Source organism: Cebidichthys violaceus, unplaced genomic scaffold (assembly GCF_023349555.1).
Source record: "Cebidichthys violaceus isolate CVI_PGR_0920_01 unplaced genomic scaffold, fCebVio1.0.p SCAF_20, whole genome shotgun sequence".
Taxonomy (NCBI): Eukaryota; Metazoa; Chordata; class Actinopteri; order Perciformes; family Stichaeidae; genus Cebidichthys; species Cebidichthys violaceus.
The window spans coordinates 11429399-11573170 of NW_027176373.1; the positions used below are offsets into that span (position 1 = coordinate 11429399).

General features: G+C 39.6%; 8 protein-coding genes and 1 pseudogene across 14 annotated transcripts in view; 5 read left to right on the forward strand and 4 right to left on the reverse strand.

Annotated features, from left to right (window-relative positions):
* Positions 1-574, reverse strand: part of LOC137876819 (N-acetyllactosaminide beta-1,3-N-acetylglucosaminyltransferase 3 pseudogene) — a 3725-nt pseudogene extending 3151 nt beyond the window's left edge.
* Positions 575-15057: 14483 nt separating this feature from the next.
* On the forward strand, positions 15058-39071 carry ar (androgen receptor). Its single transcript, XM_068716379.1, has 8 exons — positions 15058-16321; positions 22351-22502; positions 22668-22784; positions 27810-28088; positions 29867-30011; positions 33968-34098; positions 34231-34382; positions 34724-39071. The coding sequence occupies exons 1-8, from the start codon at positions 15255-15257 to the stop codon at positions 34880-34882; spliced, it is 2202 nt and encodes a 733-aa protein (XP_068572480.1). The 5' UTR covers positions 15058-15254; the 3' UTR covers positions 34883-39071.
* Positions 39072-47035: 7964 nt separating this feature from the next.
* On the reverse strand, positions 47036-69559 carry ophn1 (oligophrenin 1). The gene is made up of 24 exons (XM_068716380.1): positions 68884-69559; positions 67488-67583; positions 66948-67009; positions 65596-65667; positions 64227-64328; positions 64003-64113; positions 63771-63875; positions 63544-63673; positions 63321-63421; positions 63073-63164; positions 61730-61808; positions 58796-58829; positions 58561-58623; positions 57831-57905; positions 56814-56898; positions 56411-56469; positions 55314-55419; positions 55011-55170; positions 54148-54295; positions 53220-53528; positions 51963-52110; positions 50584-50634; positions 48351-48399; positions 47036-48218 (listed from the first exon to the last, which is right to left on the reverse strand). Exons 1-24 carry the CDS (start codon positions 69035-69037, stop codon positions 48213-48215), a joined length of 2397 nt encoding a protein of 798 aa, XP_068572481.1. The 5' UTR covers positions 69038-69559; the 3' UTR covers positions 47036-48212.
* Positions 69560-72435: 2876 nt separating this feature from the next.
* gjb1a (gap junction protein beta 1a) lies at positions 72436-76688 on the forward strand. 2 transcript variants are annotated; one of them, XM_068716383.1, is made up of 2 exons: positions 72436-72551; positions 75248-76688. In XM_068716383.1, the coding sequence occupies exon 2, from the start codon at positions 75262-75264 to the stop codon at positions 75976-75978; it is 717 nt and encodes a 238-aa protein (XP_068572484.1). In that variant the 5' UTR covers positions 72436-72551; positions 75248-75261; the 3' UTR covers positions 75979-76688. The 2 variants fall into 2 exon arrangements, with proteins under 2 accessions (XP_068572484.1, XP_068572483.1); XM_068716382.1 differs by lacking the exon at positions 72436-72551 and adding an exon at positions 73026-73200.
* Positions 76689-79556: 2868 nt separating this feature from the next.
* gja2 (gap junction protein, alpha 2) lies at positions 79557-83218 on the forward strand. Its single transcript, XM_068716386.1, has 2 exons — positions 79557-79731; positions 81009-83218. Exon 2 carries the CDS (start codon positions 81059-81061, stop codon positions 82127-82129), a length of 1071 nt encoding a protein of 356 aa, XP_068572487.1. The 5' UTR covers positions 79557-79731; positions 81009-81058; the 3' UTR covers positions 82130-83218.
* Positions 83219-86974: 3756 nt separating this feature from the next.
* tbc1d8b (TBC1 domain family member 8B) lies at positions 86975-102023 on the reverse strand. 2 transcript variants are annotated; one of them, XM_068716384.1, is made up of 21 exons: positions 101715-102023; positions 99569-99679; positions 99183-99301; positions 98537-98762; positions 97819-98059; positions 96995-97202; positions 96741-96908; positions 96490-96651; positions 96108-96258; positions 95681-95895; positions 94948-95065; positions 94561-94846; positions 94339-94468; positions 94158-94256; positions 94000-94068; positions 93648-93888; positions 93499-93564; positions 91509-91601; positions 91293-91340; positions 91082-91179; positions 86975-90908 (listed from the first exon to the last, which is right to left on the reverse strand). In XM_068716384.1, exons 1-21 carry the CDS (start codon positions 101839-101841, stop codon positions 90483-90485), a joined length of 3402 nt encoding a protein of 1133 aa, XP_068572485.1. In that variant the 5' UTR covers positions 101842-102023; the 3' UTR covers positions 86975-90482. The 2 variants fall into 2 exon arrangements, with proteins under 2 accessions (XP_068572485.1, XP_068572486.1); XM_068716385.1 differs by lacking the exon at positions 91509-91601.
* A 3153-nt stretch (positions 102024-105176) lies between these two features.
* aifm1 (apoptosis inducing factor mitochondrion associated 1) lies at positions 105177-117730 on the forward strand. Of its 4 annotated transcripts, none has more exons than XM_068716387.1 (24): positions 105177-105433; positions 106779-106909; positions 107000-107120; positions 107290-107313; positions 107692-107799; positions 109230-109301; positions 109504-109563; positions 109668-109739; positions 110495-110566; positions 110661-110732; positions 110825-110902; positions 111371-111489; positions 111597-111727; positions 112262-112352; positions 112544-112628; positions 112707-112783; positions 113284-113392; positions 113502-113609; positions 113731-113819; positions 113901-114041; positions 114449-114591; positions 116761-116885; positions 116986-117176; positions 117266-117730. In XM_068716387.1, the coding sequence occupies exons 1-24, from the start codon at positions 105346-105348 to the stop codon at positions 117335-117337; spliced, it is 2379 nt and encodes a 792-aa protein (XP_068572488.1). In that variant the 5' UTR covers positions 105177-105345; the 3' UTR covers positions 117338-117730. The 4 variants fall into 4 exon arrangements, with proteins under 4 accessions (XP_068572488.1, XP_068572489.1, XP_068572490.1 ...); XM_068716388.1 differs by having other exon boundaries at positions 109233-109301; XM_068716389.1 differs by lacking the exons at positions 109504-109563; positions 109668-109739.
* A 1561-nt stretch (positions 117731-119291) lies between these two features.
* Positions 119292-126946, forward strand: glra4b (glycine receptor, alpha 4b). The gene is made up of 10 exons (XM_068716582.1): positions 119292-119350; positions 119987-120114; positions 120869-120936; positions 123101-123324; positions 124188-124270; positions 124364-124501; positions 124599-124813; positions 125767-125925; positions 126478-126573; positions 126677-126946. The coding sequence occupies exons 1-10, from the start codon at positions 119292-119294 to the stop codon at positions 126944-126946; spliced, it is 1440 nt and encodes a 479-aa protein (XP_068572683.1).
* A 4256-nt stretch (positions 126947-131202) lies between these two features.
* kdm6bb (lysine (K)-specific demethylase 6B, b) overlaps positions 131203-143772 on the reverse strand; it is a 19051-nt gene continuing 6481 nt past the window's right edge. For both annotated transcript variants that reach the window (XM_068716392.1, XM_068716391.1), the window contains 18 exons: positions 143349-143405; positions 142947-143166; positions 142577-142822; positions 142284-142439; positions 141906-142187; positions 138936-141529; positions 138690-138816; positions 136792-136897; positions 135946-136151; positions 134870-135021; positions 134708-134776; positions 134466-134614; positions 134190-134304; positions 133402-133589; positions 133133-133274; positions 132918-133044; positions 132638-132808; positions 131203-131870 (listed from right to left, as the gene is read on the reverse strand). In XM_068716392.1, the coding sequence (XP_068572493.1) occupies positions 131847-131870; positions 132638-132808; positions 132918-133044; positions 133133-133274; positions 133402-133589; positions 134190-134304; positions 134466-134614; positions 134708-134776; positions 134870-135021; positions 135946-136151; positions 136792-136897; positions 138690-138816; positions 138936-141529; positions 141906-142187; positions 142284-142439; positions 142577-142822; positions 142947-143166; positions 143349-143405 (5131 nt within the window). In that variant the 3' untranslated portion in view covers positions 131203-131846. The remainder of the gene's footprint in view (positions 131871-132637; positions 132809-132917; positions 133045-133132; positions 133275-133401; positions 133590-134189; positions 134305-134465; positions 134615-134707; positions 134777-134869; positions 135022-135945; positions 136152-136791; positions 136898-138689; positions 138817-138935; positions 141530-141905; positions 142188-142283; positions 142440-142576; positions 142823-142946; positions 143167-143348; positions 143406-143772) is intronic.

Genomic DNA, 143772 nt, shown 5'->3' on the forward strand with positions numbered 1-143772 from the left:
GGAGTGTCAGGTTATGTAATGTATGTATCTTAATGATCCTCGTTGCCCCGCTTTTATGTATTGAGGACACGGGAATGCATCTGTGTAATTGATAAGCAGTTGTATAAACAGGCTGCAAATGTCGGTTTATAGAAAATATTGACAGTTTGGACATTAGGGGTCTCTCGTGTGATGTGTTTACGTCATCATCATCATCATCGTCATACCCCCCACATCCCTGTACATTTGTACAGTCATTTTAGTTTTCTTAGAGTAACATTTCTTAATAGCTCGAGCAATAGCTGACCAATGTCCAAAAACCTGTTGCCCCAGTGCATGCTGGGAGGCTTTACACTCCCGAGCAGGGGTGAAAGTAGATGGAAGTTCTTGCCGGTCCTCCAAGCCCAACCTTCATCGCTTCATATCATTTTTTTTCTCACACCCCTAACTTCATGTATCCCTGAACGTGTGCATTGAAACGCCTATTTGGTGTAAAAATAAATAAGAAATACTTGACATAATGTATAGCAAATTATTTATTGAACTCTAATCATACCTCTGGGGTCCCCGCTGACCCCAGAGGTATACCTATCATTCCAGCTTTTCAGGACTTTGCCAATCAATTTGTTCAGAATTAATTCATTGTTTTCTGGTTTAATTAGTGCTTTTTTATAAATTATTTTAAATACCAATATATTGGGGTTTTAGGGCGCCCAAATCAAAAGCACCCAACCCCTATACAGTTTTAATAAATTAGAATTGAATAGCTAAATGAAGTGTTTGCCATGGGTCCTAATTTAAAGTTTCAAACACTATCAGTGTCAGTCATTTTTATGGAGACAGACAGGTGCATTCTCCTGATCCCCGGATTGTCCCATTTCAGGAGTTGGGAGATCGTTCTTCTGACTTTGCGTGTTGGGGCCAAAATGTGGAAACATAAACGTGACAAAGAAGATGTGTTGTATTTTATTGCTTGAACAACTAACAAAATGTTTTTGATTTATTGTTACGATTTGAAGGGACGTTCGCCTGAATTTTCCCCAGTTGGGAACTCATTTTTGTTGATTATTCTGAAACTAAATGAATCTCACAATGTTAATGAAAGTGAAACATTATGCCATGTGTGTACAAACAAAGCAACTTCTGTAACAGTCTTTGGACAACAATAGAGGTCTATGGCCCAGAGGAACCCAATCTATCAGGCTCTGGGTATGCAGGCAATATTTGTAGGATTTTGTTGTTTTTGGTCATTTCATGGGATTTGTTGGCAAAGGAGGAACTCGTGCACCTGTGACATGTGCTGAATGTGCTGGTGAGATGGATCCCCCCATTGTCTTTATTTCAGCAATGGCTGAATGAAACGCAAATAATTTGCCATAAAAGTTGATGTTGCAGAAAAGAAAACTACCTAAGCACTGTGTTTCCTACTCAGTGGTTCAGTGTGACCCCATTAATTGTGAATGTTGCACTCTCAATGTCACTCTGACTTGTGCCTGGAGGAGACAAGCATCCTTTTTGGAAGAGATTGTTAATTGAGGTAGAAACATGGTTGAAGGAGGATTACTTGTTCCCTGCCTGCTACTAAAAAAGTAATTCAAATAGAAACATCATTGAGCTCACGTAATTAGTTTTCAGTGACTGGCTGAATATCATTATTATGTTCAGCTCATGCAATGATACTTAATTGAGGAAGATCATTTTATTTTGGAGTAGATGATTTTGGGTAGGGTTTGTCTGAAAGACAACACAGAAAAGGGCCGCTATGGTAAGAGGACTTGCACAAATACTACCGTATTACTGCACCTGTTGGACCTTCTTATGCAGAAGAGTATTTGTTTCACATGGTCCATTTGAATAAAACATACATTTGCGTATTAAATACTGTACTATTGGCTTTTGCATTGTGAGTGCCAGGGTTGTATTTGAGGTCATGACACAACCTGAGCAAAGTTTGGCAAAGGCAAAGATGTTTTCATATCTGTCAAATGGAGAAAACTTAGAAAGATTTTTTTTTTAACTTAAACTGCTACTGTCAAAACAAGCCTTTAAGGCTTGATCATAGATTTAAACTCCTATTTTGTAACATACTGTGCATTCACTAAGCCAGAACAAGAACTTTTCACCTTTTTTAAAAGCTCACATAGTGAACAGTAAAATGTACTTTTCTCTGAAAGAAATCCCAAATCCTTTTCTTTAAAAAATAGGCCCACATTAGACATTTGCCATGATTCTTCTTTTTGTTCAGTTGCTTTACTCTACCAAAGTGGGTTGACAGTAGGACTTAATGACTTAAAGGACCATACAGGTTTGCATGTTTTTGCCCATTAACTGCTGTACAAATGATCAAATCTTAATCGTTTACACCTGTTTTTGCTGCTGAATCAGTTTGACATCCTAGATATGTCCTTACAACGCATATTGAAGACCCTTCTGTCTGCTTCACTCTGAAATCGCTTCTTTTGTTTCCCCAAAACTTAGATTCATACAGGTGATGCATTTAGTGACAGTGTGGGCTCCATGGTAGCTATGACAGCTGGGGGCAAGGCTTAACAAAGGGTCAATTGTACTTTAAGTACCAATAAATAGCATGCTAACACTCTTAACTGAGATGGTGAACATGGTAAACATTACACTTGCTTCAAGGGATACCTGATTTACAACCAGCTTACATGGCTAGACATGTTTTAACTGTTAGCTTCCACTCATTTTTAATAGCCCTACAAACATCGTTTAGCACAAACTTGAAATTACCTGTTGTGTAATCCATCGTCAAAGGTGCAGTAACATAGTGAGGTAATGACATGCCACATCTTAGGGAAATTAATGGAAACGAATGGCTGCCTGAAATGGTAACATTAGAAAAACTTAATCTAAAAACTGTAAAATGTATAGTATACAGGCAAAAAATGCTCAGCAAAATTGAAAAATTGACATGACTTGTTAGGGGCTAAAGCTTGCTATTTAGACCTTGAAAGAAATGCATAACAAAATGATGAGTGTGGCCTCGAACAAAACAAGAGCTCATTCAGTGCTCTGAAACAATGCTGTATCTACTGTAATCACCGGTAATGTCCAGGGCCCTTGGTAACCTCTGAGCCCCCTGCATCATTAAGGATTTAAATTTACATTTAACTATATGTTCTAGGTCATTTCCTTTCCAGTGTCCTTTCTGAGCTGACCAGCGAACATATTGCTCTCCTGCAGCTATTAATGGTTTAATAGGTGGTCTGCTAATGTCTGATGTCTGCTATATATAAGCCAGTGTTTGCCTAATTGTATCACCTTAAACCAAACCTAGTTGTTTCAATTGCTGAATGAAGGCAACCAGAACTAATGAATGATTTGTGTCCAGCCAACCAATGAGAGCAGGATGAATAGCCTCAGTTTAATTTTACTTGACGCACAAAGTCAGATCCAATGAGGTAAAAATATGGTACAGAGGGGGAACTAGATTTTGTGTTTTTGAAGGAATCTGGTGAGATGAATATGCAAATACAAAAGGGCATTACTCAATTTTGAATGCAGCACATTTGTAAAGAGGCTGTCAGTTAGACCCGTGTTGACCTGTGTGGGAGGATTAAACACCAAGTGGATGATTGGATTAAACAATTATTTTCCTGATACAACCCACTGTATTAAATTTACAGTAATTAACTTCTCCGTTGCTCAAATATATTACTGATATTCATATATTACTGATCAGATACCAGTGTTTAATCAATATGCTGTAGGCCTCACTGTGTGGAAGTGACTGGAATCAGTCTTTTATGTGTAAGGCAGCATCAGGCTTGACTTGCACATTGGTTTCTTAACTTTTGTAAAACAAAGTGGAACAAAAAAATGCATAGCTATAAATATATTAAATTGTTATTAATCAAAATAATGGTATCTGATACCAGATCAGCCCTTTGTACCAGATCCAGCTCGAGTCAGTGTCAGACATCAGTATTGGTATTGATGCCTCTCCGAGCTTGCTTTCACATCTTGCACATGTATCTAACAACCAAGAGTGTGATTTCGTTATCCTGACGAAGGTGACCTGTATTAGACCTACTCAAGACTTCCTTACAGTTCAAGTTCATTGAAAAAAAACAAAAAACTATAAGTATGAAACTTACAAAACAGCAGAACTTCTCATACTTCATTTTCAGGAAAGGTCCTATTTGACTTTGGTACAACACCTTTTTTGATATGTTTAGGTGTTAAGACTTCATTAGTTCATATCCCTCTCCATATTTCTTCCACTAAGTCTGAAAAAAAAAAATCAAATGACTTATTAAAAAGTAATTAAAAACTTTGTAGAAGCTCAGTCTAAAAAAATCCCACTTTGCTTTTGTTGGAGACTATATTAGCAATTCTGACTGTACTTGTACCATTTATACTTTTGACAGGTACTGTATTTAAATAAACACTCTACACACTCAGGAGTGGAAAAGTTTGTTGCATACCACTGTAACGCTTTCACTGACAATGTGAAACAGATGTGACCTAAAAACTATATTAATCAATGCAATAGATTAGAATGCATGGCGTTTCTTTCAGTGTAATCATTATAAAACGTTCCCGATGTCTGTTACCTAAGAGCCTGAGGGACAAATAAGAAAAATAACTGAGTGACTCACCTTAAACTCATTTCAAAGAGTGTCGATTACACCTGTAGACACAGACAATACTATAGGTGTGAGAATTCGCAAAGTAATTTAAAGTAGGATTAACTCTATAAATCATTTCAAACTAACTTTAATCCTGCAGAACTTGCCTGGTCTTGTACAGCAGCTTTATGCAACAACTCGGAGCTGCTGAAGAGTAAATAGGCTCAAATGCAACAACACAGATCAGAACATGCAGTTTCTGTTTATCTGGAAAGATCAGTTTCTCCATTTCTCAATATCACAGAGTTTTGTGTGAGTGTAATTTTCTTTGTTTGTGGTATTTTGAACACTACAAATAGAAGTCCATTCACTTCTATTGAATCAGGCTTTTAGGCTCTTTAGCTAGTGATCTTTTTTATGCTGATGCATTATGGTTTCAAATCAAGTTTCCTTTTTAAGAAAAGAAATATATGAAAAAATGCGTTACTCCCTGTGGATATCATGATGATTTACTCTTTGACTTCTTTGAGCTGCAATGTGATTCATGGTCTATCGTTAAGATGCGGCTCCTCTATTAGACACTAGATGCTGGGTACAAGGAAAGTCAGATTGTACTGCATTTCTGGAGAAAACTCCCTAAATGTCACTGTGATCTCAGTATCAATGTTGAAAAAACACTTCATCTAAAATATGTTAAAGCCTAAAGAGCAGTGTGTTTAGGAATGATTTGCTTAGTCAAGCAAGAGTATGAATTAGGTTCAAACCATTTTTTAAAGTCTCAGAATCTGTTGTTTTTCCCCCCAGGAAAGATCTCTAATATCAGTCATATTTGCATTATTTTAGCCAATACTAGAGTTGTTTAGGTACACTTGCAGCCTATCAAAATGTAGAACATACATGGTATATACTAGTGCTGCAAATAACGATTATTTTAATAATCAATTAATCTGTCGATTATTTTTTCGATTAATCGATGAATCGGTGGGGAAAAGGCGAGTCAATAAAAACGTGTCTTTAGTCTTGCAAACTATACCACCCCTGCTTTACTACTGTTATTAACGAGCTAACGCTAACTTGTCATGCTTGTCAAGCTGGATAACGAGTAAACAGCAGCACCAGGAGAGCTACTGGAGGGACGTTACGTTCCTCACTTCAAAACGGAACAACAGTAGGATTCCGTAGCGACTTATCCTGCTGTTGAACTCCCTTCCTCCTCATCAAGGACTCCAACATGTTTACGTTTTAGGTGCTGAATCATCACCGTGGTGCTCCCGTGCCGTGTCGCTTTTGCATATCTTGCAATTAACACACTTTTTCGATTTATTTAGTGTGAAATTTTCCCACACCTTGGATGACTTAGGTCGTACTGATTTCTCTGCCTCCGCTGTGTGTTTCAGAACAACGTTACGGGTCTCTCCGATGGTCTTTTCTCTACCTCCGCTCTGCTCTGCGCTCAACTCAACTTTTTTTTTTAATACTCAAACATCTCCGCGACTTATTGAGTGGCGTAATAATCGCGCGACACAACGAATCGATAATGAAATTCGTTGCCAACGCTTTTAATAATCGATTTTAATCGATTTTATCGGTTCGTTGTTGCAGCCCTAGTATATACCATACTGTACTGTTTATATAACTATAAACAAGTTAGGAGTGGCCGTGGCGGTTTGATCCCCGGCCCCTGCTCCTCATGTCAATGTATCCTTGAGCAAGACACTTAACCCCAAAATTGCTCCCGTAGCTGCATCTACGGTGTGTAGATAGATACTGAATTGTAAGTCGCTTTGGCTAAATGACTGTAATGTAATTTATTTTTTCAGTCTTTCAAAAAATGTGCAAGAAAATCTTTGTGTCATACATGAGTAGAGAATACACAGTCGAGACGTAGCACATTACTGACCACCATCGCCCGGACTTAAAGTCAGTTATGACTGACTCTGTATAACGTTTTGTAAATAGGCAGTTTGTATCGTCTGCTGTTCAAGACAGGAGAAAAACTGAGGTATTGACAAAAATGGCTATGATAATATTTAGAAACTGTTGGACGGGAATGAGAATAAAGAAACTTTTTGATTATTTTTCTGTGTTTTGACTGCCACACAGGTGCTCCCATGCCATGCTGGACTATGGGACCTAAAGTACAATCAGTGACTGCAGAGTTGGCACCTGTAATGCAAAATAAATGTCACTGTTATAATATATAAAATGCTTTACAACCAAAAATTCTTGCAGTGTAGAAGGCTAAATGATAGACTCAACATACATGAGGAAATTAAACGTTTCATATTTTAATACTTAGCTATGAATTGTATCTCTGTTGTTTACTGTACAATACATGAAATGTGAGATTGACCAGCTTAGGTCTCTGCTTTAAACAAATGATCAATTCCGAAGAAAGTCACACACACCACATCAAAAGACAGCATAAAACCGCTCAATATAGCATTTCACTGTAAAACAAGGACCTTGTATGTCACCAAAAGACAGTTATAAATGAACCACGCTCAACTATTAATACACCGATACAATACATTACAACTTGACTTTATATTGATAGGAAATTACAATGGAGAGTGAGCAAGGAGATGCTGTATTGAGATATTTAAATTCATATTTGCTTGTTGAATTATGCACAGAAACAAGAAACTATGCCTCAATGTATTACAGTATTTTTCAATGCACTTGTTTACAGTTTTGGCAATATAAATGTACCTTGACTAGCTTGCCTAGTATGATGATGTACATACATTGTTTGTATAATATTTTCCACAACTAAGCACCAGAAAAAAATCTATTCTAACTAAGTAGTAGTAATCCGTCTGTTACTCTGAGCCAAGACGGACTTTAATGCAGGTCACCATTTTGTGTTCCATAAGAATAACTAAGAGCTTAGAGGGCTGCTTTGTTCTGAGCTATTTGCAGTATCGTAGCGTGAGTTTTGGAGGCACTAGACCAAACTGACCACTTGTTGCCTTTATCCATACCATTGAAACACATGTCCCATCTTACTCATAATCTTTTCCCTATGCTTTGATGATTTACAGTAAATGTTTATACCCAAAAGGGAATTCGATGAATTCACTCCTAATATTTGTTCCACAACTGACTGCAAGTCTCTGTTCTCTTCCTAGTTCCTCAATAGTGGCAAATGATAATGGTCCCAGACAGCTTCCATGAGATATCCCGCAACTAGTAGATTGGACCATCTTTGGCGTTAAGGGCGGGTCCCCCAGGAGAAATCTGCATTATCATTTTGTTTTTATCATCTATATTTTATTGTTACTGGGTGTGCTTCATCCATTGTATTCAACTATCTTGCAATATTGGTGTGTATGGAATATAATGTTTTTATTGTGACACACAAACACTCTTTCTCACTGTACTTGGCTTCTTTTCAGACCTTTTTAGCGACTTACTGCTCAGAGTAAACTCCAGCAGCAACGTCTCGCCTCTCTTCCTGCCTGCACACAGGAGTTAGTTACTATGGTTACAGGCATCAGTGTATGTAAGTTGATGTGAAACTCAACAGTTGTATGTTTGAATTTGAGATTAGTCCACAGCCTGTCAAAATAAATGCATAACTCTGTGTATGTGTGTGTCTGGTGACACAACAGTTGTGGAGAAATGGCAAAGCACACGTATTTGTTTACATCATAATCAATCTGGAAAGTAAAGAAAAGTTTTTTTGGTAGGCTACACTTTTACAATTTTAAAATGATTAATACAAGGTATTACAAGGTACCCAAGTGCATGAAAAAAGCATCAAAATAGAGCTTGTTGACAGAAATTGGCTGCGTCCCATTTCCTAGTCTCTGTTATTGGTAGACTGCATTGAACTGGTCTAAATGAACTGTTAATGACTTCACTGTTGTTTCCAGATCATTGGACATTCAGACATGTGTTTGCTATGTATAGATAGGGAGGATTGTGCTCATTAAATGAAATGCACGCCCACAGATTCACGTCAACTGAATTTTACACTTGAAAAGGATCGATCAAAAAAAGGCCTGTTTCCAATTGGTCAAATTACTTTCAAACCAGAGGGTCATCACGAAACTGTCACATTTCAGTTTGTCTAATAATAAAGAATCAATTAAATCGAATGCAGCCCCAGAGCCTATAAAGACGTTTATAACATTGAGTTTCAACACAGCCCTACTTGTTGTCATTCCTCTTTTATTGTCCACTCTCTTGAAGGACTGAATTTTGTTCCAGCAGAAGCGAGCATTATGAAGGCCACGAATGACAGCCAGACAGAAACGTCCCCGATAAGAACGCCCACTGCAACATTTAACACCTGTTTTTTCTACTTTTTCTTCTTGCCTATAGATGCTGCGGGAATGATGCATTTTTTGAAGGCCATCCCAGAATTAAGCATCACCCGGGTGCCCTCGACAAAAAGCCGTTGAAGTTTGATGTCCCCTATAACCTCTGTAATTGCATTTAGCCATTTGTTAGCAACCGGAATATTTACTGACATATTTTATATTCCAAATGGGAGTCTACTGTAGCAAACCCAAAAAAGATTTTTTTGTGAGAGATTTCTATAAGCTGCGCTCAGGGAAATTGATTTTGTTAACTTGCCGCATAATGTGAAGACTTTTTTTTATTGTAGATGCAAGCCAAAATTACAGTATTCCAGTGCAGTGACATTAAAATGTTCTATTTGTGTTTGCGCTGGCTTGAACCTCGCAGGCTCCACAGTGAGAGAACCGACATGCGAATTACACTTTTCCTGCTTAAATATTTGGCAAGAATTCACATTAACAACTTACTGTCACTATTACTTTTTCTGATAGTATATGAAGCTTAATATTAACTTCACTCTCGAGCTGAAAGAGGGAAGAGATAAAGGCAGGAATGTGTGGGAGAACGGAGAGGGAAAAAAGCAAGGTTTCTAAGAGGCAGAATGCCAAGGCTAAGACATTAGACTTTCTTTTCCTGAAAAACAGGGACATCTGTGAAAGTGGAAATTCAAGGTTACGAACAGCATGGGGGTTCCCAGTTTGGACTGATAATATCTTTAGCAGTGTTCATTTAAGTTGATAATGCACATGTGTATCGTTTTCTGTCATTGCTCGCAGAATAATAACAAACACAGACACCATGCATTCTTTTATCACTGCAAAATACAGTTTTTCAAGTTTAAGTGTGATAATATTTTTGAATATGTCCACCTGCTTTTTTTCCTCAGTTTTACCTCGTCTAACTGGCTTCTGAGGGACCTCCTCTCTGCTCCTCCTGGATTAATGGGCTAATCTGGGCGTCCGACCAGTTTATCTCAGTGGCAGCACTGCAGAGTTTGTTGTCCCGGACAACATCAAGGTAAATGTGGATCAAAAGCGGGGAGCCTTGGCCTACATGTACTGCTTGGTAACAAGCCAATGCTTGGTCACATGGGTGAGGGTTTTTGATGCTGTAACATCCAGGCACTTCGTGGCCTCTGGTTACTTTACTGATAATGTAATCTGTATAACTGTATAATAAATGTTATGTTATATATTTCTTTATATTATAAGTCAAACTTCTTAATCAAGACTTTCAAGTTAATTAACTGACTCAGAAGTGTCTGCTTACAGTCAGTTAAGACAAAAGAGTAGATCATTCATGTAATTTATTGTGAATCTCAAAGTTCAGTGTAGTTAAGGACAGGCCTTTTGCCTTTCTCTGATAGTTGCTAACAGAGAGCAACAGGAAAGAGAAGAAGGCAAAAAGGAAGATTTTACTCTTTCTGATGTTTTTTTCCACTTATATAATAGCTCAATAGATCACAATAAAATACCATGAAAAGCAACATGAACATGGAAGTTTAGATTCAACAACGTGTGATTATGGTGCTGTATTTTCCAGATTTTTTGAATCTCAGAGCATTGTGACTGTTTGAGCAGTTTGTGGTGCCTGCGGAAAGAAATAGAAGACGCCTGTGCAGCAGTGCTACATTTCACCGTGTCATCCTTGATGACATTGAAAGACATGACGGCATTCCATGAAGTGTGGAAACTTCATTCTAGACTTTTATTCCCTTCACTGAAAGTGGAGCTATTTATTACTGCTACTTTTTTTTAATATCATTTAAACATTTCTTCTTTTTCTTTTTCTTCGATTTTTAGATGATTCACCTCATTTTAAGCCCTTTGCTGTGTGTTTAAAAGAGTCTGTCTGAAGCAATTCGTATTAGTTAATGTGGTTATGCTTGGAGTCAGTGGTATTTTTGTTTGGTATAATAGCTGAACACAGACGAGACAAAATTCAGCACAACACCTTCACTGTGGTTTGTATTGGGATTTTCACTAAAGTCTCAGGGCTACTTTGACACGTGTGACCAACAACATGTAAACTGTTTGACAAGAAAAAAGCCAGATGAACATATTGTCCAACTTATGTAAGCTCTTCCATGGCAAGAACTACTTGTTACTGTTATATAATAGTTACCCCACATGGCATCTCGGTGTTGCAAGCCATTTGAAAGGTTCCACCAGTGATGAGAATCCTTGACATTTTTAGGGAGAGCAGCAGGACAAATGTCAGCATATTTTTAAAAGACAAAAGGCCCTGCTCTTGTAGATACAGCTCATCTAGAACAACCACAGTGTAAAATTGACAGAAGGCTGCCTCCCACACCGAGTCATGTTCTCCCAGCTGGCAATGGGTAAAATGGTCAGATAAGGGAGATATAAAAAAATAAAAAAACTCAGTGAAGGCCATCTTTAAAGAAAAGTTAAGATCTGTACTCAACCTTATGAGAACCCTCAGATCCATTGTAATGATCAGTGTCAAAGCAAGTTCACAGCACCAAGGACGCAGCACAAGCAGGGAATAACCCCGACTTACAAATGTCACTGCTGTGTGTAGGACAGATGTTCATGTAAATGTGCATGCGCTACATGTCTTTGGACTGGCTTTGTGACAATGCACTCTCCGAGTCACTGGTCTTATGAGCCGTTAAGCCCCTTCGGAGTTGACCGATTGCTTGGCTCCCGGTCCCAGACGTGCTGCCGGGAATTGAAAAAGAGTGCACGTGGCATGCATCAAAGACATGATGTAAGGTGTAGGGCTGTGGTGTAAATACATACAAACTGTAAAGCTCTTAAAATAAAGACTTTGACTCATCTAAGCCTTAACTATAGCGCATGAGGGAGGAGGCTCAGGTGAGGATTAACTAAATACTGTGGGTGTGGGTGTTCACTATGTCACCATGTCCCTCAACTGACACCTGTTATTTACCTGCACAAAAGACTAAATGGGAGTTCAATGTAATTGCCCAATTATATAAAATAAAGAAAAAAGCATTTATAAAGCTAAAAATAAACATGACATAAACATAAATTGAATAGGTTAGTCTTGTACTGCCATAAAGTTGGGTGATTTGCAAGAGACGATTTTAAAATTCATAATAAAAATTGAAGCAGATGAGGCTAAAATATCCTGACTTTAATTATCGGCCAAGCTCCTAAACTTCGGAGTCATACATTTCCCACAATGCAACTCAAAAGCATATTTTGTCTGAACCTCCTCACTTATGTCACCATGTCCCTCAAACTCCCCGACTTTGATGCTCCTTCCACATGCTTGAGTTTTAACAAGCTACGCCCTGCTCATGAGAAATAATCTGAGTCTTATGTAAAACTGGCGGAGTGCCCCGTTAACATCGGTTGCCAGCCGCTTTTGAATGGAGAAGAAAAAGAAGAACCTCACACGACTTAGCAGTTTTCAGAAGCAGTCAGGTCAGTTCGACATCCGACCTGCGCTTCGGTCCATGACAAAGTTATTAGGTTCTTGATTCATTCATTGTAAGATGTTTCCATTACTTTGTCCCCCAGCAGTTGGCTTCATTTGTTATCGTTTTGATGGATCTATTGACGAAGGGTTGAGTTGTGATCTTAAAGTTTCACTCAAACCCTCTTCCTGTTTGTGCTGAGAAGACATGAGAAGCTTTGAAGTATTGGATCCAGTAGGACGGTTACACGAAGCCTTTTGAAATGTTTTTACAAGCCGTGTGTCTGTCATCAGGGCAAAGTGTTCCTGGAGGCGACTACTGTAGTGGGAACTACCACAGAAGCCGGTTGGAGTACTTGGTGTTTATATTTCTGTCTGTCTCCGGGCCGATTTTGTCTCTGTGATTGCGTCACAGCCGTGCGAGATGCATTCATGAAACTTTACAGGTGTGCAGTTGAGATCAAAATGAAAGCAGAGTTCGAAGATGGGAGTGGGCCGAGCAAGGGCACCGGTAGTAGGAAGGGTAAGATGTGGGGAAAAGACCCCCCCCCCCCCTCTTTTTTTGTTTTGTTGCTGTAAAACGGTGCTTAGTTTCGGGACATTGAAAACAGAAAGAATCAAGGGTTGAAAGTAGTGGCACATCTCCCTGATTTCATAGTTCCAATCCCATTTCCCATTTCCCATCCAACAATAATTCTTTATGAAGATTACATCATGATGATGCATTTTATATATATCTATATCTATATCCATCTGTTCATCTATCTATCTATCTCAATCATTATTTAAACATTATTTTGTAGGTCTTTATATTGACATATTGACTGCACCCTGCTGGGTTTCAGCTTCTCAGGGATCCCTTGTGAGCCTCAGTTATGCTTGAAGCTTCAGCTTCAGTCATTATGAATCATGTGATGCAATAGTCTTTTGACACAATGTATCGAGCAGTACACTTTAGAGAGGTGAAACTAGTGTCGGCGCCTCGGCTCACCCTTGTGTATAGAGCACCATGAAGCAGCCAACATGGCTGTGTGTGTGCGGTTCTGGCCGTACTGCTCACTTGTTTTCATGGTCGCGTCCGCAGCTGCCAAGAGCTGCAGACCAGGAAATCCTCCTCCAATTCACAAGCACAAACATGTATACACAACAGGGAACACACCACGAGATAGAGGAGAATCGCTATTTCAGCAGTTCATTCAAAATATCTTATTTAGTAAAAGGAAAGGTCTGCTGCTGTTGGTCCCCTATAGTCTACACTTTACTGCTCTCTGAATTTTGGGGAAATCTGAAGACCAAAAGGATACACAAGAAGTCTTAAATATTCAGATCTGCTTTCATGTTGCAGTTGTCACATCCATAAGTGATGGAAGAAAAGAGCTAATTGTGATATTGTCACAGTGTAGAAATTCTATCCAATCCAGGCTTTCTTAAATGCACACCTCAGCTGTTTTGAGCCCTCGATAGCGTCACCACCGTGCAAGGTATGGTCATCAAACTGTACGGGTGTGTAGTTGAAGTCAAAATGAAGACAGCATTCAAAGATGGGTGTGGTCCGAGCAAGGCTGCTAGAGGAAGAACCTCATGATGAACCCCGTGATCCCATCGCAAAATGGTCTCTAGTTCATGATTAAGCACTCAACTCCAGGGTATTCCTCAAACTATGTGTTTAAACAATATCCTGGTGGCAAAATGTGAAAAATGATAAAGCATACTTTTTCTACAGATTTTCTCTAAGAAGTTAAAATGATTGTTTGGTACCCGTGGCATGCAGGTAATGTTTTCCTGCTTGGCCTCATGATGGCGCTGTTGTCTCACTGTTACTGTGCAGCATGATGAAAAAGTTTATGTACATTATCTTACTGTCACAGTATTGATGGTGCAGCACCTGAGTGCCAGGTTCAGTGCAGAGCAGCCTTTGTTCGAGGGTGCAGAGTTTTGATGACAGCAGCTCTGGAAATGAAGATGTAGGCTACCCGAGGCCTCGGACGATGAGCAATTAATTCTTGTGTCACGTATGAATCATTTAGATTTTAGCAGAGCTGGAGACCGAGAGTGAGGAAACTAACTCGGATGACATGAGCTCTGAATGTGGTAAACGTCAGGAAGTATGCTGTCCAAGTAGCAGTCCCAGTAGATGTTAGGATTGATGAGGGAACCTCATTGCATTTCTCAACTGGCTCCATCCTCACTGTTACACATGCAAATAGTTTGTCTGGCCATATTTCCAACTTGGGAAGCCAGAGGATCTAGCTGGAAGAAAAAAAAGAGAGGTGCCACAATGTTCAAAAAAGCTGATGGGTGCTCTAGAAGTCATTTAGAAGTGTTTAAAAAGGTTTTCCCAGAAACAGAAATTCAACCGGGGATCTCCCACAAAGAAACACATATCTGTCCTTCCCAAACTGTGCACAGCTCAGTCGGAGATGTTTTGTAGGCCTAAATGCTGCGCATGTGTTGTCAAATTGCAATGACAAATTCGTTTGTTCATTTGCTCATGTCATGCCCATTTGCATGTGTTTTCTTAAAACGTAGTTTGTAGTGTGTAGCCTACAGTCATCAGACAATAATCAAGCGTAGATTCACTTCTCTGTTCCGCCTAAGCATCTAAAAATGTTAAATTTCACTAATGCATCACTCAACGCCATGCTCTCATTTCAGTGGGGGAAAGTTCCTGCGTTTGCCAGATAGGCTACAAAAGTCCTCCGCTGAATTCTCATCAAACCCAACTCGAGCGCCTCTGACTCCGTGAATCTCCGTTTAGGAGGAGTTTGTGACTCCTGTAGCTCAGGACCTCTACCAACAGGCTCTGCTTGAGAGTTGCAGCAGAGACATTTGTAATACAAACTTCGATCTCTTGGCCGAGTAAACACTTTTTGGGAATTGAGCCAAACTAACAGACAGTTATCTCAGAGCAACATTTGGTTAGGAGGGGAGAAAATAAAAAGGGGCGACGCCGCGAGCGCTCCCAGCATGGCGCTAAAAACTGACGAAAGTCGGGTGTATGTTACCAAAACCTCAACGGGAAACGGCGTCGGCAGGCTGAAAGAGCGCAACAATGCAGACGCAAACATTTTTGGCACCAGACACTTTGATCCGCTAGCCCGTGACATGGAAAGAACCTGCTGTCAGACAGCTGCCGCTCCTCAGGAGGAGTTGTTTAACGCTGACTGCCGTGTGGGCGACAGTCGCTCTGTTTCTGCCTGCGCCACAATCTCGGAAACAGCCAGGGAGCTCTGCAAAGCTGTGTCCGTGTCGCTGGGACTGGCCATGGAGTCCAATGACACGAGCGACGTGGACTCAGCTCTCCCACCGTGCTCCGCCGCCAATGACCAAATGCGCGGGGAGTATTTGTACATGCCTCTGAACCGTCCCGGAGCTCACGGCGCAGTCACCGAGTACAAGTGCCCCGAACGAGACGACCGGCCCCTGCACGGCCAGAGGCAACTGGTGGAGATGTTCAGAAGTTCCGAGGGGGCCACGCGTCTCCAACACCTCGCCCCGGATCGGACATCTGTGCATGAGCAAAACTTCGCACTGTGCGAGACCGATGACATAACTTCAGAGATAGAGCATCTGGACACAGCGCGCGCTGCCTCTTGCCCCTATGCGCCACCAGCGTCAGGTATCTTATTGGCACACTACGGCCAGAATGCCGCGGAGCGACCGTGCCGGGTCTACCAGCCCCCCGATGAGGCAACGGACTTCGGAGACGCCATGGAGAACAAGTTCAGCGGTTATCAGCCAGAACAATACAGCGTCAAAGTGAAGTGCGAGGACGGCGAGTCTGCCGGGGCATCGTGGGGCAGTAATTACAACCCTAATGAGAAGTACAACTCTCAGTGCTGGGGCTCGAGGCAGTGCATGAATGCGCACAGCACGGAGACCACCACCGCGTTCATATGTAATCCATATGAGAGGAGCGTCGTGCGTCCCGAGCAGTGGTACCCCGGCGGGATGCTGAGGCCGCCTTATCCCAACTCCAACTACGTGAAGACTGAAGTCGGCGAGTGGCTGGATGTCGCCTACAATGACACCAGGTAAGCTAAAATAATAATACTGACGATAATAATAATAATATGTGTCTTGTGTCATGTAATGACGAAGCTGAAATGTTTAGGGAGCAGAGAAGGGGTGAGTTTGCGCTGACTTCTAGAAGATATTGCGGCGAAATGTTCACTCTGATTCAAGTTTAATGCTGCAGGTGTCCAATGTGACCACAGACTGACCTTAATGGCACGAGTGTTAAGGAAGCTGTCATCGGTGGATAAGCTCCCACATAGATTACATGTTTTTACTCTGCGGTAAGGGCAAACAACACTTCATCATTATATAACGCCAGCTTCATAATAGATATAGATGGATTTATTCTCACTCAGCGTTTGTATTTATTTCTCGCAGACAGCTGTTTAAAGTCGTAATGTTTCTTTGAAATTGAAAGGAATATGTTTATTATAAACTTATTTTTTTGTCAGAAACACATACTGAACACGTTTTCTACTGCTTAGACAAAACGCGTACAAAAGAGTACTTTATGACATTATCAGGCTACTTGTAATAAATGCTTTGCAAACTAAAACTCAACTGAGGTTGCACTGCATTTTGAAACAGACGTAGGAATACGTTTGTCTGGTTCACATCCATGACATATTCATGTGCAACCCTGAGCAGAATTGTTGTTATTTAAAATATCACTGACGAACTTTTAAAACAAAGTTCCTTTTAGATTACAGGTGAGTGGAAGCAGCTCTTGTTAAAATATGTTTTCCACTTTCCTTTTAATTTGAGTAATCTCCCATTGTAAAGTCATTATAAAGATATTTGTTTAATGTCCACACTGTAAAGTAACAAAACAAAAAGATAAATATGCAGATAAAGTAATAATATCTGTAAGATTTGTTAAGAATCAAATCCATAAAGTTCATAACATCCACGTGAAAAACGAATGAAGAAAGTATTTCTGAATGCACCCAGTGAAAACAATATGTATCACTGAAAAGCGGCTTTGCTTACAATCACAAATCTAGTTTTCTTGTGAGAAAATATCAGCACTGAATTTGTTGGATTAATGTCATAAATAGGTGAGACAGGATGGAATTACAGCAAAGTAATGTTTGACTTCAATTTGTTTCTAAGTGGAGGGAAACGTTTATAGTTCTGACAATTTCAGATGCTTGTCATTATTTTTACAAATGTTTCCAAAGCTGTCAGTTTTTTTTTTTGTGTTGGGGGTCGACGGTTATATTTGCATGGTCTACTAAATGAGAGTGTGGCCTCCAGGATGACAAAGCACACAGAGTGGGCATGTTAACTGACAGTCACTAGCTACCATACGGCTGCAGCTGACGTCATCGTACGTTTTCTCTAAATGGGCTGATGATTGATTGAGAACACTGACAGCAATCAGCTCGGTGCATTACTGTGTGTGTTACTAAATTAGAAATGTATGAACAAGGAATATAGATGAAGCAGTCTAGGTGGTGTTATTTTTTATGACTTATTGAATTTCAGATTCTTAAAACCAGATCATAGAAAACCAAACAACAAAATCCTGAACAGCTGACATAATAAAGACTATAATACTGAAATCAAATAAGAGAATTGACTTATAAATAAAAGCAAATAGACAAAAACAAAATAGCCAATAAACTAAGGTAAATCAAAATTACAGCATTAAAGGGAGACACTACAAAATATCTTAGAATATGTTGGAATATGCAAATAAGTGCATTACATACATTTCCAAAACAGAAATCTGATCATTTAATAAAGCCAGGTTAAAAAATCTTTTGAAAATAAAATTATTTTGTTCTCTTTTTATCACTTCATTTTGAGAAACATGAGAGACATTAAAGAAATACATTGTGGCCATGTTTTTAGGAACAAAATGTTCTATAAATCTGGCTATGAATGATTTATAAACAAAAGCCTCAGTAAAGATCTTCAAAATATAGATAGGAAGGAGCTTTTGGTGAATAACAGTAGATTCATGGCTCAGACTATGAGGAAAAACTTGTTTTGAGAAAACAGCTTTTAAAAGTGTGTATTGCGAAATGCACTACAATTCGGAAGACACTACAGGTGAGTAGGGTAAAAAAGTTAACTAATAGATCTCACCATGAAACTTACATTAAGACAATGACTTTTTTGTTTTACATATTTCTTAAATGTTATGTTTAAATGTGAAATTAAAGCATTATGTAATGCAAACTTTTGGTAAATTTCTGACGTTTTTTATTCTCCATACAATGTTTCCTTCTGCTGCGCCCTCGCCACATCCACCCTCCTGCAGGCATGGCAGTCTCAATAAGAGCTGTATACACCACAGAGAAAATCTCTGTGTGTTTACAAATACACATGGCAACATGATGTATCGGTCAACTATCAATATAAACACGCCCCGTGTGCTTTATGAGCCCGGCACTAAACTAAATCATTGAACCTATTGCCAGAAAGGTGTGTTCACTGGTTCCCTTGTAGTAAGGGAAACTGCAGAAACATTCCCGTCTTATTATTGTATTTCTCAAACTCATTTATTAGGCTATAGGATATTTTCTCAAAAGCCGTCCCCTTGTCCAGGTCTGAGGTCAATTCCTGGAATAATGGGCCTCCTAAAGTTTTCCATTTTCTCATTCTCATCTGTTTACCAATCATAATACTTTTGATCAGTGGTGTTCTTAAATGCGAAACCAGTTGCAGTATCCCAAACAAGGAGCTGCTCCCAAACACGAGAATTTACGTGGAGACCTACTGCGCTGTGCTCCGACTTCATCTGCTTCGAATCAAGATGACATAGAGCCCCAAACATACTTTGCCTAATAGCAAAAGGTACATGCTGGTTTTATTTTTATGGTATTTTCCTTTATTTAAATCTTTGGACTGTAGGCGGAGACAGGAAACACTGGAAAATAGAGAGACGTTTCATCTGTGGCTGAGGTGCCGAGCCAGACCTCAGTGTGAGTTCACAGGGTTTATATGGTATTCAGTTTAGACTTATAGGTTAGCAGGATATCACCAAGTGCAAAAGCATAAAGACATTAGAGCACTGCGATATCCTCTTGTTTATCACCCCAAGTTCTTCGGCAGGTTTTCTGAATTATGTTAATGTTGCTGAATATAACCCAGAGCAGGTCTTTGATCTTATCCTGCTCCAGATCTGAGTTTTACTCTGCAGAGTTATTAAGAAAGATCCCTCCAAATCATACAGCTGTTTGGGTTTGTGTTCCCAATTTCTTTCCCATTTAGACAATCTTTTAATTGATTAAAGGCAGCTCCATTTTGAAATCGGTTAGTGGCCCGTTTAGATGACTAAACTGCAACAGTGATCCTCATCTAATATCATAGATGATACCCCCCCCCCCCCCCCCCCCCCCCCACACACACACACACACACACACACACACACACACACACACACACACACACACACTTTATTTGGCTATTGCTGTGATGATTTGCCGCTGTCACCAAATTGCAAAAAATTCTCTCCTCTGCCATGACTCACCTGTTGCTTTGCATCTTGTTTCTGCTTGCCACGTACGACCCTGAGCAGGTGGAGATGGTCGTGGTATAAATACTGTGGGGCGTATTTAAGGAATGAGGAAGGTTAGTCCGGTGACATTCAGAGTTCAAAGTAATGCAGTGAAGTGAGACGTGGCTGGAGACGGGAGCAGACTGAGCAAAATGGAAACAAGTGACGAAATTTGTGCCTCTGTGTCATTGGAAGAAAAATATATCTATGCTTGAGATAAATGTGTTTCCGTTTTAACCAGTGTAAATGTGGAAAATCCTCAGTATAATTCACTATAGTAGAATGTGCCCTCTGATAAAAACATCAATGGGTATTACACATTTTGGCAGTGGTGGAATGTAACTAAGTAGTAATAGTTCTCTACTTCAGTTTTTCCATCTTATGCAGCTTTATACTTGTACAACACTTAATCTCACTGGCAATGTTGTACTTTTTGATGCACATTGATCTGATAACTTTAGTCACTTTTCAGTAATTCATACCCCTCTTTTCCAGTGAAAACCATGTTTCTCCAAATTTAGTGATTTGGATTTTGACTTTTTTTTTCTTTTTCTTTATTTTCTCCTGAAGGATCAAGTGTTCCTTGATGGATTACAAAATTATTCTACCTCTTAAGATAAATAAACTATGTAAAACCCTTTTCAATTAGCTGGAAAATGATAGTCACAAAGGTGTTTTTCTGACTTTTTAGAGATGCGTCACAGCAGAGCGACGTTTTTCGAATATGATGCACTGCTTTAGATTAAACTACCCAATCATAAACATTTAGAGCAGTAAAATGCAACATACACATTACTCCAGTAATATTAAGCCAGAAACATATAATAGTTGAACACTGATGGGGAACAGTTAACTGCACAGTGGGATACTCTAAGTACATTTTGCTGATAATACTTACATGCTTGTACTTAAGGAAAACTTTGAGAACAGGCCTTTCAGTCGTAGTGGAGTATTTTCACAGTGTGGTACTGCTGCTTTAACTTAAGTCAAGGATCTGGATAGTTGTTCCACCACTGTGTTTTGGCCTCGTGAGGCAGTGAACTGGCTCAGCTGGCTGAGGGCGTATGGCACGGCAATCATGTAGTTGCAGCTTTGGTTGAATTTTGGGACTCTGGCCGACAGAGGGGCCACACTGGTCCATCTGTAGACCACATAAGGGATTCCAGTCTTAGGTGGCGATGTCATTTCCGAGAATTGTTCTAACAAAGACTTTTTAATAGGATTGCTTTGCTGGCATGTGCTGTACTTTTGATTATAATTTTCAAACAGACAGAAGTGATGAATTTATCTTTAATCAACCAGATTTTAAGACTTAGGTTTTTTTGTAGAGAGCAAAGTGAGAAGTGAACCATGTAACATCTGTGTGTGGAGTGAAGTGAATTATGTCCAGAGTGTAGTGTGAGAAAATCCCGCCACAACCCATGAACAGAAATGTACAGTGAAGGAATTCAGTGAAGATAGCTAGTCCGTGATGACATTTATTTCTTGTGACGGAGGTGGAACTGCATGCTGTTAGCATGTCATGAGTGAAAACAGATGTTTCTACTTATTTAGCTGAAGCAACAACACTCCACGCAGTTTCCAGACTCACACTTACTTGAACTTTGACATTTTCATGGAGGCATGTTAGTCTAGCAAATTATACATAATAAAATCAAGCAAGCTAAAGCAAATCTGTGCAATAAAGTCAGGTCTTTTAAACTCGTGTTGATATTTATGTGACCATCAATCACGTAAGTTGCTCATGTAGCATCATCTGGTCCTCAGCAGGGCTTTGCTGGCTGTTTATGCAGTCAGAGCCCCTCATCTCTGAACTCCCTGTCTGAAGATTTTAAGGCTGCCAAACAAGTGAATAAAAAAAAGTTTTATTTTTAACTTGAATACTAGAAGTACAGCCTAATTCATTTTCCTTTTTCAACATCAGTGTCCCCACACTTGAATCATTTTCTTCCTCTTGTCACCTAAACTCTCCCACGACACAGTTGAGCTTCATCCTTGTCTTTTTTACGGCAAACCTTGATATCTTAAGTTGCACGTCACTGAGGCAACGTTATGTCTGAACCTTTTCCAATCTCTCCGTGTTCAAGGCTGAAGCTGGGCGCCCATCGCCCCCCCCCTCCCACACTTTCTGTCATCACACTCTCTGTCCTCCTTAAATTGTTCACTGAGAGGTCGTAGCAGGGCTCTGCTGGGGAGTGAATAGTAAATTCTCTTTGGTTACAGTTTGGACAGTGTTAAACCAGTAAAAAACTATGTATATACTGTGGTGTGTGCTCTCAAGGTTTTAAAATGGGCTATTAGTTTCACAAGATAATAAAAAAAAACAGGTGAAATACAGAAACAATGGATAATAATATTCAGTGCAGTGACCCTTGGATGTATCAACTCCAAGCTGCAGAACATCAACATTGATTTCTAGTAAAAATAAATGTGATATTATATTTGATTTAATACCAACAATCAAGTGTTGGTCATAACTGGGTTTTTATGCGTGTCCTGTTCATCTATCATAGTCCTGTTTCATATGTTTTACTGCAGGTTCGAGACTGGCAGAGAGCACATGTTCCCTATGGAGTTCTTCTTTCCACCACAGAGGATGTGCCTGATTTGTTCAGACGAGGCATCTGGCTGCCATTACGGTGCGCTCACCTGTGGCAGCTGCAAGGTTTTCTTCAAAAGGGCTGCGGAAGGTAAAACTCAAGGGGGGGGGCTTTGATGCCAGTAGTCACCAGCTAAACCCATTGCCTTTCATTTTAGTTAAAACACAGATTCTGTACATCCAGTGTTTCTTATATTTTCAACAATTCAACAGATTGTTTATCTACAAGTAACCTCTGGTTTCTCTGTCCGCTTAGGCAAACAGAAATACTTGTGCGCCAGCAAAAACGACTGCACTATCGATAAGCTAAGAAGGAAGAACTGTCCATCTTGTCGGCTGAAGAAGTGTTTTGAAGCTGGAATGACACTCGGAGGTAGGATGAATTAAGATACTAAAATCTGCTTTTAGAAGAAACAATTGTTGTTTATTTTATGTTTTTTCTGCAGTTTATTATAGCGTTGCTAAACAACTATTTTGTTAGTATTACCATCTGTTGGATTTCCCTTCAGACAAAGGATTTGTGCCGTAGAAATATACCATAAAATACGCACATCTGTGCAGCATGGACTACAATATACACTGTGCACTACACACTGTATGAACAAAGCACACTACAGAGAAAGTGAAGTCCTAAAAGTGGTTTCCCAGGACCAAGTACTTTATTCTCTCTGCACTGCACATCCTAGCTGGCTTTCTTCAATTGCAGCATCATCACAATAGGGGATGTTACTGATAATCAAGCCCCTGACTGAGCTGCCATGCAATTTAGACCTATTCCATTTACTTCTCCTTACTGTCACCCACATCTGTTCGTCATATTAGGCTGTAAAGATTGACATGTAGTGGACTAATTTTAGTCTTGTGTTCAATTTTCACTCTCTTTCATTTTCTCATTCTGTTAATGGTGAAAATTGTACTCGAAGCACAAAGCTGACATGAGACATGTGAATTAAAGCAGCAGACATGCTGGTAATTTTGCCACCAGTCACTGACAAACCCATGGAGGGAAGATGTGATCTAATGCTGCGATTGTAAGTAAAAAGGCACACCTTTTCTAGTTGTGGCTTTAAAGAGCCTCCTTTCACAGACGTTCTCATCCTGGACATGTAATTCACTCGCTGTATTTCACAGGAAAATGTATGACAATCATTTTTAGAAGTGGAAGCAGAAAAATTATACTTATTATCCCAGTTTTTTTTTTTTACTCAAAATACTATATATATATATATATATATATAAAAAAAAAAAAAAAATAGCAGGATGGTTCCTGGTTTGACTCACTGGATTTTAATGTAGCAATTAAACTTGAAACTTTGTATCATTAGATCATATCATATTCTGTTTCTCTCCTCGTAGTTTGGAAGGTCTAAAGAGAAGCAAAAGAAACCTTTGAATCTTGCGTTTGTTGAGTTTGGCATCTGGTCAATATTGAAAAGCCTAGTTATTATAAATGCTTGACGGTTTCATTTTTATAATTTGAATTCCATATTATTCCTGGAATGCTAATTACATCCACAAATGGAAGTTGCGCAGGGAGGCTGCAGTCACTGAACCAGGACGGCTGTATCTTTCTGCAGCGACCTGAAGAAAGCTTGCTGCACATCTGAACTAAGGCTTCTTGTGTTGAAATGCAAATAGAGCTCACAGATGTTGTTATACTAAAACCTTTTACAGTTTATGACCTCAAGCCCTGAATCTCAGAATAATTTGTGTCTCTAACCCAAATTGTGCTTGACATGCATCCAAAGCCACTTCCGTTTCACCACCAGCAAGTGAGAGTTAGTTAATGATTTCCACGAGCTGCCATTCTCCTCCAACTTCTCAGTGGGAAAAAATGCAGTGCACTGATGTGCATTGTCAGTTTAAATGTATTACTCATTAAAATAATATTTAGCATTTCAGTAATGGTAATTTACTTTCATCAAATGGTGAATGAACAACCACACTGAAGCTCTTCAGGTCAGGTCCAGAGGATAGATTTATGTGGACTTGACTGTTTTTTAATAAGCATGTTCCGGATTGTTATTTGGGCATTAGTATATAGCTTTTAACTTGAAGTTAATTTATCCATCTCAACATAGCAGCAGAAATGTCCTTTTTCCTAGAAAACATCTGGGGGATCCCAAGTGATTCTAAACCGGTATGGAGGTCTCAAACCTGCAGCGTGTCCTCGTCTGTTCCAAGGTCTTCTCCCAGTTAGTCATTTGTGAAAACTTCTACCAGCTCTAAATGCAAAGTAGCAGTGACTGAATTCTAAGGTCCCTGTGAATCACTGAACTCTCACTTTATGCTGCTTTGGGGAAGCAAACATTTAAGGGGTGTAATGTAATAACAAATTTTAAATAGCACAATTTCTCACGTATAAACAAATACAGTAGTTTTGATGTAATAACAATAATTCAGGGCTTAAAAATACAATATCAACTATTTGGTACTAGTTATTGGTTATGTTTGGTGTTGGGTTGAACAAAGTATCACCATAATTTAGAAATAATGACCCTGGCTTTTCATAAATATGTCACCTGCGTTAAGTAACAAGTGTTTTTTGCTTTTTTTAGAGAAACTACAATTTGTGAATCCAACTAACTTTTCTGACCTTTGATATTTAGTTTGAAGTGATAATTAACAGTTTTCTTTTCATTTCCAGTCCCGATTTGTGTTATTAGAAACTAATGAAACAATAATATATCCACAACAATAGGAAGAAGAAAGTGACAGGAGTCTTTGTGGAAGATTTTTTATCAGAGCTCCCTCACATCTCTCTCTCTCTTTTTGAGTCCGACTCTCTGACACATTACTCCCTCAAACACTTCCAGAAACACAACTGACATCGGTGAGCTAATGATGTAATGACATCTACAACCTGGACACCAAAGTGAGAGTAAAGTGGGATCTGCAAAGGAACACATTACAAAAAAGCATTTCAAGAGGAGGAAAACGTGCTAAAGTGACCTTCGAGTTTTTTGTGCAATCAAGTCGCGCCTGGCAACCTAAAATGGCAGTCAGGATAAAGATGGTGATTATAATGGGTATGAGACGGGTAATGACACAGAGGGAAGTGGTCCACAAAATGTGAGTATATTGAGGAGAAAATGTCCAATAAATTTTACATGTGCAATTTGAGTTGAGTGAAAATAGGCTTGTAATGGATGCGTCTGCAGCTTATTCACTGGAGGTCAGTTTCAGCTGGAAACAGTCGATGATACCGATTCCGCAGCTCAGTATGCTGGTCAATCAACGTAGTTAACAACAGCTTGACTAATTAATTGCTCTGTCTGTCTAACAAAGACTGTGCTTGAATCCATCGTTTTGGATGTCAATCGCCTATTTATATTGGCTTCAACTCAAGCGCGGGGATCTTAAGGTTAGCTCAACCCACCTTATTTACACTGTACTCTGCAAAGATCAGATGCCTGCCTGTGTCACAACTGAGAATCCTGGGAAGGAATTTTTAATTAACCATTTTTACTTGAGATGTTTGTTATCAGATCAGACATAGAAATGTGAGACTTGCCAATTATCCTTCTTATATAATCTACAATTGTCTTTCAACCCTGCTGCTCTTGAGAGAGACTTAAGTCGAGTCTATAACTGGCAATTCAATATTTATCCAACAGAACTGGAAAGCCAGGATGCAGTTTTAATGAGACGTTTTCTACACAGAAGCTGCAAGAGGCAATTGCATTACGATTAATGACATTTTAACTGTCAGTCAACATTGATATTTGATTAAAGAAATAATTTTGCCTAATATGTTGATTCCATGAGTTTTTTGTTTTTTTTTACCTCTTAAAGCTAAAGCAGATTAATTGTCAAATGAATTAGATGACACTTATTTTAAAGAGCGTATCCGTCTTAACAACGTCGTAACAAAAGTTAAACATAAGTTAACAGACATGTCTGTTCCTTAATGCAATCATTCCTCAGCACATAGTCACTATATATATATTTACCTGTCAGTCACTCCAGCTCAGCCTGTCGTCCTGAAATAACAGGCTGAGGTGAAGCTGCCCACAGTTCTTTAACTTGTGGAAATAAATCAGTCAGTTATTGAGTGCAGTGAATGGTGGTCGTCTTAAACCATGACTGTTAAAGAACCACATGTATTTGGCAGCTGTTCAGCAGAATATAATCATTCCATTTTGGCTGTATCACTACTTTCTGTACATGGCAATCTACTCCACCAAATCAAAGACCTGGTTCCTATTTAGTTTCTAAGTGCAGGTTGTCATATGGAGCAGCTGCCTCGGGACATTCAGCATTTGTGGGGAAAGAAATTGCAGCCTTTTCATTGCTCAAGATGAGCAAGTTGTTTTTTTCAAACATATGGTACTTGTTATTTTTTTACTTTTTGTTGTCTCTTAAGCCCTGTATGCTTTGCAGTGTGTAAGGAAACATATGTGTAATGCAAACATGCATGATTTAATGAGTGGTATAGTTCAGTGATATACTTTCAACGCTCTGCAAAACCTTCTTGGAAGAAACAATTATATAAAGGGGGGGGGGGGGGGGGGGCATAATTTATACATCAAAATCACCAGTGAGCTCTCATACAAGATGACCACAAGGCTTTCCACCAGATGAGGCTCATCTGTTCAGAGAGTTTTCTTTCAAATGGAATATGAGTCCAACAACATTCAACTTCAACTTCACAGAAACATTTTGTGCGGCCTTTGAATGTGACATGAAATGCATGCATTATATTTTAATTATTTACAGTCACTCCACTTTCAAGAGCCTACACTTAATACACTACTCGACTAATGCATAAAACTGCGACCTCGTAACAAACGTCTATCAGGTTAGGGATGACAACCTGGAGAAAGCTACTGGTTGCAGGGCAACTATAGTGGCACTTTGCAGGTGTCATGGGAATTATGTTTCGTCAACAATGCTAGTGCTGGTAAAGACAGTTAATGATTTCAGTGGACAACTCTGCAGTTTAGCGTGGAAGTAAGAGAAAAAGGATATAGAAGCTGTGTGGTTGACGAGAAAATTGTTTTTCAGGAATAATAGATCAACTCGTCTGACCTCGGGGGACAGATAAAGTGATCTTATCTGCAAATGGGTGAATTTGGCGCTCAAGGAATTTAATGTTCAACACCATTTTGAGACCAATCACAAGTCCTACGACTCCCTGTGCAGTCCTCAATCATATGCTGGCTCTCTATATTGGCACTCCGTCTTCAAAACTTTGAGAACCCCTATTTTAGAGGACAACTGGATTCGTCAGTCAAAGTCATTCAGATGTAGTAATTTAGGATCATTTGCAAAACGCATGCAGCTCTGGTGGATTGGAGATTAATGACCAGGCTTGCTTGTTATTTGGTTGGGTTATAAAATAGCAGAAACAAAATAATAAATGAACGGATTCTTAATTTCTTGCTTTTGTTTGTAGCCCGTAAACTGAAGAAGATTGGACAACAGAAAAACCCTGAGGAGGAACATCCTCTGAAGGACACTTCAGAAGTCATCCAGAATTTCTCTCCTAAATCAGGCCTGAACTTCAACTCCCAAATGGTCTTCCTCAACATCCTGGAGTCCATTGAACCCGAGGTGGTGAACGCAGGGCACGACTATGGCCAACCAGACTCAGCTGTCACGCTGCTCACCAGCCTCAACGAGCTGGGAGAGAGACAACTGGTCAAAGTGGTCAAATGGGCAAAAGGATTGCCAGGTAGGACACTATTTGAGGTCTTTGAAGCAGTGTGGCTTTTTGGCAGCTAAATGCTTTGCTGTGTTCACCAGCTAGTCGCTAACTGTGTCTGTCTGCCATTTGGTGCTGGGCAGGTTTATGATGCCGTCTGAAAACCGCCTTGATCAAAGCAGTGAGAGTGAATCAAAACAACAATGTTGTGATAGAGCTGAGGGGATTTGCAAATTCGGGGGATAATTCTCTGTGGGTTTGTCACTACGAGTGACCCCTTTCACACACGGAAGTTGTTATTTGATCTGTTGTTAATGTAAATATCCTGATTATAGCAGCTTTAGATTCTGATGATAAACAAATATGGTTCCATCTCATATGAGCCATTTTTCAGGTGCTGCTCTTTTATCTAACTTCACACGAGAAATGGAAAGGATAAAAGTGAAATGGAAAACTAATAGGTTAAAATGGAACAAAAACAAGTTGTGGCAAAAAAAGCAGTTTCAAAAATTAAAACAAATACTGTTTTGTTGAATTGAAAAAAAATGTGTGTAAAATCGGATGAATTCAATAAAATAAGTAATTAAATGAACTGTAAATAATACAATTTCCAATCAAATGCCAGACTAAAGCTGTTAGTTTTAAGTTTATATTTAAGATATCAACACTGCTCTCAGATCCTTTGGTGGACCATTATCATCGCATAAAAACTGTAAGCTGCCTCTACAAAAGTTTTTGTCCCGCAATTTGGAACAGCTAAAAGTTGAGTATTACACATGCTTTAGTCTGTCTTTTTCTCTCAGTGGGAGAAGTGCCCACACTTAAGCTGTTTTCGGATGATACAAAGCTGATTTGGTGAGTAAGCCTTAACATTTAAGTCGGAGTCAAAGACGACACCAAGGTTTCTTACTTGTTGACTATGATTTAGTTTTGGTTAAATTTAGTTTCTCTCTGAGACTTAGATCCTATAACTAATCCTATAATAGTTTAATCCTGGTTGACCTGTTTAAAGTTTTATTTTTTACCTTTCTGTTAAAGAGCAAACACTCAAAACACTGATGGAGCGATTTAGACAAGTCAACATGACAGAACAAGACAGAACATAGCAAAGTATGTGATTAGAGGCCAAACAGACTGCAGTGAACAACGTTAGAGCTATTTATAATGTTTATAGGTTAATACTGGGACAACCATCCTGTGTGGTTATAAATATGTGGTGAGTGTTATGTAGGCTTACAGTGGTTTACAAGAGTAATAAATCTGTTTGAAAGTTATTGGTTTTTTTTTGATTAAATGATATTACCACATTATTCAGTATTATTTTTTGCAAATTCCATATGCTCTAACAATAATTTTTGAAAGCCAGAATTATAAAAAAGAAAAAGAAAAAATCTTTTAGACCTTTTTTAAAGAATATTTAAAACTTGCATCCGTATTCAATGCTTTCATATTGGTACTTGGTAGAGACACCTTTTGCTGCAATGACAGCTTAAAGTCTTCGGGAGTAGCTATCCACCAGCTTTGCACACCGTTTACAATGTTTTTGTCTTGGCCGTGCATGGGTTATATGATGCAGCTTCCATTTCCTGGCTGTTGATCAAACAGTGCTCACTTGGATATTATTTTGTAGCCTTTCCTAATTTATTCATGTCTATTACTTTCTTTGATTGCTCTCATTATCTGCATCTATAGAAACAAATCTATAGAACTGTCTGCCAGAGAGATAAAGTAGGAGGCAGATCAATTAAATGCCATATGCCATATGTCAAATAATGTTGTATTTTATGATGCTGAATCTTTGTCCTTAGGTTTCAGAAACCTCCATATGGACGACCAAATGACTGTCATTCAACATTCATGGATGGGGGTGATGGTGTTTGCCCTGGGATGGAGGTCTTACAAGAACGTCAACGGCAGGATGCTTTACTTCGCCCCGGATCTTGTGTTCAATGAGTATGTACAACTCTGAAGTCTTGAATTCAACTGTGTTCTCTAAAATGAGTTCATCAGTGGGTGACCAACATGCTGTGCTCCTCATTTTATATAGAGATCAGCCCCCAGTGAGTGAGTTGGCGCTGTCGTACATAATACAGACGTGTCAGTTTCTCTCTGTCTTCATCTCGTTCTCTCTCCATTTCTCAAAACACAAAGACATCTCTAACATTTTTGGCTGGCTTTTTTGGATCATGTTCATCCAATTCCCGCCGTATGTGTTCTTTTGTCAATGTGAGATTAAAGGGAGGAACTCTCACAGCCCTGGTGAAGCTGATTCAGCTCTGAATATTACTCATGACAGACAACAGTGGTTTGGTCTGTGTGAGTGTTAGTGAGGAATATTAATGGTCTTATTTAGTCCCATCAAATGTTTACTGCCATAGATCTGTGGGAGTAGAAAATGTAAGTTGATCTTTAAATCAATAATTATTTCTTTAAAAGATCAAGTATTTTGTGTGTTGTGTAAACTGATGATACATAGTATGCCGGGTTTTTTACACATTATAATTGGGTAGTTTGTAACAGCAGCACTATTTAAGCTATACTCGCATGCATTAATTATTTACGTCTACTTTATGTGCAGTGTTGTTGTTCATCTACAGTAACCAAACAAATGCATGCAATTCAGAGGTTTGTTGCTGATAAATACTGTCTGTCATATTTAGAGAAAATGTATCTTTTTTTTTTTATGTAAACCTACAGCATATACCACCTGTCATTTGCTATATTCGGTTTTTATGCAAAACTACAGTAACAATAGGTTTTAGTACCTGTGGGAAATTTGCTTGGGAGAAAACCTCAATCGGAATTTATATTTATGAATATTAATAAAAGGAGTAACTGTAAAGTATCTGGCTCGATCTTGAACTGGCAGGATAAATCTGGCAGGTAGCATCAACATTCAATACATCATCCTGAAGCGTGCACAGATTTAGCAATCAGTAAACTTTAAAGCTGTGCTCTTATATTATTTTTTTGTTTATGTTTGCACATTGTGCAGGTAGTAAATAGTGTCTCCCATTAAACCCTTTCTGCCCAGTAAATGGACACATCTTTTAAACTCCTACCCACTACCAGTTTATAAATCAGGCTTTCTGCAAAATATACTGATGTAGACTCCGAACCAGAGATAACTATGACAACAACACTATGACAAAATCATGGCTATCTTTGCCATTTTAAAAGCTTCCTCCCCAGCAGACCGAATAATACTCTTTGTGATGAGTAAGCTAAAGTTGATGTGTGAAATCAGTTGAGCTAACAATTTTTATATTTTTTGTTTCGGTTTCCATTAAAACAATAATTGCAATATTTAGCCAATAGACAAAACCGCATTGCCCCTTGACAATGTAACAAGGGGCAGTGTAAAAGGGCACTCAGAGAGAGCAGACCTCCGCCAAGGCCGTTGTTTCCATAGGTGAAAAAACCACCTGTGATTCGGATCCTCTTCATAAGTGTAATGGGTTATTTTTCGGCCCTTGCTTCATCCTTCCACCAAGGTTCATGACAATTGGGGCCAGTAGTTTTTCTGTAATCCTGCTGACAAACAAACAAACTGAACAAGAAACCTCTTGGTGGAGATAATAAAGCTATAATGTACACAGCTCTCCATGAAGCCGCTTGCAGTTGTTGTGTTTGCTGAATGTCACCTCACTGAGTATCCTAACAGATTATGTTAATTATTATGTAAATCTAAAAATGCACACCGACTGAGACGGAGCAGAGAACTGCTTTGTACTCAAACTCTCCTTGCGTCACAATTTTTTGTCACACCCAGTTCAGTGATTTGACAGCAGGTGTTTTTCCTTTTACAGACAGAATATACAGAATATAAATAGAATATGAACACTAGGCTTAGAGGAGGAGGAAAACACAAGGGAATCCCAAACAGATTAAAGTTTCAAGTTATTGTTAGAGGTAGAATGTAGTCGTTTTCCTCTCATTTTCCATAACATTTTACGCGAGTCAAAATCCATCTAAACTAAAGAAGACCAAAGTTCCTTAGCATGGTAGAAGATAATTTATTCAGCTGTTTTTTTGAGGGGTGGTAGTTCAGTAGTTCAGATTTTGAGGATTGAATTAAGGCTGGTGGAGGCCATGTAAGTCAGAAAGGTGGATAATATCTACTTGAAAGAAATTTAGCATAAAATGTTAAGTGCTCCTTGTGATCTTTTAAATTAGCTGCTTACCGTCTCCTCCCGGGCCAAGTCTTTCCTCCTTAAGAGGGGTAAAAACCCCGGCACAGTCATTGTAATTGGAGACTGAATTAAGGACTGAGATGGAGGAGATTGTTGGGCTTTTTTTTTTTTTTTTTTAAAGTGCAGGTGTACTACTTTTATATACCTCACCAAAAATCCCACCATCACATCAGGCATACAGTTCTCTAGTTTACTTTATTTTTTTATAAAATTATATTCACATGAAAGAACGGATATCTGCTGTGATACATTATCTCATAAGACAGTTGACACAGATGGTTGTGTAGGTTTGTATACAGAAGCAGGTTGTCATACAGACATGTTTAGCTGTTGGTATAACTGGCTTAAAGAAATAGTTTGATATTTTTGGAAATTATTTGTTTTCTTGCCAAGGGCTACATGAGAAGCTTGATAGCGTACTGCTTAGCTTAGCATAAGGTCTAGAGACTAACGCTGCTCCTGGCCCAAAATAGTAATAACAAAAAAATAAGAAATAACCTGTCTTGTGTTATAATCAGTGAGCTTTAGAGGTGCTAGTTTGCAGATGTTGTCAACTCTGGTCAGAGTTAGGCTTGCTGTTTCTGCCTGTTTCCAGTCTTTATGTGAAGCTAAGCTAACAAGCTGAGCTAAGCTAACCAGCCACTGACCATAGCGGTATATTAACCAGCGAGAGATGAGAGTGGTATCTTCTAATCTAACTAGCGGCAAGAAAGTCAATTACCCAACTAACCAGTTAACTAAGCTTACATTTTGCATACAGTTTGGTTGTTTTATGTGTGTCCGTCAGATCTGACTGGGGGTTAAGTATATGTTCTGCTGTGTTAGCCGTTTCAAACCACGTATCAACTGTTTCTACAATGACTTTTTCAAGCTAGAAAGTTCAGCCATCAGATTGATGAGGAAGTTTGAAAGTCACATATTGTCGGCTACATAGCATTTTAAAAGAATTGTTTGGGGATGGGCGTCAGTGCAGCAATAACATCATCCCCATTAACAAACCATCTCCATCATTGTCTTCACAAAGCTGGTTTAAATTAATTAATCAAAAATGTGCACCTATTGGATTGTACGTGATCTGTGTATGATCTGTTATGCATGTATACGTAGGCATATCTGAAACTTTTCATTCATTTCCAGAGAGATGGGGAACATTCAGGTCTATGTAGCTCTATTGCATTTCTATCATCACAGCATAGAAAAATGTTACAAACTGTCTCTTTCCTCAGTGATAATAAAGGCAGAATTGTTTTATCACACTGAATAGAGATGGCAAACTTTGATCACGATGCCTGTTCTCCCACTCTTCTTGTCCCAGGCTCGTTTAAATAACTGAAGATTATTTGTGCGTGATGAACATGAAATATCCAATCGCCGCTTTTAATATTCCACTATAAATGATTAGGACATTTTACTGAACTGTATTGCCATTTATAAAGGAAGAGATTCTAGTCTAACGGAGTTGTGTGTTTCAAACATCTTGCTCCAAATGTTAAAGATCACACAGCAGAAATCTATATTGTTTTGAAGATAATTCAGTGCCAATGACCCCATTACAGCATTGGTAGATATGGATCTAACCTCTGACATTCTTTTCTATTCAGTAGTTATTTATTACCGAATAAATGTCCAAGGTGTAAAGCAAGTTGATCCTTCACTCGGATTTGAAAATGTCCTTTTATTTCACATTTCTGATCCTGACCTTTTTTAAATCTGCAGACATCGGATGCAGATTTCCTCAATGTATGAGCACTGCATACGGATGAGACATCTTTCACAGGAGTTCTTGCTGCTGCAGATCTCTCAGGAAGAGTTCCTCTGCATGAAGGCCTTGCTCCTCTTCAGCATTCGTAAGTATTGTCCGGTGTGCTGAGCATCAAAATGTCAAAACAAACTGCTTAACTTGATCCCATAAGTGGACATGCAGGAGAGAGACAACTGCTGAGCATGTAGTTAAAGCTGTTTTTTTCTGTTTTCACCAGTTCCAGTTGAGGGTCTGAAGAGTCAGAAGTACTTCGATGAATTGCGTCTCACCTACATCAACGAACTCGATCGCCTCATTAACTATCGAATGGCGACCAATTGTCCTCAGCGGTTCTACCAGCTCACCCGACTCTTGGACTCTCTCCAGATGGTGAGATACACTGCTTCAAATGGCTTCAATTGTGGGCGCATCATAGACAAGCTAGGAGAACAGTCTAAAGCAAGACTAATTATACTTTGCTTAAAACATTTCTTGGCTTTGCATGCAATTAAATCACATGGGATGCTGTGTTTTTTAATAGCTCATGGAAAATGCAGCATTTAAGCCGGTGCAAGCAGAATATTTTTTAAGAAAAAAAGTTTAACAGAGGAGTTTGATATGATTTTTTATTATGTTATTATTTTCATGAGACATGTCTTCTGAGTCATTGTCAAAACCCTGTTTGTAGTCAATTTTAGCCAAATGATTTATTTGTGTTCCTTCTGTTTCAGACGGTAAAGAAGCTCCACCAGTTTACATTTGACCTTTTTGTCCAGGCTCAGTCGCTCCACACAAAGGTCAGCTTCCCAGAGATGATTGGAGAAATAATCTCAGTATATGTACCAAAGATGCTGGCAGGTTTGGCTAAACCGATCTTGTTTCACGAGTAGAGGGATTTTTAATTGATCAAAAAGTGACTCATCTTTGCTGCCTCCGTAAACTTTAACAAAGGTACTGTTTACCTACATCTTCAGTCTAATAGCTCTTAGCCCTGTCCTGAAATCATTATTTTGTTAAGTGTTTTTTTTTGTGTTCCTTTTAGCCATAATTGAGATTGTTTGTTCAAAACTGTTAAAGCTTTTATCTGAGGCACTGCAAGGCATCACCTGTTGACAGCTCTGTTCTTTCTGAGTGGACAGTTTGTGTTTTCAGAGATTCTACTTTACATACACAGTAAGTCTGTAAATCAGATTACAGCAACCAAAAAGTAACGGGGTCAAAAACATTTTTGGAAGTTTTGCATGTGACCTTCATTATACATACACATGACAAGGTATTCATAAATACTGAAAAACAAGATACGGCCCAAAGAGCAGAAGAGAATTGGATCACAGAAATAAACAAATACTTGTTTCCCATCAACTTCCCAAAATCAGTTTTTTCTAAGTGCTGCCTTCAGAGGCTAAGTTCCTGCTTGTGATATTTAGAGTAATTAATACAACTTGTGAGGCATTTAAGTGCTTAAGTGCCTTAAAATAAAAAAATGTATTCCAACTGTAAAAGACAAACTTGATGTTTACAGTGAACCTACAATACTAGATTGTCCTGCTGTGTGAGTGTCCAGTAGTTTTGGGGCTGCAGGTCGGTCATTAAGGATGAAGTCTACTGTCTGGACATATGCTGTCTTAATTTGAAACTAAATCAAGCCAAGTAGAGTCCAACTATGAAATGATAAATAACATCATTGTTACTACCTCTTGGGCTCACGTTTCTCAACAACTAAGTTGTTGCACTGAATATTTAGCTGAAGTAGTTCTGACCGCAATTGAAGGCAGCTGCAGTAGATTTGTTTTTATCTGACTGTAAAAAATATGTATGCAAGACTGTGTTCATCCAGCATTTACTTAAAATCACTTTTATTGAAGCTTAAATTCACAATACAGTCAAAGACTTATTTACTTTGTCTTTGGGAAGCACTGTGAACAAGATGACGGGTAATGTCAGGCTGTGGGTCAGCCGTTGTGTCTGGCAGCACCCATACAACCAAAACGGCACATTGTGTTGCTTAAGGAAGATTATCAACCCTAAATCATGGATGATTATAAATGTAATTGATTGAGGCAATAAAATTCCTCGGTGGGTGCCTTGTTATTGACAGAGAAAGCTCAGTTCACAGCTGCAAAATCTGCCTGCATCCAGTGCTGTCATTTGACAGTGGCAGTGACGTAGTTGGAAGCATGGAAGAAATACTGGCTATTTGAGCATGGATTTGTAGTCTCTACCTCTGGGTGGCCACTGCCATGGGGTGTGCTCTAGATGCTGCTAAAAAACAGAACTTCCTAAATCTGTTGTAAGTTTCACTGTGTAAATACAGTTAACCAATAAATACGACACACAACTTACTTGTTCTCTTCGCTTGTATTGCAACAGCGAACATGGCATCCAAAAATAAGAGTACAGAGGATGTTATGGATGAGGATACTTTTTACAGTGTATTGACTATTAGGGCCGTATTTATTTCAGCCTTATTTCAGTATACGTTCGAAGAAATGCTTCTGATCCTGGGCATCAGAAGCTCACTTGCAATGCATCCTGGTACGTGTAGGCACTGCCAGCACAGCTCTGCTTTCTCAGTAAAAGACTTAGCGAAGGGTCAATTAACTACACATACCATCAACGCTGATTTGGGAATCCATATAAAAAAGTGGTCATCACTATTTGCTCTTGTCTACTTCTAAAATCAAATATCATACGTGATCATGCATGATCTGTACAATTCTTACAAAACACAGCATAACGTAACATTTCAGCCATGTGACGGTCATGGGAGAAACAACCTGTTATTTAATGTTAAACTGTAAACGGTCCGTTTGATTGAGTCAATGCAGCACAATTCAGACATCTGCAGCACACTGCATGCTTACTATCGTTCGGCACTTCAAACCTTTTCACATCACATTGGCAGCAAATGTGTAAAGCTGTTTTCTTTATGTTACAAATTTTAAAGCATTAACTTAAAAATATTTTGTAGGTAAACTTGTCAAAGCAGGTACTTGGCATTAGTGAAATTGTAGAAAATTGGACTGTTAGTTTAAGAAGTTTCGGTACTTTATTTCTCCACTGCACAGCTACAAAACTATTGATAACTGAATATTTGAACTTTGAACTTTGAAGAAGTTGCCAAAGATATCTTTTTTTCTGCATGCCAAACTATGTCTGTATAGATATTTAGAGAGTATCAAACCCCCACTTCAGATTATTTTTGCATTTACTGTAAAACATATAAAGGCAGAGCAAATACGTGAAGCAAAAGATTCATCGATACAACTAAAACTAAGCTGTCTGCACTCAGCGCTGTGTACTACAGCAGAGTAGAACATCCCTGATAGACAGCATGGTGTTGACAGTGTCATGGTGTTGACAGCGTCGTGCTGTGTGTGGCACTTTGCAGCAGGAACTGGTAGACTTGTAGGGACACAAGCATGGCACCAAATACAGGCAAACACTGGATGAGAACTTGGATGATTCAAATAGCCAGCGATCTCAGATTAGGCCGGTAATGTTCCAACAGGACAACAAATATAAACTTACAGCCAACTTGTAACTGGAAGGGCTTTCAGATGTAGAATGTGAAAGTCCTTGACTTGTCCTGCCAAACCTCAGAGATGAAAACCAAGGAAAAAAAATCTGAAGAATGCCTTGAATATAACTGATCAAAGGCACTTGAGTCAAACTGTTGAAAAGTATTCATTCATGTAGTCAAATACAGTTATCGGTTTTTGTATGTTATTTAAGAAACACAAACCAAGGTGGTGAAATACAAGGAACTTTGTGCAATGATGTTAGTCTACTTGATGCGGAGCGTACATTACACTGAAATAGTGTCTTTCGGTCGATGAACTAGAAGTGTAGGGTACTCACAATCCAACACAAACAAAACTTCAAATTCACTTCTGTGGTACATTCTGCAAGAATGTTTCATAACTCTGTAAATCCAACACTTTTTAACAGTTACACATTTATTTCACAAGCTTGTAGATGCATGCGTCATGTGATTGTTTAAATGTAGGCATCGGGTTTCACTTTACACAAAGCAATGCATGGACATCCATGGATCACTCCAAATACCTGGCTTTTTGCATACTGACTGATGGCGTCAGCATTGTTCAATGCATCGGACATCTTTCAGAAGGCATGATGCCATTTTGTTGTACAGTGCAAAGTGATACGTTAACAGTCATTTTCAGTGTTTTGTAACTGATTCATTCATAAACTTCAGTCAAGCGCTTCAGGGTACTTTACTTCATCTGCAGAAATGAATGTCTTCGTCTTGTCTTTTTATACAATCTTTGCTATGCGAACAGGAATGGGGGAGAAAATGGAATCCAGTAGCTATAGACAAGTTCACTTGACCCCACCACAGCGGCTAATTATAGCCCTGACACTTGAATAAATGTGTCTGCTGTCATTTGAGAGAGAGGCAGTTCAGTGTGAAGTTGAAACTACACTGAAGCTTAATTAATAGATAATAAGAACCAAAATTATATATAAAACAGTTAAATGATTTGCAGTACCTGTAATTTTAAGTAAGCACATAATGCTTCAGTTTTGATCAAATTCCCAAAAATTCAGAAATGGATATTTATCAAACCTCACATTTCCTGTATGCACTATATTGTAAGACTGTTGTTGCAGAAACTCTTTATCCTTTAAATTAATGCTGGTTCTAAAGAATGTTGTGATTTTTATTAATGCTGTTTTAACTTTATTATGCATTACCTGTGGGGAATTTCAAGGCACTTCTAGTGCCGGTGAGTCATGCACCTAAATGAGCCACCTCGTTGCTCTGTCATTTTTTTAATACTAATATGATTTAATCACAGTAGACTACAGTGTTTGTATTATGTCAATTGACAAAAGCTGATGTGCCCAGTGTACTGCATATTCACCTGATTCTTTGTACATGCTACAGTAACTGTATATATTGATTTGTTTAATGTCGGTTTTGGTGTCCCAACACTATACTTTTAAAGTCATCTCTTGTATGATTTTTACCTTTTGTGACTTGGATATGTGTGTTTTTCAAAATGTGTAAAGCTGCATCATCTTTCAAAGGCAATTAAAACAATTCTGAATTTCTTTGTTTGAAATAATTGTACAAGACACTGTAAAGTAGTACCGATGGCATGTCATCATTTTATCTCCAAGTCCAAACGGTTACGTCATCTTTGATTGGGGAAAAAAACCCAAAGAGATGCTTGGAACAACTCAGATTTGAGACATACAGAGGCTTACTTCATTTTAATTGTATGGATTCTAAACTGCGTACACTGCTTGAATGCCGGACAAGAAAGGAAAAGACAATGACAAACAGTAAAATCTTAAAAAATGTGCCGTAGTTATCTGGTAAGCATGATGCTGTTAACTAAAAAGTATAACAAATATTCATCCAGTATGAATGCCTTACCAAAGAAAAATATGTTGGCACTAAATGTTTAGTTCAGCTTGGACATCCCCTGAACCGTGCGCTTACTTCAGTGACAACACACATTCTTTTGTTCTTGTTTGTGCTCCAGGATTTGAAAGTGTCGCACTCTGCTGTATATTTATTTACTACAGCTCATACGAATTGGCATGAAAGCTCTGAGCAGGGAATTTCCGATGGTCCCTGATCAGGGCCAACCAACCACCAAGTCCAGTGCCGCTGGTGCAGCAGCTGAGATACAAATCGGCTCTGACAGGTAGTAAAGGTTGGAATGTGGCAGGAGGAGTGGATGGTAACTTACTATAAATACAATGTCTGACTTTATCTTTATAAAACAGACTGAGTGCATAATGATAGGAACTGTTGTGCTCCTCTTTTTCATTTGGAATGTCACGGGTGGTAAAGTTTATGGTCCTAACTGTTTGAACTAAACTTGCATTTTAACAGTGGTGGGCCGTTATTATTTGTTTCTAGGGGTGTAACAATACACGTATTCGTATTAAACCGTTCGGTACGAGGCTTACGAACCGAACAATACGTTTGAATAATACTAGTGCATTTGGAAAATGCAGAAGCTTAAATTGTGAAAATATAATGTTTTCGGTGGACTGCACTCACGTAGGAGACAACGGGCTGTGTGACCTTTTGAACCTGGGACAATAACAAAAAGCAGCTGAGGCACCGCATGTGTGTGTATATGACAACAAAGCGTGACAAATCAACCCAGCAACACTGCAGCGCTAGAGCATGAGCCATTCATATTCTTCATAAAAATGACACGATAGACAAATTAACACAGTAGTAACGCTCCTGCAGATGTAAAAAAACAAAAGCAGTTCACTTACCAAAGCTGCCTTCACTTAAAGACAAAGTCCATCTTCCTTTCTTTATTAACAAAGTCAATAACTCCTAAATCCATCCTTCAGCCATTGAGTGTTAAAAAAACAAAGCTAGATTAAAAAAAAAGAAAAAAAAGAATCTAGACCGAGCAAAACTTTAGAAATGTCATAATTTCTTCCATATCTTTCAATTTGAACTCCTCTACTCCAACTAAGCTCTGGTGGCTACCTTTAATACTGAGCTGCATGTTAATGATGACTTTCTTGTTGGCCAGCTAGAAGGCTCTGGTACGTCAAAGAATACGCGCAACATGTCAAACTAAAGATCTGATTGGTAAAAACTATGACAACTAACAATATCGTCCCCATTTACTTAAACTGCAGAGGCATTCACTTGTGAGTTTGAAGGCCTTGGGCCTCTCTTTTTACCGAGAGACATAGAGGTGAAATCTGATTGGATAAAAGCTCTACTTAAAACAAGCTGTGCTGGAAGCAGCCTGCAGGCTGGAAACAGAGAAACAGAAGAAGACAGTAGCTGTGCAATGAGAAAATAAGATAATGGGAAAATATTTGTATAAATTATGTATACATATGTATTTATGAAAAATGATTAAATTATAAAATATCTATAATTTTAAGAATATCTTGCTCCTTCAATTGTACGCATTTCCTGTTGAGAAAGGATATTTGAAGTGAATATAGATAAAACCTCATGGAAATATGACACATGATGATTTATTTTGCTTGTCAAAGGCAGCCTGTTGTATTCAAGGCCACAGGGGATGGGCTGAATAGAGACACTGGAGACTTGTAATGCTATCAGCATGTGCTCTGGGGACGGCAATGTCTGTGGTCCCGACTGAACAACAACTATTGAATGGACCAACTAAACCTCGTCACCACAGAGTAAAGCCGTCTCGACTTTCCTGATCCATTGATTTTTCCGGTGACGCCTCCAGCAGGTTGACATTTGTGTTGCCATGGTGAGTTTAGTACGCATATTCATGTTCCTCTCAGTATGAATCGTAATGACTTCGGTAATTTGGGATTTTTGTCGCTGGCACAGAGTTATGTTTTCGGCTCGTCAAGCCGTCGATGTCCGGGCCGCTATCGTGAACGCAATTTCTCAGGATCTTCTTCAAAAGCGTCTGGATTCAAGGATTAGATCAGGGGTGTCAAACTCATTTTCACTCTGGGCCACATCAGCGTTATGGTTGCCCTCAAAGGGCCGGTTGTAACTGTAAGACTGTATGAATGGAGCTACTCCCTAACATATTGTTAAATAACTGTATCTGCATTTGATTATTGTTTATTCAAGTGTAACAATATTGTACATGCAGTTATATAAATGTAAAATTATATTTAAGCACATTTCTGTTATTATAACATATATCCTTTTAATTTAGGGTTAAGAAACCCACATTACTCTGTCAAAGATCAAACTTTTAAAGAAAATAACAAAGACAAATATCATCAAGCACAAGTTATTACATTAACTTTGTTCAAAGCTATTTTTGTCACCTATCTGCATTAAAAATGTCCCTCCCCGCCATCGTCCCGTACATGGGAGCGACATCCAAGAGCTCCTCACTGACGGTCAAGTCTGCCTTCAGCCTCTTATAAACATTGATATATGTATGATGTATCCGTGTTGTCTGTGCTTTCATCAACAGCTAATGAAAAAGACAATTACCTGCTCGTCTCTTCAGCTAGCTATGTTGTCAGATTGCCTGCTAGTTCCTGAACTCGGTCTGCGATGGTGTTTCTTCACAAACTGACATTTGTAAAAGTCTGTAGCTGGTCGGAGCTCACCTCCTCACATACCTTTAAGCATGCACTGGGCTGTAGCTTTTGTAAATATATTCTGCTGCGATTGCAGTCTGCCTTTTAATTCTTGGACAATTTTATGTTTTCCTTGGAGGCTAAATTTAGCTTTGTGTTTGGTGTCAAAATGCCGACGTAAATTGTACTCCTTCACCACCGACACTGCCTCATAGCACAGAAGACAGACCGTTTTTCTCCTTGAAGCACAAACATGTATTCGCTTTCCCATCTTTCTTTACATTTGACATGGTCAAAGGTAATTTTTACCTCACAAAACACATTTTTGGCCATAACTCAATAATTAATATGCTAGTTATGAGAACAAATGTCTAATAAAATAAAGTGATGACATTTTTGACAGACATGGATGTAAACTGCAACATGACTGGTTGCTGGAGGCATACAGCCACGGGTACAATTTTCAGTTTAATGGTACCTCTATTGTTTATTGTAGGCCAGCTAGAAGGCTCTGGCACGTCAAAGAATACGCCCAACATGTCAAACTAAAGATCTGATTGGTTGAAGACTATGACAATCAACAATATCGTCCCCATTTACTTAAACTGTAGAGGCATTCACTTGTGAGTCTGAAGGCCTTGGGCCTCTCTTTTTACCTAGAGACATACAGTTGTGGTCAAAAGTTTACATACACTTGTAAAGAACATAATGTCATGGCTCTCTTGAGTTTCCAGCTATTTCTACAACTCTGATTTTTCTCTGATAGAGTGATTGGAACAGATACTTCTTTGTCACAAAAAACATTCATGAAGTTTGGTTCTTTCATGACTTTATTATGGGTTAACAGAAAAAGTGACAAAATCTGCTGGGTCAAAAATATACATACAGCAACATGAATTACCAATTTTGGTGACTTAGAAAGTTGTGTCAATGAAATGAGCTTCATAGCATGGCCTCTTAACTTCTTATGAGTGATTATGAGTGACTACAGCTGTTGACTTCTCTGAGGCCATTTAAATAGGGCTCATTGGATACAAATGCCCACAAACGCTACAATGGGAAAGTCAAAGGAGCTCAGCATGGATCTGAAAAAGCGAATCATTGACTTGAACAAGTCAGGAAAGTCACTTGGAGCCATTTCAAAGCAGCTGCAGGTCCCAAGAGCAACAGTGCAAACAATTGTTTGTAAGTATAAAGTGCATGGCACTGTTTTGTCACTGCCACGATCTGGAAGAAAACGCAAGCTATCACCTGATGCTGAGAGAAAATTGGTCAGGAGGGTGAAGAGTCAACCAAGAACCACCAAAAAGCAGATCTGCCAAGAATTAGAAGCTGCTGGAACACAGGTGTCAGTGTCCACAGTCAAGCGTGTTTTGCATCTCCATGGACTGAGAGGCTGCCGTGCAAGAAGGAAGCCCTCGCTCCAAAAGCGGCACCTTAAGGCTCGACTGAAGTTTGCTGCTGATCACATGGACAAAGATAAGACCTTCTGGAGGAAAGTTCTGTGGTCAGACGAAACAAAAATCGAGCTGTTTGGCCACAATGCCCAGCAATATGTTTGGAGGAGAAAAGGTGAGGCCTTTAACCCCAAGAACACCATGCCTACCGTCAAGCACGGTGGTGGTAGTATTATGCTGTGGGGCTGTTTTGCTGCCAATGGAACTGGTGCTTTACAGAGAGTAAATGGGATAATGAAGAAGGAGGATTACCTTCAAATTCTTCAAGATAACCTAAAATTATCAGCCCGAAGGTTGGGTCTTGGGTGCAGTTGGGTGTTCCAACAGGACAATGACCCCAAACGCACATCAAAAGTGGTAATGGAATGGCTAAATCAGGCTAGAATTAGGGTTTTAGAATGGCCTTCCCAAAGTCCTGACTTAAAATCCCATTGAGAACATGTGGACAATGCTGAAGAAACAAGTCCATGTCAGAAAGCCATCAAATTTAACTGAACTGCACCAATTCTGTCAAGAGGAGTGGTCAAAGATTCAACGAGAAGCTTGCCAGAAGCTTGTGGATGGCTACCAAAAGCGCCTAATTGAAGTGAAAATGGCCAAGGGACATGTAACCAAATATTAACACTGCTGTATGTATATTTTTGACCCAGTAGATTTGATCACTTTTTCTGTTAACCCATAATAAAGTCATGAAAGAACCAAACTTCATGAATGTTTTTTGTGACAAAGAAGTATCTGTTCCAATCACTCTATCAGAGAAAAATCAGTGTGGTAGAAATAACGGGGAAACTCAAGAGAGCCATGACATTATGTTCTTTACAAGTGTATGTAAACTTTTGACCACAACTGTAGAGGTGAAATCTGATTGGATAAAAGCTCTCCTTAAAACCTCTTGCACCCTAGCGACCCCACCAGTGGGGGCTACGCATTCATCCAAAAATTCATCCACTCATAATGTGCACTCATCAGTAACGAATATAATGATGTCGCATACCTGCTCAAACTGCAGCTCCTGCACTACAAAGTAATCTCAGCTGTTTCTACACACTCCAAACACAACATATGACAAAGCTACGTATAATACCAAGTATCACAATCAAAATAGCGCCCCCTAGGCAGACCCACTCGCCACATTTATGCCAATAACGTTTTGAAAAATTAATTCAATGCTAACACCCGTTAGCTCAGGAGATCGCTAGCGACCAGATGGTCACAGCCATTTTTTTCACATTCCGCTACGACACAGCCTCGCAGTTTTACTTACAAAACAAAGACATCATCATAATCTGCATTATCGATCACATCATAAACCAGCTCCTTACTTTGAGATGTTCTGCAGCAAAAAAAAATATTAATCCGTTCATGTTTACTGTCTATCTGTTCATCGGATGCCGCTCTGTGTGAATTCAAAGCTGGCGCTGCCGGCATGTGCCTCGTGTGCCTGCTAGCGGAATGGGGAGGGTTATATGTCTCAGCAAATCGGATTTGAGAATTTTGACACTCGGGTAGTTTTTTCTTTTCTGATTGGCTAACGGATTCTGTCAATCAAAGTCACGTTGGGTTGTTTCAACAGAGCAGGCCGTGACGCATCTATGGAAGGTTCATTGGCTCAAATCGGCCCTTCACACAGGCTGTAAGACCCTGGAAGAGAAAAAAAATGGAATTCAGACGATAAAATCCCATGGATGACAAACATAAACAGTCTCAGAGAGGATCCAGGCTCTCTAAATGATGCCAAACTGCTGCATTTGGATAGATTGAACACTATTAGTGATAAAAGAAGTGAAATATATAATTATATAGTATATAAAATTACAATGAAACAGCTGAAACAAGATTACATTTTGGTTGACCTCGTCTGACCTCTCCGTACTAGATCAAGATTTACTAGATAAAGCTTCACTTTATCAAAGTAAAAATTAGTTTAGAGACCCTCAACGTATAGTTCTATGATCTGGGAGAGCTTGAAAGCTCAGATCTACATGATTTCTAATAAAGAAATATCCTGAAATTGCTTTTTTTTCAGTCGAAAATTAGAATTTTCAATTTGTGCTGTGTGCCATCTTAATTTACTCTTAACCAGTAACATATATACTGATATTTACACATATCAACACATCTCACAAGTGTTAGGGTTATTTTAATACCAAAAGTATTAAAATAGTCCTTACAGTTGCAACGCTACACTCATTATCGTATGGGTATGATATTTTCGAGCTGAGGGCCTAAAAATAAGGCTAGGGTCCAATTAAAACAAGCTGTGCTGGAAGCAGCCTGCAGGCTGGAAACAGAGAAACAGAAGAAGACAGTAGCTGTGCAATGAGAAAATAAGATAATGGGAAAAATATTTGTAGAAAATTATAATACATGCAGTGTATTTATGAAAAATTATTAAATTATAAAATATCTATAACTTTGTGATTCTGTTTAGGCCAGCAGAGGAGGCCTTGAAGGCCCCAACGGCCCACCACTGCATTTTAAGAATATCTTGCCCCTTCAATTGTACGCATTTCCTGTTGAGAAAGGATATTTGAAGTGAATATAGATAAAACCTCATGGAAATATGACAAATGATGATTTATTTTGCTTGTCAAAGGCAGCCTGTTGTATTCAAGGCCACAGGGGATGGGCTGAATAGAGACACTGGAGACTTGTAATGCTATCAGCATGTGCTCTGGGGACGGCAATGTCTGTGGTCCCGACTGAACAACAACTATTGAATGGACCAACTAAACCTCGTCACCACAGAGTAAAGCCATCTCGACTTTCCTGATCCATTGATTTTTCCGGTGACGCCTCCAGCAGGTTGACATTTGTGTTGCCATGGTGAATTTAGTACGCATATTCATGTTCCTCTCAGTATGAATCGTAATGACTTCGGTAATTTGGGATTTTTGTCGCTGGGACAGAGGCGTTTATGTTTTCGGGTCGTCAGGCCGTCGATGTCCGGGCCGCTATCGTGAACGCAATTTCTCAGGATCTTCTTCAAAAGCGTCTGGATTCAAGGATTAGATCAGGGGTGTCAAACTCATTTTCACTCTGGGCCACATCAGCGTTATGGTTGCCCTCAAAGGGCCGGTTGTAACTGTAAGACTGTATAAATGGAGCTACTCCCTAACATATTGTTAAATAACTGTATCTGCATTTGATTATTGTTTATTCAAGTGTAACAATATTGTACATGCAGTTACAAAAATGTAAAATTATATTTAAGCACATTTCTGTTATAAGAACAAATGTCTAATAAAATAAAGTGATGACATTTTTGACAGACATGGATGTAAACTGCAACATGACTGGTTGCTGGAGGCATACAATTTTCAGTTTAATGGTACCTCTGTTGTTTATTGTCGAAGCATAATTTCCACCACTGTTGAATGAATTCTATCATTCATCTTTGATTAATTTCCTGTATTGTTTACATTTTCCTTGTGCTAAATTAAGAATAATAAAATAATGACTCATTCCAAACATTCGCTCACTGACTGAGGAGAGATGGGACTATAACACCATGCAATAACACAACAATATTTTCATGAGGCATGTTAACAACTTTTATTTTATTTTTTGAAAACAAATCCAACAAGACAACAACCAGAATTATCAAGTTGGGTTATCAAACAAAAGCGTAAAATTAACATAACTATTTTGAAAACAAAGAAATAAAACAAAACACTGGAGCGTTATCTTCACAAACTATTGTAACAATCGGTTAACTTGACCCGTTTTGGTAATCCCACCAATTTATTTGAGGTGCAACAAATTCAGGTAAACTTCTAGGACTCTCCTGTGCAACCTGACCTACCGACATGAAGTAAGGAGGGATCGACACCAAGGTCAGAAGTGAGGGAATGTCCACAGGTGAATCTAGTTTTAATAACTCCCTATCAAACTAACATTAGCATTATATTCATCATGTAAATTCTAACCACACTGACTGGAATACAGGCTGACACTGGGGAGCAAAATACTTTTCTGTAATGCCTCTTAAAAATTGACTCATCGCTGAATGACACGTTTTGTCAAATTCAATTTTGATCTAAAATTTATTTTTGAACGGACCAACTAAAACAGCTTCCACAGAAATAATTATTCCATAGATGTAACTTGCTTCATGAATTGGCTTCATCCAGCTCGTTCACAGACCCTTACATGGTTCATTATACAATCTAGAAGTTAAGACTAATATTTCACGTTTTCAAATTAATAATGATTAACTCTATTTAATGAATTAGTCGTCTTTGGGAGATCTATTTTACAATTTAAAAACAAGTATTAAGAGTGTAGACAAGATGTCTAAGTAATCTGTTATAACCAGTTATGGCAGTTTGTTGCCTCCAATAAAATTGGCCATTCAAACTTGTTAACACAGTAAAATATCTAAATATTGTAATATTAGTTGACAAAATTGTCAACTGGCATGAAACAAGGGGGGAAATAGTACCGTTACTCCATCTCAACTTTGGAATAATGATCAAACACTGAGACAATTAGCCTATTTTGAAAGCCCATTCAAAAGTCCATCTGCTAACGTGTTCCCTTACAACATCATTCTTACCATTAAAAGTAAAATGGAATCAAATATATTTATTATGATATATGGGGAGCCACTTCTTCAGTCTATCCGCTAAGATCATTGACAATGACTCCCTCCAGCTTCATCAGCACCCAACAGCACATGTAGAGGTCACATGATGTTGTCCAAGACTCCTTAACTTTAATTCTGAGGAAACAAGCATGGAAATAGACAAATTAAAACAGAGAAATCACGTCTCACTTCATTATACAGGTCGACTCTCAATGTATTCAGTATTTTAATGCTGTTAAATGCTGTCACAATCACAGTAAATCTCACCTCTTTTTTTACATTTGTCACTGTTGATAATGACGGAGAGGCAGGTGGACTAAATTAGCAGAGAGAAAAAAAGAAGAAAAAGAATTACAAATCCATTTTCGATTTTCTGGAGAAACATAGTTGCTATCTTAACTCAACACCCAAATAAATAATAACACAAAGAAAGAAAAAGCTGGTTTCCAAATGTGTGTTTTTCATCATTATTTTTATGATTAGAGGTATAATATTGTTTTTTGGGTGCATTTGTGTAAAAATGGGATATTGGTAGCATATTCATGCGATCCCCTTCTCCTGCCTGCCTTCTAGCCACCTAATGGAAAGAAGACACTTCATTGCGATATCCTGATGAATTTTATTTGTGTAGGCTACTGTATTTTTAATTTATCAAATGTAATCTATCAATAGATTTACCGTCCGTCTCACTCCCACACCAAAGGTAAAAAGAAATGTTGAGATTATATGATAATTTTATATATTGATTTCTTCATATTCAAAATTAATTCTTTAAAGAATTGTATTTGTTTCAATGTTCATCATTCATAATATGTCTCAGGATTTAGCCTCCAGTAGTCATAATAGTATAGTTTCCTCTTTTTGCCACTTGCTCGTAAAAAAAAAATACCTTCATGAATGCAGGAAATGCAGGTCCATGGAGATATCTCCATAAGTGCAGGTCAAGATTACATTACATTACAGTCATTTAGCAGACGCTTTTATCCAAAGCGACTTACAATTCAGTATCTATACACCGTACACACAGCTACGGGAGCAATTTTGGGGTTAAGTGTCTTGCTCAAGGACACATTGACATGAGACTAGTGGAGCAGGAACCGGGGATCGAACCGCTGACCCTCTGATTGAAGGGTGGCCCTGCTCTCCACGGTCACCCATGATATGGTCACTACTGACTAAACGCCACGTGACCTGCCGGATCTTACCCATCGGAAGAGGCAAAACATTTCAGCGTGGTACGAAAAGGACAGACTGTGTGGCGTGGCTGCTTATCAGCGCGCACAAAGCACATTTAACGGTAAACAGGGAAATATAAATAAATAAAAGGCATCCTTTGTAGAGCATGGATTCCACAAACAGCTGTTTCCTCTTCTTCAAACCAAGACAATGGACATCGGCCCATGTGCTGTGTGCGTCAGAGACACCATGTGTACTTTACCAATCAGCGAGAGCAGTTTGACGGTTTTTAATGATCGTTTTCAACAGAAAAGTAATGAACTAAAACTGATAAGGAGACCCGCCACCACACCCCTGTGAGAGATGAGAGGAAAAGAATAATGTTGGGTATAATGTTCTATAAGAATAAATTAACGAGCCTGGGTAGATATGAATTATCTGATCCGATTAGATTAAAGTTTAATTTCATGGGATTATACTGTTCACAAAAAGTCCAAGGAATGACTCCTGTACAGCTGCTAAATACTTCTTTGACTGGCAATGGTGTGCATGAGGCTGTATCCGCGGCCACAACACGTTTGAAGCACATGAAGACCAACAGATGTGATAAAATGGAACAGAACAGGCTTTCCTCCGTGGCTCATGTTGCCAATTTCTACTCAGAACATGAGTAGAAATTTGCTGATTTTGACAAAAAGTGTTCTGGATTATAATTTAAAGCCCATATGTGTGATAACAGCAACGTTGCAGTTTCATTGCATCTCACGCTGTGTGATGAGTCTAATAAAGAGGAACGAGAAAGTAATTGATTTATCTTGTTTTTCTAACCACCTGTAATCTTCAGAGGCTACCAACTAATTGTGAGATCTAAATATATCTACACAATATTCATATTACACAGCTGTGTGGGACAATAATCACTGTGAGTCCCAATGTGCTTCACTGTGCTTCTTCTTTCCAAAAGGCCAAAAGACAACTTTGTATGTCTGTATGTAACATTGATAGAATACAATGTAGACAAAGATAAACTCTATTTGATAAACTCTTCCCACTCAGGCATTTTTCATTTACAGCCTTCATCACTGCGTGTGCAGGGAGGGCAGCAAGGACCTCAACTTGGACCATCCAAGCAAATCATAAAAGAGGAGACATGTTTCCACTTCCATATTTACGTCATCAGAAGGAAGAGTGTAACTTTAATCTTCAGTTTGGTTTTTATTAACTGTCATCTACAGGACTGTAAAAACATTAGTGTCTGATCAGTGTACTGAACTAAAGAAAAGGACAGACAGGAGCACATACAAAAATATAAGCTTTTACATACCTGCCAACGTGCCTGGAGGCATTCTCAAAAAACTTGGTTTTAGAGGCAACACTGCAGAAAAGAAAAACAAAACATGTTGGTGTTATAGATAAACATATGATTCATCTCATCGGGGAGATTCCAGATCCTTTTGTGATCCAACAGTATCATTCGGTAGACTGCGCTTTTTATACTCCACTACCTGCCTGTACGGTTCCCACCGATTTTTGGGTGTTCCATTTGTGTGGTACTTATCTACGAAAACTAAGCCTTGGCTGCAAGCCATGTAGGTGAAAGACTGAAGACTCATCTATTCAGAATCCACCTTAGCCAATGAAAACACACTCACCTCTTTCTCTATCTCCTATTGTCTCCTGTTGTATGTAGCAGTTTGATGTAGATCAGCATATTTAATGAAGTTGATGTACTTGTATGATTCTTGCTCTTCTTGTAGTACCCACATGGTTGAACGCTCTTATTGTAAGTCACTTTGGATAAAAGCGTCAGCTAAATAATTGTAATGTATTGTAGGTGCTCCAGTTCTCTGAGGTTGTGCACGCTGGCTCACGGGAACCGCTTACTGAGACACTTAATGGAACAGAGGAACAGAGCCATTGTTAATATTATAAGTTACACGTGTGCTTTTCCTGTAAGTCAAAATGTCCCCAAGATCAAGTTAATTAGCTCTTTATCTCAAGATAACAAAGAGGTTTTCTGGTTAAAAAAGGCCTTCCAATATAACAAGTGTCATTAATACATTACCATGAGAAAACAACTTTGTCATTTCAAGATAACAAAATTATTAATCTTGAACTTATAACCAGTTGTTTTTTTTGACACATTGGCACCTTTTTAAATTGATATGGTGAACTTCTTAACAAACAGCACATTATTAGTGTTATTAGTGACATTAGCATTTATTTTGAGTAGTGTTTTTGGCCACCTGATGTATTGAAGTCCAATATTCACAACCTTTTAGCTCTGTTTTTGGTCTCTACTTCATATTACCTGAGGGAAATATGTTAATGTAAGTTGCTAAATTGCAGAGTTCAGCAATTTAGCAATTTAATGTACATTCACCAGCTAGGTGAGCTGAAAAGATGCTGAAAAGATGCTAAAATTCTTCATAGAGCTGAAGTAAACTTCAGAATCAGGTGATAATTTCATCACTACAAGCGACCCATACACAGTCCATTGTTAATATAATAATATTGATTATGGTCTTTTATCTAATCTTTGGGATGACAGTTTTGATCATCGAAACTACTAATGCCTTAAGGGTTGCCGATTCTGCACATCTGGAATCCATTTCAAGGTTTTTCTTAAGTTTTTCTTGTACCTCTTGACCAGTGTCTCAAAAAAGGAGGCGACAGACTTTTGTTATACAGAAGAGCACTTACTAGGACGTGGCTGTGCCCTCGCCGCTGGCTGCACTCAGGGTCTTTTGTGGAGTGGGGTATCTGGAGGGGGGTTCAGGAGGCCTGACAGGTGGTCTACAAATGGCAGGTTTCTCTGTGGACCTTGTTCTGGTCAGACCATCAGAATCTCCTGAAAGACATAGAACAATAATATAGAATTACAAATCTTTGTAATACAATTGTAAATGGCAAAATTAAGACCAAAGGCTGTGATGACTTAAAAGGTTAGGAAACCCATTTCAACTTTCACTATGATATAGGTCTTCTATAATAACAAAATATCTCTGCAATGACTTGCTGAGAGTTAGAACATAAGATACCTACTTTATTGGGCAAATAACTCAACAACAAGAAAACAAACAAATCAGCAAAGGCTTTATGTCTGCAACGAAGCTCTGAACAGCGACTGCTTCATCATCCATCCACCATAAATGCTTGGATAACTCATTTGATTTTCCATTGATTAGCGATTTCTTAATAACATTGTTAAATTGAAACAAGCTAAAACAAAACCTATTTGTTTAAAGATAAATTAAAATGGAGAAAACCATTAACAGATGACTAACATCTTCCGAGGCAAATTTGTAAAGCGTGGATACAGCAGGTGGACATGTTGCAGCCCATTTCATAAAGCAATTCAACTGACACTACTATTACAACAATAAACTAGAATTACTGCCTCACGGTTGTATGCCTCCTCCAACCAGTCAAGTTACAGTTTACATCCATGTCTGTCCAAAATGTCTTCACTTCATCATTTTATTCCATTAGACATTTGTGTGAAATTGTCATAATTAGTACATGAATTCTCAAGTTATGGACAAAAAGACCAAATGACCAAAATCGTATCACTTCATTTTTGAGTCCAAGTGGATGTGTGTGCCAAAATTAGAAGAAATTCCCTCAAGGCGATAGATTGACAGATAACTCGAAAACCTAATGCCTCTGGATGTCTATTGCCGGCGCAGAGGCATTAAAACACATCAACAGGACTGGATGCTGCCACATGACAAATTTAAAACAAGCAGACTATTTTTAAGAGCTGGCTGACGATGTTCAGTTTCCATGCCTAACATATCTGATTACTAATCACAACTTTGTTTTCTACATTACACTACATCCCTTTGTGTTCATTTATTTTGAAATCCCATAAAACCTGAAGGAAATATAGTTTTGTCAGTTAAAGAAAATAATATCATGGAAGGAATTTCCCCCACATAAACACAGGATTTATTATACCTTCTCTGTTGGCTGGTGAGCCTTTGGGAGGTTGTCTTCTGCTCTGGAAGGATGGTACTCTGCTCACATAGACTCCAGACTCCCCATTTGCCGCCGAAGAAGAATCTGGCCTTTGCCTTGTGTCGTCTATCTTGCCAGTGTCAGAGTCTAAGTGTCTTTCCTGACGGTTAGATGGTCTGGGCATCAATGCTAATCTTGGAGGAGGTTCTCTTGGAACGAGTGGAGGAACGCTTACTGGTTTTGTCCGCTGCAGGGGAACAGGGTTCGTTGAGACTTCCCCGTCCACGGCAGAGCTGTCGTTCTGGCCATCTGTTGCAAAGAAAGAACATAACCGATGAATGCAAGGTACTTGACTGCTTGGAGTGGACTCAACTGATAAACATTGTTATTCCTATCTGAGACAGTAACTTCCGTCCTCAGTCAAATGTAAATGTTTTTCTCTAAGAAATAATTGTCTTCAGTGTGCAAGAAAGACAAACATGCAAAGCACAGCAAAACATGTACTGAAGGTCACATAACAATACAATGTAATTGAATGTAAAAATCTTTGTTACACAACCACAGTGCTTCAGTGGTTTCAGAAAATAAATCTTTGGATTAATTATACAGGGTTGGTTATTTGACTATACAAGAAGTAAGTTAGGAATCGTTAAATATTAAACCAACGCAGGGAGGACAAGCTGCAGGTGCTCCAAATCTCTCTGCCAGTGAGAGCATTGAGACACACCCAATTAATGAGGTGTTCAAACACACAGAAAATTACATGACTTAGCCAGAGGCCTTGAAAAAGAAGACTAAAAAGTAGAGTGGTTTAGTTTATTTGTACTTGAAATAAAAATAGCACCAGAGGAATTTAATATTAACAATGGAGAATAAGAAAAAAGGAATAAAGACAAGGAACAAATAGATTTTGATTTGACATAATTACTCTCTGTGTGCTGGAAGAGGTCGGGAATAAGAGCTTGATAAACACGAGGCGGCCGCTTGGAGATTGTGATTGGTTGCCTCTTTCTTGGGGTGATCCGCGGAGGAGGGACTGGTGGGGAAGTGCTGTCCTCTGGCATATAACTGAAGATCTGTAGTCACAAGAAAAGTTAAAGTAACACTTTGATTACACTACGTTACAGCCTGTAACTGAATAAATGAAAATAGACAAATTACTGCTTAATTAATCTTAACGTAAGGACTCGGTACAAAAATGAAATCAGTGATTTAGTGACTTCTATGGCAAACAAATGCTTCTGCTGCACAAAATCACATAAAGAAGCATTACATAGTTCAACAATTTATTAAATACACTTATTCTCCTTCTTCCGCGAGAAGATCAACATCCTCTATGTTGGCTCAGACCAGTGGTATTGTTGTATCTTGTTTCATAGACATACAAACTAACATGTGAAAACGTCAATTTGGAATTTTACCGAGGGTTATTTACTAAGACCAGTAACTTCATACAGTCGGGCCAAAAAAAAAATTCAACTCCCTGTTGTTGTTTTTGGTATGGATTAAACAAAAAAGACTAAACATGGCGATTAGTGAGCCTTAGAGGTGCTGGTAGGCAGATTTTGTTACCAGCCAGCCGAGTTTTTTTCCACTCATTTCCAGTCATTGTGCTAAGCTAAGTTAGCCAGCTGCTGGTGGTAGACTGAAATGTACTGTAATTAACGAGCGGTGTCAATTTTCTCATCTTAATCTCGGCAAAGCATAAGAGCATTTAAAAAAAAAATTAAAAATTTTAAGTTACGAAAAATGATATTGCTTGATGGTCTTTTACATTCTTTGAAAACGTACCTTTTTGAAGTCCTCAATCAGAATCTCAACGACAATATTTTGGAACTTGATATCCAACATGGCCGCCACCGTCTCCTCCTTGGCTCTCATGAGTGTGGGACCAAAGATAACCGCCATGTTTGAAGGCGTCATTCGATTTTCTTCACTGTGACTGCACACGCTGTTAACAAACATCAAGTTGGGTTGAATAAAATAGAGTGATTTAACTGTTAACACCGGGCAGTGACAAATTATCTCAGATCGTTTGTGACAGTGAGCAAGAGGTTGTGTGGGAAAATACAAAAATTGTATGCTAGAACTTACTTGACCAGGTGTTTAATAAGCATCTCCACCATCTCCCGATTCTTCTCTGGTAGTTTGTGGGAAAGGGAATGAATCTCACTCAGTCGAAAGTCCAGATTGTCTGACTCTGTTATGCAAAGACAACACAAAGTATCTGTAGACATAAATCAAAAGAAACAATATAGAATAGGACCCAGCCATACACTACAATGGCATGAGATAGTAAAAAACGTCTCAAAAACAAACTCAGGCTGTTTAATTAAGAGCCACTATTCAAATACTGAATGACATTTCCAGGAAACTAAAGCCACAAGTTGTCTCACTGTAACATCCTGACAGAATGAGGCTGATGCTATTAAACTCATTGTTTTCTCTGTTTTACGATGACGTCGTGTGACAGATATAAATAAGCAGAGCACTTTTATTGCTTCCAGACTGACGTAGTGCCGCCTGTTAAACTGCTGAACCTGCAGCCTGCAAGGCATTGATTTACCGATGCCTCTTTTGTACCTGCCATCCAGGCAATGCTTATCCATGGTAACACAGGTGTAAAGATAAGCAAGACACATGGCAAATTGATAATAACTCCCCAAACTATCTGGAAAAGATCATCTGAAATCTGTAAAAATGTTTCTATCCTGTACTTAATAGATTATACAAGCCAACAGACTGTTCAGGAAACTGCGTCATTTAATTGTAACATATTGTTAAAACCGAGAAAGTACAACATTTAAACTACAAGTATATACAAACAGCATGTTCCATGCACGCGTCGGTTTATATTTCTTATCATCTTTGCAAATAGAAAGCATGAAGCCTTTTGGTATTTTAAGTAGAACATGAATAAGCATGATGCAAAATATTTTCACGATTGTGGTGGGGACAGGTGAGGGCAAGTTTTTTGCGAAATCACATAACCAAGTTTCAACCTTCCTCATTCCTTTGATTTCATCAAGAAGATTAGATTTTGAGTGAAACTCCAGTGTGACTGTGACACATATTTTAGCCTTAGGTGGAGAGCCGAGAGGTGAGATTAAAAAAATTAGACAGATAAAACATGAACATGCAAACAAAACTCCTTAATCTTTGCGCTGGATAATGTCTAAAACACATCTTACTTGCAGCACACATGAGGTCTCTGTGTAGACTGTAGGTCATCAGCGGTTCAGACAAGCTCCTGCAGATAAATACACACACTCGTAAACAAGTGCAAGGCCGCAGTGCAATATAACTCAACACGTCAAACAGAGGAAACTCTAGGAAGAATTCTGCAAAGTTACAAATGAGACTCTTCATCAAGTAAAATGTTTTCAATCATTTATTTATTATTATATTATAGTTGTATGTATTTAATGTAGGCTTATCTAACATAAAATAGAGAGCAGACGTACAGATTTGATAATTAAAACAATGTCAGTCATAAACAGCCGTAGATCTGGAGCTACACAGTGTCTTTCAGTATTTTCCACATATTAACTTTGTGTCTCCTGCTCACATGCATCTACTCACAGGCAAACATACCTTAGATAAAACTTCAGTGCACTTGTGATGGTTTTAACGTCCCAGTCGCTGCTCTGGAGATCCACATCTCCTGGGTTTGTGGGGTCTATGAAAAAGCAAATCAAAAACAAACAATGTAAAGTCATTATGTTCAATTCCATGTAAACAACACTGACATCCACCTGTGATTAGTACCTTAATTGATCAAAGTACCTGGCTAGTTGTGGCATGTGCTAGCCATAATTAAATAATAATAAGCAATATGTGGCCAGGATTTCACTAGACACATAGCAATTGCAAAAATTAGTTTTTTTTAAAGAAGGAAATAAGGCACATCACAGAAGGAAAATGTGTGGTGGAAATAAGTGTTGATGCTATTAATGTGCTCCTGAGTAAAATATCTTCTGTGAAAGTAAAGTAAAAATAAATGTAATTTAAATGTATTCTTGGCCACTCAAAGGGCAGCAGAAACAAGGTGTAACGTCATTGATCCGGCGAATGTGTGTGTGCAACATCAGCATTCATTTGGATTTGTTTTTGTGTCCACTTGATTAAAATAAATCCATTTCTTATTCTCCTTTTAGTCTGTTTTTGGTCCCTACCAACTAAACCACTGAGGGAAATATCTGGCTCTTTAGCTTGTTAATGCTCCACTACGTTCACCAGCTTGTTTGGTGCTGGGCAGGTTCAAGGATTTGAAGTTGTAAATCAAAGCAATGAGTTGAAAGACTCTATAAAGCAAAGTTGAGCTGAAGGTCAAAGCAGAAATGGGCGATAATTCTTTGTGGGTTTGCCACTACAAACCACACTTTTTAATGCATATTAATTTGATTGTATACAAATATAATATAGAGCCGCTTTAAGGCAGAGCCCTCCAGAGTATGAACACTGCGAGTCAGCGACCTGCTGATATTTCCTCGTCATTCATACAGACCACCTTCACAGAACCTGCAGTTTTTTACGATTGAAGACGAGCCCAATCAAAGAGACACAGCGAATGGACAGATGTAAAACATGTTCACGGGCTTATTTTCTTACCAAAGAAGGCATTTAATAGCTTCTGCACTTGGATGTTGCTGCCAACAGTTCTGTACACTCCTTCTTGTGTGACTCCTGGAAAAGACGAGAGGGAGAGGGAGGTAAAAAGAAAATTGAAAAAAGGGGAGTGTAATCTGGACAAATACAGGGCAGTGGAAATGCACCACATGCTTCTCTTCAGAGGCTGCAGGAGCCAGAATTAAGCTACAGATGTTCTTTCCTGATTGTGCACGCTTCATTTAACCATTTAGTTAGAGACAGAAAAATGTGCCATGCTTGGATCATAAGTCGAATTACATGCTTATGGCTTGAGTGCTTGTTTGTTTCTTGTAAGACGATTCCCCCTTCTGGCGAAACATTTTGCGACTGTAGAATTATAAAGTTGCATCGTCCCTCGGGACAGGTTTGAGTTATTGGGCTTCTATGTTTTAGCATGCATGGAGGGCTTTTGATAAAGAAATACTAATAAAACAATGTATCCTTAAAAAAAAAAAAAAAATCTGACAGACATTAAATGTGTGGCATAAAGACGGTTAAACTTCTGTACAATCTAAAATAGACCACTATTTCAGACTACTAGTATTGTGACTCAAACATTTGTTCTCTGAGAGGAGCCTGCCGGCTTGGCATCAACATTTAACATATGACTCAACTACGCCCCCTTCAGGGAAAGTAAGTAAACTAACAGAGCTAAAGACAGCTGGAATAAACCTCGATCAGGACCCTTTACCTTTTGTTTCAATGTAGTTGATGCACTTTCGCACAAACTTGAATCCAATTTCATTCAGTTCCACTGTAGAAGTAAAAAAAAGATGAAAAGATTTAACAGCAAACAATAATTTTAAGAGAAATCTTCTAATTGTTAAAACATGAACACAGATGAACTCAGTAACACATCAAAGTGTTACTGTGTCTGTCTACACTTCATTACATCAACACCGCAACATAAGACCTTGAGGACTTACTTTCAGCTTGATTGTGAATTGGGGAATGATAGATCTGAAATGCAAAAAAAAAAAAGTGAAAATGAAATTGAGGAAACATATGGAAGACTGGCCTCACAACACGATTAATGAACACAATGTGTTTTTTAGAAAATGAGAGAGAGACTTGAGGACGGCAGGAGGACACAAAGCTGCTTCACTAAAATCCAACTTGGCTAGTTATAGTGATAGCTTCCCGGGTAGTTTACGGGACTATTAGCCCAGTTTTCCAGTTTAAGTTTACCTTACGAGCAGATTCAAATTGCATGAAAATAATAACAGTGGAAACAGAGAGAAACAGAATGTGTGTCTTGTTAACTGATGGAAAACAAGACAGATTCCTGATTCAAAAACAAACAAAATTAAAATAATTCTGTTCTCTTAGGAGTAATTTAGAAAAGCTTTAAGTCACAGCCAACACATCCAACTCAAAGTATTTTTTTAATCAAAGCTTTGTCTTATTCTTCTCCAAATTTCTTTCAATGCTGTCCCCACTAATGGCTGTCAGAGGCCAGGGCCAGCTACAGAGCAGCTGGAAACAGTAAAGTGGAGTCTTGTTTAAGGTCTCCTAAGCAAGGACGAGTACTTGTTGTCACAGGCGGCTGAAGTGTGAAATATCCCCATCACGCCGTGTTATTGATTTACGCCTGAGAATAGAACAACTTCTACATCACTCTCTGCTTTGTTTTGGGAGGAAATCACTCAAAATCTGTCAAAATCTAACAGGTGTTTCTTTAATTAAAAAAATAAGATCACATGGAAGCCATGCTTTAAAACTGACAAATCTGATCTATACATGCAAACATTATGAGGCTACCATCAGAGAAAGGGATTACTGGCAGTGAAAAGTCAGTTTCTTTCCAATGTTTGAATGATTACCGTAAGAAAAAAAATTGCCAAAATGTCCTCTTGCTTAGGCACGTTTAGAGAGGAACGTGCAGGCGTTCTCTCTTTGTCCAACACTTTTAATGCCAAATACTTTTTTTTTAAACTTGTAAGAAGTTCCACTGGAAAGTGCACAAAAATGGGCCTCTAAGTGATCTGCAAGTGTAGTATTACACAACATTTGCCATACTGGCACACACGGGTCATGCATGTCAACCAAAGTTTTCCAAAAAAGAGACTAATGGACCAGCTGGCTGCCTGGAGCCCAGCGTCAGCCTGTTTTTGTTTCCAGAGCTCCTGAGGAGGTTTATTATGGGCAAAAAAACGCTACAATTATCGTCAATGTGCAACAGACCATTATTTTTGTTTTATCTCTTAAATCTACAGATATAAATCTTGATTAATTGGTCAATTGTTTTGTCAATAAAATGTCAGAAGATAGTGAGAAATTAACAATCACAATTTGCCAGAACCCTAGGTGACATCATTAAAACAGTTGCCTATCATAAATAACAAGGAACTGCAGCAAACCCTCACATTTGAAGAGCTGGAATGAATATTCAGCTTTTTTTCAGCTGGAAAAATTACTTTTAAAATTGCTGATTACTTTTGTTGATCACTTCAGCTCTAGTATCTACTCCAAGTCAGTTATTGTTAAATGATAGGGATTACTAGATTAACACTCTGCATTAAAAGTGCAAGAAAATCGTCACACTCCTAATATTGAGACCGCAGAGTAAGAGGAAGGTTCAAAAGATGCAGTTGTACAGAAACATGTTGAAACACATAAGCATATGCATCAACATGCTGCAGTATCAGGCCCACGTGAGCAAATATAAAGCGTCCATAAAACTGCATCTTATATGTCAGCCGTTCAAAAGGCTAAAGGGCATTCAGGGTGTAATAAAGTCGACTGTGGAAGAAGAGATTATTCTAACAGAGCACCAGAGTTGATTCGTGTCCAGAGTCGACCTGGCAGCAGTGCAGTGCATTGCATCTTTGCTTGACAATATTTGGGCAGAATTGGTGGAAAAGCTCTTGTGAAATGTGCACGATATACAGAAGTTATTGGGGAAGTTGCACAGGAAGAAAGGGCGCTGAAAAGTGTGCCTTCTGTTATTTTCACATCCTCTGGCAGTCACGGTCTATTTGTTGTGTCCACAACTCACGCGACAGCCACCTTTTTAAACCTAAACCATCTAACACGAGAAGGACTGCAGAGAGCGCAGAAAGAGCAGAGTTTACAACCAAAAGAGGAATCGGCTCCATCGTAAATCTTGCGAGTAAGGCTATTTAGTACATCCTCGCCTCAAAATTGCTGAATACAGAGACAGACCGTGGGAGCAGCAAAGTTTGGCTGCTTTTATAAAGAGGTTTCAATTAACACTCAAACATGATTATAAGAGCAAAAAGAGAAATCATTGATAGTGTGAACTCAGCCGTGCTGTGTGGGGCCATTAAGACGAACCAGGTGCCACCATTAACTGCACACTGGTGGTATAATGGGCCTAACAGGCTTCATACCATCTCACACGTCTGGAATAGAGAAGCCATAATGAGATCACCTTAAGAAATGTCCCATGTGAGCTGTTATGTCCCTTACATGATGAATTCAATAGCAAAAAAAACATATTATTTAAAACAGCACAGTACCTCAGTAATCAGGATTTTCAGAAGCTGATATTGTGAATGTAAAACATTTAATTAGGTGCAATTAAATTAAGAAGCTGCAAATGACATTCATCTTGATAACTGTAGCGTCTTCCCTCAAAGATTTAAAATGGAAATGTAACTACCTGCCAGCCTTTAAGGAGGTTGAATTTAAAACAGGTTGGATAGACTCTGCAATCCAGATTGGCAATGGAAACTGGCGTTGGGAGTTTTATGTGTCACCACAATAACCAGTGGCCATGTCTCCCCGTAGTAGCAGACTCCATATTGCATTGCACATATTTTTGGCAGTGAAGCAGTATTGACAGAAATGATGTCTAGGAGAAGAATAATCCAAAATGAGATGAGAAATTAACTCACAGGCTCTTTTCCATCCATGGCCTCCATCCACAACTTCCTGTCCGCCTCCGAAAGAGCTTGGAAAGTGACGGGTGTGTTTCTATGGAAACAGTAACAAATGCCATTAAAGAGGCAAAGGCTGCAATTAAATTATTCAGTCACACTTTGTTCGGCTGCATTTTCCAACCATTGTGAACATTTTGTTTTCAGAGCTCTTACGCATTTTTCAGAGTGGACAAAATAACAAGAACAGCACAAGATGAAGTACTGTAAGCGTCAGTCGTTGAAGTCACTGATTAACTGCAACGCGGTGATGATGGAGGCAGCAAATGGAGACGAATGAGACGAGCGTCAAGAGTTGATGAGAGTCAATTGTTGCAATCTGTTTTCTGCAGAAGCAACAAAATCTGGTGCCAAATTTTACAGCTTATAGGCGACTGGATCAATTGTTAACTAAGACAAATGTGCTACAAGTTTAAGGCTGCCAACTGCACTAATCCGTGTATAATTATAAATCAGTGTACAACTGTGACAACCTTAAAAAGTCTTATAAAAATAACTTTTCTATCGACAGCTAACCCTGATATCTGTAGGAGCCACGTGGCTACGGTGTTAGAGATTTCCCTCTTTTCTTGTATGTCAGTACGCCTGAATGGGACACCTGAAACAGCCAATCAAACACTCGTATGGTGGCGTTGTGCAAACTGGGATGAAGACAAGTTCAGCTAACAAATGACCCGAGATATTAAGAGCAGAGGAATATATAAGCCCTCTGTCAACACCTTCTAGGAAGGGGTCGGGAAGCTGCACTAGGACCTTTTCAGGGACATTCCGGCTGGCCTTAAAACATCTTGAGCCAACAACTTAGTCTTCTACACTAGACAGCACTGCCACCTGCAGTTTATCAAACAGCCTACTCCTCGTCGTGTTGATGTTCAGCTCGTACACTGACACAAATTAGTTGCTTGACATTCAGAGACACTTTCGAGCACTTCATGAATAATTCAAGCAGCTTTTAAACCTTTAAAGACACCCTGTCGACAGTATTTCCACATATTTCAAGAAACCCGAATGTAACGGAGCAGCCTATGGCTCAAGTGTCTATTAAAATGCATGCTGTGCTGAATGGCCCGCTTATATAAATATGAACTTGTTGTGTTCTTTCCCCTGACTTAAATTACAGAGTTCTCCATCTGTTTCCAGCCCGTGCCCGTCGCTTAGGGATTGTTTGGGCTACAGTCCATTTAGCCCTCACGCTCTGTCCTTGTGAGCCACCTGTTCACCTCGCCCGCCTGAACCCGTTTATCCCACAAGGCTCCCGTTGTTGCCTCATCTCCCAGTGTCGCAGATTTGTTTGCGCTAACCTCTCGTGAGTTTCCACGTCAAAGCAAAAGCGCTTGTCGATGGACTCTGTCTTCCGGCGGATGCAGGATTTCAGTGTCAGCTGCGTAGTGCCCTGCAGCGAGAGAGAGAGAGAGAGAGAGAGAGAGAAAGTTGGTAGCAGTCTGAGGATATAAACTGGCTACAGGTGCTGAAGATGTCAGAGCATGTTGGTCTGTGGCAATGAGTGTTGGATTTGTTGTAACAATTTATTTCCTTCTCAGTGAAGCACCTGTTTAGTTGTAGGCTTCTGCTCGCAAGGCACCATGACCAGCTGTCTCCCCTCCTTGTGATACTTGCAATAATATTTGACCCACGACACACCCAAAGCCCCTGTTGGGACAAAAAAGAAACAAACAAAAAAGAAAGAAAAAAGGAAAGGGTTTAGTCAGAGTGAATTCCAGCAAGAGCGTGTACAAGTACCATGCTTCTGTATAGACATCTTGCACACGTACACTTCTCCTGACAGTACAGATAGCCCTCCGTGGGCAAAAAACTGTGCATTTTACAGATCTGAGATGGGTGTTTCATTCGTTTCATCAGCTCCTCCATCTCCTCGCGAGTGCTCTCGTAGTGGTTTCTTGTCTGCAGGCGAAACCGGACAGCACTTTAGAATCTTATCGACATCCGATTAAGAAGATATCAAATCTCACCAACGGCGTCGTTCGTTCGCACCACTCACGTTCTGCAAGCTGAGCTGCAGTTCTTGCTTGTAAGGCATAAAGTCATGAGTCATCTCCACAGTCAGGTTGTTGAGCGTTAGAACGCTGTGCAGAAACGCCAGCACCTGTCCAACCAAAGCGTGAATTACATGCTATAGATATCCATCATCGAGTTCTTCTATTCTAATATAAATTTCCTCGATCTCTTGTTACAGCAAAGAGGAAGAGTGGGAGACCACAAGCAGCACTCACCGGCTCCACCACGTCAAACTTCTTCCTGTCCTGCACCTGATGGATCTGGTACACGTAATCCACTGAAGATTCATAGAAGTTCACCCGCTCTTTGTCAAGGAGTTCGTCGGCCTGTTGTAAAGAATATAAAAAAGGAAAGGAAAGGAAATTTGAAACGGTGACTTTTTTGTCGCTCTCAGTTCCACGTTTCACTACACAACAGATGAATACTTGTCGTACTCCACCTCTTGAAGTTGACTCTCTTTCTTCTTTGCAGAGAGATTCAGGTGTTTGTCTACCTGGGAGTGATATTTTTCACTCTCCTTCTCAAACTTCTTTTTCTTTTCCTGCAGGACAGATTAAATAAAAAAAATAATAAATTATCTAGCAAAGTCTAAATAAAATACATAGTGTTTATAAATTTGGATCCCTCATTCAAATTATGAGCTGCTCTTGGAAACTAGAACTATCAAGATTTCTTTAAATTTACATCATATGTAACGTGGTGGTGGGCAGACTTCTGCTTCTGATAAATAATACGCTGATACCGACACATTTGCAATAGGCTAATATAGGTCAGTTATTTCCAACCAGGGGGTATTTGGAGGAAGAAAAAAAATGGAAATACTGATTTGATCTAACAAAAATAAATAGTAGTATCATACTAATATATTAGTAAGCTGATTAAGTACTTGAGTTCATCTGATAGGGCGGTGGGGGTCAGACAAAGTAGGTTGGGGGTTGATCTAGTACATTTTATTTTGACCACTTTCACTGTTTCTAGAACATTGTTTACTCACATGTACTTTCTCCTTGTAAAGGACACAATACCCATTTTTCTCTTCTTGAGATAACACAGATTTCTTAACCAGTACATTATTAGTATTATTGAAATGAACAGTTATTTGTTTTATTATCATTATTCTGAACTGGAACAATCGCAATACATCTTTAGATAGGATTGAATTAGATTGTTTTTTAAAACAAGTTTTTAATACGCATTCGTTTTCCAAGTCATGTGGTACCTGTATATTTCATCCATCACTCAGTTCTGCTTGCGTTTTAAATCAGCACAGCAACAAGAATAACAGAGAGCGGCTGGTTAATAAATACACTGAGGGGGGAAAAACAACACTCTTCTGATCACCAGAGCACAACCAGAAAAAAAGAAAACTCAAATGTCAGTCTGAATAATCACGGTGATATCCCACAGAGAATCCTGATGACTTTAAAGGCAGAATAAAACATTGGTGGAGTAGCACACAGGGGGGTCACCTTAGAAAAACATGAGCTGTTCTCAACTACAAACACTGCTTTCAACAAAATGCTTTTACAAATTGAGGAAGACGAAGAGACGTAAATGTTAGTGTTGTTAACAGATGTTTCATACATACACTCGTAAATAGATTTGAGGAAGTAGCTCATAACAGCCTGTCTGGTCTGTAAGCACCTCAGGAAATCATTATATATATATATATATATATATATACTATGCATAATGTTGTATAAGGATTTGACTTTTCATGCATAGCAACACCAGAACAGTGCTTTGCAGTGCTGACTTAAGAACTGATTACTTTTGTCACATTTCACTTGCAGAGCAGATGAACTTACTTTTGTAACTCCTATTTGCTCCTTTCTGAACTTCTCCAACGGCTTGATGAGCAGATCGGAGGCGTTCTGAACCTGGACGGGCAAACATGGAGTGGCCGTTACTGCGGTTCAATTCCACATGCAAAAAACACTTACACACACACATAATGTATTGCCTTAAGTAGGACACACTCTTTAACACGCTATATTTGTAGATAAACACCAAACATGTTGAAAGAGTGTGAATGTGAACTTCCATAACAATGCTGCTCCTCCACACCATTGTCAGCACAATTTACCAGATGACTTCCGGTTTATAAATTAGATTCGTATCCAGAACAGCCAGTCTAACTGGAACTGCTGCGCCTACTGTCATGACTCAATAGCTGCTAGTAAAGACAACGTGGTCAGCAACACCTGTAATTAGTTGTCCATGTTGAATTAACCTGGTAGTCGATCGGTAATCAAGGCTACCGTTGTTTGTGATTTTACGGGAAAGGGTCACGTGATAGGGGCGTGACGAATCAGGGACGGACACGTCGTGGCTGACAGAGAACCAATGAAGTAACAAACGCGGGCGTCTACGTCATCGTTTCCAAACTTATGCGTTTACGACCGTCCACACGAAGAGGCAACCCCGGAGTTTTCAAACCTATCCGTCCTCGGGAGCGTTTCCAAACTTCGGAGTTTTCAAACGTATCCGTCCTCGGGAGCGTTTCCAAACTTCGGAGTTTTCAAACTTATCCGTCCTCGGGAGCGTTTCCAAACTTCGGAGTTTTCAAACTTATCCGTCCTCGGGAGCGTTTCCAAACTCCGGAGTTTTCGGTGCTTGAAAACTCTGGTGTAGTGTGGACGCTCAGTGTAAACGTAGCAAAACATATGCGTTTTCAAATGGAAACGGAGTAGTGTGGACATGGCCAAAGACGGTTAGTTTGCGTCTGAGTTTATCTGGCTTGGTTAATAAGGAAAGATGTGGGAAAACTTGTGAGTAACTAAATTATGAAAATAAAGCAAATAGCTTTAAAAAAAACAACAGCAGCACTTTCAAATATTCAGTAGTTACAGTATAATAAATGTGTGAAATAACAGCATCAGAAACATTTACAAAAAGGGAACAAGAAACCCGAGAGGGAAACTCGGCCACAGCATTGTGCATGCATCTCATTATAGCACATTTCAACTAACAAAGACAAAAAAAAAGTGTTGAATTTGCATCATAACAAACAGGAAGTTAGTTATCTGTAACCGAATGTGACAAACGTTTCCTTTCTAGTGGTCTAATCTTTAGTGCTGGATATGTTGGTGTAGCTTCTAATATATAATGAGGGTTTAAATGGGATGCAGAGTCAGTGTGGAGGAAGTTGATAACCCACCAGCATCATCCTGTCGTGCTCTACTTCCTGCAGGAGTCCGGCAAACTCCTGGAACGACTGAGCTGGAGGGGAAAAACACAAACATGATGACCGGAATAAAGACATTGCACATTCTTATCTTAAGTGTCCAAAGCAGGAAATGCAACGGGAAAGATTAAAAAAGAAACAGGCTTGTTTCAGTGTTAACAAATGCATTAGAATAAACTTTATGATGATAATTTATCCAGATATATATTTTTTTTGTATACACAGTTGTCATTAATCTCTGATGCTTAAGTTTTTCCAAACCATTTGATTTCCTGATTCCTCACATTTAAGTTGTGAGGAATCAACAAGTGGCTGCCAAAAATGTTCCTCTCCACTGAGGTGAAGCAGTCTTTTTGCTAATTCTAATGTAAAATGTGTATTTATCCACATGGTATTAGTACAGAATACATACAGAAAAACCTGCTGGAATATGGCATGATGTCTCTTGCAAGTTGTCTAAAAGTCAGTTAATGATTTTGAAAAGTCAGTAAACACAAAGTAGCATCATCTTACTAATATTAATTTCATCATCTGTCAGGGAGTCCCCGATGACGTCAAACTGGAAGATGCTGAGAGTCTGGGAAAACTTCTGTACTGCCAGAGAATAGCCTGTAAAAAAGAACATGTACTCCTTTTTAAAACATCTGAATTGAGTTACAAATGCCTCTGTCGCAACTACGTTACACAAGAATATAGCCGACCATTCTCTTTATCCTCCAAATAAAATACAGTTCTCATAAGATTTAAGTGCAGTCCAGGATTATTGCCACGGTGCTTTTCTATTTTTCTTTCTCTGCTAGGAAAGTCCAAAGTATTAAATATATCCTTGGCAGGTTTTTATCAGATCAGCAGCAGAAAGGATGCGTTCTATAATATATAATAACATTTTATCCCTGCTTTGTCTGGGTTTTATTATCAAAGCAAAAACAATCTGTCAGATCAATGCTGTCGGGCTTTTTGCCAGAGGAACTTGGCTACCATACCTAGTACCATACTCTAAATTCCTCCTTAAATCCCACAATAGTTTTCAACTTTCCATCATTTGACATGTTTTCTTTTCCCCCCATCAATGTATTTAGTTTATTTTGTATTCTTGCTTAAATAGCACCTTTTTATAAAAAAGCTTTTATTGTTGACAAAGTGCACTGCAGAACACATGCAGCCTATTTCACAGCACTTACTGCTGGAGAGAAAAAATAACTTCTACAGTACATGAGCAGAGAGTCCAGATCATCAGGACTTGAGGTAAATATGTGACTTTCAATGAATAACTCTTGGTGCAGCTAACCCCAACACCAAGCACTCGTGACCCTCTGGCTATTCTGTGGACTGAATATAAAGCAGAACCCTCACCACGCCTACAATGACCGTTTCTGTTTGCGAGGTGAAAAGCTGGTCACTGCTGATTTGGAGGGCACAATGGTTACTTGGCATGTCAAACAACAACAACAACAACAACAACAACAACAACAACAACAACAACAGTGCTCGCCTTCACGGGTGCCACGCTGACCCAAATAAACACATCTACTGCCTTCTGTCACTGGCTGTGGTCCATACTACCAGTGGGACTGATGACAGACAACATCACGCAGTAGAGTAGAGGTGTGGGGGGGGGGGCGCAACACAAGAAGGCAGCTGTTGCGTTGTTTTGGGAAACCAAACTGAGCCTCTCATGCTGCACATCTGCACCATGATCCGTGGCCTTTCAGAGGGGGCTGTTTGGTCCTTTCCCAGGGGAGCACTAGCACCTCCCTGAATGAGCCTGTCCCACCCACACTGATCCTGTGGGGCCCTTAATTAAAAAAAAGGCCCCACTGATGCTGATCCCAAGCTTCATCATGCCACTGTATTCACATGCAATATGTAACAAAACAAAACGAGAGAGATCGCATTTCAGGATCCTTACCTCTGATCGCAGTGATTACGCTGTTGCCGTCTTTTATCAACTCTTTGAGGAATTTGCTCGTCCTCTCCAGCTCCAATTCATAACACTTGAGAGTCTCCCTGAAGTCCGGGCTGTCCAGATAGCACTCACTGAACTCCAGAGGAGGATGCCCCATCTTCTGGACGACCGGGGGGGGGGTCAGACAATAAAGCCACTGAGTTAGTTCTCGTGAGCCACGCAGCCTACGCTCGTCTACCGCTCACTGGTCATTGCTGCTCAGTCGAAGCGACTCCACACTCTCTCATCTGGTCACAGGAGCAGAAGCCATGGTGTCCGTGGGAGCCTGCAGCAGCCGCTGGTCTAGTGTGAAGTGCACGAAACAGTGACGGGGCACGGTGTTGTATTTACTTCCCTCTTTTCTTCCTCTGACGCGCTATCGAAACGGTAATATAGTTGTATCCTGGTCCTCTTTACCACTTTTTCCTTGTTGCGGTGTCGCGATTAGAAGAGCGGCTAGAATTCATTTGGACGCGTTCGTTTCCGAAATATTTCACACTTTCCTCAAACCTCATCCGTCCTTTAGCTTGGTTTGAAGTCAAATTTGATTTTTAAAGTTAGTCGCGCGCTATAAATAATCACTGAATACGCATTGGTGAATGCATATTCTCAAACTGAGGTGTCATACACATCCTTTAAGTCCCACAGCTTTACAAAGAGGGGTAACTCAAAGCTGAATGGGACGTAACCATCTGGCTACGGACTCGCTGAAAACTTCCCCTTTTCCACACCCAGGAGGTTCTTAAAGGGGCTGCTGCACAGTTGTTGTACTTGTGTTCACGGTGCTGCGTTCATGTGCTGTCGGGAATAAATGGCCAAACTAGGAAAATTAAGAAAAAAACAATAGTCCAGTTATTAGACATATTATAAATAAATAAATGTGCATCTATCTATCTATCTATCTATCTATCTATCTATCTATCTATCTATCTATCTATCTATCCCCAAAGTTTTGAGAAATAAATCTGAGGATTTAAAAAATTAAAAATAAAAGACTTTTTTTCTTTGTAATTCTGAAACATAAAAAATATTTACAATTTTCCAGACTTTCTAGTAATCTTAGCTTTTTCCCCCTGTAAATTACTTGATAACATTATTATAACAAAGGGGGAATGGCACTTTTTGGTTGAATTGGTCACAACTAGTTGTTGCAAGAAGACATTGCTTCGTTTTACGAGATCACAAACCTGAAAGGTTGTGAACAACAAGGTTAGAGAAGTAGGTTTATGACCAGAAACAGAATACAGTTAGGTGCTCTTGAGCTCTTAATCCTCAACTGCTGCAGTGAACAATAGATCAGGCTCTGGTTATAATGAGCAGCTCACCGTGTGAATGTGGACTTTCCTGATTACGTGAAATAAAGGTTCAACTTGCTCATATATTTAAAGACCTTTGATGAAAGCTACGGTAGCACTGTGTGTTGGAGGAACATGGTTTTAATATCAAAGCATCTTATGATACAGACACACCTGCATGGACACTTAGTCATTAATGTGCGGGGCCCTGAACATATCACAAGAATGTGATTATTCCACAATGAGACAGGTCACACCTGAATGTGACTGGGTGTGTTCCTACATATAAGAATAAGCACCATGATATCACTGGTGTGGTCATAGGCAACGTCATCAGACTTACAGGAAACAACTAAAGTAATACGGCAATAATTTAAAGTTACACATTGGAAACATTAATGTAAAAATTTGCCATCACATAAAAACAATAGTATTGTAAACTCAGCTGTTTACCATTTTAGGAATATCAGAGAACTATCAAGATGTCTGTAAATAAAGGTATTGCTCACTGCCTGATGACAAATGTTATGCAACGTTCAAATTATTTGACATACCTGCAGACTTGTTTCTCTCCTCAGAGGCCTGTGTTGAGGAATGTAGAGCCGAATCACTGAACAAATTGCTGCCTGTCACTCTCCCAGGACTGAATTCACTTCTGCAGAACAAGGGAAGTGTTATTAAAATGTTGCAATGACTGTTAATGACCGCCAGATGTCATCATTCAGTCTGAACGGAAGCAGGGGACCACAGCATTCAGTCAATTTCAGTTAATTTGGTTCTTCATTGATTACACTGATACTTCAACAGTTTATCTGAAAAAGCTTCATCCATGTACAGGTCCGAATACTTTGGGCCTTCATTTACAAAAACAACGTCAGGAGTGTTCGAAATGTTGCAGAAGAGGTCATGAGGGATTGTATATCACCTTTGCATCCCATAAGAATGTTTACACATTTGGTAAAACCACCTCTCGGACAAACAGCAGCAGCAGTTAAAGTCAAACCTACGGTCATGCCGTGTAACATGGAGCCCTTTAACCAGTGGTGGAAGAAGTACTCTGATCTTTTACTGAAGTAACAACACAATTAAAGTAGCAATACCACATTGCAGAAATATACATCAAAATATACTTAAAGTACCAAAAGTATCAGTAAGCAGAATGTCCCTTTTCAGATCATAGATATTGTATCACGGGATTTGATGCATAAATCAGTTCATCACTTAATGTTGCAGCTGATAAAGGTGGAGCTAATTGTAATTGCTTTTTATTTTGTATTAATAATTTAAATATGCAAAATAACTAAATGTAGTGGAGAAAGTACAATATTTGCCTCCAAAATCAAGTAGAGTATAGCTATAAAGCAACAACAAATGTGCTAGCAAAGTACAAGTACAGTACAAGTACCTCAAACATTGTACTCAAGGACAGTACTTGAGTAAATATCCGTATTGCACTACTGCCTTGATCAGCATTACAAACGTCACAATGCCTGCAACTGATTTTAAGTGTTGATCAGAGTAAGAATGCATCAAACAATGCAGATGAGCGCACACACACACACACACACACACACACACACACACACACACACACACACACACACACACACAATGATACACTCTTTTCCTGGAGATAACCTAACAGTAACCTGAGTCGAACCAAATTTTATTCACATCCCAGAGAGTGAAATCAGATTGTATTGTTGTGCGTATAGACATGAAAGTGATATTTTGCTTGAATTTGATATCGTTGATTATAATAGGTTATTTCTAAGAGCCTTAAAAAACCAGCCATTAATCCCACAGGAATACGTCAAACTGTGGTAGTGAGCAGGTTGAGTCCTTGTTAGATATCAGGTGGGCAGCGACAACGTGGCTGTAAAGGCTAAGGAGAAAAAAAATAGATGATTATTATGATAATAAACTATTGTTCTCTTATCTTAAGATTTGATGGCTCATTCTTTGTTTTAGACCTTTATGTTTTCCTCCATATTGCGTCAAAACACCCTCCACTTCCCCTGCAGAACACAGCACAATGAGGACGAGTGGACAGACCGCAGTCCCCACACAGATTCCTCAGCTGGGCAGGAATTAAAACGTTTGATCTGAATTCTGAAGCCGTTTGTTTGGTGTCTGTAAATGGGGCTATTGTATGCAAATATCGCGCACAGAAGCATATGACCTCGGCAGTGCAGGGCAGTGGCTAGTGTGAGGGAAATCATTAGCAATGCAAAGTCATGGTGCTCTGATACTCTTGTTCACAGATTGGAAAAAAAAAATCTGCTAATGTTAACGTAAATGTTTCTGGATGTGCTTTATTCCAAACTACAGCTGACGGTGAGTCTGCTTCATTTCAGATCATGTAGCTGAGGACAAGATAGACATTTCTTTCATAGTGTTCAGATAGTTGAATCTGTGTTTATAGGTAGTTTGTGCTTTACTGTTATAAATGTCTTGATTCTGAAAAGTTTGGTAAATGTGTGCATGTGCAGTTAGTTACAGATGAAACTGACACATTTTGTTTTAGATATTTTATCACAAAAATTGCCTTTTTTTTGATGATAATCAAACAAAACAGTATTTTGCTGTTCCTAAGTCATGTTTATGAAAAGCTATACAACTGGTCAAGAAGTGGAGTTGTCTCTGAATCATCATAAGTTTGTAACAAGAGGATTCTTCTTTAATGAACATCAAAACACTTTTGGACCACACTTTATTTTCCATGCAAGAGTTAAGAGTATTAGACACCGTTATGTTGGGTGCAGATGCCCACTTTGTACTGTATGCTACACCATGGCGACTGGTGAAAGCATGTCACATGACACATAGTGCCAGACTTCAGTGTTGCACTTTTAAGTGGCCTGCCAACTGCAGAGGGGGGCAGAGAGCCATCCTTCTTCTCTGGATTCACATCCATGCAAAACCAGCGGGTCAACATTGTCCTCTACGCTGTCTCCTATGCCTCTTACGCCTCCTGCTGAGCCGGGTAACAACTCATTTATACATTCATACTAGACTGGAAATTCAAGTGTGTTAGGAACTCAGGACAACCAGTAATGACCAGTACAGAGTAGATAAAACATTTTGGATGATTTGTAGGCTTGAAATTAATCCTGAATTTGAAAAAACTAAATTGATGGAAAGAAGTATAAAACTGGAAATATGATTCCTTTTTATTCAAGCATTTATTAACTTTTGAGTGAATACATTTCTATTAAGGTACAGTATTACGTAAACTAGTATATAAATACTAAACCTGCATATAGGCTCATGTTAGTAAATTTGCTTCTAAATACTTGAAAATATTTCTAGCTTCTTTAATAATCCTTCAATGTTTTGAGTCTCTGGTTGTCACTGGACAGATATACAACTGAAGATTGGAAATTTAACCTGCAACCTCTTTACTGTGAGGCCGCAATGACTTTTCACTGTTGATTAATCTGCCAATTATTTTCTCGCTTATTCTGTTAATCGCTTACAAGAAAATATTTTTAAAATAGCACAAGTCCTAGGTGACCTATTCAAATCATTTGATTTGTCTGACCAACAATATTTAAATAATTTAAATAAAATAATAAAAAATTAAGACAAAGAATTGAGAAGTTGGAACTATAGTGAATGTTTAGTAGGCTATTTTTCTGGGAAAATGACTCAAAATAGTAACTGGTTAATTGTCTGTCAATTAACAAATTTATTCATCATCTTATTATTGCAGCTTTAAAATCTGCTGGTGGATTTTATTTTCTGCACTGGTCTCTCGTCGTGGCAAACAAACATTCTCAACGCTCCTCATAGTTTTCCATTTTTTTTCCTCTCATCCACTCTGCGTTTTTAGGAAATGTTGAATGTGCAACAATTTAATTTCCAAAAAGGGAAAAACCTGCCGCACGGAACCCCAAAAAGGGCGATGCCTGATGGTATGATGTCACTTTGGCTGTGCAGACACTCTTGCCTCTTGTGGATGTATCAAGCAAATATCAAGCTTAAGGGGCGATGGACAAGTATAGGCCAAAAGAATAAGCTAAACTATAGCACTACATCATAATAAGTAAAGATCTGAGCATAATCTATTTTGAAGTGATTTTTTTTTACAATTAAAGTGAGAATATACTTTTAAACAGTTTATTGAAAAATGTTTTTAAGATCATCACAGTCATCAGTCGTCTTCAGCACAAAGTTAACACATTTAATAAGAAAATAATATCTGTTCGTGATAAGTATAAAGCAAATATTTTTCAACAATTAGTTTGTAAGGTATCTATAGTAATAGCTGATAATAACGAACAGGAACACATTTTTTTTTCTAACCTTAAGATTCCCTAATCTCACCTCAGTTAGTGATGCAGTCGCCAAATTCACACACTACAAAGTTATACTCAGGTATTATTATACACCAGTTAAACTTTTAATAAATGGCTGTACTGTTATTCCAGTTACTTTTAAAAATGATCATGAAGGTACACTGATGCATTTAATGTGGGAATGTTACTTTTGTTTCTCCTTTTTGGAAATGAGTAGTCAAAAGTATTTTTGAGAGAATGGTCACATCAACCAGGGCCAGAATCTCCCCAGCTCTGATTGGTCTCCACTAGTGGAAAAGTCAGACAAAGCCAGATTTTTCTAAAAGGTTCAGATTAATGAAAGACATTGCCTCTTTTGGTTCTCGTATCAATAATGATCAAGAAAAGTTTGTATTAGACAAAGAAAGACACAAAATAGGAAGAAAGGACTCCTATTTTTACTGTCAAAATGTTGTTTTTATGTTATAGTTTATTATAGTATGCATAGTATTATTATTATTTTTTACGTTGTTTTACTTCTGTTTATTGGTTTGTGTTATTTTTTTCTATAGCTAATTTTGTGTGCCCAACAGATTTGTTCTGTTTATTCTGCTTCATGTTCCTCAATGATTTACTGGTCTTGTGTTGCATTATGTTCTTTTTTCAGTGGAAAAGATTCCATTACAAAAAAAACCTAAAATGTTTAGCACAATATTCTCTCAGCTGTTGACCATTTGATATATTCTCCATCAGACCAGGAACCAAAGATGAACTGGGCATCATTTTATGCTGTCATCAGCGGTGTGAACAGACACTCCACAGGCATTGGTCGCATCTGGCTCTCTGTCCTGTTCATCTTCCGCATCCTGGTTCTGGTGGTTGCAGCGGAGAGCGTGTGGGGCGACGAGAAGTCCGGTTTCACCTGCAACACCCAGCAGCCGGGCTGCAACAGCGTCTGCTACGACCACTTCTTCCCCATCTCCCACATCCGCCTCTGGGCGCTTCAGCTCATCCTGGTCTCCACCCCTGCCCTGCTGGTCGCCATGCATGTGGCCCACCGCCGCCACGTCGACAAGAGGCTCTACAAACTATCAGGGCGGAGCAACCCCAAAGACCTGGAGCAGATAAAGACCCAGAAGATGAAAATCTCTGGGGCTCTGTGGTGGACGTACGTCATCAGCCTGTTGTTCCGCATTATCTTTGAGGTCACCTTTATGTATCTGTTTTATATGATCTACCCTGGTTACAAGATGATCCGGCTGGTGAAGTGCGACTCGTACCCCTGTCCCAACACGGTGGACTGCTTCGTGTCGAGGCCCACAGAGAAGACTGTCTTCACCGTGTTCATGCTATCTGCATCAGGGGTTTGTATTCTGCTCAACATTGCAGAGGTGGTCTTCTTGGTGGGGAAGGCCTGCAGTAAGCACACTGCTGGAGACTCGACTGTGGGGGCTTGGATCCAACAAAAGCTCTGCTCGTATTAATAAAACACACAGATTTCATACTTGCACAAAGAGACATATACAGTATGCGACCTTGGATCCAAGCGACAGCCATTGATTTAACTTGTGAGTAAGGTGCATATAATATACTGTATATTGTAGTTTGACATAGGATGATTTATCCAGTGGTTTATAATCTCAATGACAAAGCATTCAATGCCAAAGTGGGGAAAAAGTATTGTTCAAACAACACGTGTTCTCACCAGACTTTTAAGATAACACTCCACAGGAACTACAGTTTACATATTCTGCTATGAACCTAAAGACTGTATACAGCAGCACTTTGTACTGACATGACGTAATAGCTTAATGTTAGGCCAATAGAGATCAATTAGGTAACATGTTATGAAGAAATATGCCAACTGACCACATTATAGGCTTTCATTGCCATGTACTTTGATATCCACAGTAGTGGACATTTGTTTGATCTTGAAATGAAAATATGAAATCATGAAATGTGACACATGTTATTTAAAATAATAAGAGAAGTGTGCCGGAAATACAATGTAGTAGTATTTTGGGCATTATTATTTATAATATTCTATTATTTACATTAAATATGATCACAAACATCACGTGTTTGCCTAATCACCATGGATTGAGTCTAATGGACTGAAGTATTTATGTTTTTCTTTTCTCGAGTTGTTAATAGAGAGATGTTGTACTAATACATGGAAAACATGTTAAATCATTGACAGTGTTTGTTGAATACTGATTCTTTACTTCCTTCATATATATATATATATATATATATATATATATATATATATATATATATATAAAAGCAATAGCCCACATCAAATATATATATATATATATATATATATATATATATATATATATATATATATATATATATATATATATATATATATATATAAAAGCAATAGCCCACATCAAAATACATGATTTTTTTTTGTATTATTATTATTATTTACCACTAATTCCTTAACATGTACTGTAATCCTTATGCCTCCCTTGGGACATTTTGGGAGTGAGTTGTTTTTTTTCTCGAATTTTGGAAGATCGACCTCAGCTCCCCTAAACCAACAAAAATGTCCTCATTCAGACCACAATTATTGATCCCACGGCCATTACAGCATAAAATTGTGTGTTCTATTATATCAGATCTAGAGCCCTGATTTTGTACTTGCCCTGCAAAATACATAATGCAATGCATCAAAATCAATGTTGTATTTGATATATGTGAAAAAAATCACCCTAGCATTTATAATACAGAGAATAATCATTAAAACACAACAGTGGCGTTATGTAACTGGCATTTAACTAGTGGAAGGTTTTTTTGAAGTATAATATGCAGTATTTTCCTAAGAAAACAATACATAGACTGATACAAAAGTAATAAATCTCGATCATCATATGTGACCAACTATGTAGAGACCCTCTGCCTGCATTTTCTCTCCTCTTCTTAGTTTGCTGTGTGCTCTTACACTCAGTATGTTTTTATGTGCCTCAGTGTTTTCCCTGCTCTTCGTCTCTCTTCCCCCCCTGCTTCCTGCACAAATATTCAAATATTGTGTTATTTTTATAACAACAGTGGCATCATGTAAAGAACCTGGAATTTTAAAAGGTTAAAATTCTGAAAATGAATGACTATTTGGTAGTGATGATCAGGCCTGAAGTTGGCTGAAAGATTTAACTTTGTGAAAGTGGAAATTAGTTTACATGTTTAATTTTCTGGCTGTTTATTAATGTGGCCATTTTTGCCCCCTAAGTCTAAGGACATCAAAGCAACATGTTTGTCTTTAAAGTGAGGCACAAGGGTTATTAAATTGATTCATTTTGAAGCTGGGTGTTTATATGTCTTCAGTACACAGTAGAATAAAATCAACCCCAGTCTGTGTAATTGTGCAATTTTTACTATGTTTTATCTCCAAATCCAAAATGTGATTTACAAATTCAAAAACAAATGATAACACATGCTGAAATTACTCTTGTGAATTGCCTATGACTTCTTAAATTGTCCGTTTGACTCCAATGGGAGTGCTCCAACATATAACAGGGGAAATTGTTGTGGTGTACGGTATTTTGATAGGATTTCATGGCTGGTGGAAATAATTCAGAAATTACCAGAGAGCATCACCTTTTTGCAAGAAGAAATTAATCTGCACTTACAGTTTTCAGAAACGTGAATGAAATGTCATCACACATTTACAGTAGTGGCGACATTACTGTCTTTAGACCAGAGATCTTCGGAGCCGCGTTGCCACCTGTGAGGAAACGTCTCAGGCTGAATAAGTTCTTCTTATGCTCCTTCTGAAGGCCAGAGTGCAGAGTTTTGGTTATCAATAGCTTGGCCATGTAAGGGGTCAGTGTGTGGGTGACAATGGTTGACCCTGCGGACAGCTGGACCTGAAGTGACAGAGTATGGGGGCATTTCTCTTTTTAATTAAGGAACACGTCCACACACACACACACCCATCTATAGTGTTCAGATTGACCCGAAGCATTTTCGTAGCACTGCACAAAAAAAACCAATTCCTCTAATCTGGTATTCCTGTTTGGGACTAGTGTTAGTGTTGATTGTGTGTTGTTACATACGTATATGTGGGGCATCTCAGTACCACCCACACGTTTTGATAAAGAGATTGACAAATTTAGTTTATGGAAGTTAATCAAAATTGTGATCATTATCTTTTTATAGCTTATTGCAACCATTGCACAGTGTTTTGTTCGCCATGCACACAACATTTTTTTGCAGAAACTTTATACAAGATCTATTTTTAAAGAGGACGTTCTACAACCTAAAAGCACGAAAGACAATTAAAAGATATTGTGTAGTCCTCTAAGCCATCTAACTGTAAGGGAAGTCCTTGTTTATAACTTTACATTCCTTTATTACAATTTTAAGTAGGGTTTTAAGATGAGTGTGTGTGTGTGTGTGTGTGTGTGTGTGTGTGTGTGTGTGTGTGGCATGTGTTTGTGTGTGGGATGAAAATTTGAATCAGAAAAAGTAAAAGTATCTGTGGAAATACTCAGAGTACAAGACGAGTACTGATAACTGTCCTATGTCCAGTATGTGAGTAAATGTAGGCTACTTTGTAGTTACTTTTCACCTCTGTTGTGTGGTCTGCTCCACAGCAACACCACGCTGCTGAACTTAAAGTTGATACAAAGAATAAAGAACTTCCAGATGAGTCACACAGCCTAAAGAACAGGGTCAAGTCTGTATGTCTTCTTTCTCTGTACGCATTACCACCACGCATGGAGCTTATCAGTCACTCAACAAGCAGTAACGCTCACTGCAGCGTTGAGTGAAGGCTCGACAGCGTCTGACGCTCCTCCACACTGTCAAGGGTCACCGTGAGAGTGACAACAAAGCCACTCCCATCACCGTGAATTATATTTAGATCCTACTGACATGTAAGACTAACCTGCATCCTCACTGGACTCTCCAGCTGCCACTCCATTGAACAGCAACACCTCTTGAGCGAGGGGTTTTATACTTTCCTACAAGTGGGAATGTTGTGATCTGTGCTGGCACGGAGACCGGGTGGGTTTAGTTTGTGGTGGCTTGTTGAACACTGGGCATTGATCAGGTCAGAGTGGGAGTGCAGCAGGCGGGATCACAGGACCTCCGGTGAAAACTGTCTGTGAGAAGTTTATCTCAGCGATGCAGTTTCTTCAGGAGAACATGGCCTCTCTGTGAACGAAAGAGGCTGAGTCACCAACTGACTCTGGATCTGCTCTGCTGTAGGAGATGAACATTATAAGGTACGTTTTTCTTAATGAAGATACCCAAGCTAATCTTTTTTAATGTCTAACTTAATATTCAAAAAACATGTTACAGTTTAGAAGTTAATTTGCCTATCGAAAGTATCTTATATATTGTAAATCTGAGTAGAAATTTGGGAATGAAATCCAGGCTCAGTATTAAGTTCACTAATCACGGTTACTACTGCGTGAAAAGTGTTGAATTAAAATTTCCTTTAATTTCTGCTTGACAATCTTTACGTTTTTCAAACAGGTGTTCTGATTCACAATATGTGTACTTCTGATCACTCGGGACAAGCACAACTATTTTTAAAGTACATTTTTGCCCATGTTGTAACCAATAGGCCCCTGAAATCTAAACTAGAAACCTAATTCTGGAGTCGGGGGAGCACTGCTGGCTACTGTGTCACAAGATCGAAGAGTCTCCCCTGCCTGCTCCAGGGCTTTCTCTCGCACACAGTCAGCTGTGTCCTTGCTCTTTTTATTAGCCTACTCTGGATAGGACACAACCTCTGGGAGTACAAGCAGTGAATTCATAATAAATCAGTGTCTCTATTAGTAAGTCTCCTCTGAAGTACAGTAGCCTTTGGTTATAGGGTAACAACATAGAAAAAATAAATACCATATTTATAATGGTTAACATGGAATGCCATGCGTAAATTGCACAGCAACTTAACTGTTTTGACTAAATGTCCTTATTGGATTGAATGTGATTATGTGTAGATTTCCAGTTTAAAATTACTATTAAGAAGATTCAGATATTTCATTAACTCACTCGATTGGATTTACGTCATGTTTCCCACATTAAGTGCGTGATACAGATATTGTGCATGCATAAAAACACCCAATGTATTTGATGTCAGGTTTCTTTAGATCCTGTTGTGACCACTTACTTCTAAAATTCTCTTTAAGCTGCTAGAATAAATACTCCAAATCACCATATCAACTTAAAAATGTGTCTTCACAGTTTATTTCTGCTGCCCCAGAGTGGCCCCAGAGTTATCACAGATTTAAATTTCTCTATGTTACCATAATATAGTAGTTAGTATATGTATTTTTTTGGAAGGTTCAAGTTATAAAAGATACAAGAAAAGAAAGAAAAAACACTTTCACAACTACAATTTCACAGCCAAACCATGTCAAAGCAAGGGCCTGATTTGTAGCTTCAGGACATACTGCACCAAATCGTTAAGTTTATATGACTAGGCCGGAGTCTGCCACATTACTGTGTGTTCATTTTATCCAAGTCAAATATTTTGAACTGCCTCTCCTTACAGATATCTCTCCTGGTTTTTTCGATAAATTGAGTCTAAATTTGTGAGCCAGTATGGGGGACTGGAACTTGTTGGGGAAGCTGCTGGAGAGTGCCCAGGAACACTCCACCGTTGTGGGCAAAGTCTGGCTGACAGTGTTGTTCATCTTCCGCATCCTGGTGCTGGGATCCGCCGCTGAGAAGGTGTGGGGCGATGAGCAGTCCGGCTTCACGTGTGACACCAAGCAGCCTGGTTGTCAGAACGTCTGCTATGACAAGACCTTCCCCATTTCTCATATCCGCTTCTGGGTGTTGCAGATCATCTTTGTCTCCACGCCAACTCTCATTTATCTGGGCCACATCCTTCATCTGGTCCGCATGGAGGAAAAGGAGGAACAGAGAGAGAAGGAACTTGCCATCCACAATGAAAAGCACCAGCAATTACATGTAACCAAAGCCAAGAAGGCCCCAATCAAAGACAACCAGGGCCACGTGCGCTTGAAAGGCGCACTGCTGCGAACCTACGTCTTCAACGTTATTTTTAAGACCCTGTTTGAAGTGGCCTTTATTGTAGCTCAGTACTTCCTGTATGGTTTCGAGCTCAAGCCGATGTATACCTGCGACCGCTGGCCTTGCCCTAATATGGTGAACTGCTACATCTCTCGACCCACTGAGAAGACGATATTCATCCTGTTCATGCTGGCCGTGGCCTGCCTCTCCCTGCTGCTCAACCTGGTGGAAATGTACCATTTAGGTTTCACAAAGTGCCACCAGGGTCTCCGTTACAGACGATCGCAGGCTGCAGGTGAGGCTCCCAAGGCCCTAAATGAGGCGGTCATGCCGTATGTCCCGAACTACAACTTCTATGCTGGTCATCCTGCGGTGCCTGAACCTTTCCCCACGGACTCAAAGTACAGCACGGCAGAGCCTAACGCTGCCTACAGCCCCTACAACAGCAAAGCAGTTTACAAGCAGAACAGAGACAATATGGCCGTAGAGAGAAAAGGGAAACCAGAAGGAGACGATGTGAAGGAGAGGAAAATCTCCAGCCCTGTCTTTGAGTTGCCCATTGAAAATCAGCGCAGAAATAGTCAGTCAAGCAAGCACAGCAGTAACAAGAGCAGGCTGGATGACCTGAAGATCTAGTGACCTGTGTTTCAGGAACAACATGTATTTGTCTGTGAAAATGTTTGCATGAGTATGGAAGACTATTACTGCCAACACTATTGAGTGACCACAAGATTTGAGAGTGCACAAGGACAGCTTTGTAAATGTCGAACATGTGAGAGGCCATTACAAACGGGCTTTAAAAGAACGTACTGTACCCATAAATGGCTTTGTGGTCAAATGTTTTTCAGAAGTAAACCTGATAGATTAGTAACATGATGTTACTTGGAAAGCATGGTTGAATATGGTGACACTTGAATACGTTTTATTCTGCTCTCACCACGAGTTTGTGTGTGATGGATATAACTTTGAAAAAGAGAAGCAAAGGAAGCTACATTTCTCGTTCAAATCATAATTTAATGAGCTCCTCTTGTGATATGAAATGATCAACTATGACCACAATTCATCGTTTGCTCTCAAAAACCATCCTGTGTTTACAATCTGCTCTTGCATTTTCTGATGTATTGATTTGTAGATTAAGTAATGAGCAGATTAGTTTTGAACTTGCTCAATAGATTTGACATTAATGAACTTCCATACTGGTGGGTGATACAGATGCAGATTACTTGAGAATTGTTTTGTTTACAAGCAATTTACTTTCTAAAACTCTGACATGCACGGAAACTGTCAAAGCGAAAAGCTGTTGTTGGACATAAATAAACCTCTTACTGCAGTTGGAATATGTGAAATGACAGGAAGACACAAACGCTTTTATCACCATGTTGCTGTACTGTTTCTGTTTTTCCATTGAACATTATGGGCAACAAATGTCCATATGCTTATTTGGATTTCCCCCCAAACAATATATGTGGTGAAATACACAAACATTTAATTGTCATTACTTACTTAATATGTGACTTTGTAATTTGATGACACACGGTTGTCAGGCTGGAAATGTTTTTTAGCAATTCACCTTATATTTTGAGTTATTCTGATTCTATGCAGTTATACACCAGCTTCATAATGAAAATGTAACTCAAAAGAATAAAAGCTTTATTACAGTAACCAAACAAGTTGCCTTTGCAGTTTGTGTTATATCTGATGCTTTACAGAATTTGAATGTTAAGTGTTGTCCGTTAATGTGCTCATTTCCTGATACCACCAGTGCAGCTGTTGTCATGTTCTTCACAGATCCCTCAAAATGAATCCTGCAAGACAAGGGTTGTTTGTTCATCCGTTGTCTCCCTTTTCAAATTTCGGTTTTCTGGATCTTTGCGCTGATTCCCAGCACTGCAGATCTATTGGCCCTTCAACATTGAAGTGTTGTCCATCATCTATTCTTTCAGAGATGACCTCCAATTGATTCTGCTAGGTCAGCTGATACCCCTCTCACATCCGGCTGAAGAGACTGAGAGAGCAAACACCACATCATGTAGCATCAGAAATTTTGTATGCTGTCCCTATTTTTCATATGTTAAGAAATGGTTGCAACTGATGGCTAAAATGGTTGCAATGGCAACCTGGCAACTGTTACTGGCAAGCCTTATGATGTGCAGCAAAATATTGTTTCGTTAATATTGATAGCAGATATATTGTGATCATCGAGAGGCAAAAAATAATATTGATACCTTGAATACTTATCATAAAAATGTTATACTCTGATATTCTCTGGCGGTATTTCTTCTGCTAACATGCAGCTTTTCCATAACATACCCACTGCTGGAGACAAGTTGGTGATAGTGCAAAACTGCAGACATAAAAATGTATTATTCATCCTGCAGCTCAGCAAATGTCACAGTTTCAGAGGCAGATTAGTATTCACATAAACCTCTTATAAGATGACTGATGTTTCAGTGTTTATCACAGCATTAAAATATCAAATGTGAATTTAATGTGTGACATCTAGATTTCAAGTATTTTGGACATCAAATGTTTTAGTCAGCACACTTTGGTGTTTGCACTTTCACTTTATTATGAATGTTTTAATCATTTAGGTGGATATAGATTTTAAAAATCTCTTTTTGTTTGTGACCTACTTATTTAAATTTCCGTATACACATTACATTAGGCAGCACGATATATAAATATTGAATGTAACTAAAAAACTAACAAAAATACATCAAAAAAAGTATGATTGATTAAAAAATAACAAATTAACCACTTGCAAAAACCAAAGCAGTATTGAGAAAACAAAGTTGGTTCTGTGAGTAGAATGATTACTAAAAATAAGGGTCATCTTGGTCATACAGTTTTATTTTAGACTCATAACTTTTAACGTCCAGTTTGAAAAAAATAAACACATTTGCTAAACTCCAATGCTAAGCTGTCATCCCTCCTCTCTGTCAGTAGCAAAGCTCTGTGTACAAACAATCAGGTAGCATGCTTCCTGCTGTTAGCCTGGCACTGACCGCCGCATTCTCTAGTTAGAGGTTCAATATCTTGCTCAAGGGCACCTCGGCAGTGCCCAAGAGGTGAACTGGCACCTCTATCAGTCCACACTCCAACCAGCTACCCTTTAGTTCCTAAGTCAAGTCCCCTATGGACTGAGCTTCTACTGACACATTTAATAATTTGGAATCAGGACCTTCAGTATTTAGATTAGGGGTGGGTCAGATGAAGCAGGCTACAGTTCTTATTTTTATGTGTCAGATGCATGTTAAATCAACATTTAATTTGTTACATTAGATCAGATTCTGTATTGGCAGATACACAATATTAAAGGTGTCTAATCAGGAACAGAAACAAGGGAAAAACTTGCTCAAGACATCCCTATAATAATCATTGTCATGAGGTTTTTAACAAATACACTGCCTGGCCAAAAAAAAAGTCGCCACCAAAAAAAAAGGTCACACACTCTAATATTTCGTTGGACCGCCTTTAGCTTTGATTACGGCACGCATTCGCTGTGGCATTGTTTCGATAAGCTTCTGCAATGTCACAAGATTTATTTCCATCCAGTGTTGCATTAATTTCTCACCAAGATCTTGTATTGATGATGGTAGAGTCTGCGCAAAGCCTTCTCGAGCACATCCCAAAGATTCTCAATGGGGTTAAGGTCTGGACTCTGTGGTGGCCAATCCATGTGTGAAAATGATGTCTCATGCTCCCTGAACCACTCTTTCACAATTTGAGCCCGATGAATCCTGGCATTGTCATCTTGGAATATGCCCGTGCCATCAGGGAAGAAAAAATCCATTGATGGAATAACCTGGTCATTCAGTATATTCAGGTAGTCAGCTGACCTCATTCTTTGAGCACATACTGTTGTTGAACCTAGACCTGACCAACTGCAGCAACCCCAGATCATAGCACTGCCCCCACAGGCTTGTACAGTAGGCACTAAGCATGATGATCCAGGCGGTGACTTTTTTTTTGGCCAGGCAGTGTAAATGCTGAGCAAAAGGTTTAAATCCTTCTGTGGACAATTGTTTTCATGTTTGTTTAAATGCCATACTCTCACCTTATTGGCTGAGAGTTGGTGACCATTATTTGAAGGAGCCAATCAAAAACAAGTCTTGTACTGAATGGATCAGTTTGGTAAAAAATATATTAAAAAAAAGTAGAATTCTATCAAGCGAATTTGTAAGATAATTTGTCTAATTGTGAACCGCAATCACGGATATGATTAGATTTGCCAAGTGTGTCAATACAGCCAGCCTGAAGCTGCCATTTTAACTGCTTGGTTTCCAGCAGCTGCAGCAAACATGCACAGACTGAGTCTGCGGTGTGGATGGACCCATTTCCAAAACACATGCCAACACATGAACTGGTGAGAGCTCTGCTTCAAAGACTTCCTCACTGCTGCTATAAATAGCTCTCTTGAACACTTGCAGGAGCATTATGGGTGTATTGGGGGTAGGGGGCAAACGTGTCTTGCCCTGCATCAGCAACAATAACAAGTTGTTGCCAACAATTTGGCTCAAGTAAAGACCAATAAGCTTGGTGTGCATAGTGCACTGTGTCTTCTGTTCTCTGCCCTGCAGCTGATTAACAACCGCAATTGTTTCATTCATTCAGTCAAATATTCTAAATCCAGTGTAACGCCAGCGACATTTTGAAGTTAAAATGCTTTTTTTTCAGTAGCATGCACAGTATGCTTTAATATCAATCCTGATGAAAATGGACGGACAGTTTGTCAATAAGAACTTAGGAGAAACGCATAAAGGGATAGTGTGGATCTTTTGAAGTGGGGTTGTGTGAGGTACTTATCCATAGTCAGTGTCTTACCGACAGTAGTCGGCCCGATCGAGGCAGTTATAGACCAGCAACTCCTGTATTCTGGGAGATAAAATTACTTTTTAAAGAGAACATAGGTAACTGCTTCAATTCCCCATTGGAAAGGGCTGTCTGATGGCAAGGTAAAGTGTGAACATATTCAGAATATAGCGTACATTGATACAGCTCATTTCAGAAGGACTTTCTTTATGTGGCTAAAACATGTTTTTCTGATGTCCCCGTCCACAACAGTACATTGCTTAGCTTTCGAGCCCATACTACTGTCTGTTCCTCCAAACTGGGGACCGACTGCCATCTAATGTGGCTAAAACACTGACTATAGATACCTCATTCAAAAACACTTCGAAAGATCCAAACTATGCCTTTAAGGTCCCCATTGGCTTTCATCAATGTTTTGAACCAAGAGAAGAACCCTCAAACTTCTGGATCAGCCCGCTCTCTCTTGACAGGACAAGAATGAAAACTGAACAGGTGACCAGGGTGAAGGTTGTGAACTCTGGGTTACAACCATATGCAACCAAATCTCTGAGCCAGAATAGTACGAGTGATACGCAGATGCCATCCGTCACTGAGTCACACTGCTACTCGTAAATCAGACACACAGAGTGCAAGTTTTCGGACAAGTTAACGAGGAGACATTTCAGGGTTAATGAAGATTTATTGTGGGCCTATATATACATTGTACGCTGCTCCACAAATCATTTGCATGTAGAAAGTTCAATTCCTGGTATTTTCAATGCATTTTCATTCTACTCTCACATACATGTGGTGTGGAAAACCAGGAAGTGAACAGGTAATATCAGTGTAGTTTAGGTTATATATTGGCTTTTCTCACCAAGTGCGGTTCTTTTTTAAAAAGCTTTCAAAAGGTCTCACATACTGGCCGTAAAGTTGTCTATAACCTCTCATCTTCACCCGCTTATTAAAGTTGTCTATAACCATATAGCCTAATACCAGGATTTCCCATTAAAATAGTCATTTTTACTGTACGTTGGGGCACCATATGAGACGGAACTTCAAGGCTTTTGTGGGCCCAGATCTGGATAGGAAACATGCCAGGGGCCGTAGGTATTTATTGTTTGTTGGTGATTGGGTAGTCAGCTGTTATGCGGCATACAAATTCCAGACCTGTGGGTTAAGTTTGGAGCCTCTTTCACTACAGCTATGACAGATACAATGAGCGTATATTGAGTCAAAGCTTCCTTCTATCAGTTGACAATGTGAAAATAATGTGTGTCAGCTTTGACAAGAGTTTCAGCTCATAATTTAGCTGTCCGACCCACAACTTTACTGATTTGGTTCACGGTCACGCTTGCATAATGTTTTTGGCCACAACAGGCAGTTGACAGACAGACACAGTTAGCAGCTAAGAGAGCAAGTGAACATAGTGGAGCATTTAGCTGCCAGACAGCAAGATGTTTCCCCTATCAGTTTAAAGCAGAGCTGAGAGTGAATATTATTGGACTTAAATTCACCAGGTGAATACAAACACGATTCCAAAGGACTATTGTCCTTGACTATTTTATGACCCTTAAAACACAAATAAACAAGTACCAATTAACATGTCTTGAGTTCAATTTCAAATCACTGTTGGTGTGTGTAGATCCAAGGTGCTCCAGGTAACAGTCAGATGGACCAAACCTTATTATTCATAGAATCATCACTCTTTATTCCGATACCTTTGAATGGAGTAAAACAAAGAGAAAAGAAAATCAAAGCATAATCAAGAAGGTAAACTATATCTGTGCTTCACACATTTTGCAAAACAAGCTCTCAATCAAAAGCTACAGACTATAAAGTGGTAAACTAAGCAATTAACTGAAATGAAAAGCTCAGAACCATCGCAGAAAGACTAAAACGCAGTCTTTGATTAGACGTTTTAATCTGCATTTTATAATAATTTCTTGAAGTTCGGAGATGTTACAAATGCAGCATGAAACTGCCAGGGAAAAGTTGTACTGAAATAGTCAGACCATGGTCAGAGAACAGTGTTCAAATAAATAGCCATGCTGTTTTGAAACGTCAGTACGGTTTCATTATGGCTTAATGTACTGGACAGACGTCACTGACTGAGCTTTGGATTTGAGCAGTGACATGACATCAAAGACGATAGGGCGTATTTTTGATATTCATTTTTTTACATTAGTCATGTAAACAGCGACAGATGTGTCTTTTCAGTTCCAATGAGTTTTCAAAAAGTATGTACAACTCACATTAACAATCAATTAACCCAATAATTACACAATGAAATACATTTCAGATTGGTCCTAATATCTTAATTGAAAAAAAAAAAAATTAAAAAAAGAACCACAAAACGTTACTAGCAAATGGCAAAATAATAAAAATGAAAAGGACACAGAGAATTGCACTTGCACTTAAATAGCTTCTAAAAACACTGTTTCCCTTAGACAAGCAGAGATAAAGCTCTGAATATGGCCCCTAGAGATGACAAGCTGCAGCTGAAGCGGTCACAAGCTTTTTGGAATCAGACGCCTATAAGATCTGGCCGAGAGACAGGCTTATCTAGAACTTGTGAATCTCAAACAATTGTGCGGATGATTCACTGAGACAGAAGCCAAAAAACAAGGAAGCAGAAAATGCACAGATGAAAAAAGGAAACAAATCAAATACTGTAAATCAGATCTGGCTTTCTGTAGCGAGCAGTTATAGTTGCTGTTCATTGAAAGTTAGCATAATGTTAAGTTAGCATAAGGGGGCGATCAATGTAACTATGCTACTCATGCTCTACATATTTTAACGTTACAGATATTTGTAAGCTATGTATAACTCCGTTATATACTTTATATATCCCAGATTCAAAAAAAATATCCCTTTTCTCCCTCTTATTTTACACAAATTGCACCCTGAGATTTGATAAAATAAAATGTCCTTCAAAAGGTTTAAGTTGTGTCCACAACAGTCTACGAGCTCATATCTTACATCGTCAACACACGCCTCATAAATACAATAATCAAAACGACTATTGAACTGATCTCTATGTACAAAATGCTGCACTTATACTAGAGCATAACATTCTACATATACATTAAGACGCACATAAGCACACATAAGTACATCAACCAATAGCACTCTGAAGCTAACACACGGCACGTTTTCAGAGGCCGACGCAGGAGATTTCCCTGCAGCAGCAGCACTGTGGCACTCAGATTATTTTACCTTTACTGACCATAGTTTCCAGTATGACATGCCTGAAGTCATGCTATGATGTCGTTGCAGTGTGTGCTGCCGTTAGAGGAACAAGACAGTCCAGTGTGGCAGTACGGCATCCTCTCTTGTGTATTATTGCAAATGTATAATACCATAATTGAATCTTTTATGCACTGAATAAAATGCATCTGACATTGAGATAATCTGTATTGCTTCCAGGGACAATACTGCTTGTCCTTGCTCACTGTACTACTGTTTATTCTGTGCCTCTTCAACTGGAAAGCTGTTGTTTCTCACAATAAATTGACATTTACAGAATAACATTAATGTTGGCTAAGAACAGGAGACACGTAAGTCACAGGACACACTAGTTTGTTTTACTACAGCAGCGACTAGTTATCTCTAGGAGAAAACATCAAGATATCCAAAGGGAGAATTGTTTGAACTTCAGCATCATGACATCAGAGAGAGGGCGGGACTAAATCTGCTGTCGCGTTTCTAAATACAGGGAACAGTACTGAATGTCCCTTACAAAATACAAAGCTATACTGTAGATGCTCCATGGCGCATAGGGGGAAAAATATTTTGAATTAAACTAAACTAAAATCTGAAGAATCTGAGGCTACATGAGAGGATGGATTTCATCACAGAGCTTGAAAATGCATAATCGGATTTAAGGAACAACAGCCTATAGTCTGCAACGAGGCCTAACATGAAAATGCACCGAAAGGTGTCGGTCAGTGGACTGTAACAACAGTGTTTACAGTGGCTTTAGAGATTGTGTGCCTTATTTGTTTCATCAACTTTGCATTGCTCGAAGCCAACACACACAGAGCCCAGATTTTAAAATCTGATGTCTCCTCTTCATTTATGATACCACCGTCTGCCTCGCCAAAAACCCGCTGTCCTTTCCAAGTGAAGAACGGAAATTCATGGTGACTTTAGGGTTTGAGTCAGAAGCAAAGTATCAATTAACTTGCGTATCCTTTCACTTATTTGCCTTTAGCTTCAGCTGGGCAACCCTAGCTTGTCCCAGCTTAGTTTGAACATCGACAGGCCTTTCGAAGAAGCTCACTATAGTCGGCTCGTTGAGCAGAGAAGCGAGGACCTGCTCGAACGAAAAGGACCACTCCATCTCTGTGAGGTCGCACCCCGCATCCTGACTGTAGCGGGAGCTGGAGGTGTCGGAGCTCTCCGGGGTGGTTGAAGCTTCTTCCGCCGAAGGCTCCTCCTCTTCTGCAGCGGCAGGTTTCGTGGACTCGGTCGGGCTGCTCGGCTCCTGCAGCCTCCGTCCCACCTCCTCCATCCTCAGGAGAAGACTGGTCACATGAGCCACGGCTCGGTACAGAGTCTCCTCCTCTGGATCGCCATGAAAGATGTTGTACAGTGTCTTGGAGAACTGGATGAACTGAGTCTGAGGAAAAAAAAAAATTATATATATATATATATATATATATATATATTAAGTTTTGTGCTTCATCAGATAATCTGACGTATCATATCGTTTTTTTATGAAAATGACAAGTTAATTATCTTCAGAAAGAAAATAGTCACTTCAGTCAAGAAACACAACATGGATCAAGTCACCTGATTAATTCGGGGTAGGTCTTTAATGGTTTCCTCTTTCTTAAGTATTTCATTTTGCCATTGTTTCAGATAGGCCTGTAGGTCCACTTTTCCTCTCCCTGTCAATTTCACACACAAACTTTAAACTATCACACACAACTAAGACATGCGCAGTTTCTTTTTGTTATAGCCATGGAGTGTTTGCGATAGATTGGATTTGTTGAAATACTACCTCTTTCAGGGCTTTTCTTTATCACGCCGTCTTCTGGTAGATCAAATGCTGAAATATAGAAGCAGCATGTGAACAAATAGCACAGCAAAATGCTTCAACAACAGTCATTTAAGGAAATCAGGCAAGCATTAAAACAGAATTATGACAGAATTTAGGAGGAAAGGGTAAAGGTGAAATTTGAGTTTTATCAGGAAAAGAAGGAGTAAAGAGGCTAACCAGTGAGTCTACTCAAGTGAGAAGAGTCTTCAGTCACTGGAATAAAGTGCTGGATTCTTTGTTCCTTTAAGTGCAAAGGACTACCTGTAAAAGCTAGAAGATACCGAGGAAAGATGAAGACTGAGGATCCACATCAGCAATGTAGATGACATTTGTGAAAGAAAACAAAGATATTCATACACGCTGAGTTACCACTTAATTACATACAGTGTAACGCAACCCCATCTGACAATCCTAAAATAGATTGCATCTTTGTCAATCTTACAAAGTCTGAGGTCATGCTGAATGAGATGTGCTATACTTTTATGCTCCAACCCCCCCACCAACGACTGTGCGTGTGTGTCCATGCATGCGTGTCTGTTTGCATTGCTGGATTAAACAATTATCCACACAAGCCAGCAGTGTCATTATATTTGGCAGATAGCTTCGTGCTGCATAAGCAGCACAGCCCGAGGATCGCCTCGTTGGTCGCTCTGTGTGTCTGACGGGAAATCTGTTGCTGATATTCAGGGTCCAAACAGAATTAACCTGAATCATTGTGGTGACCATTCCTAACACAAGATACAGCTTAATATTTGCCACAATTGTACAACTCTTAATAGCAAGGGCACTCCTGATGTTAACATTTTTCGCACTCTATCTGTAGCTAGAAGTTAAGGTACGACAAGGCATTTTGTTGTCTTTACAACCAATCCCGACACAGATGATGGCACTGTGTAGTCCCTGCTCTCTGATTAAAGCTGATGAGTGAGTACAGCTGCTGTACTTGTACGTGTTTGGACTAAAAACCATACAGACTAAAGAGCACATGATTTAATTTCCTTAATCAATGATGCGTTTGGCCCGGTTCCAGGGCCCAGGGCCGTCCCACTGTGAAATCTGCAAGTGTTTGAGGTCCCCGTGGTTTACTTTTCCAGCTCTCTCTCTCTCTTTCTGCACACTTTCTGAAAGTCCACGGAAAAACCCCACAATGCATCGCAGTGCGACTTCAAAAGTGGTGATGACAGCGCCTTTTTGCATCATAGCAAACGAAACACTGAGCATGTGTCGTTGGTTGTCTTAATATGCATTTGGTCCGACATAACTCGTTTACTTCTACACAAGAAGCAAACAACAAACGGTGCACTTTGTTAAACTCAGAAATATCAGCCTCACACTACTGTGCATGGAAACATCACTGTGCAGGTAAAGTGACATCACAACAGTGCTGTCAGACAGCAATTGGAGCACTCGCGCTGATTAAAAGTCTGGAGGAGTCCAGTACAGGGGACCTGTCCTTGGTGCTGAAGGAATGTGCGTTCTCCTCATGACATAAAACGAGCTCTGCTGCTTGACGTTCACTGGCCTGGCACATCACAGACGGTGACTCAGAGCTCCGTCTGCTGCTAAGCTGTCAGTTGTAATTTGAGCACTTCATCCTCATCACAGACCCTCTTTGTGGAGGAACTAGACCTCTGCAAAATACCCTTACAGCTCCTCTCACCCATCGTTGCCATGGCAAACTTCTTTCACCCAATATGGGCTATTCTTGCTTCTGCTTCAAGCCCACAGTGCCACATCACGCAGTCAAGAGTCACACATCCAAGGACAGTTTCTACCCCCCCCCCCCAGGCAATGAGTGCACTCATCAAATGCTGAGTTATGGACAAATCCTACATATCCCAGCCCTGTAGCACAAAGACTGATGTCTATCTGACCTTGTGATTCACTTTAGGCTGCTTCTGTCGGCAGCTGTTATGTTATTGCTGTCACGTTATGCAGAGTCTGGAGAACGATAAAGGATCCAGTCGGAAAAAAATGTTTGCTGCGTTTGAACTTTGAACCCGAAGGAGTGTGACATCACTGTAGACATGTTGTGAGAGAAATGGGTCAGAGGTTGAAGCTGAAGGTGCACGAACACACATCTATCTTGTAGTTTACAATAGACAGAGAACTATTAATCTGTTTTGTATGTCATTGAGATTTAATGCTACAATTGTTCTTCACTCACCTGGTGGCAGGTGCAGCTTGAAGAGGAATTTCAGTTTATTTGTGAATGATCCACTGTACAAAGTATCTGCGGGAGGAGCAATTAGAAATTATAGCAGACACTAAAATTAACGGCCGCATTGGCGGAGAGCAGAGAGCGAGTGAACTCACCGAGGGCACAGCAGAACTCTTTAAAGTTGACGAGGCCGTCCTGGTTCTCGTCGATCAGGCGGAAGACCCAGAGGGAGAGGGTGCTCTTGGCGTTGCAGAAAGCCCAGGGCGCCAGCAGAGAGAAGAGCACGCTGAACTGTTGGAAACCCAACTGGTACTGCTCCAAATAGGCCAGGCTGGGGTCATGATGGAGCAGAGCGGGACTCTTCATTGTCCAGTAGCAGCTCAGGAAATGCTGCCTCTGAAAGAAAACAAAAGAAAAAACATAACAAGTCCATTTAAAAAGAAAAATATGACTGTGGACATTTTTTAATTATGAAACTCAAGATGCTGTGTCATGTAATTGACTCACTTTGAACAAGTTATAAAGGCCGTCAAGATGTGAGGCACTGAATCTGACTTCTTGGGTCACCACCCGAATCTGAAAAAAAAAATTAAAAAAAAATTCATCCTTAATACCACAGAAACAATGCAAGTGCACTAACTACTGTAAACTCAACGGCCACTTACCACATTTTGTTTGGTTGTATCCTCCAGTGTCTGGATCACATGCAGTTTGTTTCTTTTCCGTGAACTCTCAACTTCCTCTGAACGGATATTTCCATATTTCTAAAAACCAAGCACAACTAGTTCATTCAACCACAAAAACCGAAATCACTGAACAATACAGACACAGAGATACACACCGTACCTCGTAGGCCTCTCGGATCAGTTCGCTGATATCCACGTTCAAGTGTGAGGCTTTATCGTTATTGCCCACTGAAGCTTGCTGTACTGTTGGAGGTAGGGGACTGTCTTTGTTTGTCACACTGTCAAAGAACCTGAAAAATCGTCAGAGAAAAAAGGGACAATATTTTACACAGTGATAATGTTTAAAAACATCAGTCCCTGCTTTGTTTGCATTCACACAAACTTGTTGAGGATGGTGACGGCCTCTGCGTCGTCCTGGCAGCTGATCAGAGCCCCCATGTTGTAGTCCAGCACTGCCAGGCCGAGCTGCAAGATGGCTTTTATGCCGTCGTAGAAGAAACAGTCGACCACGTTTACAGCACTCTCTATGGGGAGGACGCTGATGAAAAGAGTGAGGAACCAGGACAAGGACACAGACGAGAAGAAGCTCAGGTCTGTCATGTGCTCCACCAGCTGGGGGAGATTTTCTCTAATCAGATCCTCAAACACCGCCTGGTCCACCAAAGCACCTGAGGAAAGCCACATCGGCAAACATTTCAGAGATGCTACTTAACTCCTGAAGTCCTAAAATTACCAGCAGAGACGGAATGAGAATCGCTTCCACTCTTACCGATAATTCGGCGGTTGAAGTAATCCGGCAACATCCTCTCACAGACGGCCACTAAGAGCCAGAAAGCCTCCTCTTCTTTAGCGTAGAGCAGAAGGACGGAGGTGAGGATGTTCATGGCCTGGACAGGAAAAAAAAGGATTTTTAAAAAAACAGACTACTTCCTCTCTAAGTATAAGGTTCCAGTAACTGGGGCGGGAGGCAAATATACAAATGTGTGTTAAAAAAAAGGTACGTTTTTCAGAGCACCGGTGCCTTTAAAAAAAATGTTTCAATGGTTTTAGATCAGATGTGGTCATTTTTATTTTTTTTCTAAGGTACTTGGCCTTTTTAAAAATCACCTCTGCTTTTCAGAGTTGCTGCACTCCTCAATGTCATGAAAACGACCAATCGCAGTAAAGGACAGGGGTTTAAAACCGAAAGGGTTCAAAGTCTGTACTATAACCATCTGTCACCGTTAAAAGAGCAAAAACAAAAAGGATGACCTCAAATGAATTACCACTACAGATGAAGAGTTGAATAATGACCATGTGAGCAAATTGGTTGGACACTGTTTTTGTGTGCATGTTTTTTATATTCATCATATATATATTTTTCGGTAATAAACGTCTGGCTACATACAGCCACGTGGCTAATGTCCCTCCATTTTTACTCAAAGCCTCTTGGAGCTTGAGAGTGTTTGTTATCAGTTTCAATCGGGGCTTTTCTGCGTGTTAAAAACAAGAAGTCAAAGCACCTGGCAGTAGCCAATTTTAGGGTTCCTGTAAGCATAGGCCGTGAGGACTCTGCGTAGAGCTGAGATTCCTGTGTCGCTCTGAAAGGCCGGGTGCTCTGGCAGAGAGCGGTGCAAGTCTCTCTCGATCTCATCTGTTGCCAAAGTGCTTGTTCCCAGAGACTGTTCAACCAGATCAGTGTAATAGCCGGGATGAGTGGCCATGTCGTTAACAGCCCCTACAGAGGTAGAACCACAGTCAGTCCAAAAAAAACCAAACAGATGCTGCACAAATCCCACATCAACCATGTTTTATTGAATTATTCATGTTGAGTAAGCACTCAGTACATAACACTTTCAAATCATGCAAAGGCTTCGCTAACAAATCACTGACCCGGCACATCACTTAGTATACATTTCATGGCCAGAGTACCGTCTGCTGTGTAAATACCTGAAAAAAGCATCCACAGCTCTCCTCTCAAGGCCTCAGGAACGCCACGAACAATCAAGTCTCGCGTCTTCCTGGTGAAGAACATACTCGTGCCGCGTCCGTATTCAGAGAAATGGATGTTCCACGACTGCTCCTTCATCTTTTCTTTAAGCTGCCGAACGCACACGAGGCACACACACCAACAGAGTTATTGAACATGCTCTGCAACACTGTGGTTGTATTTCTAAACAGAGGCATTTTTTATTCAAGTCCACCCCCTGAATTGATTAGACACCCACTAAGACACCCCCATCCTGCAGAGCATGAGAAGATCCTGGTGAAATTACAATTACATCAAGGTGATCCAGTCAGATTCTGTCTCATTTGAAACTCTGATATTTACCATTTTGGGGTCAAGGTTTTCAACATCCTGGGGGTGGAAAACAGTCATGAGGGCCTCGGTGCTTACAGCCTTGCTGCTGTCTTTCTGTCCCACCATCAGTGTTACGTCCTCTGGGTTGTCCTCAAAGTGGTTGATGAGCGACTGGCACTCGCCTCGTATGGCCTTAGACATAAATACATATTATTTTTCAATGTCAGAAAGCACCGCTAGCTGTAAGTACAATGGCACGAATAAAACAATAGACACGTTACCTCCGATGACGCAGAGTGCTGAGGGCTGGCACTAATCCCACACCTGCCACGGATTGAGTTGGCGAGCCGCTGGTAGCCCCGCACCTCGGAGAAACGCAGCGCCCTCTTTCCACGCACGCACACCGTTAGAGCCCGGCTGCTGGAGTCTGGCTTCTCAACATTGATAACCTGGAAGAGGGCAATGTATTAGGTTTTCTGCTACTCATCCGGGTGCCTTTTGAGTCGTTTACAACATCACTCCCGTTTCACTTTACCTCTCGCATCGGAATGATGACATGGCATTGGCTTCCATCTTGGCTGGCGAAACACAGGTAGTTTTCAGAAAGACAGATCTTGCCAAGTGTGTTAAAATGGCTGAAGGGCACCCACAAGAAGCTCTCATGCACCTCTAACAGGTTTTCCTCTTTGGGAAGCCGGAAAAATGTCCGGAACTGCTCACTCTTTGCATGAGCTTCTAGGCCTCTGTGGGTAAAGCATAAAATAACGTCATGAGCAGAACATCACATTTAAGTTTTCTAAGAACCTTTTAGCAGCTTCCAGACTCACACACAAAAGTCTCACAATAACCTTTTTTTTGTTCTCTTGACCATCACCTTCCATATCGATCTTTTAGGCACTCGAATATTAATCTATTTCAGTGCCTACCAGTACTTTAGATCATTACAAATATATACAGTATAATATTATAATACTGTATGTTATAGTATATTGATATGTAATTTTTTTTTGTTCAAGTTCAGTTTCTAAATTGTCCTGTTGTATCATTATAACCTTAAAATACAGCATTTAGAATTCAAATTTCTAAATTTAAAAAGCATGGTTCTAGCAGATCGACATCCTGAATATGGAGTCAAAATGGTCAAAGTAAACAACTACAGTATGTTGATTTTAAAATACCTGCCACTGGTATCATCATGTATGGTCTACCTGCCCCTCCAGCCTGGCTAACACAAACACAGACGCTTTCTGGCTGAAGTCAGACTTTATGTTCACTCTGCTTCTTTAAGCGGGCAGCCAGCGCTAACAGGATCATAATCATGTAAAGCTGTGCAGTGCAGTGCAACGGGCAGACGGTTACCTCTTGGTAATTTGCAGGGGGTCGGAGAGCGCCGGCTCTCTCTGGAAGGCCTCCTTATCAAAAAGGCGCTTGATGGAGTAGTCAGCCAGCTGCTCCATGATAACAAATGTTTCATTGAGGTGCAGCAGCATGGAGAAGTAGTGATCCTCCCCATGGACCAAGACATGGATGCTCTCAGTCAGGATAACGTTAGAGGTTTTCTCCAGCCTCCAGATCTCATCCCAGGAGATGATCAGTTTCACTGCAGAGTCATCGCAATAAGTGGAAATTAGACCAGTGATTAAGGCTCACAGGATAAGGATCTTCAATGAATGGGTAAATTATTACAGAAAAAAAAAATGTTCATTAATTAAAATATAGGAAATGCATAGCAGTAACAACATACTCCCTAGTGCCTTTATAAAGAAGTGCTGATACCAAACAATGAAAATGTTCATAGCATTATTGTGATAATTCTTAAAATGCCACTTGGCTTCATTAATATTCAGCGTTATTCACACTGCTTTTCAAGTCTACCTCCACTATGAGGTCTGCTACAGTATAATGGCTTTTCACAATTATGGAACCTATAATTACCTGGGAAAAAGTGTGTTCCTTTCAGACTATAAAAGCCAACTATGGTTGCCATTAGTAGCTGCCACAATCTTTGTTTCCACCCATCAAAATTGGCAAGACAAATGGCAGCTTGTGTTAATACATGAAACAGAAATCAGCTTACCCTCAGCTCCCAGCAGGTATGAATAGAAGCACAGGAAGTTAGTGCTGAGGTAGAGCCAGCCCTGGCAGGGCACTTTTCCTCTCCAATAGCTGCAGGAGTAATATGTGACCAGCTTTTCCTTCGGTGGCAGCTCAAACCACTTCTCAAACCTCAAAAGTGCTTCCCGGAACTTCTCGGGATCTTCCTCCAGCACCAGAGACGTCTTCCCTTCCTCAGCAATAAGACCCTAACACATTAAACATCGAAGGTTACTGCAGACTGAGGGTGACAGTAAAATAATCAAATCAATGTCTTTATATCAACAATGGGAGAAAAAAAGACTGTGTGTAATCTGATGAAGTGTTGCTGTTGGTGACTAACCCACACCTTCTTGTTCGCTAAGTGGCCAGAAAATTTACTCCAAATAATCAGAGTTAAGCGCAGTATTACAAGAATCAAGAGGCCATTATACAGTATTTTATAGCATTACAATTAAAGCCCTGCTGAGAGATTAACATGTCGACATATTAGCCGAGTGGGATGAGGAATCCCCATTAAAAAAATATATATATATATATATATATATATATATATATATATATATATATATATATATATATATATATATATATATATATATATATATATATATTTCAGAGGTTCTTACTCTAATCTTGCCCTGTACAAAGCTGGTGATGTCTTCGCTGGAGTCAAAAACAGAGAGTGTCCTCATGATGTTCTGCTGCAGCCAATCCCAGTGCTGAAGAATTTCCTCTTTGGTGACACCTGACCCAAAGTCAAGAGAGAAAATATTACAAACATTTTTTATTTTTTTTTTACTGGAAAATCTTTGAACTTAAATTTGTATTAACGTTAACTTGGATTTGGGAATATTGGCTTCATTGTGACTCTTGATAGAATTTTGCTGGACTTCAGTACATTTACAGTTTTTATAAAATGTCCACAGGTGACTTCATATGGAATTAATCAAAGACATTTTGCAACTGGTAATCTTGAAAAACCTAATCGTTTGCCAGAATAACAGCGACATACCACATGCTATGGACCAATACACTTGTGAGTCTGGCGTGTGGTGCAGAATGCGGTAGGGAGCAACCTTGGACGTGGAGTCCAACACAGTATCCAGAGTTCCCACAAGGAGGCCTGTAACATACAGTACATTGATATTTAACCCACCTCTGTCACACGTGACCAAAGGCCATGTGGCACCTTTGAAAATCATAAAGACAAATATCGGACATGTATGAAATAAAAACAAAAAAACTACGAACAAAAATAACAACTTTTCATTTTTTTTTTACTATTGATGAATCACTGTGTGTTAATTAATCACAGCTGTGTTAAACTGTATAAATAATGATAAATGGCCATTTGCAGAGTTGCACTGAGAGTGTAGAAGGGAGAGATCCCTCAGGTCCACGTCAGAGCCGCATAACTAAAATTAGCTAAATCTGTTACCTTTATAACTTCTCTCAGACATGCCCTCCATGAATTATTAACACGGTCGCTGTGAAACCACACTCATGCGCTGCATCAGCATTATACTGGCCTGCCTGCTGAACATGGATCAGCTCTCCACATGCTCTACCGGTGAGCTGTAAAGGATTCAAAAGGATCACACACAGTTCACATCATTAATGTTCTCATCAGTGTAGAACAACATCACACAGGAGGGCATATAGACTTGAACACATGAAAGACACTTCAGACATAAAAGGCTCTTGTGCTGGAGAGGCATTCAAGTGCATCATGCCTGGAACCATCAGGGAGTATTTAACCTCCACTACCATTAAACACCACAAAAAGAGACATTGATCCTCTGGTCTTCAGCTAGAACACCATTCATTATCATTAACTATCCATTAATTACCTTGCGGCTGCCACACACAGGCATGTGGTTAGAAAGTGTAGGTTACAATCATTGGTGGTATTATAGGCACCACTTTAATACCTTTAATAGGTGACAAATCGTTTTCAAAGATCCAAGTCAGTAAAGAATGTTGTTGTAAGGTTGTGACTGATATATATACGTATATATATATATATATATATATATATATATATATATATACACGTATATATATATATATATATATACGTATATATATATATATATATATATACATATATATATATATATATATACGTATATATATATATATATATACGTATATATATATATATATATATATATATATATATATATATATATATATATATATATATATATACACACACACACACACACACACACACACACACACACACACACACACACACACACACATATATACACAGTGTATGCTACAAGTCCATAGCAAGAAAACAGGGAAAGCTCTACAAAAGATCTGTAGGAGGGGTGAAATTATTAGTTGATGAATCAATTAGTTGGTAAATTAATCAACAAGCTCTTCAATAATCAATTAAGCATTTTAACAAGGAAAAATACAAAAACATTCACTTGTTTTGGCTTTTAAAATACGAGGAGTTCCTGCCTGTTTTTTTGTATATTGAATAACTTTAGGATTTGAACTGATTGACAGATTAATCAATAGGCCTAAAAAAAATAATCATTGTAGCCTTTAAAAACAACAGTCACAGCGCTGATGTAGCCTAAATTATATTGCAACAACTCAACTTAGCATCAATGTGTCTACAAAGTCGCTGACACATTTATTGTGCAGGAAGCAGCAGCCCCTGACATTACAAATTCAAAGGGTTTAGAGAGCTGACTGAACTGCCCCCTTGGGCACCACAACAACATGTAAGTGCTTTCATATTCCTTCAGAGGGGACTGGTAAAATCTGTATATTCTCATAGTTACTCCAACATTTTGTTTGCTTTTGTCAGCTGGTAGTTTGCCTTCGAGTCCTAAACTGACAACAATGGCTCAAAGTTTTTAGGCCTATGTTCATCTTGTAACCTAACCTCTGTCCAGTATCGAAGCTGACTCGCTTAATGTGGACTCATACCTGTTGCTACGAGGCTAATTTTTCTGCAGACTATATATGGCTACACACAGCAGCACCGCCCTATACAGGGCAGACTGCACGTCAGCTATGCAAACGTATAGCGAGTTAACCCGTTCATAACGTGCTGCATGTAACGTGTCTTATGCGATGCCGCAGCAGCTGTCCAACACATGCGAGGAGGCGAGAACACACCCGCTAAACGTTACCTGTCAAACCGCCTCCACCTTCTCCGTAACCTCGTCTCCTTTGCAGTACGAAGTATTCGTTATCCTCTTCCGTCACCCACAGTTTGAACGCGTTTTTAAGCAGCATCTCGTCGGGTTTGAGCCACATGTTTCCGCTGTCATGGAGTTATCTTATCAAATGCACCTGACATGTCACAGTTATCTGTAACGTAGCCCAACATCAAACCCGTGGAGGTTTGTTTGTTTGTTGTCCGAATCCCTCCCTTCCCACGTCGACAAGAAATGCTGCCAGAGCTGCAAGGCATTCTGGGATTGTAGTTTCCGAGGAGAAGGCGGTTCTCCGGGACGCGACACAAGCTGTTTAATGAATGAAATGAAGAAAAAAAAAAAAAACGCTACCGAATAACTGGTTCATTTTTTCATTATCTATATATTTGAATATTTTTTTTATACTTGCTCATTTTTAATTCACAAGAAGTATTGTTTTTCTTTTTCATCCGAGCTGCAATATTTGTTAAATATTCCATTCAATAATCCCTTCCTTCATATAACCTCAAATAAGGGGGGATTAATAAAGGAATAAATTACAAAATAAAGGCATAAATAAATAAACAAATTAAAGATCGTCTGACAGTTAGACAAATCCTCCCATTGTTTGAGGCAACAGAACAGTAGCAAAACTGAAGAAAATAAAAAATAAATGATAATAGCTCCTTTTTAAAAAAAACCCACAAAAGGTTTTCACTTTTATTGAGATTTATGGTGTTGATGTTTTTATTTCAACTAAAAGTATATTTTGCATTGTAAAGTATTATCCTTAGCACCACCCATATCTAAATGACTATTTATCAGTTTGCTTGTCACTGTTTAAGCTTCTTCTGGGCCCTTTAAAACCTCATTCTGAAATTCTGCCGTAAGTAAGAATTTACATTAATGCAATGAAAGCACTAGCAGTACCCTAGTAAACATCAACAGATACCCCTAGAATAAATGTATGCTCACTGACACATTAATGATTTGAGTAGCATGGAGTGAAAAATAAAGCACCACCTCTAAGCACAAGTTTAACATACTTTGATTTCATTCTCGCCAGCAAGGCTATAGGTAAAATTAAATAGCAAAGACCCTTTCTAGATGTTAGCTGATCTACAAATGTGAACTGTGTACAAGATACAATGGACCTATGGGCTGTGCCTATGAACTTATTATGACACATCTAATGGTGGCAATTGAGTGCTTTGATACATGTAAAAACAAAGTGTGTGGTGTGTGAACAAGACCGGAACTCCATGCAGCCTGTAAAATGTAATAACTGCCAAACTTAAATGATTGTTGCTTCATTGAAGGAACCGAGAGTACCATGACGGCTGATTCACTTGCCAGGAAGTAAGTGCAATGATTCAGAGATCAGCAGTATGAATAACTGTAAATCCTTTACCATTGAACACACAAAGAACAACAGCCCAATTATGTGAACATATTTTTGATCACATACTGTACAAGAAAGCAAAGGACTCCTTTCCTAAAGAGGAGGTTGACTTGCAGTAACTTAATTTGGACAACAGAGGTCCTGTTGAGCTCTCCTCCATTTTTTTTTTTAAAAGGAAAGTCAACTGCAAGAATGTAATAACAGCTCTTATGATTGGCTATCAAAAGTCAACTGCCAAGTTTATGTGACATATATATATATATATATATATATATATATATATATTGTTAAGCCTCTTCATTTATTTTCTTCTTCTTTGCTTCTTTTTCCTGTCTCTTTAAACACTTTCCACCAAAATGCCCTTCAAAATAGAACTTTTAATACATTTAAGGCAGACTCTGTACTCTGTAGCCTACTGGCCTCAATTGAAGGCTCATTTTTACCAATACTGGTGGATATGAGGATACTGAGTATGTTTGTATGCTCACCCATTAGTTTTGCAAACTCTCCCGAAAATATGTATTCGGATCCTCTACAATTGAAAGTCCTGTATTAAAAACCTAAAGCAAACATGTGTGAGTCTTATCAGCAAAATGAAGTCAAAAGCACAAGTATTCATTCTTTCTTTTGTACTGAAGCACAGTGAGTAAATGTATTCCACTTAGTTACATCCCACTACTGGTGGCAGTTAATTAGAGACATAGTTGGCCTAAAATATTGAGATATGTTCCATGTAATCACATCCATACGTCCATTTAGTTGACTCATAATCAACATTAAGCTACACTGATGACTGAATGCTAGGCAATATGAATCAACACAGTTCAACGAAAGAAAGATCAAACTGAAGAACGTTCAATTTATACCAAATTAACTAAGCAAGTGTTGTTGCTGCAGTCTGATTTTTGCCTCCCCTTAGTGGCCTGAGAATGAATTCTTGCTTCCTGTCTTTCTGGACACTTTCACCAAAGTACCTTTCAAAATAAAACTTTTGATACCTTTATGTACTCTGTGCTGGGCTAAATTAATAAAGGCTGATTCCTACCAATACCATCATCCAAAACTGTTTGTTGAAGATATAAAGTCCTTTATTTTATTGATTAAACATTGCTTTGTTGTAGTACAGTAACAGTACGAGCAATCTGTAATTTTGCCTAATTTCATGCTTGATTGATTAAATATTTAAAAGGCTCCATGATTTAATGGTACTTAACTTGATCCGTTTAGCATTTTCCTCACACTGGTGAGTTAATCCTGGATCCTAGATTATCATCAAAGACTAATCGCTTAAAATGTTCTAACTTTAACGTCATTATCAGTCACTTGATCAGACACATACTCTAATGAAATACACACAAACACCTAAGCAACACAATGACTTGTTTGCCATAAAATTATCTTTTGTCCCTTTAGAGATAACTCATTTTATAACTTCTGTTGCCACTAAAACATTTACATGCCACCAATCGACCACATCTCATCATTGGCATTTTAGATTTAGAAGAACATAAATCCTCATTGTCAAAATGAAAATTATTTCTTATCATGAATGAATATATATCAAAATATCATGTATTTACACAACCTCATGTTTTATCTCTATCTTCTCCGAAACATATCTGTTCTTTATTCTCCGTCTCTATTGTTAAAACGTGCTGTATGTTAGATGTACTGTAGAGGGCAGCAGTAGTACATTGTGGATGCATGTAAATTGCAGAAATGTCAAGAAGAAGAACCGGGATCATGACCGTTACCAAAGAGTCTTGAAAGAACGATGTAAAATCGTCTGCGACTCGATGTAACAGCATTTAATACAGAGTTTGAATCTGAAATAACACACACGTTAACAACGTAGCTGTTGATTATAGGATCAGAAAAAAATGCTATGATCTATCATAACTCAAAAATAACAACAGAACAGTGTCATGTCACGGTCAACACTGTCACTGATATCATCGGCGACGCCATCTTTCTTCCAATGCCGTTGTGCTACTTCGTTTTCTAGGGGTGACCACTCTCACACCTTCAAAGAGTCTCAACAATTACCCATGACTCCCCTGAAACGTATGACCTGTCTTCTGTGTGTGGCCTTGGCTCGTAACGCGGTGCTGCTGTTAGTCAGTGTGTGCTGGCTGTAGGATTTAATTAACGTTAACTAGCTAGTGTTCGCGTCCGACAGGTCGGCTAGTTAACTGGGAGCCGTTACAGCGGAGTCGAGCCACAATGCTGAAATGTAGAACTGTATGGAAAAAGCTTGCACCACTGGCTAGATCCTCCTCAACTGTGTGCCGGCAGAATGTGAGACGAGCAGGTAAGTTTTAAGTAACTCACGCTAGGCAGAGCAACTTGGTGTCTTCTTGTTAGCTTGCCTCAATTGAAACACGCATTGCTTGTTGCATAAAATCGCACCATGTCGACAATTTGTTAAACTGCACGGGGTATCTTTTAATGGCCCAGTATAGGTATTGTGTGACCTTCGTATGGCTGTTTCAAAGCTAACGTTAACTGCGCAAACTAGCAAATGACAACATGCAGAGAAGTCAATGACGTTTCGATAACTAACGTCAGGTTAGCTCTGACCGTATTGCACGACACTGGCTGTAGCTCTCGCCTGAACATTGCCAGAAAGCAGCGCTAGTGAATGAGAAATAAACTGGTGTCACTGGCACACATGTTTTTGATACAGTGCTGGTTTTAATGGTGTTACGCCATAGTCTCTAGTATCCCGTCAGACTTCACCATGCTTACATAGGCCGAAATAGATATGGGATCACAGGGATTTTTCAGTCTCTTGTGACCCTAACAGTGAAAGTACAGCATTTGCAACCGTGTCCCTCTGCATAGTGTACGTTTGATTGGTTTAATGTACTATACTGATAAAAGGAAGCGGTGGGGAGTTATTACAGTAATGTAGTTCATGAGAGAGGTTGATCATAATGACGATTCAAGTCTCAGAGCTCAACTCCAATTGTGTGTGCGCCCTTTCTTTCATTAACCCAATTTACAAGCAGACATAGCAGCAAAATGTGCCAGTCACTTCATTTTGGGGAATGTCAAGTTCAAGCGTATGCTGACTTGTAGAGATGTAATATTATCTTTGAAGTCAGCATAATATGCTCATATTGAAGATCTTGGAGTAAGGCGTGTTTTCATTGTCAGCAGGCATGTTCTGTAAATAAATCCAGCAGCATTTACACAAACAGTCCAAACTTTTAGAAAGTGTAACTGGGGATTCTTCTTTAACAATCCCTGCTAGCAGTGTAGCAGTCACCTTCATACACATGCTATATTTAAAGGAAATGTAGCGTCTCGTTACATGTGGCCTCATTGTTGTTGGTGTCTAGCCATATAGCAAAGGGAGATGTTATGAACAGTGAATATATAATTTGATCAAGTGGCATTGTCAGTCAGATAGCTGCAACTAAGCCTGATCAACATAAACAAAGACTGGAGTGGATCTCCAGCCTAAGAATAAGAAATGTTCAACTATAAGTCTCAGTTCAGTGTCTTAATCATGTGCGTGTATCATAATGCATGGCATGGAGATGTACTGCAACTACGATTGACCTGCCTCTGGATTACTGACATCAAGGTAGTTTTGACTGAAATTAATGCAATTTTGACTAATCCAAATGTTTATTTGTCATTGTTTTCAGGGTTAAACAGTGGCAGGATACCAGCATGTGTACCTGCAGCTCACATGTCCACAGGGCCTGCAGGGGGAGGCAGAGAAAACCAGCTGTACATTATTCTGGTTGGAGCAACTTGCGTCGCTGGTGGAGTATATGTGAGTTAGTCCATCGTAACATACAGTACATGTATTGAAAATCAGAAGTAAGTAGTTGCAGGTAGTTCACAAACTTGTCTGTTTTCACAGGCTTACCGAACTATCAAGGGAGACAGCCAAAGATATCAGGACCGTATTGATGAGATTTCCTCCAGACCAAGTAAACAAGCCACAGAACAACCAGCTGCACTCATCCAGTTAGAGCCTCCTGGTGAGCAGGTTTATTCACATTTTTGAGATAATACAACTTTTAACTTTTAACTTTAATCCACAAACAAGTCTAAAGATATTTCTATCAGAGCCACAGTATTCCTCTGCGATGTGTTTTTAGTTTCAATCAATTAAGAGTTTCACTGATGTGATTTTGTATTTTGTTTTAGCTGTGGAAGCCACTGAGACAGAGGGTGAGTGAATCCCTTCTCCTTTTGAGTAGATATTTATAGATCAAACTCCATCTCTGTTAATAAGTTAATAGGTAGGAACACTTAACTGGGATATATTCACCACAATGATGAAAGAGCTACGCATAAGCTACAACATAAGAGAATGTTAAGATAACAATATGAAAATGTTCTTGCATGAGGTCAAATGCCTGTATAGTATTTGCTGTGACACTCTGTTGACTTTTTGTTTTTAAATCATAGTTAAAGGTTATTCTGTTCACAGTGTAGCAGCCTCTTCATTGCAATGCAAACAGCAGAGTTTGAGACTGCAACACAAACTGTGTTTAAATGAGTGGCAGATTGCTTTAAATCCTGTTCTCTTTCTGATTGATGAACCAGCCGTCCCTGAGCCAGAATCTCAAGCAGCACCATCAACAGAAGAGCCGAGCCCCCCGGCCCCCGATGCTGAAGTACTGGCCCCCATTGAAACAACTGAACCCCCCCCAGGTTGTCTGCATACTTTTCTATACATGCATGCATAACATGTGCCTCCTGTATAAACAGTGTTTTTGAACCAAAAAGTGATGGGGAAAGAATAACTTCAAAGCTTACTTGACCTGGAATTATGTGTACTGTCACACTTTGTACACACACTATACTTAAAAGAGAACGGAGGTGTCAGAAATGGTGACACCAAGTGGTAAACTCAGGTTAGTGCAAAAAAAAAAGCAGGCCTCAAAACACACCTGTGTCATTCTGTGTCGAATCAGACAACGTTTTTTGTTTACATTTCAGGTTATGTATGTGCTATTTAAGACCAAAGAATAAGTTCTGTCAAATATTTTGGCTGAATTTTAAGAGTTGCATAGTTTTTTTGCCACAGTAATTTTCCCATCACGAAGGAATTAGTTTTTTTTTTTTGGGGGGGGGGGGTTCAACACCCTTGGAGTACAAAAATGACAAAATTTACAGGAATGGCAATAAAATATGCAATTCTCAATGATTTATTGTGGTCTCAAACGGCACATACATGTGGTTTGAACAAAATTTAAAATGTTATCAAAAACCTGTCTTTTCACGCCTCATTACACTTTTTGCTCACAACTGTCCCACATATGTAATAAGTTAAAGATGCACTTTCATGGTGATGGCATGATTTATACACGAGGCCCTCTGGAATCTTAACTTGTATTGTCTATGTCCAGAAGCTGAGGAGTTTACTGCATAAACTGTGACTTTCTCCTCTTGTTGCATGCGTAGATTTTTCATTCACCATCTTGTATTTAGTGATGCATGTGTCATACTCAGTGTGTCCTCTAACCTACATTAACCTTTTCCCGTTTAAGTACAACTGTGGACACTCACACACTCACTTCCACTCTGAACTCAAAATGTTTCTGTTGTAGCAGGACACAGTCGTTGGAGTTGTCACTATTTTTTCCAAATATCTTGGCTCCTGGTGTGCTTTGTAATATTTGTGATGTTGCATGTTCTCTCAATTTGTGAAACTTTGTCCTGTCATAGCACTCAAAATGTTTATTTTCCACTAATATGATATTATTGTTCATAACTGGAAGCTGCCCTTTGAAGTGAATTTGATTTTTTACCTCCAAACTAAGATACACAAAGTCTGTTTCATAGGAAGTCTTCAAACAGAAAGGTCCCTGGTGACTGTAAAAATCAGTGTGATAACACAAGCTTGAGTAAACGTTAGTTTACTACACTATGCTCAGCTCCTTGGTGGTTTACAGTATGTACGACTCTGCAGACGTTACACATAATTTGGGCAGCTTCCACGTGTTCTTGTGTTTAGTTTGCATGCTCTGCAGAATGTTGCCAGAGTAAAGCTGAGGAAATGCATGGATCCTGATTATCTTCCCCTTAAATAATCTCCTGAAGAGTTCTAACTAAACCCATAGTTTGGATTCCCTCAACAGCAGATGAGCCAGTGGTAGAAGCTTCCCCAGAGGAGGCAGCAGAACCATCTGCTGCACCTGTAGTTGAGGAGGGTAAGATTTGAGAAGAAAGGATACACTGATCTAATTAATTCACTTAATTGTAAATACATTATAGTGCCATTCACGCCTTTGCTTTTCCATCTGAGCCTGTGTCTCCTAGATACATCCTAAAGCTCAGTTAAAGAAGTCTTTCACATAATATCTGTAGTGCTCATCAGAGGTTATTAAGTTAATATTGCCACTATACTACCAGAACCACCAGCCCCCTCTGAGCCATCCCCAGCTGAGCCCCCTGCACCTGTTGTGGAGAGTGGTAAGCCCTTCAGTCAGACCTGTGCAGGGAGACAGGCTTGTACATTTAACACGTCTGCGGGTTTATTTTGTCCTCACTTGTTGCTGCTCCGGTTGTACTAACAGAACCTACAGCAGCAGCAGAAAGCCCCGCAGCAGAGCCAACCGAGCCTCAACCGGAAGTTGTGGCAGAGAGTGGTAAGACCAGAGTCCAACCTCGGCTGGAGAGGGGAGGCGGGCACACACCGATACTTTTTCCCATTTTGTTAATGTTAATTTAAAACACCTTTTCTCCTTTTTATATTTTTAGCATGTTTTTCCATAACAGCTTTTCTTCCTACCTGTTCATGTCTTTTTCACATTGTTTGGGTTCAGATAATGATAACGGTTAATCTCACTGGAATGAAAAAAATGTCTTTCTGTTTCTGCACAACCTTTGACACTCATATACTCTCCTCCATTCTGCACTGTTAATATTTCTTATTTTGTGGGACACAGTTGTTGGTCAGTATTTTCCAGAAATATCTTGGCTCCTGGTGTGCTTTTGTTATATTAGTGATATAAAATGGAAGCCTTCCTGTCTGATATTTTTTGTGAATGTGTCATACTTTGTGAAACCTTATCCTGAGATAGTACTTAAAAGTTTTACTTTTTAATGTGACATTAGTTATTGTGAGTTATTGTTCATAACTGGCAGCTGCCCTTCGAAGTGGATTTTTTTTCTTATCTACAAACTTCTTTCATGCTGTGTCTAAAACACAAGTCTTCACAGCAGAGTTAACAGAAAGGTCTCTGGTACTTTCGAACATCCACGTGTTCTTGTGTTTAGTTTGCATGCTCTGCAGAATGTTCCCAGGGTAAAGCCGAGGAAATGCATGGATCCTGATTATCTTCCCCTTAAATAATCTCTAAAAGAGTTTAATCTTAACCCGTACTATGGATTCCCTCAACAGCAGATGAGCCAGTGGTAGAAGCTTCCCCAGAGGAGGCAGCAGAACCATCTGCTGCACCTGTAGTTGAGGAGGGTAAGATTTGAGAAGAAAGGATCAAAATAATTTACTCATTCAACTGTAGTGCACCTCCAAGGTTATTTTGTAACTTTTACCACGATACTACCAGAACCACCAGCCCCCTCTGAGCCGTCCCTAGCTGAGCTTACAGAGCCGGCCCCTGCACCTGTTGCGGAGAGTGGTAAGCACTCAGTTTGTGCATGGCGATGTACATTTACCACATCCGAGGGTTTAATGTGTCATAACTGGTCAATGCTCCGGTTGTACTAACAGAACCACCAGCAGCAGCAGCAGCAGAAAGCCCCGCAGCAGAGCCAACCGAGCCTCAACCGGAAGTTGTGGCAGAGAGTGGTAAGACCAGAGTCCAACCTCGGCTGGAGAGGGGAGGCGGGCACACACCGATACTTTTTCCCATTTTGTTAATGTTAATTTAAAACACCTTTTCTCCTCCTTTTTTTCCCCTATTAATGATTTTAACATTTCTTTCCTCATTACAGCTTTCCCCCTTGCCTTTTTATGTCTTTTTTCACATTGTTTAGGTTCGTGTAATGATAATGGTTAATCTCACTCGCATGAAAAATGTCATTTCTTTCTCCATTTCCTCCCTTCAGGTGTATTTGTGTATGTCATGGGTACTGATGAGCATCCAAGATTATGCACTGACTTTGTCTCTTTCTCCTGCTTTTGCTTGCTCTCTCTCTCTCTCTCTCTCTCTCTCTCTCTCTCTCTCTCTCTCTCTCTCTCTCTCTCTCTCTCTCTCTCTCTCTCTCTCTCTCTCTCTCTCTCTCTGGCTTGCTGTCGCTCTCATAAAAACTCCAGGAGACTCTACACCTGCCTCTCTCAAGCTCCCCTCACACACAACCTACCTCCTTATCGGTGGAGGTACCGCCTCTTTCGCTGCGGCCCGGTCCATTCGAGCCAGAGACCCCGGCGCCAGGGTCAGCATTCAGTGCATCATTCATCTTGCTCTACCTTGACTTTCTCTGTTACATTCGTGTGTTGTCCTCATGTACTGCATCTGTCTTTCTTGAATTGTTGCTACCAGGTGTTGATTGTGACTGATGAGCCAGTCCCTCCATACATGAGACCGCCTCTTTCTAAGGAACTGTGGTTCTCTGATGATCCCAGTGTGACGGAAACGCTGCGCTTCAAACAGTGGAATGGAAAGGAAAGGAGGTGTGTTTAGCTTCATGTACTGTGCTTTTGGTTTATTCAACTCTATTTAATTCTTTCTGTCTCTCTGTGCCTTTCTTACAATGTGTCTCAACAGTTGTGTCTCTGCTAGGATAAGTGGGTATTACATTGAGTTAGACTGTTCTCATCTGACATCTTTTTGCTTTATTTGCTTCGTTACAAAATGATAGGTTCTGTTGGTCGCACTTGTTTCTATTCAGGTGGACCTTACTGTTCATGTTAACCATCATCACGTAACTCTGTTTACTGAGTTCCTGTTTTTAGTATTCACAACAAACCACTGTTGGTGTCAAACAAAACTTGCACAATTTCCTGTGCTGCAAATGCTATATATTCCACAGGAAAGAGCTGTTGGACAAAGTGTTTTTTCAACTTGGTATTGTCATAACGCCAGCTTAAATCGATACGACTACTTTTGTCTGGTTTCTGCCTAATTGTAGGCAAACAATAGTGGGGTTTTTTGTAAGAAAAATGTTGAAAAACAAAGATTTGAATACTTTTGTGTCTATTTGTCAGTATCTACTTCCAGCCACCATCATTCTACATAAATGCAGAAGAATTGGATGGTGCAGAAAATGGTGGAGTGGCAGTTCTCACCGGCAGAAAGGTTGGTTAAGATTTGTTTTCCTTTAACAGTCAGACACCACAATGTGCTGATGTCATGATTATGTACTGTAAATGATAGTAGTATTAATAGTATTCATATACCAGAAGTGAGGAATTTCATTGGCTGATGTAAATGTACTTTTTGACTGTATTGAGATATTTGACAACAGTACGTGATTTAATTTGTTTTAGGTGGTTCACATGGATGTGAGAGGAAACAAAATAAAGCTGGACGATGATACTGAGATTTCATATGACAAGTGTTTGATTGCTACAGGTAAGCCTCTTTCAGATGCATGCATTACCGTGTGTGGTTTAAACTGTGTGGAAGCTGATTTGAACCGTTTGCTTTCAGGTGGTGCGCCAAGAAATCTGCAGGTCATTGAAAGAGCCGGAGAGGAGGTGATGCAGAAGACAACGTTGTTCCGCAAGGTCAGTGTTTAGCCACAAGGGGTCGATAGCCTTCTTTATATTTTGGAATTTCTGGCTGATAGTACAAAGCCCTAAAAAAAAGTTACACATTTTGGCTGTAAGAGTGAAGGTGTGACATTATGGAGATATTTAGATGACAATATTTTTTACTCTGAAAAAGTTGTTTGGAGGTGTGAAACAAACAAAAAAGCTCTCTGAATGTTCATCTCTCTCTGGAATAGATCAGAATTACAAAGCTTTGTCTCAAACAATGCAAAGTTTAGCTTTATGCTAATATCATAAAAACATCACGAAATTAAGAAACTTTGCTCAGTAACTCCAATGGCTTAAATGTGTGCAACGTTTACTTTTGTTGGTCCACTGTTCCATTCATTCATTATAATTTCTTCATTGTTGCACAGACAAGTTACCACACTCGTGGGGCCATTTTAATGTGTGACATATCACTACCTAAAAAAAAAAAAGAGTCAATTTGATTTAAATGTTGTTCCCCTCCACAGGTCGAGGATTTCAAATCCTTGGATAAGGTCTCCAGAAACGTCAAGTCCATCACAATCATTGGGGGCGGCTTCCTGGGCAGCGAGCTGGCCTGTGCTCTCGGCAGGAGATGTAAGACTACTGGACCAGATGAGAAAATTATGAATAGATAATAATAGTTTAACAGAATAAATTTATTGCCCTGTTGTTTTTTTGCTCAGCTTCTTTCTCCTTTTTTCAGCAACTGAGTGTGACCTGGAGGTGATACAGATGTTCCCTGAGAAGGGCAACATGGGAAAAGTGTTGCCTGAGTATCTGAGCAACTGGACAACAGAAAAAGTCAAGAGAGGTTAATCAGCTTGTTGTTCTCTAACACGTCTTAACTTTCATATCTACTTGAACATCCCTAGAAAGAGTTTTTTATCTCCTCATTTCTTTGTTTATTAAATATTCTTCATTTTGTCTTCCAGAGGGTGTGAAAGTTATCTCAGAAGCGTTGGTGAAATCTGTGGTCTGCAAAGACGATAAATTAGAAATCCAACTGAAGGATGGCCGATTGGTAGGTCCACATTTCTTTTCTCAAGTGTAATTCAGGAAATAAGTAATTAGTTATTGATTTATCTTGTGCTTCACCTCGTAGGTGAAAACGGACCACATTGTCGCAGCTGTTGGCCTGGAGCCCAATGTTGACCTTGCTAAGTCAGCAGGTCTTGAGGTGGACTCTGACTTTGGTGGCTTTCGAGTCAATGCAGAGCTGCAAGCCAGATCCAATATTTGGGTGGTAAGTTAATGTTCATAAGCTAGTGGAAATGTTATAACAACAGTCAACAGGTTCATGCCTTGCTGAAACAGTGACTGATTTTACTGGCTTTGGAAATTATAGTGCATATATTCTTAATTTAACTGCGCCAAATTTAAATGTATCATATGTCCTTTGAGAAGCTGAGACACGTGCCACAAGTAAGTTAACTTCCATTGAGTCGATGGTTCTCGGTGATATGACTCACCCTTGTTATTCCAATAAGTCATATCATATCTTTTATTCTAGTGCCCCCTTGAGGTAAACTCGGGTCCTGTTCTAGAAGCAATGCACTTCTGTAGACATGTAATGCAATTGTCATATAGCGTAGTATGGTTAGTCATTTTAATCCATCCCACATATCCTCGACCCCTTCTGTCTGGATTCAGGCAGGAGATGCTGCGTGTTTCTATGACATCCGACTGGGCCGCAGACGAGTGGAGCACCACGATCACGCCGTTGTGAGTGGAAGACTAGCGGGAGAGAACATGACGGGAGCCAACAAACCCTACTGGCATCAGTCCATGTTCTGGTGGGTATTGGGGGTACTTCCTGTTTCCTGCTTGTGATGCTTATTCGAGGTTTTCATGCATCACAAATATAAACCGTTTGGCAAATGAGAGCTGCAAGCCACTGAACCAGCTTGAAGTGGAAATGAAGGAAAATATTTGCGAAAGCGAGGGACAGTCAGATTTGTTGATTGCACCGGTCCACATTCATCGACTACATTTAAATAAGTGGGCACTGGGGCAGCATGTACAATTCTGCAAAATGACTCAGATTTAATCCTTTTAGAATTCAGATGTACATGCATGATTGCGTTGAAGTCTTGAATACCATTAAGTTCTAAAATATTTAAACTGCCTTTAGAGGACATTAGGGCAGGAGTTTCCAGCAGAGGGCTGCATTTTTCAAGTCATACATTTAATAACTCTTTCCAAAACATCACTCAACCAGATATTCAGGGCCTTGCCAAAAACTTGAACTAGCGTGTGGCATGCGGCCCGCATCACACAGATGAATGCCATGTCTGCTTGTTTTTAACAGCTGGTGAAATACGGCACACTGCTGTCAACATGGCTTCATTGCAGTCCAAAAACAAACAAACACAGTAGACAAACTATTGTGACTTAGTCCCCAGCAGATGTTGTCAGATGATATGTTGCTATATCATAATTCAGCAGCACTGGGCACTTAGTTCGTTTTGAGGTCGTCCATTTGTTCTATATTTAAGGGGTAGCTTCTGTATTTTTCAACCTGGACCCTATTTTTTTGTTTCCATGTTCCATGCAACAACATTTTTTTTAATTGGTCCAGTATTGAGCAAAAATGCTGCAGCCGATCACTGGCAATATATTGGGCAATTGCGCACCGTCAATTTAGGTCCACTAAAAGTCCTTGTTTTTGGCACCGACTGTCTCAGATTTTTATAATTGTTGTCTGACAACATCATCGAAAGGACACTATAGAGAAATAAAGTTTCTATAATTAGCTCCGCCAGGATAATTATGCAATTTGCTTGCTTGTGTGCATGTATTCGTGCGTGCATCCATAAATGAGTTTGCACCTCTGTGTTTTTCCACGACCAATCTTGCATTCTGCAGCAGCAAGCAGCATGATGTTTTGGGTGTCCAGTTATGGCCGCATGCTCAAGGACCCGTTATTGGCTGTTTTATACTGATATTGACTGCCTGCTGACTCGTCATTAACTAACTACCCTTAACCATCTTGACATGATGTTGATGCAACGTGAGATTTCAAAACAAGTCTTGTTCGAGTCAAACACATTTCAAACATTTGAAATGGTAAAACTCACTATAAATGTACTTTTACTTTAATAGTTTTAAGTGCTGCTAGCAGCTGCTGCTGTCACTGAAAAAGTGCCAACAGGTTCCCAAAAAAACCCTGATTTGGATGTTTGTAAGTGACGCCACACAGTGTACGAGCTCTGGGCAGAATTACCACAGCATGTAGTTTAAGGTCATTCCACTGTGACATTACTTCAGCTTGACACTCATCAGGGGGTGGTGGGGGGTTGTCACTGGATTTCACAACGTGTGTGTGTGTGTGTGTGTGTGTGTGTGTGTGTGTGTGTGTGTGTGTGTGTGTGTGTGTGTGTGTGTGTGTGTGTGTGTGTGTGTGTGTGTGTGTGTGTGTGTGTGTGAGAGAATAGGAGCTGTGTGAGGTGCACAAACACGATAAAAAAAACAATAAAGTTTTAAGACGTAGAAGTTGCTGCACTTCACATTGGAGGACAAACTTCAGCAAACTACTTTCAACAGAATTTTGAATGCAGATAAATAAATAATAAAAAGTAAATCAGGCGATGGGTTTTCGAGATTGTATTTTGGCCAATGCGTTCCGCCTCTTTTGCTCTCAACATGGAGTGTTTAATCGGACCACAAGCGGAAACCAGACCGCTTCAGATACCAAAATCTAGTCCCGTTGCCTACAGATCCTGTATTCATATGCAGATATCTGTTTATAGAGCTTAATATCGGCTTAAATCCAATTAACGATATCATTAAGATGTGGGGGAATTTTTTTATTTGAAATTAAGTATGTTTTATAAGTTATTCTTTAATTACATTTTGCACTAGAACCTATTGTAATGCGGAGGAAATGGAAATCAGTGGAGAAAGAATGCTTCTTACTTAAATTATTCCCTCATCATGCTTTTCATACTCATGGTTTCTCACAGGAGTGACCTGGGTCCTGATGTAGGCTACGAGGCTATTGGGATTGTTGACAGCAGCCTACCAACAGTAGGAGTGTTTGCCAAAGCCACAGCCAAGGATACACCCAAAGCTGCGACGGAGAAGTCAGGTACTTATGACAATTTTTTTTAATCCTATAAAGCAAAAAATAAACAGCGAATTTGAGGACCAAGGCTCAGATTTAGTCATACATGTTAAACGTATTGCAGGAACTGGGATCCGGTCAGAAAGTGAAACAGAGGACACTGCTACTAGCCCAGTGGCCTCTTCAACGCCGGCTCCGGCTGTGGTGCAGCAGAAAGACGAGTACGGAAAAGGAGTCATCTTCTACCTGAGAGACAAAGTGGTGGTGGGCATCATCCTGTGGAACGTGTTCAACAGGATGCCCATCGCGAGGAAGGTATGTGACTTTGTGAGAAAAAGGGTTTGTTTCAAAGTAAGGATTTAAAATCTAGATTTGGTTATTGTAAATGGTTTGTTTTTTTGTAGATTATCAAGGATGGAGAGCAACATGCAGATCTGAATGAAGTGGCCAAACTGTTCAACATCCATGACGATTAAGAAGGTGGTCGGCACTTATTGTGAGAGCGGAGCTTCATGTGAGGACTGAACTTTGGCAGCCTTTGCCACAGTCTTTAAGACGCGACTGATCATACACAAAAAACAGGAGGATTCATGTGAATGATGTCTGAGATATTTTTCATATTTGGAATTTGTATCTGCTGCACCTGTTTCATTAGTTTCTTCTTTTTTTTTTGTCTATCTAGGAAAAATTGTCTAATTTTCCACCAACCGTTTTGCTTATGTTTTTGAAAATCGTGGTCAAGATGCGATCGTCCTTCTGCTTTTCCACACCAGGCTTAAAAAAATGCTGAGCATGGATTATTGTTTTCCTCTGTGTGATCAGAGCAGCTTGTCGTGAGAGAAGCTGCAATAAAGGCTATTTTTAAAGTGGGAGTGATCCAATTATTTTTCATTTTGCTCCTAGATATTATCACTGATGATGACGACATAGATCTTGACCTGCATTCTGAGCTGTGATGGTTGTTAAAGTCTGTGTGGTTGAGCTCATCTGTCCTGAAGCGTTTTAGTCACTGTGCACTGCTTGACAGATTTTCTTCGGTCATACATGCGACCTACAGTCGTTGGACCTTTTTTTTTACACTAGGAATGTTACAGGTCTAACCTCAGCTAAAAGCAGTGGGCACAGCCAGGCTTCTATAAAGGACATCTGACAAGTACATTTTACAGTGTGTACAAGTACGATCTAATTAAGCAGAGTCAATGCGCACTCCAACAAGAACAACATTAAAATGAAGCTTGGCCTACTTAATCCTGTCCGGAGGTAAAAATGTTCAAGCATGCAGAAACAATGGGGCTTTTTTTTTTTTTCTGCTGTGGGCTTCTTGTTATTAGGATTGCATTCATGTTCTGTATTATCACACATTTCTTATCCTATTTGACACTGTGGGCTCCAGAGCGAAGTGTGGAATGGCCTTTCGAGTGAGGCAGAACACGTGCAGCCATAACGTCCCATCGCTTTCTTTGACATAAATTTTGCATGGGTAAATGGCTGAACTGCCTCCCCCTCTGTGTGGAGGAATAAACATGAGCTTCCACATTTTATATTTGAATTTGCTTGGCGATTTGAAGATGAAATAATTAGACCAGAATCGTTGGGACAGCTCTGCTAAAGATAAATAACCTCTGGATCTGTACTGACACTGACACAAACTTGTTTCACTTGAATTAATGGGAGATTCATGCCCTCATCCTGTCTCCCTCTTGAATGCAACAGTCTTTTGTTTCACCCGACTTGTAGGATGCTCATAATTTTAGGCAATTCAGTTTTGATTTAAATGATCAGATCTCTCTCGTAGATCAGTAAACACATTTACTCTATTGGACATTATATACTGATAGTACTGGCTTTTTTTGCAACAATTTATCACCATAATATGTACAACAAAGTAAGCAACCAATGTGGAAGATATCAGTGTAATTTAAATTGCTGTGAATGTTCTAATTTTGGGGACAAAAAATCTTTAACGGCAGTGAAAGAGTGGTTGAAATTCTTGATGGATTTAAAAACATGATGCCTTATTTAAGAATATATATTTTTTTGTCTTTTAATATTTATTTGAATATTTTTATTTTCAGCAAAAAGTAAATATTACTGCTAATCTGATGCCACGAGGAAGAGCAGTGTGGGCCACTCTGCTTTGGAAATGGTCGTGTCTCTTTAAATTCTTGCAGTAATTCTTTGAACATGCATATGGCTATAAAAAAGAGATGAAGCTTGAAGTCGTCCACACAAACACAGGCATTTTGAATTATACAGCAGCAGCTTCCTGTATTTTACACTTGCAGAGAGGGAGGGAGGCTCCGCTGAGTCCAGAAGACAGAGCCTGGCTGGTGGAGCAACAACAAGTTTCCTGCATCTCTGCTTTTCTTTTCTTTTTCAGTTCTTCCTCCCTCCATTGGTATTACATCTGTTTTTTTCTACTAACTAAGAATGCTATTCCACATCGCGTGTATGCTGTGGACGTCATCTGTCATGTTTCTTCAAGGCAGGTAAGGGACTATTTCAAGTTGTACTATTTGTTGGAGAAATCTGTAATTTGCTGTTTGGTTAGCCATTGTAATGTATTGTAAATGTAATTATTTTATTTAAAAAGATTTGACATTTAGAATGTATAACCATTTGTAATAAGACATTAATTGATCTCGGTGGTTCTTTGACCAAGGGGCACATCAGCGTGACTGTTCTCTTGGAATTGGATGCATTAAATATGTTTTATCTATAATTGAATGAAACCAATTAAGTGAAAATGTGCATTAATGTAAGATGCAAGATTAACTCAACAGAAAAAAAGAAGCTTGTGTTTGATTTAAGGGGATAAGATGTGTGCCAAAGTAATTTCAAAGATAATTTGAACTGTCGCTGTATAAAAATGTCAAATACTTGTATAGTAAATAGTTAAATACATCTAATCTGAATCCTGTTATGTATACTGTATATGCCACCTTTTAAATTACAAAATGCCTGTGTTGCCAACCAGTAAAACACCTTTCCAGCTGAAATGATAGTTATTGTAAACCTTTAGTACAAATTACATAAATGCTTTCCTGAAGAGGAATTGGAGGTGTTAAATATTGCATGAAGAAAATATCAGTACATCCAGAGTAGACTGTCCTGTCACCTGGCAGGTCTGTGCTCTGTAAGGAGATGAAGCTCCCCAGCAGGGCAGCTAAGCCCCCCTCTCCATCTGACTTTCTGGACAAACTGATGGGGCGCACATCTGGCTATGACGCTCGCATCAGACCAAACTTCAAAGGTAACACACTGTGGTGTGCAGTGGGAGGATCTCCTCGGTCAGGACAGGTGTGGGAAAGTGCGATTTGCATACCAATTTGGGCGGTGAAGTAGCACAAATCATTCACAGATGGGTCAGAAGTAAGAGGTCCTGCAGGCTTTGATGTTTTCACATCCTTTTTGTCATGCATTGTTACTGTTTTCATGCTGACCCACAGCCGTAGGTTATGATGTTTTTACACAGACTTCTCTTTCATATTTGTCAGAAATGTGCACTTACCCCACAGGCCCATTTCAGTCCAATCTTGATCTGAGTGAAGCCAGCAGACTCTCTTCGACATACTCCTCTCTCGGTCTCTGGGGTCGCATTCCATATATATTTAATTCTTGCTCCACATCTTTGTCAGCGCATGCTAGGTAAATCACGGTTGATTATCTTTAAATACACTAATGTAACTAAAGGAGAATCAATAAATGATTGCCTCTAAGGAAACCCTGAAATATTTAAAGTTTTGGTGGTGGACAGATGGACGATACTAATGAGAACATACTAGAAATGACAGAAACAATTACATGCTGGTTATCTTTGATAAGTCAATTTATCAGGACACAGCATGGCACATTATGAAGAGGGCAAGCAGATGTAATTTTGTTTCTGCTCTTTACTGGCTTCAATACGTCATGTGATCCACTCAGATAACATCATCAGTGGTATTTAATAATCCAGTGTGATATATATAAGTGTATAATGTGTGATGACAATCTGCTTCTGCCAGGTCCTCCTGTCAATGTCACCTGTAACATCTTCATCAACAGCTTCGGATCCATCACTGAAACAACTATGGTAAGAATGTGAACATCTGCATTTATCATCTGGTTGTTGGATGTCAAACTCTTTCTCAATATGCGTACTTCTCTGTACCTGTGAGCTCGTAGACTTTTGAAACGTCATCAGTCTCAGCCCATGTACTGTTCCAATTCAAAGTTGCCGCTGGTATTGACGTCTCTGTAGCGTTTGCCTTGTCGGCAAAGCATACAGCAATCCGGATCTGATCCACATATGAGTTTACTCTGGTTCTTCACTGTAAGGTACTTTCACAACCAAATATGAAAAATATATATACACACACACAATGAAAACAAAAAAGCAGGGTTGTCATATTTAGTTTGATTGTAAAAATACTTTACAGTGAAAAAACGGATTAAACTCATTCGCAAGACCAGCTGAGGTGGTGATGTCATCAAGTAAGCTGCTGTTCCAATTGTCCGTACTGCGTTCTCTGTACTCCAAAAGTTCACAAGTCCGTACTTGTGAACTTGGGTATTGTATTCCCTCGTGAAGAATACAACACATCGTTTGACTGTTTGTCTTCACTGTGGCCTTCAGGTGTTGCTGCATCATATGAAAACAATTCAGCAACAAATGTGACTACAAGTCGGAATTCAGGTCCTCAGGCCAATATACATTACAATTATCTGAAAGATATCAAATTTAGCCTTATGATATGGACATTAGTAAAGTAAAAGCTTCACACTTTCACTGGTTTTCCACAATCAGGTTTTAGATGAAGTAGACCTGTTCTTTCACATACACCTTCTGACTATGGTGGTGACAAGGAAAAGTTAGGTTTAAAATGGTACCCTGCAAGGTCTTTGTCAGAAAATACTGTAAAAATGATGCCTCAAAAAGTATGTCTGTAGTAGACAGTTTCATAGTTATATTATTGTTCAATATCATTTTCATATTATTGTCATTTGTTAGGTTGTTATATTCAGCATGTGCTTCTTATTCCTGTCATAGAAGTTGAGCATCATGTTTCACCACTGGTTGAAGAAGTACTCGGATCTTTTACTTTGCTACTCTTTTACTAAAAAAGTATTACTTCATAAAAAAATAGCAATACAACAGTGTAAAAATACTGTTACATCTAGGTCTTGCATTCAATATTTTACTTCAGTGAAAGTACAGAAGTATTAGCATCAAAATATAGTACCAAAGTACCAAAAGTAGCAATTAGAATGGCACGTTTCAGAATAATATACTATATTATTAGATTATAATTATTGATGCATCCCTGTGTAAACATCACGTAATTTAGCTTTATCCATAATAATGTATCATCATATATTTGTTGATTACATTTTGTAATAATACAATCAACAATAATATGAATCTGGAAAATAACTACTAACTAAAGCTGTCAAATAAATGTAGTAGAGTAAAAAGTAAAAGTAATCACATTTATCGGCTGCATCAGACCCTTTGGTGGTCAATCATCGGAAGTGTTTTTGGCGCTTCTCTCTCTGTACTCATGATGCCCAAACATAGTGTTGTTAGATTATGAGTAATTGATGACTGCAACCACCATCTTGTAAGTTCATTACATAATGTCAGCTATGATTTTCTCATCTCTCTGTGTCAGTCAAATAAGGGAAATCCTTTATTTATGCGACCCATGGTAAGTATTTAGGGTTGGACATGTTTTTTTAGAAAGACTCCTGCTTCTTTTTCTAAAATACCTCTAGGGAGAGCCATCAAATTTTAAATGATGAAATTGTAAGTGGAGTTTTCTGTCATTCAGGTTATGCGCACTCAAGTCTCTTTGTCAGTGTTTATTTATTTATTTATTTATTTTTGGTCACAGAGTTTGTGTGCTTGCACAGGGCTCCTCGCCTGCTGAGATACGCTGCAGGTTCATGGGTCTCTTGCATGTCATTTATTGCTGTTTAGGTGATCTTGGCCCTCTCACAAGTTTTCTTGAAAGGACATATGCAAATAGAGAAAACACCAACACATAGCTGCAAATACAGTCATCGTGAAATTAGTGAATATGTTTTCTTAATATGCTTATGTTTCGTCTATTTGCTTGTGGTTTGTTAATTTGCAGTGCGTACTTATAACATCTCATATTGATATCTACTGTACCATGCCACTTGTGGCTATATATTTTGTTTCAGTCATTTATAACTATTTTAACTTCCAATTACAACTTAACTCCAAACTTTAGGACTACCGGCTCAATGTATTTCTGCGACAGCAGTGGAATGACCCTCGACTGGCATACAAAGAGTATCCGGATGACTCTCTGGACCTGGACCCCTCTATGTTGGACTCCATTTGGAAACCTGACCTGTTCTTTGCAAATGAAAAGGGAGCAAACTTTCACGAGGTTACAACAGACAACAAACTGCTTCGTATATTCCAGAATGGAAATGTCCTCTACAGCATCAGGTGATCTGTTTTAAAGTGCTAATTTTGCTAAATAATGCACCTCTATCAGATATTACAAATCCAGTTCCATGATTTGTTATCTTGCTAATTGAACATGAACTTCTAGTTGTAGTTGTAGTCTTAACCTCTGAGTACACGGTCCTGCAACATGTTTGTTTCACTCCAGTTCAGTTCAGTTGTCACTGTATTGTCCAACACCCACTGAAAATAATAACTGCAGGCTAAGACAGAATCAGGTCAGCAATGTGGCACTAAAGCAGGGGTGAATTGTAGCGTAATGGTTTTCATTACAATATAAGATGAAGCAATGTATAAAGCCGTATTAGCAAATATGTTAAGCATGAACTAAATGAGCGGTTGCTTCTCTGGTCACGGAACCTGAAAAGTAACCCCTAAACTAAGGGGATCACACTAAAAGTGCCAAGTTACAGCTAGCAACCAACACAATTATTAAAAAACAAAAAAACAAACAGGGTCCTAAAGTTAGAAACAAAACAAAAAAAGATTTATGTCCTCATTCACTTATGCACAGATAGCTAGTCACTGTATCTAGTAGATGACACTGAATCAAGATAATTTGCATTGGCAAAACTTTGTCCTTGCTAGAATAAAGAGAAGAGGGGTCCTTCAAAATTAGCAGCGAAAGACATTATGTTTCAACAAAAATATAAGCAGTGTCGGCAACAGATACTCAGAGAGTAAGTTAAGATGTAGGGTCAGTGTGCAGGAAGGGGTTCAGTGACACATAAGCAGTAGATGGTGCTATAGGTTTCTCTACTCATGAGTCGGTGTTTGAGGGTATCACTTTTTAATTTAACACCTCATTCCACTACCATTATGGTGTTGCTGTCTCTGTGTTCCAGGCTGACGCTTACCCTTTCCTGTCCCATGGATCTGAAAAACTTCCCCATGGACAGCCAGAAGTGTACAATGCAGCTCGAAAGCTGTGAGTTAATCTTTGAAGGCAGGCTTGAAAACACTACAAAACAGATTTTGTTCTCATCGCATACAGTACACCTTCTCTCTGTCTTTCTTCTAGTTGGTTACACCATGAATGATCTCATTTTTGAATGGCTGGATGTGGGAGCAGTGCAGGTGGCCGATGATCTGACACTCCCTCAGTTTGTGCTGAAAGAGGAGAAAGGCCTCGGCTACTGCACCAAGCACTACAACACAGGTACACGACGACCTGCCAAGGAACACCCTTGATAGATACTGTCAATAAACCTCTAATAAGACTGTCAGTTTGCACCCGTATCTCCTCCTGTGGTTAGGTAAATTCACCTGCATTGAGGTCAAATTCTACCTGGAGCGTCAAATGGGCTACTACCTGATCCAGATGTACATACCGAGCCTGCTCACCGTCATCCTGTCCTGGGTGTCGTTCTGGATCAACATGGACGCGGCTCCGGCCAGAGTGGGACTGGGGATCACCACAGTGCTCACAATGACGACACAGAGCTCTGGCTCCAGGGCCTCGCTGCCAAAGGTAAGTCACGGTTTGTGATACTTTACAGTAAAACATACAAGTCCGTCACTGTTACCGGCCACAACAGTGAGTTTGAGTTCCAAGATGTGTGTGCGCCGAGAAAATGCGCCGGATGTACGGGTGTAGTATGTAGGGAAGGGGCAATTTTTTTTTTACGTCATACTATACTATGACATTTTTATGACTTTTTGACATACTATACTATGAGTTTTTAAGTATTTTTTTCGACATACTATACTATGACTTTTCGACATACTATACTTTGACTTTTTTATGACTTTTCGACATGCTATACTATTACTTTTATGTAAGAAATACTATACTATAGATTTTACGACATACTATGGGTTTCTTTTAGGACACACTGTACTATGACTTTTTTCTAGATTTTTTCTCACATTTTCATGACATACAGTACTATGATTTATTATGACATTTGTACTTTACTATGCATTTTTTATGATATTTTTCCAATGCACTATACTAGGACATTTTTTATAACTTTTTATGACATATTATTCTATGACATTGCTATGACATTTTTGACAGACCATAATATGACTTTTTCCCATGGCTTACTGCACTTTGACTCTCATGACTCCTTATGAAATACTTTACTACTTTCTTTTCATGGCATACTATACATTGACTTTTTAATGACATTTTAACTACATTCCATACTATGACATTTTTTATGGCATACTATAATATATTTTTGTATTACTTATTCATGATATACTATATTATTACCTTTTCAGGGCTTGCTATACTATGAATTTTTAATGACCTTTTAACAGCTATGACTTTTTTTCTGACATTGGATACTAAAACATGGACATACTATACTATGACTTTTTCATGACTGTTTACGGCATACTTTTGGGACATACTATGATATTTTTTTGTGAATGCTAATGAGTGGTTTCACTGATTTGATTTCCACTGTGTCACAGGTGTCCTACGTGAAAGCCATAGACATCTGGATGGCCGTGTGTCTTCTTTTCGTGTTTGCTGCACTACTGGAGTATGCAGCCGTTAATTTTGTTTCACGGCAGCACAAGGAGTTCTTCAGACTGAGGAAGAAGCTCAAAGAGCAACAGCGGCAGAGAACTGTGAGTGCAACCAACCCACTCAGACCCTCGGGCGACTGTCACCTGCTATTCCCTGGGCCCAGCAATGCACAAGCACCACAACTCAGCTGTGTGTTGCACCCCAACCGGGAAATGCAGACAGCACTGACCTGTAACAAATTCAAGCCATCATCTTGTTCTACTGTTCTCAACATCTTGCTGCCTCGCATGTGGAGAGAAAAATAAGGGGGAAAAAGTCGACCAAACTAGCTTTGAATATAAAGTATTTCTTAAATGAAGCGTTGTGACAGCAGCTACATGATTTATTAATACCTTGTAACATTTATAACACAATACAAAAAAACATCTGCTTGAATCCTTTATATGTATTTATTCATTAGTTGGGATTAAGCAGTGCCACTGAAATTTGTCTCATTTCAAATTCATTTCAGACTTGTATTCATTTTTAAGGAAAAAGATGATGATTGCTTGCTGATGAAGGTCTGAAACACACATGCGTCACGCAGGAGTTTTGTCAGGGTTGTGATGCATCTGATTGATGATTACATTTATGTGTTGTGTTTTCCCCATCAGCAGGGAAGCGGTGACAGCAAGGTGAAAGGAAAAAACGTGTCAGGAAACAATGCTCCTCATGGGAACACAGCCCAGCAGTGCACTGCCTGTGCCAGGGTATGTACTGTCGCCTTGTTCTGTTTAACACCAGCCAATCACTGGCATCAGTGTGATTCTCTTTGAGAGCAGATTTTTATTCTGTGCTGTATTTTCCTTCCAGGAGGAGGAGCTGGCGCAGCAGGGTTTACTCTTCCAGAGTTTTGGACTTGCACTGTCAGCAGGAGGTGCACCGGAAATGGATGCACCGGTCTTTGCCGATTTACCTCCTGGTTTAGGTTTCTATGACATCCGCAGGCGCTTTGTAGATCGGGCAAAAAGGATTGATACCATCGCCCGAGCTCTTTTCCCCATGAGTTTCCTCATGTTTAATGTTCTCTATTGGCTTACTTACAAAGTTCTACGACATGAAGACCTTCTAGCCACGCTGTGACAATACAACGAGGACTGTAAAGACACTATATACTTTTTAATTCTGCTCTCTTCATTAAAACATTTAAAGGCTGAGAGTCCTCAGCTGTGCCATGCAAGATGGGTTGTGACTGCATGTCCAGTGCCATTGGGACATTCCATGACATCGAAGAGTCCATCAGTTTCTTTACATTTTTTAATACTTCCAAAGAAATGCACTATTTCTCAGTACTGATGCTTTATGCATTCCACCTCAGTGTACAGTATGTGCGCAGTCAGCATCTTAAGTATATCAGCTCACTTTATTTTAGGAAGAAATGTCTGTATGTGCAGTTATTGTAGCTTCAATGTTGCAGATCCTCACCAGGCCTACATTTTTGATTTTTAATTTTAATTTTACTGGTGCCATGGTCAACAGTGTCCAGAGCCACAGGTTTCATAGATAGCATAAATCACCTCAATCAGGAATTACACTTTGCAACAGTAGCAACTCTGCTGTGTTTTTCACTGATTCTTTACTGGCAAAAAAATATTTTGTCTCTCTGGAGGCCGCAAAAATCTCAGCTTGAATGCAATTTTTTTTATAACACAAGTATTTTATCCAACATATTTAACAGTTCACATTTCAAACCCTCCAATAGGAAGCCTATCTGTCATAGAGACTGGACATTTTAAGAAATTTAAATGTGATATTTAATGACTGAAGAAGTGAAAGAAATTATCCATAGATATTTAATTGTGACTATTATTGTTAGATATAATGGCATGGCACACACATAGCCAAATGTAGTACATATTTGTATCATTCATTAACCAAATCTATCTCAATTTCAAGTCTTCAGTTTCAAACCTGCATTTGACCAGATATTTATGCTGTAAAGGGTACGTTAGAACAGTCATCAACACATGTTGTTTAACTTGTACTAAGTTCTCCTGAGGCCACAATGGGTGTGGAATTGATGTTTAACAAGGTCCAACTAAGTTACACACAGAATACATTTTCTTTGTATTTTTTTGTTTTTGTTTTTAGAAACAAATGTATCCCTAAAATTGTTTGTTGGGTCAATATAAAATAAAGAAATACTTTAATTTGAAATACTGAATGCATCATAGTGTGACCTTTATTATCTATGACCGTTTTTAAATTATCATTGTATCCCTATATATAATATGAGAACACATGTTTTCCTCTCTAACAGCATGCCTGGATCTAAATCAAAGGATTACAATTAATTATCAGCTGTGATATTTAAATTTTCAAACTATGACATTATCTAAGGCCAGAGACCAGCAATTAAGTAGCTCTCACTCGATTTGTCTTCCACCTAATACTTTCCTCTATTAACATTATTTTCAATCCTCACTCTATTTTATGAGGTAAAAGTGCAAAATGAGCTCAATACTTCACTGTACGGGTTTTTAACATTTTGCTACTTCATTATTTATTTGTACGCATGTCTGTAGACTGGGACCATCTCTAGAAACATAGTCTCATTTTAAATATAAATCATGTTATAAAATGAAGCTGTCATATTCATATTTTATTTGCTGTCACATGCATATATACAGTAGGAGCTGCAGTGCATACATCAGCACTTCTGTCTGTGTGAGACATAAATTGATAAATAGTGAGGAAATTATTACAGTATCCTAAATATTGGACCGTTAAAGTATTTGCGGACAAATAAATTATTTTTTACTAAGGATTGTGAACTTTATATAGTTGTTGAAGGGGATATAGTACATATATAATTACAAAGACTGTTTCACATAACATTACATTTTGTCTTGAAAAATTCAAAATACATCTTTATTTTACTAATTTATTCTGTTACATTAAGCTTATCTTTATCAGTCTCAACTATGAATCTTATACAGCACCTGCAAAATGAATTACCTGTATGCAGCTTTCAATATTTTTATATTTTATTGTATATTTCAATATGTTTCTATTTTTAAATCATGTCTTGTATTTTGCACTGTGTTGATTGTTTAATGTCACGCACCATGTCAAATTCCTTGTATGTGCATCATACTTTGGCAATAAAACGGTTCTGATATTGATTCTGATTCACTGCTTCTCATCTGAGACTTTGTATCTGTAGCCACAAGAGGCTGCTGTTCGCTCTTGTGAGCAACATTATCATCATAGGCCACATAGTATACAGTACAGCATTAGATACTTTACATTTAACTCAGTGTGAGGTGAGGATCTATTGGTTTCTATTTGTATAGTTTATGATATATTATTAATTAAATGCACAAAACTTAAATATGCAATGTCTAATACATTTCACAAATTTTTTTCATCAGTTTCATTTCACAAATTGTGATATTTCAACTGGTGTAGCTCACCAAGTAGAGCTTGTGCTCGACTTCTGGTGTAGCAAAGACGACAGAGTGAATCAAAGGCGAAGTCTCATTGTTGAATAATTTATCAAAACATTTTCTTTTCTTGAACAACAATACAATATGTCACAGAAAAATCACAGAGGGGTTTAAGACAGGTCTGGCTCAGGTTTTCTTCTATGTCAGTTTTTTATTTTTTTTAAACAATAAGTGCAGCATAAATCAAACAAGTCAAGAGGAAAAAGAGCATCCTTCAAATAATACTAATAATGAGGACAAGACACAAAAAAACAAAACCTCAACATCATTAAAAGTCACATCCCTAAAAGTGTCTGTAAAAGTGTCAAGAATTACAACTACTACTAATGCTCATCATAAAACCACTACTGCCTCACAAGATTATGAATTTCATAAAATGGACAAAACATTTTAAAAGATTTTGTATTTATCCGTTAGATACAGTACAAAGACATCATTCAGTTTCTGTTACCACCAAACTGTGTTGAAATGGTTCTAAGCACCAACCGGTAGGTTTGAGTTGTATCACTGACTTATGTATGCTGTTTAATAAGGGGGGCATCGAGGCAAGGAGGGATCTAGCACCATGAAAATTATACCGCCCCCTGATTGCACTTCCCCTATCCACACATTATGACCATACTACATTTTAAAATACCTTGTAGCCCCTTATCAAGTGAAGTAACCTTTGATATGCAATAAATATGTAAGAAAACCACAATGTACAGTATAAATAATGTCACAATTTACATTTTTCCATTTTCTCTGTAATCCAAAATACAGAAACTGACAACAAAAAGAGGTATAAAAGTGGGAAGAAATTCCCATTGCAGTAATTTAAACTAGAGTGAAACAGGGTATTTGTAGAGTGTATTATAATAGAGCAACAACAAAAACAGATGACTGAGGTGGACATATCTGACCATATACAAATCAAAGTTTTGATTGAGAGCAAAACTACATAAGTCTTCTAGTGAACCTGAAAACAGTTACATTATGTACAGTATATGGTGTGCACAGAGTAATGAGGGCAGGGCTAAAATGTTAAAGTTGCCATATGTGGGGATCTCATAATGTTTGTAGTAGTAATGATGAACCTCTATTCAAATGATATTAAATAGGTCCAGTGGAAGCAAAGCTTTTAGTTGTACCTCACCCTTGCATTACAACATATAACGTTTAAAGCCAACGGTTAGACTATGTAGTCTCAACCAAATTAGACCTATTATTTTAAAGAGCTGTCTAAATGTTTGGGGAAAAAAAAGAAAAACAACGACTGGGCCTTTCTTGTGATGTTTTAATTCATGTTCTCTTCAACATGTTCAACTGGAAATACAGTATATTAACCCCCCTGGCAGTGCATGGAGCCTCATCGGGATGTTTGGGGAAAATGAAAACACTGGAGGTGCCATTTAGACTGGTCATCTATTTGGCCTCATTGGCTTTTGCATTAGAAGATTATGATTGTGTGTCTCTTTGGACATATATTTCCCCCTCCCTTTGTTCCACATCTATGCACACCACCGTGTATCCCATAAATTCATTCACAATTACTTATTTTCTCTGTCATCTAGAAACAAGAACATAGCAACAAAAGTATAAAACTGAGATTGTTTTCCCATTCCAAAAATAAAAAACCACACTGTTTGTTTTCCGGGTGTAACATAGAAACCACACTAGAATCGACTATTTATCTGGAAAAAAAACAAACCAAAATCCTTTTTCCCATATACATACTTGATTTCCAACTAAGAATGAAACCATATTAGTCCTCTAGTAAACCCGTATTTTAGAGAAACTGATAAGTTTTGATTTGTTTTTTTAAATATTTACATAAATCATTATTTGTGTGTTTAATCCTCTAATTACCTCTCCTATAAATACAGTTTGCAAGGCCAATGTGGTGTACTAATAGGCTGGTAAAACTTTGTAAGTATCTAACGGGAATAAATTAGATTGGAATAGCACCTCAAAGAGTATACAGACAGGAATTACAAATGTCAGAGTTTACCTGAATACCAAAGAAAAACCAAGAGGAACCAATACGATGCCAAATGTGACAATCAGCTACTTCTCCTGTGAAGCGATTCCCCTGCTGGTACAACAGAATCACAGCAAATTCATGGACATATAGAATAACTAGATTGGTCTAAAAAAGTTCTACGGAATTTGCATAAAAGTACCTGAATTTAATACACAGAACCGGCTACTTGACGCTTTTGAATCACAGCAGTGTCCGTTGAACATTTAACCTGATTTTCAGTGCTAACAGTGCTCACATTTTTTTTGTACACATCTGAAATGCTTTTCATGAAAAGTACCAGTCTAGTCATTCTATTTCAAAACACACGTCCAATCAGCAGCTGGTATGGGGAAGACAGTGAGCTATAGTTGGATTGGCTGAGTATCCATACCTTATTGTGTGATGTAAACAATACTGAGTAAACGTGATTGGCTGATTCAAAGAGTGTTTGCAGAAATAGATTGCCTTAAAGACAACATTTGTGCTGCCATTAGTGTTTTGGTTATGGCTGAAAGACACCAGGAAGGAGTCCTCACTTTGAAAGGGGTGATGGAGCCTGAAGGGAGAGAAAAAGAGGGAGAGACAGAGCTCAGCTGGCCACTTGAAAAAGCTGTATGTGTGTGAGTGTGTGTGTGCACAGTTTAAAGTTGTGATTAGGAAACATTTCGGGACCAATTACGAATTAGAAACAATGTAAACAATGCATCTAAAAATATCTAACATGCACAAAATAGATACCATAACTTATTGTAATTTTTTTTTGCTGGATGTTGTTTGAAGGTATGTTTGTATTAATTCTATTTTGTAACCCATCACTTAGAACAGCTTTAGGGAGATATATCTTCTTGACCAGTATGGACAGGAAGAATGATTACGCCAACAAAAAAACTGTCCCCCGCTATGATAATGCAAACCGGGACAACAAATACACACATAAGTATTCACTGTAATGGATCACCAATTCAAGCAAGCAAGCTTCAAGCTGATATTCATATTGTATTGACATGAACTGAACCAATCTGTGATGCGAAGAAAGAAAATCAATCTAGAACGCGATGGTTTACTTTGGAAATGGGTCATGAGTAAGTAAATTCAAATTTGAGATAATGGACTAAAACATGCTAAATCATTTTACTTAAGACTTTTTGGCACATCCGAAATATATTTTCACTTTGCTTGAAGCCCTGCACCTTTGGATTATGAAAGCATGACAATTATTGATAAAGATATGGATGAAGCAAGTCCTGTTTGCACCTGGTCTAGCCTCAGATTTTCTCAAAAGTACTCCGGCATTACTGTTAGTGATTAGAAAGTGAGACTGACCAGCGTGAAGGTGTCGTAGATCCTCATCAGCTCCTCCATGCGATACTGTTCCAGCACCACTACGCCCGCCAGCGATGGGCTCTTAGCTCGGGCACAGTCCTCACAGTGCACCACGTAGCTCTTCTTAGTGCTGTTCTCACTGGTCACAAGCAGGAGATCAAACACCTCCACCTGCGCAGACACAATTACGGCACTGCAGTTTATGTTGCGATTGTAAAGCACACAAATGCGCAACTTCCTGTATAGGCAGACAGGCGGGGCCAGGGAAAGAGGGACTCACATCACACTCATTGCAGTAGTAGGCTGGCTCATCCTTCACACGACTCTGGTAAGAGATCTTCTTCCCTGCCACAACCAGCTGCTGTCTCAGAATCTGGATGTGCTTGATGGACTGCATCAGGCAGTGTCTGAGGGAGGGAGAGGAGTGCATACATAGTGAAAGATGTAAACAAAGACACACACTCACTCACAGATACGGGCAAAGACGAATTTTACTTGATCATCTTGTAGGTATCCTGGTCGGTGACCTTGATGGTGCGTGCCACATTCCAGGAAACATGGATCATGGGAACGATCGACTTCACCTTCTTCACGTCATTCCACTCATAGCGCTCCAGGGCGAGTTGATATTGGTACGCTGGGAGAGCAAAAAATAACAGCACAAATAGCATATTTAAGTTGTAATTTGACACAAAGAATAACCCCTGCATGTCAAGCTTTAAGCTGCTGTTTTTCCCTATGTTTTGATCCTCGCTGTAACTTACAGTTGAGTGGTCCCACATTCCAGGCGATGTTGTTGCACCAGCCCACCGCCTGGACCCAGTGCACAGTCCCCGCATTGATCCACACCAGGTCTCCGGGCCTCTGAATGAAGCGGTACACCGGAATGTTGGAGCCGTAGAGGTCTTCCAGGACTGGCCACCAGGACCCTGTTAGGTAGTCTACACCATGCCTGAGGGAAACAATTTGCAACAATGCAATTTAGCATGCATAGATACTATAGCTAATTATTTTCTCAGCCCAGAGATAATGAGATAGGTTGTGTGTGTGTGTGTGTGTGTGCTTGAGTGAGTGTGTGGGTGTACATCTCTAATCTTGCATTCTGCTGCACCAAACTGCATCATATTTTGGGTGCTTATCTATGACTGCATGCTAAAAGACCTCTTGTGGTTGCAGTGATTCCCACTTTTTCAAAACACTTAATATTGGCTGTTTTATATTGACTCCCCTCTCACTACTCTTAACTGGCCCTCGGCTGGTTGGGGCCACAAGTGATCACACAGCTGAGTGCCTAAAAAAATGTTGTGGTTATGCCCGTGAGACAAAGCTAAGAAGAAAATGACAGCGTATCTGTTGTGTGAGACATGCAAGTGAAAAATACAACTGATACACTTGCATTTAAGACGAGGGGGGGTTAACCAACTGCGATTTGTATTCATTCGATCAAACATCACAGCAGTGGTCGTTGCAGACACTCCTGGCGAAGAGCTGCTCTCAACTGAATGCACCTTTCTTGTTGCTACATGTGTTCTCAAACAGCCTCTTCACTCACTTCTCACAGAATTTGTTGATATCGTCCCAGTAGTGCTCATGAACAGCAAACCACTCACAGTCACCAGGCCCAATATTGATGTTGACGGAGCAGAAATTGTTGTTCTCTTGATGACCTTAATGAAGAGCGCAAACGGTCCGTTTATTCGTTCAAACACATAATTTGAAACATCAATCAGTGGTGTACTAGCTCCTGATTGTGTTGTCAGACACACACACGCACACACACACACACACACACACACACACACACACACACACACACACACACACTGACCTGGCGTGCGGCTGCCTGGCACCTTCATGTAGAGCTGGACAGTGTTCATGCCCAGGATGGTGTGACCGACGTGACTGAGCATGTTGTTGCTGGATTCAACACGCATGAAAGCCGGCAGCTTCAACAGCTCCTGCAGCTGAGGCTTCCACCTAATAAAGACATATGATGGGTAATAATGAAACAACGAGGAATCCCAGAGTGAGGTCAGTTTGAGCAGGCAGCATTTAATGACATAATCTCACCTTTTAGGGTCAGAGAGATCAATATTTGTCCCAAATTTAATGATCTTTCCGGCTGTTTTCTGCTCTGAGCTGGGGAAAAAAAGAACAAAGTCTGAGTTGTGTATCGTTAACACAGTAAAGCTGTGAATTCTTTGTGCAGACGGAACACTGTTTTGTGCTAACCTGGTTGTGCTGTTGGAATGCACAGGTTGGGTTTTGCTGAAGAAGGCAGCAGAACTGACTTTAATGTTGGCTAATGTCAGAGCAGCTTTTGTAGCGGCTGTTGTATCTGAAGACTCTTCTCCTTCCTCTTCATTCTCGCTCTCCTTCTCCTCCTGTAACACATCTACATGAGCTTAGCTGACAGGTTGGCCGACAGCTAATAATGGATGCATCGTTATTTGGTTAACTTTTGAGCTTAGTCCTGGACACTATACTATGATCAAAACAACTTGTTGAAACTTACTGAAAGCTCGAGAGGCATTCAAAGAAAGACTGAACTTTCAGCACACTTGTTATTTATCGAAATAATCCAACAGTTTGTTTAATTTTCTTGTATTCTAGGGTGCTTCAACAACATAAACTTAAATAATTAGTTTCAGTTGTTCCGATGAATGTTGCAGGTCCGACAGGAAAAGAGCATTTGTGACAACTGATCATTAGCATATTTATTGCTCCTAATTTTCATATGAGGCTACCGGTTTTGCTCCGTATGTGGGTCAGGAAGACTCTCTTTTCACAAATCTCTCCTTCCCGCTGTCTCTGCAGCTTCTACTCAGCTGATTTGTGGGCATTCACTTTTACTTTAACCAACAAGATTGTGCCACGGTTTCCCTAAGTCAAACACATAGTTGCTGTCAAAATTTTAAAACTGCTCTCCTCTCTTCTGCTGTCAGTTGTCATTGAAGCATGAACCAATGCAACCCTCCTCCACCACATTCACCTCCATTCACCTCCAGTCTTCATAATATTAATTTCATCGTGCATGTTTAATACATTTTTGTTTCACTCTAATGAAGTCTCTCCTGATTGAAATTATATTACCAAAAAGTAGAAATAAGACTCAAACACAGACACAATATATGACATTGGTTAACTCCTAAGAAACAATATGAGGTGGTCAATATTACAGTCTAAAGGCTTTCTGCAAGGAGTATTTAAACAATCAATAATGTCTTTAATTATATCCAAATCCACTAAATCGTAAACCATCTGTGTGCATGTGTGTTCATGTGTTGGCCATGAGGGAAAATGTCTACCTGCAGGCTCTCCTGGAAGCTCGATGCCTGGTACTGGGCATATTTGTCAATGGTGGTGTGTGAGCGGCTGCTTTCGCAGGGCCATGTCTGCGCCGAACCACTTGAATCCCAGTTCTCATCAGCGGGCTGCTGGACCTGAGTCCTCACTTCCACTGCATGCTCCGCATTGGCCTCAACCAACGATTTGGTGGAGAACAGACCAAGGTCTCACATAGGGAAAGGAAAGCAGAGAACAGAGATAATTATCAGATTAATCAGAATTTCTTGCTTTTTGGATCATTTATGATTGTAGATTTCTCAAGGCACTGGTTGTGGTCCCAGTTATGTTGCATTAATTAATTAAAGCTGAAAGTATTTCATAAGTATGAGCGAGAAAAAGGTAAGGAAATAAGATCAGCTTATCTATACTGGATGATTGTAAAACTGAAATATGCAAACACATTTAAATTAATATCCCTCTATCAAAGTGCAGCCAACCAGTGGCCTAGCCATCATGTCATGGTTGAGCATACATGGTCTGCATTCAAATATGGATCATAAAGTACCAGTTGTGACTCAACTGTATGTTGTATAACATTTCGAAAATGTCTCGAATGTCATGTGTAAAATATCTACTGCATCTAAAATAACCCCCAGTTTTATGATATGTTACATTTATATCTGAATATTCAACACCTTTTTCCCTTTCCCTGCTCCTTGCATTACAATTATTATAAAACAATGAACAAAAGGTCCTAATCATTGGAAATGTGTTACTAATGACCAAAAACTCATTTAGATTAAATAGAATTTCATAAACCGAGTAACTGGAGTGGGGCAAATGATGAGTGTGACGTATAAACTTACTAAGGCGGAGGGAGCCAGCCAGGCCTCTGATGACAGTAACTGCATTTTTGGGATCAGTGCAGAACTGCAGCAGAACTGGAGAGAAGGCGTCCCTCTTGCTCTCCAACTGCAGAAGAAACACAGAATAAATATTAACATTTGAACGCGGTGAAGGAATTATTTTATTTGTTTTGAAAACAAATGAAAAATACTGACAGTAAGTTGGTAACGTGTAGATGTCTTGAAACAAGGTATGATAAGGCAGCTCTCTCTGCTGCTATCGAGAAAACAATCCAAGACATAATTCAAAGATTTATGGTGGGGATTTACTCATTTCTTAGTTCATATGAGAACAAGCCGAGGGGTCTACAGCCATGCTAGGGGCTCACTGGGGCTGTATTTAGGGTGCCATGCCATTTTTCGGGTGGCCCATTATTTGGAAATCCCATTGGGCCGAAAGCCCATTTGTCCAATAGCCTGTTCTACCGAAAAAAAAAACCCACCCATTGTCCCTACAATACAAACTTTTGTGCAACAAACAGCACATGGTTAATTATTTAGCAAAATGATGGCATCTGATCTTCCCTGGTCGCATTATATATTTTTTCTTACCATAATGAAGCCATGACCCGCCCTACTCTGCCTCTGTTTGGCTTACCCTGATATTCTTACCCTCAGCATAGCTAATCTCACTCCTCATGCCTAAACCTAACCAACAAAGGCAACAAGTAATAAGAGGCAAAATGGTGGCTCATGCCTTCGCCAGTAGAATAACAAAACAAAACAACCTTTGTAAAAATGAGCGTTGAACAAATAGCGCACGTTCAGATGAGAAAATTATACTTTTGCATGCCTGAAGTTTATTTCTCTTTCATCCTGCCGTTCACTCCTCTCATACATGCTTACTCATAATTTCCTTGCAGTTCCTTGTTTGGGGCAGTCAATCGTAATATCAGCTGGTCTCGTCGATCTCATCTATCTGTTTTCTCTTTTGATATATGATTGTCTCTTTGCCTTTAGTGCATTCATGTTGCTGCTCCACGCACCCCTCCACCTCCCCATCGCCGCCCAGTCCTCGCAGATTCATCAGCCTCCTCAGTCTACCAATCTCAGCCAACTCATCAGCCACTATCAACAGTGTCTGGACTCCACAGGGGTTTGTACCTTGCTGCTGCTGAAGGCAGACGCCCCTCGATTACAAATCTCCCTACAGATTCTAAGCGCCAAGGACTCAAGACTTTTTCGACACAAATCATCTGTTTATAAAAGACAATGATCTTTTCTTCATTTACTTGTCTCTCCTGATTGAAATGGGCTTACGGTCCAATGGGACATTTTTCAGACTATTGGGGTTTCGGAATAATCGGGCCATCCAAACAATAGGCAGTCCCTGTATTGAGGCAGAGCGGTGCTTTGAGCTCAATGCTAACATCAGCATACTAACATGCTCACGATGACAATGCTAGGATGCTGATGTTATATGATTTATTATGTAGAACATCAGAGTTTAGCGCGTCGGCATACTAACATTTGCTAATTAGCACTAAACACAAAGTACAGTTTAGGCTGATGCGAAGGTCAATAGTTTTGCGAGTATTTAGTCATAAAGTGTTAGAATAATACATTTTTTTGTGGTAGATGAAAAGTTAAGGGATCACCGAGGAATTTACAGTTAATCCTGAGGGGAACATGAATGTCTGTACAAAATTGTATGCCAAGCCGCCAGATACTTATCAAGATATTTCAGTTGGGAGCGAAGTGGCACACCAACCGATCGGCCAACAGAGCAGAGGCCGACGTTGCCATCCATAGAACCATGCCTCTAGCATGGCTAAAAACACGTTGTTAGGATTCAATACTTGATGATACCACTTGTTGAGCTGGAGCATATTTGAGTATGCTAATCCCTGTGGACTCACATAGATGCTTGGTGTAGGAGGGTTAAGCTTTTCTCGTGGAATGGGGGTCTTGCTGGCAATGTTAGGTTTAACAGAGAAGGCAGAAAGCAGGAAAGACTCCTTGAACTTCCCCTTCACCCTCGTCCCCCTGGAGAAATATGACAGAGCAATAAAAGACTAAGTTCATCAAGAGAAACAGCTTAGATGTAAAACATATATAAATAAAAGAGATGCCCAAATTAGGAGTAGCTTTGTCAGAGTACTCACTTGCAAGCTCTGACCACTTCAACGCCCGTGTTTTCAATGCTGATCTTGGAGAGTGGGATTCTTTGCTCCTCCACCTCTGATATGTTGAATGTTTGTCTTCCAGCACTCTCCACCTTAATCAAGAGGATCTTTAGCTCCTTAGACAAGCCCATGGACAATGCTTTCAGTTTCATGGGGTCAACTGGTGCTACTGAGCAGAGAGGTTTACTTGCTGGTGTGGTCACACATAAATTGGATGTATTGATTGTTAGAGTTGACGCTGAGCTTGGGGTCTTGGTATTTGTTTTTCCGGCAGCTGAGGATATCTTATTTTCTAACTCTTCCTTCTTCTCAGTTATAATCTTTGTGTCCACTTTTTCTTTGTGGATGTGTTTGCCAGACGAGGTTTGAATTTCCCGAGGAATCTGGCCCTTCTTACCATCTTTGAGAGGTTTGGGTGACTTTCTGGAGATGACGAGCACCGACGACGAAACATCTTTTTCCTCCAAGTCCCTTATTTCATTTGCTTTGTTTTTAGAACCGATGACGCTGCTTTCCTCTGTTTTTATCTTAATCTTGATCTCTCCCTCACTTCCCCCATCGTTAACCTTTTGTTTTCTCTTTCTGTCTGTACCTATGCGTTCTGTTTCTGCACTGTGTCCTCTTTCTTCCTTGGTAGAGAGAGTAATGAGGCTGGTGAAAGAAGCTGTATGTGTCGTGGTGAGTCTCAGTTTTGCACTCAATGACCCATCCAAAAGAGATGACTCGTTTCTCTCAGAAAGGATCTCCATATCCTTTCCCTCTTGGCTCTCTTTTATATTGGTCTTGATTTCTTCCTTCTCCTGCACCAGGGCGTCGGCGACATTCTCCCTCCGATGTGTCGGACTGTGGATTTTCAAAAATGTGGAGGTAGAGTGAGTTGGTGACTGATTACTGGATTTGGAGGATGCTGTATGATCAGATTGTGGGGAGAAATCCTGATGCTCATGAATCTCTGGCCCCAATTCAAGAGAAGATGAGTACTTCACTCCTCCTGCGGAGCTAGCAGGAGGCCCCCCAAATGGACCGCCTCGACATGTGACCCGCTGGCCTCCGAGAAAGGTGGCCAGGCTCTTGAAGACGTCATCCAAATCGGTTTTGTGGTGGCGAAGCTCACGGAGAAGAGAGCCAGAGGTTTCCCTGCCGCTGTCCACCTCTTCTTCCTTTTCTCCATCAGCAACTTGTTCCGTCGCACAAGGTAGATCACTGAGTTCAGCCATGCCATCATGGGAATAATCAGCCGGCGTACTTTCACAAGGCTCCTTGTTGATATCGTCAGTGCTCTCGCTGTCGACAGGAGGAGGAGAGAAGCACTGGGTGGGGCTGGGCTGGAGGACGGGTCTGCTCAACACTCCCTTTTCTAGCTCCTCTTCATCTTCTCCCAGAGTTGATACTGGAGAGCCTTGCCAGCTGAGAACAGGGGGAGTATTGGCAAGGTTGTCTCCCGTTTCCCTCACATTTCCCACAGGCTGTAGGTCTGGAGCATTGAGAGCCCCTCCCTGCCCACCTTCTTTGCCGTGGATGGGCTGCTCTAAGCTGATAGAACATGCTGTACTGAGAGGTGCTAAGGCTTTAAATAAAAGGGAGGGGAGCGTATCATCGGGCTTTGCTTTTCGTCGTGCTTCTGATCGTGATGAGACGACAGTGGGCCTCTTGCTGGTCTGGTCGGGGCATGTTTTCCTGGGAAGAGACCGTTTTAGTTGTTCCTTGACAGGGAGTTTTGGGGGACCGCTGTTCTTCTTGGGCATTTTGTGATTTCCACATTTTGAGGATGGCTGCGGGGAAGTGCAGCTGGGATGAGGAGTATTTGTGGATGGCCTGTGTGTCCTCTCTGCTCGTTCCCTCCTCTCCCTGTGCTTGTGTTTGGCTGGTAACTGGCCTTGATTCTCTGGGAACAGAGTTGAAGTCTCCGTTTTACATATTTTGGCCTCTCCTGAAGATTTAGAAGTAGAGATGGAGGTAAACATTTCGTTTTCTGTGACCTTAGTTTTCAAGCCTAACTTTCTTTCCCTCCTTGCTGCTTTATCCCGCCTTCTTTTTCTCTCGGCCAACCTCTTTTCCTCTTTTTTCTTATGCCTCTTCCTCTCTTCCCCCTTTCGGTTTGTCTTTTGAACTTCCCCCTTCCTCTCCTTTTTCATCAGCTTCTCTGTTTTTTTGTGTCCTTCCAACTCCTTTTCTGGCTTGATTGCTCTTGATCTGCCGTGGGGGGACAGCCGTGAGCAGAGGGGCTGCAAGGTCTTTCTACATTTGACATCCGAAAACCTGAATTTTGGACCAGTGTGAGATGTGAGAGACGTGGTAGATGTCAGGCTAGGTCTCAGGGTGTAATTAGGGCTTCCGTGGAGTTTCTGCTGTCCACTGAGGCCAGGGAAAAACTGATGAATGATGGATGGATCTTTTATGCCACTGGCCACTGTGTATGAAGAGGGACTGGAAGAAATATGTGGACTGCTGGCAGAAGAACCTCCATCTTTAGGGCTGCAGAGGAGGGACGAATAGGAAAGAGAATCTGCACCAGAAGACTTGGAGAGGGCTGGATCCCTTGAATTGCCCCTTTGATGAGTGCGCTGAGGTTCCTGCAGAGATTTACATCTGTTTAGACACTTGTTCATGAAAAAAACCATGCAGTTATTGCATGCAGTATAAATGTCTTATTTTCACTTTTTTTTTTCTTTTTTTAAATGGTATATATTAAAATATTTCTACATACTGGGGTCACTGAACAGTTTTTGAATTGCACATATTGTAATCATGTGTGACAATCATAGTAACAATTACATTGTAGTGAGACCATATTTTGGTCAAGGTTAATGATATTATTATATTATTAATAGCAACTTCCCTGGTGAAATGGCACAAACTGAAAGGTTATTGAGAGTTGTCTCTACATATTTATTTATGCATTTATACTGCCTTTTGTGTGTTCATGCTATCTAAATGTTTATTTCTTACTGTGCTTTGTTTGTGGTGATGGCTCCGTGAGTCCTTTTCCTCAAAAGGGTGTAGCGGCATGTTGTGCGGTAAGGCTCTGGGGTGGCCTGTGTGCCGTTGATAGTAGTAATGATGGTTTTGGCTGTAAGGCACACGGGTGTGGTCTGCTGGTGATGACGAGATTCTCCGGTCGACCTTCCCATCGCTTCCGTATTGTGGTGGTCTGTTGCGACAGCTCTGGTTCAGAGCCGCTAGGTGACTGTTACTTAAGCCATGTCCTCCAGTTCGCAGTTTAGAGGTTTCCTGCAAAATAAAAAAAACAAACAATAATACAAATCACCAACTGATGTTTGTTCAGTTTCATCTTTTAGTAATCATTTACGGACTCTACAAGCTTACCTGTTGCTGTGTTGTTGAGGTCCTGTGGTCATAGTGGTGGCAATGACCCGCCCTTTCATTAGGAGGCTTCCAGTCGTCTTGGTTGCAGCGGTGGTGGCGAGGTGGTGATGGGGCATGGGCAAGTGAAGACAAATGTCTTGATCCAGGATGAGATGACTAAACAGAGAAGCAGAAGTAACCTGTCATACTAGAGGGAATTTTACCAATGGGTGGTGCTATTGCACAGAAATAAAAGCCTGTGTACAAATAAATAGGCTATATTTAACAAAGGAATCTAAGCCAACAAACTCCACCTGATCAGGGCCAGAGTCCCTTCTCCTCTTGGCTGGACATTCGTCCCTAGGGGATAGAGGGTGCTGTGGAGGTGGACTGTGCTGGTGCAGCTGGTCTCGCCGCTGGTGGAGGGCTGGCCGTTTCCATGGCCCTGGTCTGTTGTTTATCACTCTGCCAGGAAAGCTCCTGCTGCAGTCTGAGGGGGCCCATCTCTCTGGTGGGGACTGGAGTTCTCTGTTGTTGCGATGCTGGCGAGGCCCTCCATGCTAACAGTCGACAAGAGAAAATAATCAAATGATCAAATGATGACACATACTTCTAGTTCTAATAATAATATGAACTCTTTTGAAAGTAATATTGTGGAACTTATTCTGGAACTGCAGGTCTCACCACAGAGTTGCTGGCATTGTTGTCCCAGTTTGCGTAGCGCTCTCCTGGTCCCATTAGATAACCGTTGTTGGTGCCACCTCTGTTGTGGAATGAGCGTGTGGAGTTGTGATGCCAGTTCTGGGCCTCAAACGACTGCTCTTTCCCATCCCAGAGACGTAGAGGCTGTCGGTGCCCCTTTGAGACAACCTTGTCCTGGACATGGTTGTCTGTTCTGTCCCCCCTGAGCAAAAGACCAACTGCACTAAGCAACAAGTACCATGACACAGATCAAGTATTGTACTGTTCTGCTGCTCCAGTAGCAAGTACAACCGAAGCTGATTGTCTAACTGGCTTCAGTGAAATTGCATTACAGAACTTATTTGAGCGTGATTTTCTGTGCAATGTTTACCCTGTGTTACTCACCTATTATAAAGACGACCTGACGGTGGATTATGTGATTGATTGCGCCCTCCATGGCATCTGTAGTGACAAAAGAAGAAACATACAGAAAATCTACAGACTCAAGATAATAATGTTCTTTCTTTGAATATCTTTCTTTGAATATCTTAATCAAGTTGTTCGTGGTCGATTGCTAATCATGCACTTTTGTAGCAATGAGACCTCTCTGAATATGGAGTTAATTTGCATTGTTGAAGGATCACGTTTATAATCCGGGATTTATTATTATTTTTTAAAATATCAGTTATTGTTTATAGTGCTGTGTTTATGTCAAGCAACTTTATCAGAGTCACAATTGTTTCTATTGCCAAATTCACAACCTACAGACATAATCATATTCATTCAGTCACCCTCAACCACGGCTTCTCACAGCTGCAGCTGAAGAAGT

Excerpts from the sequence above, each read along its gene's own strand:
- glra4b (XM_068716582.1), top strand. The coding sequence starts at position 119,292 with ATGCTATTCCACATCGCGTGTATGCTGTGGACGTCATCTGTCATGTTT. Across the intron at positions 119,351-119,986 it reads GTCATGTTTCTTCAAGGCAG|GTCTGTGCTCTGTAAGGAGA; the intron begins GTAAGGGACTAT and ends GTCACCTGGCAG. Across the intron at positions 126,574-126,676 it reads AGTGCACTGCCTGTGCCAGG|GAGGAGGAGCTGGCGCAGCA; the intron begins GTATGTACTGTC and ends TTTTCCTTCCAG.
- aifm1 (XM_068716387.1), top strand. The coding sequence starts at position 105,346 with ATGCTGAAATGTAGAACTGTATGGAAAAAGCTTGCACCACTGGCTAGA. Across the intron at positions 110,733-110,824 it reads TGCACCTGTTGCGGAGAGTG|AACCACCAGCAGCAGCAGCA; the intron begins GTAAGCACTCAG and ends TTGTACTAACAG. Across the intron at positions 111,490-111,596 it reads CCAGAGACCCCGGCGCCAGG|GTGTTGATTGTGACTGATGA; the intron begins GTCAGCATTCAG and ends TGTTGCTACCAG.
- gja2 (XM_068716386.1), top strand. The coding sequence starts at position 81,059 with ATGGGGGACTGGAACTTGTTGGGGAAGCTGCTGGAGAGTGCCCAGGAA.
- ar (XM_068716379.1), top strand. The coding sequence starts at position 15,255 with ATGGCGCTAAAAACTGACGAAAGTCGGGTGTATGTTACCAAAACCTCA. Across the intron at positions 22,785-27,809 it reads AGCTGGAATGACACTCGGAG|CCCGTAAACTGAAGAAGATT; the intron begins GTAGGATGAATT and ends TTTTGTTTGTAG. Across the intron at positions 34,383-34,723 it reads TCTTGGACTCTCTCCAGATG|ACGGTAAAGAAGCTCCACCA; the intron begins GTGAGATACACT and ends CTTCTGTTTCAG.
- tbc1d8b (XM_068716384.1), bottom strand. The coding sequence starts at position 101,841 with ATGTGGCTCAAACCCGACGAGATGCTGCTTAAAAACGCGTTCAAACTG. Across the intron at positions 98,763-99,182 it reads TTGTACAGGGCAAGATTAGA|GGTCTTATTGCTGAGGAAGG; the intron begins GTAAGAACCTCT and ends TTAATGTGTTAG. Across the intron at positions 91,180-91,292 it reads AAAGAAAAGCCCTGAAAGAG|GGAGAGGAAAAGTGGACCTA; the intron begins GTAGTATTTCAA and ends TGAAATTGACAG.
- gjb1a (XM_068716382.1), top strand. The coding sequence starts at position 73,173 with ATGCCTCTTACGCCTCCTGCTGAGCCGG. Across the intron at positions 73,201-75,247 it reads TACGCCTCCTGCTGAGCCGG|ACCAGGAACCAAAGATGAAC; the intron begins GTAACAACTCAT and ends ATTCTCCATCAG.
- ophn1 (XM_068716380.1), bottom strand. The coding sequence starts at position 69,037 with ATGGGGCATCCTCCTCTGGAGTTCAGTGAGTGCTATCTGGACAGCCCG. Across the intron at positions 56,899-57,830 it reads GCTATTAAATGCCTTCTTTG|ACCCCACAAACCCAGGAGAT; the intron begins GTAAGAAAATAA and ends GCTTTTTCATAG. Across the intron at positions 50,635-51,962 it reads GAGGGCACAGCCACGTCCTA|TGTTGCCTCTAAAACCAAGT; the intron begins GTAAGTGCTCTT and ends TCTTTTCTGCAG.